The following is a 142,316-nucleotide window of genomic DNA, read 5'->3' as shown; positions in this document are numbered from 1 at the left end:
CCTCGGGAGCCCGTCGTATTTATTAGCCTTCGATTTTGCGAGACCTAACAGCTCACTGCTGTCTTGTACTCACCCCGTCCGGTACTAAAATGGGCTAGGACCCGTACGGATGGCTTACACGGTGGCGCGGGTTATTTTTCCATTTATTTAGTCCTAACATCGAGGACCCTCGTTTGAGCCCCGTCGGTGTGTATTAGCCTTCGATTCTCGCGGATGCTTGCCGCCTCTGCCTGCCCTAAAATTTCACCCCGGTACGCAAACGGGGCCGAGGGACACATGATGGCTTACACGGTAGGGCGCCATTTTTTTCCATTTATTTAGTCTAAACATCGAGGACCTTCATTTGGAGACCCGTCGTGTGTATTAGCCTTTGATTGCGAGTTCGATCGAGCGTGCTCGTTTGCCCTAAAATTTCTCCGGTTCGTACTCAAATAGCCAGGACCCGTGCGGATGGCTTACACCGGCATGGTTGTTTTTCCATTTATTTAGTCCAAACATCGAGGATCCTCGTTTGCCCCGCCGTATGTATTAGCCTTCGAATTCGCGAGATCGGATAGCAGCTACCGTTTGCCTCAAAATTTCACCCCGTCCGTCGAACGAGCCGGGAACCTGTACAGATGGATTACCCGGGCAGGGCGCGGTTTATTTTTTCATTTATTAGGTCCAATCACCGAGGACCCTTATTTGGAGACCCGTCGTGTGCATTAGCTCATAGATTTGGGGAGATCTGACGACCGGCTCTGTTTGCCCTGAAAATCCTCCGGTCCTTACCAAATGGGGTGGGGATATATACAAATTGCTTACACGAGCACGGCTTAGCTTATTTTTTTATTTATTTGGTCCAAACAGCGAGGAACCTTGTTTGGAGACCCGTCGTGTGTATTAGCTCATAGATTTGGCGAGATCTGATGACCGGCTCTGTTTTGCCAGAAATCCCACCGGTCCTTACTACCACGTCGTATGTTTGGCCATATAATTAATATCCTGCATTAGCACACCCTCTCCGGGCCAAATCTACGGCCAGATATACGCAGTGAAGATAATTTATACGAACCGTATGTTGGTCCGTAGAAATCGTCTCCGGACAAATTGTTTATTAATAAGTGGGTCCAAGTTTATTTCATTTTCATTTACCTTTCACTCCCCTTCTCTCTAGAACATTTCTCCACACTTCTCCCACAAGAATTCAAGAGATATTAGTGATCAACTTCATCAAACCAAGTGAATCGAAAAGGTGTAAGAAACCCATTAAAGTTCATCCAAGACAAGAAATCCAAGTGGAGGAGAACTAGGTTTTGTTCAAGTGAAGTGTTTCCACCCAAGGTTCATTCCTACACCATCTACGGTAAGTTTTATGGTATTTTCATGTTGTTTAAGGTATTGAGAAGTTGAAACACTTGGATTGTAGAAGAATATAGAAAATGGGTCATTAATGTGGGAATAGTGTCATTTTTTAGTAAAAGCTTGGATTGAGTCATGATTCTTGATGTGTTTTGATTATGATTACGTTATAAATGATGTTAAGAACATGGGATAGACATTTTATATGAATGAATGTAATCGTGTTCTATGACCATGGATATGGATGATTGGAAGTGAATTGAGAAGCAAGGATAACGTAGGTGAATAAAGACTATTGTTATGACGTTGTGAATGTTATTGATGTTTGGGAGTTGATATATATATGGAGGAAGTCGTATAAATAAAGGAGATGCTGTCCAATTTTCTCTACAGCTTTAGTCAAGTATGTTAAGCTATCGATTTTCTAATGTTAGTATAACCTAATGAAGGTAGAAATGTGAGTATTGAAGGAGATAACGTCTGCCGATAGAATAGTTGAACGAAAAGGTATGTAAGGCTAACCCTTCTTTCATAAGGCATGGTTCCTTAGCCAAATATCTATTCTTCTATGAGCCTATGATTTCCTCCAAATGATCCTATCTTTAAAAGCTACTAAGCTCATGATTCTCGATATGTTACGATTGTACTAAATCCCTTATATGGTGAGAAATCCTCTAAGGAGGGATGTGATGAACGACGATAGTAATGATGCTAAAGATGCTTGTGAGCCCTTATATATATATGTTTATGTATGACTATTATGTAACCACACAGTTTATAAGGCCGGGTATGATATGTATCATACGCGCACCAATCGGTATGTACGGATAACCCCGAGCCTTAGTAGAGGCAGTATACGTATAATCACCGAGCTTGCCATGGCCGGGTATGTGAAACACCGAACCTTCACGGTCGGGTATGCTAAGTATATAATATGAATATGAATACGAATATGCTATGAATACGATAATGGGTACGAAATGTAAATGAGTACGGATATGAATACGGATATGGATGTATGTACACAATCACGCATTAGAAATGGAAAGTCCCTATGAAAAGCAAGTAAGTGTTTATGACGATGGTTCTACTACCTCCCATCTTATGTTATTTCTTATGTTGCTTATTATGCTTCTATAATGATGTTGATCATGCTTTACGTACTCGACATTCTTCGTGCGACGTCCTTTTGTTTGTGGACGCGTCATGCCGCAGTGGCTTTTGGGAGGCAGGATTTGATCCATAGCATTACCTCGGGACTACATAGCGGATCTCCATTTCATTTGGAGCTACGGCTTTTGGTATTTATTCTTTTGTGTACATATTTATAGGCATAGGCGGGTCCCCGTCCCGCCTATATGATATGACATACTCTCCTTGAGGCTCGTAGATACGTGTATATGGTTAGATGTATTTGGCACTTGTCGCTTTATATTTTGAATATCCATTTGTTGGGCCCCACGCTTATGTACGTCTACCCCGGCATTGTTATTGATGATGATATATATGTATTGTTGCAACGGAATTAGTATGAATAATGGATAAAAAAGTATGATTTAGCTATGTGGCTCACCTAGATAAATAAATATAAAGTATGATAAGTGGTGCAGCGGTTAAAGAAGGTGCATGCGGCCCCTCCCATTGGGTCGTGACAAAAGTGGTACCGCAGACGATTCTCGTCCTGGGGCGTGTCTACGAGCCGTGTCTAATAGAGTCTTAGTTATGGTTGTCGCGCGCCACACTTATAAACAGAGGTCGCGAGAATTTTAGGAATGAACGACCTTTTCTTCATACAAGATCGTGCCGATAGTAGCTATGATATAAGAACTTCCTTCTCCTTAATCGTGTGTTTGTATTTCGCAGATGCCCGTAAAGAAAAAGCTACGGCAGGCACCAAAAGAGCAAAGGCAGGTGGTAGAAAAGCGGGGCGAAAGAGCACCGCCAACAATTGTAGAGGAAAGTGAGTCCCGAAATGCGACTCAATCTCTATCCTCCCAGGCATTCGCCTATTTCCGAGGAGCGTGGAGGGGGACTCGGCCCCCGCTCCAACACCTCAGCTCCTCCAATTCCGATGCTTCGTGCCAAGACGTAAAAGGCCATTCATTTGCTTACTCTCAATTGTCGTCGCCAGTACTCGGCACAAAGTACGGGCAAGGTGATAAGGTCGTTAGTGCAAGGGCCCGTGATTTTGATTAGCTTTAACCCTCCGAAATTCTTTTGGATCAAAGCCGATGAGGACCCTCGGAGACTTTATTGATGGTATGTTGAGGACACTTCGGTCGTTACGCTTCTGACACCGAATCGATGAGTTAGCATCCTATAGATTGAGGGATATCGCGATTCATTGGTACACCTGCTTGGATAGTTTCACGGAGCCAACGCGCCTCCTGTGATGGCAAGAATTTGTAGATACTGTACTCCCGACATTATTTACCGCTCCCAGAGGTTGGTAGCCGAGCCGATAAGTTCTTAATTTGAGGCAAGGAAGTGAGTGCTTTAGAGTATAGTCTCAGCTTCAATTCTTTGGCTAGGTACGACCATCGTGGCCACGGATATCGTGTAAGCACCTGGAATTTGCGAAAGGCCTAGTGGCCACATTTGATGGATAAAAGATGATCAAGGCTCCTTCAGACAACATGGATATTTCAGCGCATTCAGGCCCATGCTCAAAATTTAAGAAAACCTACAACAACAAAGAAGTGAGTGTGAGCATGATAGGGGATATAACAGAAGGCTAGATCTTGGTCCGACGAGCGAGATTAGAGGCGGTACAGACACCGCTTAGGCATTGTGTCATTCTATGGCTAGCGCAGCCTTTACGATTTCGGGTAGATTTGATAAATCTACTCATTCCGGGCCGAGTCAGAGCTTTTCGGGATCTCAGTTCAGGGGTGATTCGGGTCAGGCGAGACCACCCATGCCATGATGTTCCCAGTGTGGGAAGTTACATTGGGGTCAGTGCCGATTAGGTTCAGAGGTTTGCTATTCATGTGGTCGACCAAGCCATATTATGCGTAATTGCCCCTCAGTTAGTGGTAGAGGTAAGACCCAGCCTTGGGGTCGTGCTTGGGATCTTCATTATCCATACGCCCTACGTGGGCAGGTTCCTACACGCGTCGACCGACCGTAGTGAAGACGCGGAGGAGAATCCCCGATTCTAGCGGTCCTCGACACCGTATTTATGCTTTAGCCGGACGCTAAGATCTTGAGTCTTCTCCGATATTGTCACATGCATATTATCGGTATTTTTCATGATGTATATGCTTTGATAAATCCGGGCTTCACATTGTCATATGTTACTCCGTATATTGCGGGTCGGTTTAGAGTCAAACCGGAGTCGATCAAACCTTTTGAGGTGTCTGCACCCCTTGGTGAATCGGTAATAGCTAGCCGAGTATATAGAAGTTATATAGTTGTGATTTGTGACCATCATACTATGGTTGACTTACATGAGTTAAAAATGGTGGATTTTGATGTTATTATGGGCATGGATTGGTTGGCTTCTTACTATGCCAATGTTGATTGTAGAATGAAAATAGTTCGCTTTCAATTTTTGGGAGAGCCAGTTTTAGTATGGAAAGAAAATACTGCGTCACCAAAAGGTAGGTTTATTTCCTATCTTAAAGCACACAAAAGGTTGCATTTATCATCTAGTTCGGGTTCAAGATGTAAAAGCTTAACCGCCGACTCTTCAGTCAGTTCCCGTAGTGAATAAGTTTCCGGATGTATTCCCGAAAGAGCTTCGTGGCCTTTCCTTGGAAAGAGATTGATTTTGCTATTGATGTGTTGCCGACACCAAGCCTATATCTATTCCACCTTATAGAATGGCTCATGAGTTGAAAGAGCAATTGAAAGACTTGCTTGAGAAAGGCTTTATTAGGCCTAGTTCATCCCGTAGGAGCACCCGTATTGTTTGTCGAAAGAAAAATGGCTCCTTGAGAATGTGCATTGACTATCGGCAACTGAATAAGGTGACGATTAAGAACAAATATCCTCTTCCGAGGATTGATGACTTATTTTCTTAAAATTTTCAAAGCTATCTCGTAATTCAGTAAACGATCAATAAGAATAGACCTTAAATAGTTGTGTACGTTGAATACTTTAATAATTTGATGTTTACATTTGGTTTTGAAAATGCTTTTTTTATTCTAGTGTAAAATAAAAAGTTGATGGTGTTTTTAGTATGTGCTATAAATTGTTAAAATTATTCAACCAATTCGTCAATTTCTAAAGATACTTTTGGTATTTGCTAAAAGTCTTCCCTTAGTTATTACACTCGAAACACTCAATCGAGCACAGCCATGCAAAGGAGTAGAGAGGACTGCAATATTAAAAATTTTAGGCAGTTTAAGAGTGCTTATTCAAGGAATAATCCTGCATGATCATAAGCAAAAATAATAATTGATACTCGTTACGCCAAATGATCTCGATTATGAGTAGCAGTTGGCACATACCATGGTAAATGCTCTTGTCAGACACAATTAATCAAGGAAAAATCCACACATTTGTAACAATGCTCTCTTTCAAATTCTGTGCGCTCTGAAATGGGGTGATATATCTAGTGAAACTGAGAAATAAATATCAACAAGGAAGACATTATCAAATATTGGCAAGAAAGGGTATCCAAAGTAAAACTTTGGAACCCTGACTTCTGATAAGCCTACACTGTTCTCATCCTGTTCCTATAATCTAGCACTCCTACTTCACTAATATACAAAATCCTGTCTCTCACAAAACTAACGTGCAAATATATCTCCTGTCACCTCACAGCTTGTTAGATACAGCAGCTGGAAGATGATGAATCTGCTATGTAATTCAACGCCCGGGGCAACATCACCGATGGAAACGGCTTTCCCATTCTTTCTTACACCTTCATGTACAAAAGCGTACACTCAAACTCGTGCCCGGGAGATAATCAAATTGATCAGTCATTACTCAAATCCCAGAAGCAGCTCCAAGATCCAGTAAGGCCCTCTCCACAGTGGAGGGAGAAAAAAATGAAAGAATCACAACAGTTAGCAGCTGAAGTTCATGTATACTACAAGAGCAAGAACAGCACCTGCTGACATGCACACAGGTTAGGCGCTGAAGTTCATGCACACTACGATAACAAGAAAACCACCTCACGTTACTGAGGATGATCTAGAATCTTCAGTCTTGTTACTCCGGCACATGCAGTCTGGGCAAGGGAATGAATATATTGAGTCATTTGGCCTTTTAATCTCAATTCCTTTTGAATCACTATGTGCTCGTATATTAAGCATTTGCCGCTTGAAGCTCCTCCACCTGGATGAGGAGCATATGGAAAACATACACCGGTCAAAAGCACTGCAAAACCAACATACAAGACTGCATAGAGTGCCTAACTACATTTGAGTCCACATTAGAAAAATGAACGTTTAAATTAAGATAACACGTAAGTTACCACACAGCCATGAAACACCTGTAACTAGCAAAAGCCAGAGTTACTGTCTTGACCATGGGCCTTCATTATTGTAATACCCACTCTTTTACTACCAAAGGGGCTTTTAATCCCCGTAACGGCTTCTTTCAGTTTTTTTTTCTTTTTCTTTTTTTTTTCCTCTTCGATAGGGCTTCTTTCAGTTTCTTTACAGGCACACTAGAGAGGTCTCACTTAAACTGGTAAAAAGATGGCAGAAATGTCAACCAAAAGCTTACCCGATATTGGGATTATCATATAACAAAGCTAACTTCCTCTTGTCTGGTCTGATGGTCCTGGAGTGTCCACCATATAAGTATCTTCGATGGCCCAACAGAAAGTGGGGGAAATTGCCTCCCTGAGTGGTCACAAATACTTCGCTATGAAGGCAAACAGTATAGTCTATGGCAGCCATCCTGGAAGAGTAATTCTATAAGCAATAACTTGAGTCAGACGGTAGGCCAAAGAGGAGGGCCGGGGGGGACTTAAAAAAGCCTGGAAGAGCAATCGAACAATTTAGACCTGAAATGGAGCTAATTCTTCTGGGGATGCCAGCATTTCTTTAGTTTGTAAAAGAGGAAACATCTCTAATAGTGGTTTCATATGTCGCTCAGAGTCGTATATTTTTCCAGATGCTAAATAGATGGATGTAGTCTTGTCAAATCCCATGCCTCTCAACATCAAACCAACCTGATAAAGAGTGTGTAGAAAATGAGCCACAATTTTTCTAGTAAGGTAAATAATTTTTTTTAACAATTGGGGGAAACCCCGTATACAAGCCATATACCTAAAAAAGAGAACCTACATCAAAATATGGTTCTCAAAAGAAATGCGAGCTCCCCCTTCTTGGAATCTTACTAAACACTAGTCACAATCCTTGCAACTAAACTATGACAGTATAAACTGACTAAAGAAGACAAAAAAGAAGGATACTCCACTCACATTTCCAAGGCAACCTTCTCACACATGATTGAAGAAATTTTCAAAAATCACCACCAAGTATAATACTCAAGTCTCACGAGTCACTTCAGCCAACAAAATTAATATGAGTAAAGCTAATGCAATTACTAGTTTTACGCTCTCATCATCTCATAAGGATCCTTGTGCCTAGCATAAGCATATACTAAATCTCAGACAAAGGTAGGATTCCAGTAATTGAAATAAGGCCAGGTACAAAGAAGTGCTATCTCCAGAAAGTATTCTAAACCATACGCTTTCTGAACAAAACATTTTCTTTAGGAAGGAAGTCTCACAAAGAATCAGAATGCTCTGGCCAAGTCAAGAAAGTACATTCATACAACTTTTTTGAAACTGGAAAAAAAAAAAGTATATAATGTGTTCTGTTAAGTCAGGTCTCTTGAAAAGAGATGAAAACGACAATATATTACCTCTAAAGGAGTTAAGGGACACTTGCCATTAATCCTGATAGCTCCAGGACGAATCACACGACCAGGTTTTGTAAATTTTCCCTTCCATCCTCTCTCTCTTGCAGCATCCATGTCCCTTTTTTCTTCTTCACCACCATCATATATGCAACAAGAGAAAGCCACCATATCCTGCAAGAGAAAATGATCAAGGCTCGATAACCTTGGAAAATTAAGCTATGGAGCACATTAAAAAACAGTATATAGCAGTTTGCACCACATGAAACTAACCTCCTCAAAGCGGAGATGCACAGAGATATACTTTCCACTATTATTGGCACTCCGTTCTTTCATTCTTGACACCAATGTTTCCCCCAAACTCAAAATGGAATTTGAAAATCTAAGGGCTTCATAATTTGCCAGGCACCTAAGCCGCTGAACGGTTGGAGGAGCATCAAATGATAAACGGTTTGCGAATGGGGATATTCTGATGAGCCTGAGTCAATGATCAGAAAACACTTAGCAAAACTGTGGCCCTAGATAGCAAAACAAAATGCTTCAAATATGAAGAAATGAACCTACCAATTAAGCATCAAAGAATTGGCGAGGAATATATCCAGCTGACCAAACATGATAACAGACTTAAAGATTGATAGCCTAGGCATTTACACTTCTATAGATTGTTGGCCAAGCTTTCAAAGTTTGCTTATTTTTAAAAGTGATTTTTGCCCGATAGGGTTTCAGAGAAATTATTTTTGAATAGTAGCAGCTTGTGTTTGGTGAAATAATTTGAGAAGCACTTTTTAGTATTAAAGAAGCAGTTTGAGTTTAGCCAATCTTCCTGGAAGAAAATGCTTTTAATTGTCAAATAATGAAAGAAGCGTGTAAAGATTACTTTTACAATTAGTTTTTTTTTTTTATATATATATATATATATATATATATAATAGATGATTTTATTTTGAGAGATTTTAGTTGGTTTTTCAATTTTATTTAATCAAAAGGGAAAAGGCATAGAAACACCCCTAAACTATAACAAAATTGCCAACTATACACCTAAGTATGTTGTGGTCCTATGACCCCCTGAACTTAACTTTTTCCGCATTATTTACCCCCTTGAACATATTTTTTCGTATTATTTACCCCCTTCACTAATCGCCTAGTAAAGAAAAATAAGTAAAAAGCAGCACGTGCAAATATGCGTTTATTCTAAACTAAAATAAAGGGGCCTTACTATCTTTTTTCATTTGATTCTTTCAAACTCAAACGACCGGACCCTCATCAAGTGATTCAGAAAAGGAAAAAAATTACAAGAAGAGATGGAGATCGTAACAACGGAAGGAGGAGGACGAAAAGTTTGAGAGAAGATGAGGGTCCGGTCATTTGAGCAAAGAGCCACAAAAGAGTTGTATACAGGAACACAACCAAGATGCCTACCAAGTCTCACATTGGTGCCAAACGAAGAATCAGTACCAAACCTCACACTAGCGCCAAGCCAAGAATTACTCCAAAGACAAGGGTGTGAAGCGAAAACTCAAACATACTGAAATTAAAATAAAATAAAAAGTCTTTTCTTCTTTCTCAAATTCTACATTATCAGCGTGATTACAGCCTTTGAGGTGAGCTTTTCTCCCTTGCAGCACTAGGATCCTTTTTCTCAATAAAGGAGGTTGAATTCTCCCCCACTTGAAGTTATCCGCGTTTGAACAGTTTTTTGTCGGCGTCGTAAAAGAACCAACACCACCACAGGCTTCGACTGAAGACGGTGACCAAGCCCCAGTAAGCCGCTTCCAGATACCAGTCCAGACACGCCATCACAGGGCACCAGAAGATTCGGCGGCATGTGATTGTCACGCGTTGGTGCGTGAAGCCTTCTGGCAAAAAATAACAGTTTTTTTCCTTGTGTGGGGTTGCAGGTCAATTTCGAGCCAACCCATCCTACTCTCAACTTTTTCAGACACCAAAGGTCTTTTTATTAAGTGTGTCACATTGTTTCCAGTGAAGTAGATCTGTTTTTCCAGCTTGAGTTTCTGAAAAAATTTCTGCTCTGTGGGTGTCGCCTGAAACATTTACATGTTTTTCAGACATCACAAATTTTCAGCTTCATCCAGATTTGAGTTTTTTGGTTTTTTTCCTCTATAATCTAAGAAGCTATTTTTTTCTTCGGTTTACTGATTGCATATGTGGGACACAGAGACAGTAAAGTACCTCTCTTTTCCAAATCAGTGCGGTAAAATTGGATGGGGCTAGTACGTGTCTTGCTTGGTCAGGATCTTGTTTGTTTTGGAGTAGGGAATGGTACTCTAATTAGGTTCTAGAAAGACAAATGGACATGCAATACCACCCTCCAAGACGCCCACCCCACTCTTTTCAATCTAGCCCAAGACACTGTTGTTGTTATAGCCACATACAGCGAAGGGGTTGATTGGAATCTCAAACTAAGAAGGGACTTGTATGATTGGGAGTTCAGGAAACTGCTAACACTCAGTAGTGCAACCTCAATCCACTGGCAGCAGATAGGCTAAAATGGGGCAATCAAGAAGGAGGCATCTACACCGTCAAGCTAGGCTATCATCAATTGTGCTCTAGCAACCCTATGCTAGATAACTGGCCCTGAAAACTACTCCCTCCGTCCCAAAATAAGTGTCACCTTAGCAAGAATCACGCCCATTAAGAAATCAATAAATACAGTGTGGAGTTTAGTTTACTAAATTACCCCTATTTTTTTAAAATTGAAAAAAAAAAAAAAAAAAAAAAGAGAAAAGGGATTACTTATTAGATGCTTTTTGAGAATTACCCCTATTTATTAGATGCTTTTAGAGAATTGAGCAATATTAAAGAGGATTACTTCTTTAATGCAAAGGGCATAGTTGGAAACACTTGCCAATTTGTCTTGAATTCCTAAGGTGACAGTTATTTTGGGATTTTTTTTTTTTATCATGTGACACTTATTTTGGGACAATTTTTTTTGCTCTGGTGATACTCTTTTTGGGATGGAGGGAGTAATATGGAAAACTAAGTTACCTCCTAAGATCATCTGCTTCACCTGGATAGTCCTTAATGAGGCCTGTCTCACTCAGGAATCAGGATAACTTAGGTGCCGTTTGACCATAAAAATTATTCACTTTTTTCCGGAAATTTTTTTCACTTTTTCTACTTTTGGGCGTTTGGCCATAAATATTCGGAATACAACTTGAAGTTGTATTCCGGAATACCAAAAACAAGAAAAACTTGTTTTTCAAATTGTTTTCACTTTTTACAACTACATTTCACCAAAAACTACAATTTCAAAAACTATGGCCAAACACAACTCCAACTTCAAAAATTCCAAAAAAGTGAATTTGTTTTTGGTATCTATGGCCAAACGCCTACTTAATGAAAAGGAAGTTTCAACTTCCTAACAGATGCTACATGTGCAAAAAGGAAGTTGAAAGTCCTGGCCATCTATTCCTTTACTGTGAAGTTGCTACAGATATCTCGAGCATGTGCATCACTGGACTCAAATTGTCCACCCCATACTCATTAAAGGAAGCTTATATGAGTTGATGTTTTTGGAGAGTTGATAAAACCATCAAGAGTATCTGAAGAATGATACCTGCATGCATATTTTGGTGTATTTGGACAAAAGAAACAAGAGATGTTTTGATGGGGTCTCAACTCCAATAGGGTCTTTAAAGGCCAGATGTATTGCTAGTTTATTTTGATGGTTCAGTTTGTAAACAGCTAGTAGTTCAGATCAAATCCTGGATTTCATTAGTTCCGTAGCTCTGGCATAGTCTGTTTTTTGTATAGAAGGCAGACTCTTTTGTAAGATCCAAAGATAAATCCTGTAACCACTGCATCTTCTTGATGCTTTTGTTTTAAAATGATATAACTTCTTCAGGAAAAGAAAAGATCTCCTTGCTAGACTCCAACAATGTCAAGTGAATCCTCAAATCCAAGACAAACTAAAATCGGGAACTATGGTGGAGGCAACTACACGGTCAAGATGGGATACCAACATAGCTGTTCAAGAAACTCTCTGATTGATAACACTGGCCGTGGAAACTCATTTGGAGAACTAAACTGCCTCCAAAGGTCATCTGCTTCACTTGGACTCCCTTATATGAGGCATGCCTCACTCAAGATAATCTGATTAAGAGGAACTTCCAGCTGCCAAACAGATGCTACATGTGCCAAAGGATGCTAAAACTACATGCCACTTGGTACTGCACTGCCAACTAGCTACAGATATTTGGAGTATGTTGATGTGTATTTTTGGTCTAAATGGCTTACTCCCTACTCAATGAAGGATGCTTATGAGAGCTGGAGCTTATGGAGAGTAAATAAAACCATCAACAAAATTTGGGCTATGGTCCCTACTTATATTTTTGGGGTGTATTTGGTCAGAGAAAGTATAGATGTTTTGATGGTAGATCAACTCCCTTAGGCTCCTTAAAAGCTAAGTGTATTGCTTTTCTGTTTTTCTGGTCCCCAGTTAGCAATGCTGATCATTTTTTAGATTCCATTAGCTCATTAGTTCTCTAGTTAACAATGTTGTCAAAGGCGCGCTTAACGCGAGCTTAAGCCCTGAAGCGAGGCTCAAAACATGTTGAGCTCTTTGTCTCGCTTTATGTGCGCTTCAGTGTCATCATCAAGGCTCTAGAGATACTTTTCCTTGCCGACGTGTCTCTCTTGAAGAGGTGACACTAGATAACTGATATCACTTTATCGTAATGTTTTTACAATTTATTTGTCCATATATTTGTCATATTATTATTACTCTTGGACTAAACATATATTTGAATTTTTGCACCATTGCGCCTTTTTTCATTAAAGCCCCAGCTGACCTTAGAGCTTTTTTGCGCTTTTCGCTTTTGATAACACTCCAGCCCTGGAAAGTTGCCGAAAAAATACTAGAGTTGGCTTAGTCTTAGACTCTGTATAGAAGCCAGTCCGAATTTTTGTAAGCTTAAATGCTATGTCTTGTACTCACAACATCTTCTTGATGCCTTTTATTGAATCCACTTTGTGAAAAAAGATGTCTGCTTACATGCCTTTTTGTACTTAAGAAACTCGTTATAATGAGACAAGGAAATAATACGACATTTCGGATAATCCGCACCTATTTTCTGATAACCAAAACTTTTCAATTCCAAACAGCATAATAGGATTTAACCACAAATTTGAAAAATAGTAAACAATCAAAGGGATAGCCGTGCAGATAGAGAACTTCTCACTAGTGGCAGCTTGAGGGTGGCCAGAATGTTACCGAAAAAATCTGACTCTGTACAGCCGAAAATCTATTCGATAATGGGTGTCACCAAAAAGTTGATTGGTTGAGCTGGAAACCAAAAGGCAAGCATCGACGAAGGAAGATGTATGGGAGACTACAGGCAAAGAGAGATTTGGCCGGTAAAGAAACTGGTAAACTGGAACCCTTCCTTCTGGTGATCAGGAAGTTCAAGAAATAAGATGGGTGGCCTCGAGATGGCTAAGTGACCCCCACGGAGTAAAAGTCAACCCTGGAAAGTTGCCGAAAAAAACCTTGAGGGTAGAGGAGGGGGATTGACACGTCACCGTAGCTGGACTTCTGGTGGTGCGTGGTTGTGCGTGCCACAGAGTCTGACGAAGGAGTTGTGGGGTTTGTTCATCGGATGATAGTGGACCTTCTGGTGGTGTTGGTTTTTGCAAGACACCGTCAAAAACAAAGATTGACACAGACAACCATCGAAAAATTACACAGTCACGTAGTTTCTTCTCGGATGTCGCTAGTAAACTGCACAAGTATTGTCTCATTAAAGCTTTGATACCATGTGATAGTGAGATATAACACGGAAGACAAATGAGGAATGTACTGCTTGATTATTCTTCCAAGCTATCAGGTGTTTAAATAGTACATACAACAACTATGCCTCAATCCCAAACAAGTTGGGGTCAGCTTTTTGAACCTCGCTTATTCTTATATCTCCATCATACGAAATAGAAATAAAAGTAAAAAATAAGTCATATATACATATACTAATAATAATAATAATAATAATAACAACAACAAAAACAACAACAACAACAATACAACAATAATATTAAAGTTCTCTAACAAGTCTAAAACTTATCCCAATATTTTTTACATCCCATGAGAAGAGGTAAGTATACAAGTGAATCTTAACTGATTAAGGAAAGACAATCAATTACACTAAAAGATAATATGTTGTTCCTATAATTATGTTAGGAAAAGGAAAAACAAAGTCTCCAAAAACTTGCTAATTAATTAACACAATCAACAAAGTCATCTTAAGATGTCTACCCAATAGGTGATAGCTAATTATTAGCACTAATATTCTAAGTAAAGGCCGTTCATTCTAAGAGTCGATAGTGGTGATAAAAAAAAGAAATGTCCAAAAACTCACTTTTCTTCGAGCAGCTTTGGAAGAACTGTATCCCTGTAGTAACTGATGGAGGACCAAGCTTTGATCCTGAAGTTGTAAACATTGCTCATATTGTAATCGAACCTTTGCATAACATAATCAGGAATCTTGTTCACCACTCGCACATCACTGGCTAGGGTTTTAACAAAAAATTCTTCATCATAGATATCTCCGAACTTGCTGCAGAGAATAACCGCCGAGCATTTTTATGATTTGCAATGAAAGGAAGGTGCAGAGATGGATGTTAAACTAGATTGATCAAGAGAACAGCCATGAAAACTAACACCCACTATCCCAGAAATAATCCACTACCACATTGACAAGAATGGTACCGAGTTGCATGAAGTAATTCAGATTTTAGTTTGCTACAATGATATCTCAAAAGGAAATGGCCATGAACCAAAGGTACAGATTCACCAAACCACTGGAACTGTTCAAATTCTAGGGCTACTGAGATCTTGTTGCGGTCATTTGTCAAAAAAACTAGCCCAAGTAATAATAGCAACAATTAAAAACTATTTATGCATCCACCAAATTTCTGAGTTTACAGTACATAAATGCCCCGCTATGGAAGTACTGCATTACTCAAACAAACAAAGAAGATGAAAAAGCAGCCAACCTTGGATCCCTCCAAATACTATGAAAATGGAAGTGTGGGATGACCAGGGTTGCATTAAGATAACCTGCCACAGCAACAGCATTGCATATCTGGAAGCAAAAAAGCAACATTAGTGATCTTAAACTACCACCGTCACCCAAACAAAACTTCAGCATTTCAATGACAATTATCTTTTGAACTGAAGGACGTACCGACGTCCTTTGCTGATTCAGACCACCATTTGCCTCAATATAAAGGTAACCATTTGATTCAGGAAAACCTGAAGATATGCGATACAATCTTAGTTCATTGCTCACCAAACCTCGTCTAAATTAAATAGAAAAAAAAAAAAAAAAAAGCAACAAAGAGAATCAAGCTATCCACTTAGTGGAAATCCTTAATTACTAGCAAGGAAAAAGGGGGATTGGAGGCTGGTTGAGCATGGGGCTTTCATAATGGAGGTCTCGGGTTAAAACCCCACCTGGGGGATTTGCCTTACGGTCGAGCTCGTCGCGCCTTGCCTAGTGCGGGTTATCTCTCTGTGTGGTTTGCGAGCTATTACACGGGGAGTTGGGTTCCACTGTGCACACCCAAAGGGTAGCGGCTGCGGATTCTCATGTCATCAAAAAAAAAAAAAAAAAAGGGGGGGGGGGGAGATTGGAGTATGGACGTCTATCAGGTCATACTGGGGTTATATTGCAGCCAACTCCAACATCAAAGTAGGAATTGGTAGAAAAACTTGTTTTTTTTTTTGTTGAAGTAATTAAAATGCATTAGAATGGCATCAAGAAGATGCAGAGGTTACAACTAAGCATAATGCTGCTTCAAACAAGAATTAACATGAAGCTAGCTGAGCAAAAACCTGTAAACCAGTCAAAAGATCCAAAAAGATATCCCCTAAGACCCTACTGTGCTAGAGTTAGGGAGCTAACAAAACCCAAAAATTATCCACACTGTTTACAGGGGAGAAAAAAGTGCTGAAAAAGAATAACTAAACATCTAGCCTTAATGATACTTATGGAAGTTGATATCAAAACATCTGCAGTTTCTCTCTTTCCAAATACTCCAAAAGATTGCTGCTAGGATCATCCTCCAGATCCTTTTTTTTTTTTGAAACAGGTAACATTTATCATCCTCAAAAAGACAAACAGCAAATGCTCCCAGGCACTTATCCCGAGGCAATGCTATAAAGTTGCTTTGTGATACTGGTCCCTAACTCCGGTGGTCCTTCTAATCATCGGATCTCTCACTCTACTTCCTTTTCTTTCAACCTTCTAGGAGATGGATGATAGCATTTATTTCGCGGTAGGCTTTAAGTCTTATGATATTACTAGATCCTCAAATACAGCAGAACATTGGTTTGACTGGACCGAAAGAGGTAAAATTTCATCAGAAGAGTTTCTTTGAACAAGAAGACTTTGGAATGGATAGTCCAGAACATGAGGGAGGCATCAAAGGTACGAGGCAATGTAGTGAGAAGATGGAAGAGGAGAGACAGTTTCTCTGAGACCTTTTGCTCCAGGAATTTTAATGGCTTTGGCAGATATATTAGCATTATCAGTTTACGAGGGAGAAGGAGAGCGGTGATAATCATACCCGAAGTATCGTTTAATGCTGGCTGGACCTATCTGGCTGACAAGATTGGCAGATTCATTAATAGCTTTGTTGACAAATTTAATGTGAGGAAGCCTAGGTTTGTGGACAAAGAGTTCCAATATGCAGAAGCAATTAAAAGCTGTAAATGGTCGAACAATGAAGTGGCTGGGGTTTCCGCATTAAAGAGGAGAGGTTATTCAGATAAAGGAAGGTATGGCACGTCATCAGAATATGGTACTTGGCAGATGCTTGGTTGGTTACTTTGTAAATGAGGAAGTTCCAACTTTGTATGACCTACGAAGATGGACTTCTTCCACTTGGAAACAGATCCATGGGCTCAATATTTATGCCATGGGAGAAAATCAATTTCTGTTTGAATTTCCATCCAAAAGCATAGCTGAGCAAGTCCTGAAAGGGGAGTGGCACTGGAAAAGAGCCCAAATCAATCTTCAGTGGTGGTCTTCTTTATCAGGGGTCATAGAAAAGGAAATATGCCAAATTCCGTCTGGATTAGGGTTGTGGGTGTGCCGCTCCAATTCTGGTCATCTGAAGTCTTCAAAGTCATTGGTGAATTTTGTGGAGGCTGGCTGGAAACAGAGGAAGAGACTCAACTCCGGAATCATTTAAAGTGGGCTAGAATCAGAGTCAAAGGAGATGGTAGAGAGGTTCCTAAAGAAGTCACCCTGCAGCAAGGCAGATTTCTTTTTACCCTCCAGGTTTGGGTGGAATCTCCGGCGAGAGTTGTCATCAGAGAAGAAGAGGAGAAAGAGGTGTTACATTCTTTTACCCAGCAAATATCGAAGACACTGGGTAAAAGTACAGATACAGTAGCTAAGCAGAAGGAAAAGACAGATGCTGTTGACTTTGCAGGTGATTCTGCAGAGGCAAGTGGGGTAGGTTTAAATTCAAATACTGAGAAGGGCCAGATTTATGTTGGATCTGCGAAGGGTTTAATTTTGGGCCCAAATAAATTTAATTGTTTGGCCCAATATGAGTCTGAAAAGGGACCAATTTTAAGTGAATCACATGGTGGGTCACGTGCATCTTCTACAGAACTTAAAACTCCAGATAGTTCCACTGTAGATGGCTATAAGAATCACTTCAACAACTTGAAAGAGATGGCATCCAAATTCCTCGAGTGCTTTGCCAATTGGGAAGCTTCTACCAACATGCAAAGGCAATTTCAATTCCCTCCTCTTCTATATTACCACTTCACACAGATTCCCCAGTTTTAGGGTTCAAGAAAGTGGCGAATTTAAATATTGGGTCGGGGAGGAAAAATGCAGGAGATAAAGGAATGGATCAGTACCGAGAGTTTGAAGAAGAAGAAGAAGAAGAAGAAGAAGAAGAAGAAGAAGAAGAAGATGGGCAGATGGTCTTGCCAACTGAAAGTCAAGAGGATGAAGAGAAAATTGAAGAACATGGGAACACAAACCAGATAACTCTTCTGGGAGAGCCTACTCCTATACAAACAGATTTTTCGGAATGTGAAGAGGAAGCAGTGATGAGATCGAACCTGTGGGTTCAGGGTAATATTGTGAGGTTGAGCCAGGAATTCGGAGCAGCATTTGAAGGTTGCTCTAGGGAGGCCGAAGCTCTATTCACAAAGATTGACCAGAGGAGAGAAAAAGGCATAACTTCAGTTATCTCAATAGAACATAATGCTGATAAAGAGACAGTTCCTAGGGAGCTAAGAAATTTGATATTTGATATGAATTACAAAGATGGGGAACCAAGGAGTGAATCAAGAAGTAGGGGGAGGAAACTAATAACTCCTTTATAATGAAGATAAAAATAGTTTCTTGGAACGTGAGGGGGTTGAATATGGAGAGTAAAAGGAATACTGTAAGGAGCAGAATACAACAATGGGGGGCTGATATCTATGTTCTGGTGGAAACAAAATTGAGTGAGGAAGTGGGAAATTATCTACAACAACTCTGGGGAAATAGATGGGTGGGGGGTGTATGGCTTGAGTCATTAGGCACTAGGGGGGGCATTATAGTGTTATGGGATAAGAGGCAGTGGAGAGGGGAAATAGTAAAAAATGGGAATCAAAGTTTAACTTGTAAATTGTGTGGGATAAATCAAGATTTCATCTGGTTTATTACAGCATTCTATGCTGATTGTGGCAGAATTGTAAGGAGGGAACTGTGGGAGGAGATAGGTGCTATGAGGGCTTTATGTGAGGGTCCGTGGGTGGTTTGTGGTGACTTTAATGTCACAAGGTTCCCATCTGAAAGAACTGAATGTAGCAGGCTATCTGGTGCTATGAAGGAATTTTCTGAGTGCATCAATGAGGTGGAGTTAGTGGATCCTCCTTTATTTGGGGGTCCTATACTTGGAGAGGGGGACAAATCACAGAACTGCCTCTAGGATTGACAGATTTCTCTTTCAACACTTTGGGATGAAATGTTCTTACAGATCAAACAGGATGTAATGCCAAACCTGGGATCTGATCATAATCCGATCATGCTAACATGTGGAGATTGGTCCTTTAAGAAAACTTATTTCAAGTTTGAAAATTGGTGGTTGAAGGTGGATGGTTTCAGAAGCAAAGTGCAGGAATGGTGGAGCTCCTTTGATGTTACAGGGAGACCAGACTTCAAGTTAGCTGCAAAGTTAAACCTGTTAAAAGGTAAACTTAAAGAATGGAGCAAGGAGAATAAGGGAAACTGGAGGGAAAGAAAAGACAAAATACTGGAACAAGTTGGCAGCCTAGAAGTTATTCAAGAACAAAGACCTCTGACTGAAGATGAGCAATTGCAGAAGGCTCAGTTGGCTATGGAGTATGAAGAAGTGGCTAGAAATGAAGAGATAGCATGGAGACAAAGATCTAGAGTGCAATGGATCAAAAGTGGAGACAAAAACACAAACTATTTTCACAGGATGGCCACAGCTCACAAAAGATTCAACACTATTGACACTTTAATGGTTGATGGAGTTAGCTCCTCTGAACCTATGGATATTCAGAATGCAATTCTAGAATTCTATCAGAACCTTTACAGTGAGACAGAAGCATGGAGACCAAACTTGAACATTCAAGGTGTCCAAAGCATAACTGGAGAAGAGCAAATATGGATGTCAAGGCAATTTGAAGAAGATGAAGTATGGGAAGGGATCAAACTGTGTGTTGCTGATAAGGCACCTGGCCCAGATGGATACACAATGGCCTTCTTCCAGGCATTTTGGGATGTTTTGAAGGAGGATTTGATGCTGACTTTTCAGAATTTCCATTCTCAACAGATGTTTGAAAAAAAGTTTCAATGCCACCTTTGTGGCCTTGATCCCAAAGAAGGTGGGTGCAACTGAACTAAGGGACTTTAGGCCCATTAGTTTGATCACTGGTGTGTACAAAATAATTTCCAAAGTGCTGGCAGAAGGCTAAAGAGAGTGGTGAGCAAGTTAGTCAATAAGCACCAAATGGCATTCATAAAAGGGAGGCAAATTATGGATGCTGCTTTAATAGCAAGTGAGTGTATTGACACCAGACTTAGAGGAGAAGAGCCAGGAGTGATGTGCAAGCTGGATATTGAAAAAGCCTATGACCATTTGAACTGGAATTTTCTTATCAACACTCTAAGACAAATGGGGTTTGATTGCAGGTGGCTAAAGTGGATGGAGTTCTGCATTAAAACTACCAGGTTCTCTATTCTAGTAAATGGAGAACCTGTGGGTTTTTTCCTGCAGAAAGGGGGCTCAGGCAGGGGGACCCTTTATCCCCTTTCCTTTTCATTATAGCTATGGAAGGCTTGGACAGCATGATGAGAATTGCTTCTCAAAATAGCTGGATCAGAGGATTTAATGTGAGAAATAGGGCTAATAAGGCTATGGAAATCTCCCATCTACTGTATGCTGATGATACAGTAGTTTTTTGTGAGGCAAATCAGGAACAGATCTGCCATTTGAGGGTGATACTAGTGGTTTTTGAAGCATGTTCTGGGCTGAAAGTCAACTGGAGGAAGAGCAGTATATTCCCAGTCAAGGAGGTGCAGCAAGTGCTTGCAAGCATTTTGAATTGCAAGATTGAGAATTTGCCTACTGTTTATCTTGGAATGCCTTTGGGATCAATGCATAAAGCAGTGAAAATCTGGGATGGCATCATAGAGAAGACTGAAAAGAAACTAGCTCTATGGAAATCTCAATACCTATCCTTGGGAGGAAGACTCATCTTAATCAACTCAGTCTTGGACTCCTTGCCAACATATGTGATGTCCTTGAGCCCGTTTGGATTGGCTTATAAGTTGCCTATAAGCTGTTTTCAGCTTTTTTGAGTGTTTGGCTGGCCAGCTTAAAGCCATTTTGTGCTTAAAATAAGCTTAAAAAATTAATTGGGTTTATTTGACTTAACTTATCTAAAGCAGCTTATAAGCTGAAAACAGCTTATAAGCCAAAAAAAATAAGTTGGACTACACCAACTTATTTTTTTTTTTGGCTTATAAGCTGTTTCCAGCTTATAAGCTGCTTTTTTTAAGCCCATCCAAACAGGCTCCTTATTTCCTATACCAAGCAAGGTGGTTAAGGCTTTGGACACTCTAAGGAGAAACTTTCTATGGCGAGGAAACAATGAGGGAAAAAAGTTCCACTTGGTAAATTGGGAAGTAGTTCAACAAAGCAGAATGCATGGAGGATTGGGGGTGAAGAACCTAAAATTACAGAATAAAAGCTTACTCATGAAATGGTTATGGAGATATAATCAGGAAGAGCAGGCACTATGGAAAGAGGTAATTCAACATAAGTATAGCCAAAATGGGAAATGGTGTACAAATGAGGTGACAAATACCTATGGTGTGGGGGTATGGAGGACCATTAGAGCTTTCTGGCTGGCTCTGAAGGCAAATGTTAACTACAAGGTGGGTAGGGGTGACAAGATTCTTTTCTGGAAGGAAAATTGGAGTGGACAGGGGACATTACAACTACTGTTTCCTAGCTTATTTTCTATAAGCACAAATCCAGATAGTACAATAGAGGAGATGTGGTCTCCCCAAGGCTGGAATTTGGTTTTCAGAAGACTTCTAAATGATTGGGAAATAGCATGGGTAGCAGAACTATTGACAGTAATTGGTGGATTTCAAGGAACTAATTTTGAGCCACATAAATTGACATGGAAGCATAATCAAGATGGACTGTTCTCTGTGAACAGATTGTACAATAAGGGTTTGACTGAAATTTCAGGGAGGACACCAGGACCTTGGAAATCCATTTGGAAGAGTGTGGCACCAACTAAGGTGAAGTGTTTCACCTGGCTGGTAGCTTGGAGAGCCTGCTTGACTCATGAAGCACTGCAGAAAAGAGGAATAAACATTGCTTCAAGATGCACATTATGCAAGGAGGCCTTAGAGATAAACAATCACCTTTTCCTTCATTGTAAAGTTACGGCACAAGTCTGGGCATTGTTCATTAATTTGGCTAAGGTGAACTGGACTATGCCTGAACACACTGCAGACCTTCTAAGCTGTTGGATAAGAAGGGGAGGGAGCAAGAGTCAGAAGATTTGGTGGAAAACAGTTCCTGCCTGCATCTGGTGGAACATTTGGAAGGAAAGAAATGACAGAATTTTTAAAGGCAGAGAAAGTTCATTGCAGAAGATCCAATGGAAGGTCTTTACTTCATTAAGTTTTTGGTGTAAAGAACAATATGTAGAAGAGGAAGTTCAGTTAGTGGACTTTTTAGGATTACTGTAAGTATTTCTCTTTCAGTAAAATGTAAATTTTTGGAGGTGGCCAGCATACCCTTAATGCTGAGGAATACAAAATTACCAGTTTCAAAAAAAAAATTATCATCCTCCAGATCCTTTTGATGGTCTTGTCAACTCTCCAGCATATCCAGCTAACATAAGCATCTTTGATGGAAAGGGACATCACCAATTGGAGGCCAAACAAAGAGAAGAAGAAATCCCATATGTTAGCTGTTATGGGGCAATGCAAAAAAAAGATGATTGACACTCTCATTGTCTTGTTTGCAGAAAAAACATCTACTGATGAGAATGATGCCCCTTTTCCTGAGATTGTCTTGAGTAAGGCAAGACTTATGAAGGGTTGTCCAAGTAAAACAAGAGACCCTAAGAGGTTGTCCAGGTAGAAAAACTTTGTTCTGACCTCAGAGCTTTTTTGCGCTTTTCGCTTTTGATAACACTGGGCCACACTCTAAAAGATTTATTCACTGACCTTTATTTTATTTATCTGGTAAAGTTTTTCATTAATAATAACAAGGCCAAAATGGCCGTATACAAGTGGTATACCAAAAAGGAGAAACCTACAAAATATGGTTCTCTCCAAAAGACACCCAATCCTCTATACAAACAGGAACTACATGGGTGCAACAAAAGAAAATAAGGGATCAGAGACTACTCCTTAATTGAGCAAAGCTCATCTCCACCCCTTCAAAAGCTCTCCTATTTCTTTCTTTCCAAATGACCCATATCACAGCAAGAGGAGTGACATTCCAAGCCTTGTGCCTTCTTCTCCGAGCTCCACTCTTCCAACCGGACATCAACTCCTTCACGGACATTCCAACTCCTTATTCGCTGACCTTTATAACATTGCCTCCCTCCGAAAGGGGTGCTTGCTGGAGCAGCTCCCCTGAAGCAAGTTTAGATACAACTTGGGATCCTCAAGGGTGGAATATTACTTTTAGAAGGGGCCTAAATGACTAGGAAATAGGAGTTGTGGAATTTTTTAAGACTCTGGAAGAATTCAAAGGGCTAGGTGGCTATCAGAGTCTTGTGATAAGGTCTACTGGAAACCTGGAAAAGATGGTGCTTTTTCAGTGAAGTCTACCTATCATACTGTGTGTAATTTGGATGAGTAAATTGCAGTGGCCAACAACAACAACTACAACATACCCAGTGTAGTCCCCAAATTGCACAGTGGCCATGGAGATATATTTGGAAAGTTAAGGCTCCTACAAAAGTTGTGTTTTACCTGGCTTGCGGCAAGAGAGGCTTGCCTGACTCAAGAGACTTTGAAAAAAAGGGATGTCGCTTATGCTTTAGATGTCCTTTTTGTGGTTTAGAAACAGAATCCAATAGCCATTTGTTTCTTCATTGTCCTGTCACTGATCTTCTGTTAAGATGGCACTTTTGGATAAATGGTTGTGGAAATTCAGCATGGAGGGAGAAGCATTATGGAGAGGGGTGATAGTTGATAAATATGAAATTATGGAAGGAGGGTAGAGAACAAATGGGATTACTATGCCTTTCGGGTGTGGTGTGTGGAGGAACATAATGAAGGGGTGGGAAGCTGTCAGTGATAACATTGCTTTTAAGGTTGGGGTTAGGAATAGAGTTAGTTTTTCAGGTCAAAAGTGGTGTGGAGGTGTGGTGCTAAAGGATGACTTATCAGTATTGCATAGGGCCTCTTGCCAAAGGGAATTGTCTCTTCATCAAGGTAGGGGGGACACAAGGGGATGGTACTTTTTGGGGTTTGAGATTCAGGAGGAATTTTAAGGATTGGGAGGAGGTAATTGAGCTTCAGAGATTGCTAGCTTTACTTCACAAACAATGCGAGCCAGTTGATACACCCGACGCTCAGAGTTGGGAGTTGGGAAGTAATAAATTGTTCTCTATCAAGTTTTTCTATGAGATGTTTCTGGTTAGGCGGAGGATAGTTTCCCATATGATTCGGTTTAGATACCTAGGTGCCGAGGAAGGTGTGCTTCTTAACGTGGTTGACGACTAGAGGGGTTATATTGATGGCGGAGAATTTTAGAAAAAGAAAGGTCGTGTGCATAAGCTAGTGTTTCCTATGTAAGAAAGCAGGTGAGGACGTGGATCATATTCTGTTACATTGCAAACTAGCCATGAGTTTATGGTGGGATATCTTTAAATGGTTTGGTGTTTCTTGGGCTATGCCAAACTCCGTGAAGGAGTTGAAGTTCGGATGGAAGAGTGGAGCTAGGAGAAGAAGGCACAAGGCTTGGAATGTTATTACTCATGCCTTTTTGTGGGTCATTTGGAAAGAGAGGAATATGAGAGCTTTATAAGGGGTGGAGATGAACTTTGCTCAATTGAGGAGTAATCACTGATCCGTTATTTTCTTTTGGTGCACCCATGTGTGTTGTGTGTTTGTGTGTGTGTGTGTGGTTGCGTAGGATTGGGTTTCTATTGGAGAGAACCATATTTTATAAGTTTCTCCTTTTTGGTATATCTCTTGTATACCACCAAAATGGCCTTGTTATCATCTATGAAATTTTTTCTTTAAAAAAAAAAAAAAAAAAAAAGGTAAAGAGTTAAGATTCCATCAAAACATCTATAATTTCTTTCATTCTAGATGCACCAAAAAATAGAAGCAGGAACCATTTAATGGGTTCTCCAACTCTCCATGAACACAAGTTTTCATAAGCTTCGTTAATATATTTTTTTTTAGATGGTAACAGTTAGTCTGTATATCCACAGATTTACTACATCCAAAAGTGTAGTCCCCTCCAAAAGTATTACAACTTACATTGCCCTGACAATTACATTATATCAATAACCAATCTAAAGTTGTTAAAATATCTATTGTCTAATCTATCATTTCCTGTTTACACCAAAAGTGATATAATCCTAGGCAGTTTAACTTCAATCTCTGCATGCTGCTTTGTTTGTCATCAAAGCATCTCTGATTTCTCTCCTTCCAAATTGTCCACCATATACATCATGCTAAGACAATCTTCCATCTCTCCACCTTCTTTGTTGCATTTCCATCTCTGTTCCAACACTTCATCACCTCTTTTATGTTACCTGGTTTCACCCATTGATTTTCCTCATCTTAACAAAGATCTGCCAAAGCTGGTCTATCCACTTCCAATGTAAAAAGAGATGGTTGACTGCTTGTTCTCCACATAGGTAACACCTAGAGCATAGTTGGAATCCTCTCTTGTTCAAATTCTCATGAGTCAGTACTGCCTCTTTTGCTAATACCCAGGAGAAACAATTTACCTTGTAAGGTACTTTTGTTCTCCACATCATCCTCCAAGGCCACCCTTCCACCTGAGTATTTGTTGAGCTCAAATCTCTGTATGCAGATTTGATAGTGAAGCACCCTTTGTTGTCAAGTTTCCATAGCAGAGTATCTGTTAAGTTGTTAAAGTGAGCAACTGTGTTGTAGAAGTTTGCTATCCTTGGCATTTCCAGGTCATTCAAGTATCTTCTAAATTGTAAATTCCAACCGTGACCTGTCCAGATTTCAGTCACTGTAGCCTGTTGAGCTTGTCTTAAGATGTAGAGATCTGGATATAGTTGCTTCAGAGATTCTTGACCACACCACTTGTCATTCCAAAAGGATACCTTCAGTCCATTCCCAATGGCCAGAGATTTCTAATGGATCTCCATATACCGCATCCATATGGAGTATTCACCACCTCTGTCATCCATTTATCTTCCATCCCAATAGGCTCTTGTTCTGTTTAGCCAAATCTCTGATGCCCACCCCTCCTTTCTCACTGATTGTCATTTCCTCCAGTTAACTAGATGAAATTTCTTCCTGTCCTCATTTCCTTGCAAGAAAAAGTCCCTTCTCAATCTATCTATCCTTTTAATCACATTCACAGGAACTGGAAACACAGACATCATATAGGATGGCAGTGCATGACCATGCTAGTCTAAAAGTAGGGAAGAACGTATTCCACATATGAGCTGCTACTCGACAGTGTAGAAATAGATGTCTAACATTTTCAGATTCCAACTAGCACATGTAACACCTGCTCACTATTAGTATGCTTCTTCTCCTGAGATCATCATGAGTGAGGCATGCTCCTTATAAGGTTATCCAATTAAAGCAAATCACTTTAGTAGGTAGTTTGGTCCTCCAGCATAATTTCCACGGCCAGTTGTCTATCAACCCCATGTTGGAAGATAGTTGTGCATATGCTACCTTCACTATAAATTTCTCAGCCTTTGAATTGACCGAGAACAGCTTATCCTTTACCTGAGGATTGACAGAAATCCCAGCTAGTTTGGCAAGCAATTCCATTAGCGCATTCATTTCCCAATCTGTTTCTCCTGAAGTTTAGGTCCCATGAATTGTTCTGCTAGCATTGCTCTACAGAGGAATCTTGATCACTTGCCAGTTGATAAAGGTGTGGATATTCATCAAGTGTCACTTAACCAGGTCATTTGTCCTTCCAAATTTTTATGTGACCCACCCCCTACCTTGATTTGAGTTTATTTGGAACTCATCCCATAATTTAGAAATGTGCTTCCAAAGGCCCACCCCATAGGGTGATCACGGACCAGTTGTTCAGCTCATGCTTTGCTTTAATTACTGCTTTCCATAACCAGGATCTTCCATACTATACCTCCAGTGTAATTTCATTAGCATACTCTTATTGTGAAGTGCCAGATCTTTCACACCAAGTCCTCCATGCTTCTTTGGTAAGATAAGTATTAGACTGCCCCTAAAAGAAAGATACTGCATATTCCAAGATGCAAGTCTTTTTTCAAACTTCTCAATAACCCTATACCAGATTTCCTTTGACTTGTATCTTGCACCCAGTGAAAGGCTGCTTAGGTCTTTACCAAAATCACAGAGTTGTGATACCATATGAAAAGAGATATCAAGAGGGAAAAGCTAGCCAGATGGTCATGAAACAAGAGGTTGCTTCTATAAGATTTTAGTCCATTGGAAAAAAGAACTGTTTAGACTACATGAAAAAAGAAAAGTTATTTATATAAGAAAGCGAAACTGAATACCAAGGTTCTTAGTTTCTGACTAATTAGAGAAGAATATTTTGTACGATAAACCTGAACACATAAGATGAACATAAACTTCCCAGCATATAACTGCATTAGTTATCTTGAATTTCAAATTACGATAAGACTATGCATTGGGAAACCTCCAATATAACCTGAACGCAACAAGAGAGTTGTCCTTACTATATGACGAGTAATTAAGAGAGAGAGAGAGAGAGAGAGAGAGAGAGAGAGAGAGAAGCATCATAGCATACTAACGAGGATAAAGGATAAGTTCGATTCTCCAAATTTTGTACCTCCTGAGGATTTGTTAATGCATGGTCTCCATTCACCACCTCTATAGGAATTTTTCCATATTGTTGATATCTACAGGAAATTTGCACCTCTACTTAGTATGATTTTAGAAGATAAAAGCAAAAAAAACAATCATATATGCAAATTGTTTTCACTGCAAATAATTTCATGATCAGATTCATTACCAACATTGACATCATGAAATAATGGACAAGCTTCACCATTTTTGGGAGAATTTGAACTAAAATATCAGAATTCATAAAATAAGATTAGGTTACTTTGTAACACACTTATTGACAGAAAGAAATCGGAAACATTCAAGGGGGCAACAAGAACCTAAATTTATCATCAAATATTTCATGATTGAACAGAATACTCAATGTTTCTCTAAACATAGGGACTCGACAACAATGACACTAATCACTTGAGTTTGTGCAGACTTCAGTAGGATTTCTGCTTGCCTCAAATGATCACAGACAAACTTATGCCCTTCAGACTATTCAATGTCAAAAAACAACTTTCTCAATTCTCAGTAATGATTTGACGTGCCAGTGAAACCAGAGAACGGGTCTCAAACAATTAAAAAGTTTTCTAGGAGAACTTAAAATTATGTATATGTATTCTCTAACATTTCTAAACATCTATCACAGACGCCCTGTTAAGAGGACTTGCACTCAAGCACTGCAGTTGGAAATTGGAATTGGGAACACTAACTGAGCACTGTGCATATGGCCTGGAGTCTCAACCCCATCCAGTTACTTAGTACCCAAAGTAGGAGGTATGATACACATTTGCTACAGAATACTCAGATGATGAAGGAGCAAAGATGAGGAGAGAGAGAAAAAGAAAGAAATTCCAGATTAGAGAAGAAGCATATACAGTGAGTATTGCAGATCTAGACGAGATATCTGAAAGAAAAAGATAGAGAATATTTAGTGAAAAAGTAGTAGAGTGCAACTAACCGCATGAGCAGTGGAATTATCAGAGTCCATTTCGGGTCGGAGTTTGGCATAGAGCTGAGGGCTGCGATAAAGAGAGCCGGGAGCAGGGCGGTGCCTGATGATAGGAACAACATCAAAGGATACAGTGCCCATGTAAAATAACATCCCAGCTATGTATAGCAAAGGAGCAAACAGGAATATCCCCTGTCGACGAAGAAGAACAGATAGAATGAGCCAAGCAAGACGATGTGCAAGGGTTCTGTGTGCACCCGGAGGAGTAAAACGGGCTGCGCTGCTGGGTTTGACCCGTCCACTACCACCACCACTATTGCTATTAGTAGTACCGCGTAAACGAGGAGAGCGGGAGCGTGGCGATGAGGGCGTTGATGGGCTGCTGTGTCCACTACTCGGTAGCCTATTATAAGCGTGCATCTCTCTCTCTCTTTCTCCTTCACATCATACAACACAAACAAAGACTCCAAAAGGATTTTCCAGATTTACAACAAAGAAATCCTTTTTTCCTCTCCAACCCCTTTGTTCCTCTCTCTCTCTCTCAGATGTGTTGATATTCCGTAGAGAGGGGGGCGGGGGGCGGGGGCGTGGGTCGGTATGGAAGAAGTTGAAGAGAAATACAGCCAGCCAAAAGAGAGGGCAAGTGTTAAAAACGAATTGCCATCGCTGTGAGGAGAAGGTGCGCACGTGACCTCATAAAAAAAGATGGATGCACTCACTTCTGCTGTGCTGTAAGAGGAACTCACGTGCCTCTGATTAGTGACGTATGGGTGTTCTGGGCTAGTGGGCCATGCTGGAATACTGGACTGGCGTGGTGCCTCCTGAAGAAGATTAAGTAGGCGTTTGGCCCCCCATTTTGTTGAAATTTTGGAATTGTAGTTGTGTTTGGCCATAATTTTTGAAATTGTATTTTTTTGTTGAAATGTAATTGTTTTGTTGTGAAAAAAGTGAAAAACTTAGTTTTTCTTGTTTTTCAAATTCCGAAATACAACTTCAAGTTGTATTTAGAATTTTCATGGCCAAACGCTGATACCGGAAAAAAGTGAAAAAAATTCCGGAAAAATGTGAATAATAAGTGACCTAATACTACACCATATCTCTTACTTGCCCTTACATCTAGTACAAGTATATTTATATAGGAGGACAACTACTCAACTGACTCATCACCAAACTACTTCTTTTAGCTCACACAAAATGCGGAGGGGAGGTGTTAATGGTGAAACATGACATGGAAGGAGGCGGAGGTGGGGTAAAATTCGGTTTGGTTAGTGAGGTGGCATGCTACATAGTGTCCACCTCATTAAATTATTAGTGTCCTATGGGATTGGGCTCCACCTGTAACAGTGGAGGGATAGATTTAAGCTAATAATATAACGTTAGAGGCATATTTTGACCCAAAGTATAATGAGGGATATATTTGATCCTTTTTTGATAGTATATGGATATATTAGGCCCTTTTCCGTTTTTTATATAAAAAGTTAAAACAAACTTGAATGAAAACACAACAAAAATTGGAGAGATAAGCTTCAACTTCTCTCTTCCTTTCCCCCTTTTCGTTATTTCCCATATTGTCTCAACAGTAACCGTCTTTTCTAAGGACGTGAGCCCTCGGCGACCCTTACGGGGAAATGTTCGGCCATTCTTCTTCGCGAATTTAATTATGCAAAAACCAAAGCCTGCTCTGAATAGTCTAAACTCTTTTCTCCCTCTAGTTCATCCAGTCACAACGTAAACTCATTAAGCGTGCTCCCTAAATAAACAACCCCCAATAACAAATCTCTTACAGAAAATCCCCTAAGCTATGCTTCAAATTTGAGGGAACGAGCAAAGAATGGAACCTTATCGAAGAAAAAAGTTTCCATCTGATATATACCTTATTAGCCTGTAGATGGAAAGCTAATAGTAAGTTTCACGAACAAAGAATGGATACTTGCCGCCTCACCATTGTTGGCAAATTTCCAAGAACAAGACCCTTGATTGACAAACTCAAAACGAAATTCAGGAAAGCAATCCCCCTCAAAGGCTCTTTCAAAATCAACCCATACAATCTTAAGTATGTTTTCATTGATTTCGATCTTGAAGAGGATCGCAAGAAGGTCTATGGCATATATGGATTTTTTGCCAAGCAACTTTGAGGCAAAAAGCATTTTTTGGGAATTTAAGGTGTTTGGCCAATTAGTAAAACTGATTTTAAGTAGAAGCAGAAGCAATTCTGCTCCTTGAGAAAAGCAAAAGCAGAAAATTATCTTTTTCAAAACAAATATATCCCTACCATAAATACATATTTACCAAGTATCTCCCTTGTTAATTCATTAATTTCTAATTATACATATTTACAACAACTCATTTTGATTCTCAATGAAATCTCAATCATATATTTAAATGTTTAAAAGAAAATTACAGTTACTTCATACTCTTGTTATAATTATCAAGTTGTTATTTTATATAATTTAAATTTTTGTATTGTTTATAATTCATTTCTTATCCAAAAAAAATGACGTTTATTTTTCTTTTGATCTTCAAGCAGTCTTATAACTCTTTTTGTACTTAAAAAAATGACAACATTATTTTATTAAATGTTATTTGTATCGATTTTTTTTAGTATATTATACCAATATATAATATTTTCTTTGATTTATCTATGTATTACTGATTCAATTTTTTTAATTTTAATTAAATAAAAATAAAAACTTAAATTAAGTCTATCATAATAAATATTTAAAATAGCTTCTCTCTATAAAATTATATTTATCGTAAATGTTCATTGACACTTGTCTTTTTTCATAATTAGAACACTTTTTAAAAAGGATTATCCAAACATAATCTGCTTATCAAAATACTTTTAAAATGAATTAGCCAAATACAAACTGATTGTAACACCTCGTGCCTTCAGGCTAAGGTTGACCTGTAAGATGGGGATACAATGGAACCAAGAGGGGAAATGTGGGAAGTGTTTTGTAACCTATAAAAGGTATAAGAAGATTCCTTGGGGTTTGTACTAGGTCTCACTTAAAGTGAGTATTAGAAGAAATCTATAAGGAATTTTAAAAAACTTGAACATGAAAATTGTAGATCTTTGAAATACCTTTCCATCCTTATATGGTGGAGCCCAAATGAACATTTGTACAAAAAGTTATGTACGTTTTACTAAACAGCGTTCGGCTAACTTACGGCAGAATCTACGGGCGGTAAATCTGGCTGTAAATTTTGCCCAAAAATCATACAATCTGTTGCTGATTTGTGCTAGACTTTATGGGCCGTAAAATGGGCCTCGAGTGGGCGTAAAACAGGGCCGACAACAACTTTAAAACTTTGGTTTTTGACTTTTTCACTCCATTCTTCACATCCCCAAGCCCTAAAACGACCATTCTCTCTTCACGTCATCCTCGTACATCAAGGTAAGTCCCTCCAGTGTATTCCTAAGTGAATTTTAATGACTATACATGAATTCTAAGTAAAATCCTATGTTACCAACCTAAGATTTTCAAGAAAACCCTTCTCAAATGTTCAAGTGAAGGTTTTGGGCTTTCTCCTCCAAAGATTGGATATTTCTTTGAGTTTAGGAGCGATTGAGGTATGTAAGGCTAACTCCCTACATGTGGAAAGTTAATGATTCTCCCCATGCCTCGTTCTTTTACGATTATTATGAATTGCCTCAGAAATAGAGTTAAGCCTTAGTTTCATGAAAAGCTCAGAACTTTTATTCTCTAAACGACATAGTTTCGTAATTCGTTCATGATTGTCATTCCGAATATCGTTGTCACGCCCCGAACCTGGGCCTGGACATACACGGCACCCGGTGCCTGACTACATGTGACCGAGCGAACTAACTGGCTGACTGAATCAACATGTGATATCATAACATACTGAATGCAAAAAATAAGGTAACACATGCTGATATACTGAAAGTACGAATGAATAAATAATTGAAAGTGCGAAATACTTAACAAAGTCTTAAAGATAAATATTGTAGCCAGCAAGGCTAACATAAAAGCATGTGTTTCTGTCTAGCTGATATATAGTCTATGAAGCCTCTCTTCGAAGTACCGTAAACATTTGCCGGGACAAGGCCCGACATACCCGATCGTCTATAAGCGCTATAAAGGACTGTAAATAAATGATAAGGCCAAGAGGAGCTGCGATCGGGCGTGCGGGAGATCTGGCGAGCGGATGCGTGCGTCACTATAAATCATTAGCTGCATCGCGATATGCAGGCCCATGCAAAAGGGAAGTCATTATATTTGAATTACACTGGTATGTAAAACAACTGAAAGAAAGAACTATAAGTGGGGTGCTCGAGAAAAGGCAGCCCAAATCAATAAACATGTATATGTAATACGGGCGGGCTAAAACGGAAGGCGAACAAAAGAAGTAAAGTAATAGGTACTCCCTATTCTGAATACGACCACCTTTTAAGCTGAATTAATCATATGTGGGGCCTCGGCCCAATACAAGTGCGTAAATCAGTGGCCTTGGCCAAGTGCGTCGAAACACAGTAATGGCTTGACAGTATACGTATACATAAGGCTGTACCTCGGGCAAAGATATAGGTGTTCAACATTCATCAACTTATATCAAGGAACTGAGAATCATGCTGTAATGCATAACACTAGAATACTGAACATTACTATGTCGAGACATATATTCATGAACTGATTATGGAGTTTAAGGCATTAATTGTTCATAAGCACACTGAGTTTTCATGACTAAGACTTATGGGATAGCAAACAAGAGTCTATACTAATTACACACTGAGTTCACAATATTCAGAATGATAACCATGAACAACTACGAAACTATATTCTCAAAGGATAGAAGTTTTGAACTTTTCGTGAACTAGGGCATAATCTCCCAGTACGCACTCGCAATAATCATGAAGAACGAGGCATGGGGAGATCAGTAACGTTCCCACACATACATAGTTAGCCTTACATACCTGTAAACACTCTAATCTAACGAACTAGTTTTCTTTTTACGACGAAGAACACCCAATACTAGCTTGAATCACTTGAGAAGGATTACCTTGGAAATCCTATGTTTTCGTTTAAGAATCATGTATTTAGTGCTATAACTGATTAAGAATCGTAAAGATGTTCTTACTTGATGTGGGGGGTTTGAGAGGAGAGAATATTGTCCTTGAGGGGCTTTCTATCTAGTTGGAATGTCTAACAAATGAATTTTCAAGTTAAGTGTTGAATTTATAGGATGGGGCATTTTAGACCCCCTGGCTCGCTGAGCTTAGCCTATAGCATGACTATGTTGTGCTTTGAGTTGAGCTCGGCCGAGCTGTTTTGTCCAAAATGTACTTAGAAAATTTTCAGAGATTTTCTCCTTTTAATACTACGACTATTACTTTATGGCATGACCGTGTTTGTGCTTTGAGTTGAGCTCGCGGCCGAGCTCTTAGGTCTATTTCATATACTTAGTCAAAATTTCACGTTTTTGTGTCGGGGCCGAATTCGGTAAAATAGGAATAACTTTTTGTACAGATCTCCCTTTGCACTCCACAATATACTGTTAGAAACGTATTTCAAAGGGATACAACTTTTATGTTTCAAGTTTTCTCAAATTCCTAACAGATTTTCACGAAATCAGGCTAGAAAACAAACCTTTCATAAACTTTGTTGATTTTTATGCACTTCACTATCTGTCTTGATTCAAAAATAATTATTTCCACCCAAAATCATCCCTGTGGGACTTTATATGGCTAAAATGTCATATTAACACTCATTTACCACATTCAGACCTAATATGAATTTACAGAGTGTTACAATCGTGAACTCAGTACTTAATCAGTATAGACCCATGTTTATTATCCTATGAGTTCCAGTCATGAAAAATCAGTATGCTATGAACAATTAATACTTTAAACTCCATAATCAGTTCATGAATATATGTCTCAGCATAGTAATGTTCAGTATTCTAGTGTTATGAATTACAGTATGATTCTCAGTTCCTTATTATAAATTGTTGAATGTCGAACACCTGTATTTGGGCCTGAGACTACAGTTTATTCATACGTATACTTGAGCCCGAGACCACAAATTTGTGCACTTATATTGGGCCTGAGGCCACAGATGATTAATTAAGTATTCTATATTCAGAATAGGAAGTACTTATGACTTTACTTCTCTTGTTCAGTTCAGCTATTAGTATGTTCAATTTCAGTTTCAGTATAACATTTGTTTATTGATTTAGATTGCCCTTTCCCGAGCATCCCATAACTATTTATTCTTTCAGTTAGTTTCACATACCAATTACAGATTCAATCTTACCGACGTCCCTTTTGCTGTGGCCTCGTCAATCGATTTATAGGATAGCCAGTTTGCATGCTAGATTCTCGTGCTCCGGTACTTTGGTGAGCTCCCGATTCTTTCGGGCGTTATCTTATTCTGTCTTTTCGGTATTGTTAGAACGATCCAACTATGCCGAAGGCCTTGTTTCGATAAACAATCAGTACTCCATTATTCTTTAGATGCTACATAGACCGGAAGTTACGTTAATTTCGCCGTTTCATAATTATTCCGCATTTAAGATTTAACAATTAGACATTTCGTTGTCTCAATTGTTTATATTTCTTATCACGCATCAATCTATACCTCATGTTGATTTAGCCAGCCAATTGATTTGGTCGGTCACATGTAGTCAGGCATCGAGTGTCGTGTTACGTACGAGCGCGATTCGGGCGTGACCAGTTTCCGTCAAAAGTAATATTTTAGCACTTCTCGTAAAAGTAAATTTTAGCCGTTTGGCCAAACAGAAGTTACGAACCGTTTTAATTTTTGCTTTAAGTGTTTTCCGATGTAAAAAAAAAAAAAAAAAAAAAGAAAAAAAAAAAAGATAAACTAATTCTCGAATTTACATTTTAGTACCAAACTAAAGGTAATTTGCGTATAAGTTGTCACAGAAAATAGTGTCAACTCGGCATACAATTCTTGCAACCCTTTTACAGCACCGAGACGGTCAAACATGGGTATTGAAGGAAACCTCAGTTCAGAGCAGCTTCAGTTCTTCGATTCTCATGGTATTCTATGTTTAATACTAAAGTATTACTATGTAATTTGATGATGTTTATTTATGTGAAAGAGAAGTTGAATGGAACAGGGTATTTGGTGTTGGAATCATTTGCAAGCCCAGAAGAGATCGAGTCCTTGAGGAACAGAATGGAACAGTTGCTTGATGACTTTGATTTCTCTTCCACTGCTTCTATTTTTTCTACCAAGAACCAAGTAAAGATTCTATTTTTATTTCTCACTTTAATTGGTTCTGAGATTAACCCCCTTTTTTTTTTTTTTGTTGTTGTTGTTGTTCAGCAAGAAACGACTAATGACCACTTCTTTGAAAGTGCTGAGAAGATTTCATTCTTCTGGGAAGGTATGCTTGTCTTAAATTTCCTTATACTCTCATTTAACTTATTACTAGTATTTACTAACAAGTTCTATTTTAATTGCAAAAGAACCAAGTGAATGTTGTATTAATGGCTTTTGGTTTGCACATCAGTCTTTTCTCTTGCTTCTTGATTTTCAATTAAAGCTGAGTAGGCAGTTATCAGTTTAGTATTGGCTTTCAACTGTGGAGATGTTATTTTTTGTTGCCATGTTTCTGTTTCCTGTGCTCACAAATATGTTTTTTGGGGTTGATTTAAGTAATAACTGGACGAGGAACTGCTATTTGCTCTAGTTTTTCATTTTGCACATTCGTACTTTTTTTCTGGTTTTGTATATGCTTTCTCACTTTGGAGAAACATTTTCGTATCTTTCTGAACATTTTGGCTTTATTTAGATGATACTTGGATTTTAATTTTCTGATCCTGTGGTGTTGAATCTTTTTGGTAATTTGCGTCTATGTCCATAACTTTTAATTCCTTTATAGGCTAATTATGTTTTAAGTATTTGCTTAGGATGCTTTATTGATGTTTGTGCTCATGGCAGAGAAAGCATTTGATGAAGATGGCAACTTAAAGCAGCCAAAGCAACTCTCAATAAACAAAGTTGGGCATGGTATGGTTCTGTTCATTACTTATTGTCAACAGAGTTCTACCAACCTTTCTAGTCTCAGCTCAACAAGTTTGTTCTTTGATTTCTCTGACCTGTGCTATTGCAGCTCTTCATGACAAAGATGCCGTATTTAATAAGTTCTCTAGCTCAGACAAAGTCTCAAGCATGCTGCGGTCCTTGGGGTACCAGAGGCCAGTAGTCATTCAGTCAATGTACATATTTAAGGTAAATACTGATATTGTTTTATCCAGTAATGGGGTTTCGAAGATTGGTGTCTTAGTAAGGCTAGAATGTAACCCAGTCGAAAAGTGATAGTATTTCTGGACTTAATGTACGAGAAAAAGCTTGATTATTTTATTTAACGGGGTCAATGAAATTATATAAAAGAAAAGCATCCAAGGTTGTTGCGTCCTGTATATAGACGTGGTATATACAACTCATACATAACAAATCTCGCATATAACCTATCGAATCTACCCCTAAAATTTCAAAACAATTTGTTCTCCTTTGACTTAGGTTTTGGTATTAGCTTTTCTAGAACTTCTACTGACATGATTAAACCCCATTCAAGCATTTAATCAGGTGCTAGTTTTTTTAATACAAAATTTGGACCATTTCTCAATTTGTGCATATCATCCCTGTGTAGGGGTCTTGTTTAAGCTGAGGGTCTATAGGAAACAACCTCTCTACCCCAAAAGGTAGGGGTAAGGTCTGTGTACATCCGACCTTCCCCAGACTCCACTTGTACGATTACATTGGGTATTTGTTGTTGTTGTATACCTGTGTAGGGGCCATGGTAATCTCTCTGTGTGCCAATTTTATCAGATATCCTGAAGGGACCTAATAATGTGTTTATTCAATATTTCATATTTCTCTTTTTCCTCCTATCTTCTGCTATCTCTTGCCAATTCCTACTAGTTGATGAAGCTTGAATGTTTAGGTTGAATATTTGGTACTTGATTGTAAAGCTAGTGTCTACACATAGGCAAAATTTTCTGCTCTCATGCAGTGACTTGGATGGAAAGTTCTATCTGTACCTGTACCATGACAAAGAGTATTACAAGAAAATGAACACTTATCAGAATTACCTCATGTTACTCTGTGTGCTTTCTCCATTACTCTATTCCATTTCTATCTAATAGACCCAAATTCTGTAATGATCAACGGTACCGCGAAGATACATCTTCATATTAACCTAATACACAGCTATATATAGGCTCTTTGGAGTTCTTATAATTCTCCAAATAACATGATGACAGTATGTAAATAATTTTTATGATGCTTATTTCCTTAGCTGTTCAAGATTCCAGTCTGAGATGTTTACTGCTAAAATGTTTGATCTAAGATATTATCCGTGGTAAAGCATATGTCACATTATTATTTATCACTTTGTGCTCATGAGTTGGTATTCTAACTACATACATAGATAAGATTTTCCTATATATATCTTTATAAACCATTGATTCTTGAATTTTCTTTTCTTATCTGTCCATATTTGGGGAGTCAAATAGGTTCTTCGTTGACCAACATTTTCCTGGGATATTATTTTATATATTTTGAATTATTGACTATCCTGACTCGTCGTACTTTTTGTATTGCTTTTAAATATGTATATTTTATGTCAAAAAACTTGAAGAATAAATGTCTGGATTCACAATGAAAATCAAGTAGTGTAATCCTCGTACTCCTAACCCAGCCACATGAAATAGAATAGACGGAGTATGTGATTTCATAGTCAACTTGTCGATACCAAAATCCATACTTGAGTAACCCCAAGATTCCTAGCTAACTTTTATATTATTTGGATGAATCATGTAATCAATAACATATTAGTTTTTGAAATGAAATATCTTTGCTCATGTCACATCACTTTGCTCGTGTTACCCAAGCATGCATCCATAACATGTGCACGTCTTGTCACTTTAAAAGATTCCACGCCTCACTTTGGGGAAGTGAACTACTAAGTTCTCTTTCGTGGTGCATATCCTCTTGTGGCACTTGAAATTGGTTTTTCAATTGTCTCTAATAGTATGATAACATCGTAGAGGAGGGATGTTTTCCTGTATACATGGAGGCACCACACTCTGTGCAATTGAACGAATTACAAAAAAGAAAAAAAAACTATAAGGTAATGGAGTTATAGTAACTATTATCCATCCTTCTGGGAGCGACATGTAAAACTCTGCTTTTCAGCAACCAGGTATTGGGGGTGAAGTGGTGCCGCACCAAGATAACTCTTTTCTGTACACTGAACCAATGACATGCACTGGCTTGTGGCTAGCTTTAGAGGATGCAACAATTGTAAATGGCTGTCTATGGGCTATACCAGGGTCCCACAAAAGTATTGTTTCTCCCAACTCTTCTTTGTCTTGCTACCTTTAAATCATTGAACCCCTTTGTATAACATACATAATGTTCTATTTCTTTAGATGGCCTTGTCAGGAGATTCCTTAGAGATGATAATGGGGTTCATTTTGATAAGCCATCTCCATGCTATAACCAGAAAGATTTCGTTCCGCTTGAAGTAAAAGCTGGATCCTTGGTAGTCATTCACGGAGATCTTATTCACCAGAGGTCAGTCACTTCTATAACTTCTCTGGGACCATTTAGAACTGTCAGTTATGCTACCATTTGTATTTGGTTTATTTGGACTGTTTCTTATCCATTCAATCTTCTTAATGTATGATTGCAGTTTTGAGAACCAGTCTTCAAAGTCACGACATGCATACAGTTTGCATGTGGTGGATACTAGTGGCTGCAAATGGGCTGAAGACAATTGGTGAGTGGCCTTAATTTGCTCTGTTTCTTGGGCTGTGGCCCTTCCCCGGATCCTGCTTACACGGGATGCTTTTTGTACCGGGCCACCCTATTGTTTCTTGATTCTTAATGCCATATTTTGCTGAGAGGTAAAGCAGCAGAGTTGTGCTAACTTTAATTATTAGAAGAGACCTCTAATGTCCAGTGTTTTAAAAGGCGGGGGCGTAAGGGCAATGCGTTTTACGTATGCCTCAGCGTCGTAATCCCCGAGGCACGGGGCGTAAGCTCTATAAGTATTTAATTTTTAGTATTTCATAAAATAATATAATTACAGTAAATATTTTTAAATAGGTAAAATTGCATAAAAATTTGAGGAAAACTATAAATAAGTGAAAAATATATATAGATGTGCTCCATCCCCACAAAAAACTAATCAAAACAATTTATTATACGCTACTTACAAGCACAAGTGACTGTTTGTTACTTTTTTTGAGATAGTAGAAGACAAGATAAATAATTGGGAAAGAACATAAATTAAGGCATCTAGCAATAAAAAAAGTTCTTGACTTTTATATGTAATGTTTCAATTCCTTTTTGAAATATTTGAGTAATTACAAGTTGATTTTGAGAATTTGGGCATTATATTAAGGGCTTATTTAACAAATATCGTTTTAATTTGAAGAAGTTTTCTGGTCTTACGACCCAACACAAAAAACTCGCCCCACCCGTACACCCCAAATTGCTAGGTGTACGCCTTTTAAGACTTTCGCCTCCCACCATCGCCTCAGGGCATTTCTGGTGCGCCCTGCCCCAAGGCTCGCCCCGGGGCCCCGAAAACGCCTTTTAAAACACTGCTAATGTCTGATACAGAAGCTGCTAGGAACATTGTGTTCAGGGTGACTTGTAGATTGAGCTACCTTATAAAAAAAGGTAACTTGTAGATTGTTAGGAACTTCGCGAAGTTGTTCTCAACATTACAGCTTTGTATAGGTATTAGCACATTATATTTCATGGTTCTGAATTACTGAAAACGACATGGCAACTTCTATAAATCCTTTTAGAAAGCAATATCTGCAAGGTAAGACTGCGTACAATAAGACCCAATTTGGTCCGACCTTTCCCTAGATCTGCTAGCGAGAGATAAGTGCACCTGGCTGCCCTTTGTAATAGCTACATCTCCACTTCGAGTCTATTGCGTGGCACGTTTATTTGCTTATCATCTAGTGGGAGCCTATTTGATTGTTTTATCCTTTTAACCTCTAAAACTGGTACTGAAGTGCACAGGTCTTCTCTTCTGACTCTTGAAAACTGAACTTGTACCTATCTTTTATGATATTGCTAGATACTTACGGGGGTTCGGGGGGAGCCTTCCCCCAGAGAAAACCTAATAACACTCATTCTAATACTTGAGTTCAAGCTCCTACTTCGAAGTAAGCCTATGGAACTAGCATATAATCGGCCAAAATAAGCATGAGCGGCTACGAATTCTAAGTTTTTTAGGCTTCTAGTTGTGAAGTTAAGGCAAAGATTAAGATTCTCACGAATGCTATGGAAGTTTACCTGATCTTTTTAATCTATATTAGATGTGCATCTGGATTGGATCACATGCACTTTCTTACATGTGAGAAATCATTCGATTTATATTCAATGACATGTCTTAGTATCAGGCCACCTCCCGTATAACTTCTTAGATTTTGGAATTGAGTATTTTCCTCCCTTGGATTATGACAGGACTGGGGATGGAAAAGGTATATGTACGTATGATAGTTTATGTAAATGGGCCTATTTTCTAAGATGTAGCCTTCATTCATAGAAACTCTGGAAATATTCTTACCAAACAAAAAAATTAAGTTGCCAAGGAAAAATGGTCAAGCGACTCAAAAGCGGGCATGCTTATTGAATCAATAGCTACTATACAGTGTTAGCTGAATGATTTACGACTAAAGATCTATAAGTTCCTACTTTTGATCCAACTTACATGTTTCGTTTGTTTTGGGAAACTGTTTCAGGATTAGAAGAAATGTTGATCCAGAGCCCTTGTACAGTTCTTGAATCTGCCCTCAAGAGTCATCAACTGCTAGTTTCTTACTGAAATATCATGTGAACCTTGGAGCAGTCGACCTGTTTAACTTTCGTAGCTCACTTATGTATATGCACATCAAGTACTTGTTGAATAAGATGACCAGTCATTGAATATGTTGTTTTTCAAATATTTATATCTAAAAAAAAAAGAAAAAAAAGAAGAAGGTAGAAATGGCACCAGGTAGCCACTTTTAGTACCCTTATTTAAAACATATTCAGGTATTAAAAAATTAGCCAGTTTTGACATATCTTAGATCGCTCATCCCCTTCTGCTGCCTCCCCTCCCCTCTTTCGTCCACCTGCTCCTCCAGACCTTCGGGTTTGAAGTTCTGAACTGAAAGAGCCTAATTTCACACTGAAGGTTTGAAGTTTGAATTGCCGCAATCAAAACTTCGAGTCTGAGATTAGGTTTTGGTAGTTCAATATTTAGACGCGTCGGTCTAAAGAAACTTTGTAAACTTTGATAACGGTTCAAATTTGCCCATGAACTTTGTGAAATTGCCATTTGCCTTATCGTTAATGTTTTGTTTGAATATATCCTTATCTTGATAAGATTGATTCAAATATGCTCTCATTAACGACAATTGTTTTCCAACACATGGTCTTTTTAGACGGGAAAATGTTAAAATTGGGCTTGACCTATGTGGAATGGTGCAAATTTGCTCTTGAACTTTGAAGGATGTTAGTGTTCTAGTGGCAACAACATCGTCTTCTTCAATCAATGTTTAGAACTTCCAACGACTAGTGCTTTATCCCCAAACTAAAATTAATCGCCCTCAAGCCTCAAATCATCCCAAATGAAAATCAAGTTATTCCAATTTTTTTTCTTAGTTTCAACATGTTTTTTTACTGTTTACCCTTAAAACGGTACAATTGAATTTGTATGCTGTTTATGGACACGTGGATTGAGATGACCAAATTGAATGAATAAGAAATATAATAAAGTAATATGATTAAAGAGCAAAATAAATAGAACTGGACCATTTGATAAATACGCAAGAGCAGCCTGAATTCCGGCATTGTAGGCTGGAATGGTCGTCGAGTGAGCTCCTGAGTAGGACTATGCAACGATACAATGAAGCTTAAGAATTAATCGAAATTCGAATGCTGTTCAACGAGAAGATAAGATCCTATATATAACTAAATTCCAAGGAACAAGATCCACGAATCGCACTCTCATTAAACCCATTAATCGTCCATTATTGAGTTTGACTGATGGTTGTCGATGTTCTTGGGATCTTCTGTAAGGGTTGAACCCCATGTCGTATCTCGTGTGGTCAACACCCTGCACTTGATTTCTTATCTTTGGAGTCATGATTCCAGCTATTGATATCTCGAGATGCTCGCGGGCCGAGCATGCGAACTGGACCGGGCACTTCCTCTGCTGACTCACGTCTGATGTGTCCCTTTCAACTTGCTTGAGCACCTAAATTGTCCACCTGTTGATTCCACATTACACTCCATACATATACCGCACAAGGGAATATATATATATATATATATATATATATATATATATAAAACTAGGAAGATTAGGAGAGTTGAGGTTTATTAATTGAGATATTAGCTAAAATGTATATTAGAGGTGCAAAGTTTTACCAAGTACTTCTTTGTCCTTCTTATTAACCCATGCCTCTTTTAGTCCCAAATAAAATTGAAAAGAGAATAAAAATTGTTTAAAAAAGATAAAATTTTCGTTACTGTTTAGAAAAGCAACGCCAAATGATGAAGAAAGCTTCTCAGACCATATATATTTTATCGACTGAAACTTTTGTGATCCCTAAGTTCCACCAACTCTTTGATATAGTAACTGAAGTTACAGATTCCAGTGCATAGTTATTCTTCTTTCCAAGAATTTATTGGGTTCATTACTTTTAAGTTCCCGTTACTTTTTCAATGTGGTTCACATTCTCGGACCACTTTTGTTTTCCTATCATGTATATATATGGGGGAAAGCTTGAAAGCATATGGTACATGACTTGTTTTGTGATAACCTCCAAAAGAAAGCAGCCAAAATTTGGAAATTGGTCATAACCACCTCCAATATGGCAATAAGAATGGTGTATAGAAACTTGGCATCTTCAAAAGCTAACACTTTTTTTGGGGTGGGCCACACACTAGATTCTTGCCCTTTAGAACTCACTTTCAAGAATCCTCAAGAAAGTATATATGATCATGCACCATCTTATCTTGGATTGTAGATCAACTTGAAACCAATCTGTTTATCTTATTATGTCACCTCAATTATATTGGCATGCTCGACCACAAATATAAACAAAGCTTATGTATGTGTGACATGTAATTTAAATCGTCTATCCTATGTTTAATTTCTTTTCTCATTATATAAATTTTGTCTCGTGGCGGACACTTTTCTAAATAACTTGTTTGGACTAAGCTAACGAGAAATGTTAAATTATAAGAAAAAAGAAGAAGTTAAATCTAGGTAAGAGTCGGGACAGATTGGGTTATGAACTATCATTTAGCCCATGCATCTTGATCATGTACATCTCAGCCCAACCCATTTTAACCTTCTCAACCCATTTATTAACTCACTCAAATCTAACCACTGTCCATTTGACACTGCTAGACACGAGATTACTATCAAATTCCGGAGAAACGTCTGTTGTTTCTTTGGCAATTTTTATGTAGAATTCAGCTATGTATGGTCTTAAACTTCTGATACCAAACAAATTAGGTGATGGTGTTGAACTCAAGCACCGAGATATTTTTAACTAAGGCCAATTAGCACTTCGAGCACATCAGTGTGATTTCATGCTAGCTATGGAAAGTTTTGGGGACGATCACTATAATTAATTAATACTCAATTAGTTGTGGATGATCTGAAAAGAGGCAGTATCAATCATGAAAAGAAAACAAAACTCAACATGAACGATATTGTGAATAAGTATATACTACTTGATATGGTTCCTGGCTGACATTACAGAAATATATATGGCATTCGGTTAACCTGATACCTTCCTAACCGTATATAGTGATTTCACACCCCCAAAAAAGAGAATGCAAGTTTAAGAGTCCACGGAAAGTGAACCTAGTCTTCTATATAATTTATATAACTTACGGTAACTGATAGTATATTTATATAGTAGTAAAATATATTGTTCCAGAAGGAATAAGAAATTAAAGGTTTGTGGAGGAAAAATACAAAAAAGGAAAAGAAGGAAGGAAGTAATTAAAGGGAGAGAGGAAGAAAAAGAAACCAATAACATGGAGGAATCGTATAAATTAATTTTACCATTAATGTATATATACATAGTACCTTATGAGTCTTATTTTTGTGACTTACAGTGAAGGGATTGAAGTTTCTCAAGATTTCTTGTCCTAGATGGTCCCAACCACTTAGGAAGTAAGGCTACAAATTAAATTTATGTTGGGGCGTGTAACGACCCGTTTGGTCGTTATAGCTCTTTTGGCACTTTCGCCACTTCGGAGCATTGATTGACTCACTTTTGACTTGAGGTTGACTTTTGGGCAAACGGACCTTTTCCGGAGTTTCGTCAACTCCGAGAGGTCCGAATGGTTGTTTAGAACCTGTAAGTATGGTTGGTTCGGTTCCCAATGCATTTTGGTGCATTTCGGGACTTTGGATGGGAAATGGGAAGTAGGCACCGGTGGTTGACTCGATCAACAAGACCTCCGTTGAAAATTTCGAGACTACGAGTAAGCGTTTGCAATGTATTTTTGTATGGGTTTAGGTGGTCGGGTTGTGAGTAGATGCCCTCGAGAATAACTTGGATTTTCGATTGAAACTTAGAAAAATTATGGGGAATCTGGTGTCTGGTGCCCGCAACGGCGGCACCGCTATGGCGGTGTGATGACCGCTGGGGCGGTCACGAGTGAAATAGGCTGCACCGCTGCAGCGGTGTCCCTGCCGTAGTAGCGGCACTCCCTTCGCCGTGGCGGTCACGAGCAGTGACATTTCATTAAATGTGTCTTAAATAAGTCTTAGACCCTCATTATTTCATATCTCGATACTGGAGCTTAGAGAAATTGTTCTTGGAGACAAATTGAGGAGATTCTTGGAGGTAAAACTTTGTCCAATCCTTTACTCTTCCTTAATCACAATCATTTTATAATTCCCTCATCCCTTTTACAATCCCTTAGAGTTGGAATTTGAAGAAGGGTTTTGGGATTTTCCCTTAGGGTCCTATATGATAAATTGATGATTTTGATGATAAAACTTGATGAATCTAAGCTTAGTAATCATATATCTTTCACTTTTAACGTTGAATTTCGGATTTGGAGAATTAGGGTTCATACCCAATTTGGGGGTTTTTACTAGAAATCAGATTTGGGGATAATTCTTGAGCTAAATCAACAATTAATGATGGGGTTATGATTACCTAGGATTCAATTTGGTATTTTACCCGTGAATTTCCCGTTTCGCCCTTGTGGGCCCGTTTCCCCAATTTCTAGGGTTAAATTAGACCTAATTGATATCATAGCAATATTAGTATCATTATTCATGATTTCTAATTTAGAATTCGATTATGCTTAGACTACTTTGGTTCTGAACTTCAGAGGAAGGGCAAGGCGATAGAGTGACTTATTGGTGTTGCGGTTCGGCAATCCAGGTAGGTTATGGTTTACCTTTGGTGAGACTTAGTATAGTGAATCACATATTTAGATTATGATTTCGGAGACAGCAGTGAACCTTCAGGTGTGAATTTGGGATGGATATTGCCTTAGGTTGGGCCCTGATGTGTGTTGGGACTAGCCACCCCGTTATATGTGTGTGATTACTTAATTGTGTTGGGTTGATGCCATATGTAGTTGGTAGATAACGAATGTCTCTTGTTGTCCTGATTCGGATAGGATTGACATACCCGTTGTTGGTATTTATACTATATTATTGGCGTATCCACTGTTGGTACTTGAGATTATTTATAGATGTTGGCATACCCACTGTTAGTATTGTGATGTGATGCATAGTTGGCGTACCCCATTGAGGTACTTGTGATATTGAGCTTAGTGGTTGATGGTTGACATATGCATTGCACGCATTCTCTCATAATTATCATGCATGGCCGATATCCGGTATCGTTGATTGAGCGAAACTGATATTTGATAAACTCTTTTACTTGAGTGATTGTGAAAAAGGCCGATGTCCGAAGATCCATTCCGAAATTGTTGTTTATATGAAACTGATACTTGATAAGCTTTTTTACTTGAGTGATTGTGAGGAGGCCGATGTCCGAGGTTCAATTCCGGAAGCGTTGATTTATTAAACTGATATTTGACAACTCTTTTGAGTGATTGTGAGGAGGCCGATGTCCGATGGTTATATTCGGGCATCGTTGTTGCATGGCCGATTCGATGTTATTCCGAATCGATTGTAGTGCATGGGCTTCGCGGGTCCCCAGTGGTGCCGGTGAGACTCCCCCCGCGAGCAATTAGCCGGGGTCCCGACCGTCCGTTTGGCAAAGATCCGGGACGGGCGACGTTTAGACTTCGCAAGTCACATGCGGGTTATGCTACCGAGACGTCGATATTTTCGTCCGGAGTGCATGTGTACACCTAATTTGCATAGCATGGCATGGCATCACATTCATACCATTATTGCATTGCATTGCATTATGACTTGAGTGAGATGTCGTGATGACTGTATTGTGACGATTGTGTTGTTGATGATTGGACTGTGATGATTCTATTGTGGTGATTGTTTCAGGATCGGATATACTCAGACTTATTATATGGGGTTTAGATACTTACGTGGGTGTTGATGGATACTCGGTTATGATTATATTGTTCCCTGCGTAATTGGTTTTACTTGTTTATCTGTGTTATTTTCTGAATTGTGTTAACTATGCTTAGTCGGCCTATAATGCCTACCAGTACTGTTGTTTGTACTTACCTACAAGTGTCAGGCCGGATCTACTTCTTTGACTCGTGGCTGACCGACTCTTCAGCTTCCACTTGAGTTTTCCAGGGTGAGCATGGCGTCCGCTGACCTCGAAGACTCTTCTGTTGCTTATGTCTTACTTTTCTTTCAAGACATGATTTGAGACTATTTATGTATTATTATTTAGACCTTAGTATTCGGATTTAAATGCTCTTGTATGACCAGACCAAATACTGGGGTGGATTCATTTACTTCCGCACTTACCTATATTTTATTATATTGTGAGACTTACGTCATTTTACTTCTTCCGCTATTTTATTATATTTATTGATTGTGAACGTTGAGTTAAGGGTTCGCCTACCAAGCTGGGAATGATGGGTGCCCGCATGACCTAGGCTAAAATGGGTCGTGACAGGGCGGGACCTGATTGATTTAATTATTCCACTATAATCTTTTTGGTAAGAATGTAATAGTTACCACTGTGCATGGGGATGTAAAGGTGTTTAATTACTTGTAACATGTACAAAATATTTCACTTATTTAAAATTTCTTAACTTTGTAATATATGCAGCAGCAGATTCAAAGATTATGTGTAAACAGAGATAGACAAATTAGATAATGAATTATTATCATAGCGACCGTCGACATCCAACACAAGTAAATAAACTGTGTACGCTCTTTTTTTCTGCACCTTGCAAAAAAAAATTAAAAGTTAAATAAACTGACTTCGTTTATTTGAAAACTAGATAACTACTAAAATTTTCAATTATCATATAAATTTTGAAAACATAAATACTTATCTTCAGATCTAGTTATAGATGTGAATTGTTAAATTTTTTTAACGATAAAACGAACTCAACTGCATGCCAATTGACAAAAAAAGAAGCCCTCACTCGCCGGAACGCAGTTGCTAGTTGCTACAGCATGAAGGAGCTCTAAGTGGGTAAAAACTTAAAAGAGAGAATTGTATTTAGGGATCATTTAGCTGGTAGATAAGTAAAATGTGGTCTATAATACAGTCGTATTATAGTGAAAGGATATCAAATACACCCCTGTGAATGGACTCTGCATATAATTCGTTAAACTTACTATATTGCACGTTTGATTCATTTATTAGATGCTTATTCATCTAATAGAATAATATACATATAACTACAATCTATACAATTAAAAGTTATTTTAAACAAAAGAAGGAATTGATGCTGCATTTCGCACCGAAGTTAATTAATCTGATTATGGTGTGCTTCAAACCTATCATTATTTCGAGGAAGGAGGGATTGTGGGAGGTAGGTTTCTAGAAAAAATTGAATAAGTAGGAATAAGGGGCCAAATCCATCCTTAAATATCCCATCTTAATTATTCCATGATATCGGAAGATCAAATTGGGATGTGAGATATTATATATGGCATGGCTTTATATAAAGGCCATCATGTAAGATGAAAAGATATAATTTATCATTTGGCGGACATTTACTCTAAAACAAGATGTTCGGTTTGAGTTTGGTAAAGGGTTAAGACAAGATGACAAAGAAATCATCAACCCGGTTTAACGTACTTTTCGCAGGATGCATGCTTCTTTGCCACATGTAGCAAAATTCCATTTGTTGGTAAAAGGGCATCCTTTTCCTTTCGGCTTGCGTCTAAATATAACCATTTAGTTGAGTACTGGACCCAATTAAAGACAAGATCATTTTCAATGCGTCAAAATAACTAGCTTTATAGGTATGGTAAGGTAATAGCTGCTACTCCTATATATGATAACATGCAATCTAAAAAGATGAATGAGAAGTCACTATAGTGCGCCTATGGATGACTTAATTTGCTGCAGTTCCTTTGCTTTTGGACCTTAGGTTACGTTATTCAAAATGGACCTACCACCTCCACTAACACACCTCCCTACAAAAATAAACCAGGCTCGATCTGTTCATATATATAGGACACTAACCAGAATCTTAATACTGGAAAGGTTTACACACACCAATATTGTATTAAACTAGTCCTTCCGTCTCCATTTGTTTGTGTTACTTTTAATTTGTTTAAAAAATTGTCTCTTTTTTGATTTGACAAGTCTTTAATTTTAATATCCCACACGATATGTTTAAGATCAAAAGATTAAAGAACGTTACCGATACAATATACATATTCGCAGTTTGAGATATTTTTTTTTGTTTTTCTCACAAAAGTAATTCTCTTTTTAATATAATTAATTATGATTCCACTCCCAAAATTAGTTACTCTTATGACTTTAGTAGAAAAAGTTAATGGATATTTTTGATCTAATAATAAGTTACTCAATTTAATCATACCAGCAATATATATATATATATATAGATATATAACAATTGAATGAGATGCAAAGACTAGATGTACGCATGAGGGTAGCAATTGAAACACAGTGAATGGGGAAACTCAAGAAAGACGGTGGCAAACTCACAGCTTTTGACTCGCGCGAATTACTAGTTAGATTCTTTGGTTACATAAATAACAATTAAGGTTGGTCAATTACGGTTGCCTCTTCCAAATTTATTCCTGTATTTGTCTTTATTATTTCATCTACTATTGAATGTTTTAAAAAAATCATGGCACTTTCAAGATTTTTTGATAATACAAAATTCCTTAGACTAACTTTTTTGAAGATGATGTGACATGTACTATAATTTTTTCATATCCCTTATCTTTACTCCTACTTTATTTATTTATTACTTAAGATGTGGCAATTTCGGTAAATTTAATTTTTTTAAGATCCTCTTAAAACACTTTAGAGATTGTGAATTGTGATGATGACAATTAAAAAAAAACACGTCACTATGTATAATTTGAATGAGAGTTACCTTAATTAAAACATATATTGCACACAAAAATTGAAAATTTACAATTAATAGCTCTTTAATTGTTCAGTTTGAAACTTTAAATATTTAACAAATAAAATTGGTCGATGAATTAGATAGTGTTACCTAAATACTTATTTTTATCTAATCATTTGTTAGCAATATTGAATTTGAATCTTTTCGTCGGTATGTTGTGTTGGTTTATATGTTGATTAGCCATATCGTTCATGTTTAACAAAATTATCTTTTTTGGATATTATTTGGTGTATTATAATATTTAATTTTTTAAATTTGATGCACACATACTTAATAATATTTTCTATGCATAACAAACAATGTAATTTGTAGTTTATACTTCATTCGTCTGAAAAAAACAATGCAAGCCATACTACGAGGTCAGTTAATTCAATTTTTGGTATGAATTCATAAATATATTTGTTAATATATATTTACACTTAAAGATAATCTGAACTTGATGGAGTAGTTTAAAATTTGAGAAAATCTTTGAAAAACGTGTAGTTAATGAAACAATTTTTAGTTTCCAGTAGTAATGTCAAACAACTTGTGACAAAACAGTGTAAACTTTTTATATTTGTTGAGTATTTTTTTTTTGTGCGGCGTGTAAAAAAATGTTAGACAGTGTTTGTTAGCATAGGGAAACATGATTAAATGAATCATGAAGCATTAAATCTTCATTTGTAGGAGAAAATAGTTATAATATACATTTTATAAAATGATATTTCATTTAAACTAACGAAAGGAAAACCTATCATTTTCTCATCACGTAAATTTTTAGAAAGTAAAAGGAAAGCCTAATTATATAAAGAAACGTAATTAATTTTCTCCATCTTTTTGATATACTTTTTATAATTTAATTGAAATTAACATCTACAAACATTAGTAAAGTATAAAATTATATTTTTATTTATTTGAAAATTATCTTTGTTTATAGTAACCTCATTAAAATCTCAACAAAAGAATAAATATAGCATATAATTGATGTCTCTAGAACCAAACTATTTTCCTTTTTTTTGGAAGAAAACTTTATAGTTCATATTGGATGTTGTTAGAAAATTAAGAGTTTTTATGTCATGTATTTATTTGAAGGTAAATAAAAAAATAAAAAAAATAAAAAAGGTCTAAAGGAAGGACAAAAAAAAAAATTTTTGTTCAATTTTAAAATATTTTTTATGCAATTTAAATTTATGGTAAGTCTTTAATTTTTAAGAGTTTGTCGAAGATATCGAACTAATCTTTCAATAATTTGATGTCTCAACTGGAATTTTTTTTTTACAAATTTAACTTTTAATCTCAGTTTTTGGCCCGTGCTAAAATTTGCAGAAAATATCGAACTAATCTTTTAATAACTTAGTGTCACAAAGAGCTGGAAAGAAATAATTACAAAATTAACTTTTAATCTTAGTTTTGGGTCTGGACTTAGCACGGGCCAAGTGCCACTAGTAGTACTATTACATGTGAAAAATACTACTATATATATAGGGTCATTTGCACGATTGCCCTTGGTCTTTAATTGTTGGTCTTTAATTTTTGCCGTTTGCCTAATACCATGAGGTTTGGGGTTTGAACCCCCGCTCAGTCAAAAAAAAAAAAAAATCGTAAGGCGAAGTTAGGCCTTAAGACAGAGTTTTGCAAAAATTCAACTGAATAATAATAAAAAAAAATTGGCCTTAATTCAACCTCTACCTTACGGTAGAGTTTGCCTCAAACTCGTCCGATCGCAAAATTTATATATATATATAAGGCAAACTTTGCTTTTGGCGGTTTAATCGCCCGAAGGTAGCAAAACTTAAACGCCCGATCGGAGTAGAGTTTGAGGCAAAACTCGCTTGCAATTTATTTTTATATATATATATATCTTGATAGCGAAATCTGCCCCCTCGATGATTCGGCCCGAAACCAAAGAGTTTTTTAGCGAGGGACAAAAATTAAAGACCACCAATTTGAGGGGCAAAAATTAAAAGACCAGTAACTTTGAAGGGCATTACGCATAAAAAATTATATATATATATATACATTTAACTAAAGTTGGGCAAAAAGGTGAAACAACTAATTGAAGTTGGTAAAAAGTCCGTCAAGGACAGTATCATATTTGGCAGAACTGAGTCTCAAAATTGACTACCGCGACTCTTTTTCTTTTAATCAATGAAGTATATATAACGTTAATTAATCATGTAGGATGTATATTGCTACTCCTATATTAATGTTTTCCTAATCATTTTATTTCACGTACTTCCACTCATTGTTGATATTAGTTGTTACGTGTCTCATTATCATTCGCCGTGAGATCACTCTAAACAAACACATACCTGGAAGGAATAATAGCATCGACGTTAGCTAGTAGTTAGCTCCCTATGCTAAATTTTCTCTCCTCTGTGTGTTGTGCATCGATAATTCAATTTGAAGCAACAGCTATTCTAGAGAATTCTTCGTCATAAAAATCTGACATATCTTATAAGAATGAATGTTAGTAAGGAATATTTTTCTTTCTTTCTCTTTTTTCATTTTCGGAAAATAAACTCCACTATAGAAGTTGAATAATACTTGGCATGCTCATAGCTCCCTATGCCAAGTACAATCTTTTCTCCCCCATCCTTTTCCTATTTTCTTTCTGTAAAATTAATCAAAAGGAACAAAAAGATAGAGAAGCTGCAGTGAACAGAAACCACATATTGAAACCGAAAGTGCACTAAATATGCACAATCAATTTTCTTGAAGATAACCTGAGTTAGTGATATATTCATTGAACCTTTCTGTCGTTTCTAAAAGCCACTTTATATTGTAATAATTTTGAGCTTATTGTATATATGGATAAGCATGACGTACAGTGGCACTATTGATCGAGTATTGACTCAAAAGCTTTTCGGGGGGTCAAAGCCAACAAAAAAGAAAGAACGACATAACACATCAGGCCAGCATAAAGTAGGAATGGTCCATATATGAAGAAAAATTGAAAAATCAAGAATGTAGAATCCGATGTGTGCTTTTGTTCATGAACCGGGAAAAGAGTAGATTATTTAAATTATGAAATATGTACTAGATTAGGTACATAATGTTAGAAGAACACAAATTATAGAGACCTTGGCTATAGATGCAGTAGTACTATAGCTATTTATCTTAAGTGGTCGTTTGGTGCATATGTCCAAAATTATACGTCTAGGGATTATAATCCAGAATTTAATTATCACATCTCTAGAAATTTATTATCTGTCACAGATGGTATAAAATAGTCACGAGATAAAATGGTATAAGAAGGTATATCTGAAACACATGTCGTAGGATCATTTATACTGTTTGAATTATAATTATAAATTTATTAGGGATAAATTTATCACAGCCTATAGAAGCAATGAAATACAAAAAAAATTAGTGCTGGATATATAGGCACTGCAATAAATTAAAAAGTACTCCGTCACTTATTTCAAGAGAGAAAATGATGGATAGGAAATGCTCCTCACATATCTGGTTCGGATTGATGATAACAAAAAGAATTTGAACTGAAACAGAATTAAGGACAATACACATTAGTCCAGGAATAATACATATGGTCATGGAGAATAGTGTCAGATTCGATTTCATTCCAAATATTTATGCAATGTATCAATATTCATTTACGTGAGAGATCGATCTAGTAAATGAGGCTGGGATTCCTGGGAATTATATTCTCTTTTATTTACATATGACTGTCTTTTGCTCCGTCTTAAACTTGCTTGTTTCAAAAGACACACTGGAAGGAAAAGGATGCATGCATGTTGTCAATTTTTATCAATTAAATACTCCATCCCTCCACTTTTAATATCTTAAAACTAAAATTTAGCTTGCATTTCTCTAATCTCCGATAGACATCTCCCAATCCCAACCCCAAAAATTTAAAAACTGAGAAGGGAAAAACAGAGTACAAAACAAGGAAGTTGTCACGAGAGAAAATAAAGTTGCCACTTGAACAAAAACTCCAATATTATAGAGAGAAAATGATAGGAAAAAACCAAAGTCCAAGTTGACTATTTAGTGACCAATATTAACAGGTGAAGTAGGGAACTATGTGTGTTGAACCAGAGACTACACATATCTGATGACAAGACTAATTTTAATTCGAAAATGGTCTTCTCGACCAACCTCATGGATGGGAATAATTGCATTTCATGGTTTTATTATATCGGGTCCTGCCAAATATTTTTTGATTGGTACATCCAAATAATTGCAGAACATCAAGAATCTGTGCCCATGTGATCGCCTCGATCTCTATTAATCTTTTCGCTCAATTAATTAGCTTATTCCCTTTTACTTCTCTTCCGATTGCGTGACTTATTCTCTAATTGCTACTTCCAAATTTGGACACCTAACTTTCCTTTCTCATATGTAGGGTTGGATGTATCATGCAAATCTTGCACCGGTTAAAATAAAATAGTACACTAATTATTATTGAACAACAAAGTATAGAGAATGTGCCTATTTGGTGTATAAGTTATGGTCTTATTCAAAATGACGTGTCTCTGTTTCCTAAGTACTCGTGAGTCGTGACTGATCAAGAAGGTGCAACAATTAGTATCTTATTCGAGCCTATAATTAGCTTTGATATACTCATCTTTGACTTATGACTTCTATAGTGTGAAACAACTTTAAACTCACAAGAGTTGGTTAGAATATTTTCTGTTTTATTTTGTTAAGATGATGGTGTCCGAAACAACTTGCTTGTATTTCAATTATTTTATCAGATACATATTATCTATTATCAATATGTATACCGTTTAACTTTATTTACCACGACTTGAATATATACGGAAAATCACTTTTTTTTTTTTGTGTGTACTTTTGGATTTGAATTTGAACTTGAGGCTAATGCTAATAAAATGGATAAAAAATTTCAAGTATAGTCCAACCCACCCATTTCAAAAATAGATTATATTTTTATTTTATTTTAGTCGGATTGAATATGAGTCACGTTGTATAATCCGCAAAAATACGAATAATAACCCATCAAATCCAGGAGCAGATCTAGGGCCCAGCGAGTGTTTCACCCGAACACAGCAAAAAATTACACTATATATATAAGGTATTTTAATATTTTTTAAGGTTTTGGATAGGGGTTGGTTCAGTGGTTTAGAAAATTCAAAATTCACGGTGAGGTTCCAAGTTCAAATCTCAAACATTACATTTTTATTTTTCGACTCCCCCTCAGTGAAAGTGATGGATTTGTCACTGATCATATTTTTGGCAAAAAATTCCCATTGTCTCTGATTTATCTTAGTGGTGCCGCCTGGTGTCGATAATCTGATATATTGCCTGATGCTTTGTGTTTGACAATTATGACCTTTGCTTTTTTAGTTTTTTTAGGCTTACCCATAAAAATAAAAATAAAAAATAAAAAAAAAATAAAAAGACCAATCGAGTCAAAGATTTTATTTCCACCATAAGATAAGAATAATTTTGGCTATTGAATTGGGTTCAATCCAATACTTTTTTCCAGCAACGAGGATAGCAAGTCAATGAAAATCTAACAGATTTGAGAACGTTCTTTTTCGTAGTATTTAGACTTGTGTAAGTATTATCATTTTCATAGCTTATTAATAAAGCAAAATGTATACGATATAAAAAAGGTGATACGCTTCATTCCTATCAGCAATTTGTTAGTATTTCACTTTAATTTGAAAAAGTAAAATTAAATTAAAACCCTGGATTTTAAAACTCTATGGCATAAAATGACATAAGCAGGTATGATCGTCACTCTATAGAAGAAAATCTGTATGAGATAAAATGGTAAAAATGAGGGAGAGCAGTTTGCCGCCTTACCGACCGTTTGCTCATCTAAGAGAAAAGAAATTCGTCTGAATAGTCTTTCTTCATTTATGATTTTGAGCCTTACTCTCTTATAAATTTCATAACCTTCTTAGAGAAGTGCACCCTTCCATTTAATGATATTTCCATTTCCCCATTCCACACATTTACTTGTACACGTACCTTTCACAAAATCTCACCTTATTTCCATTCCTACTTCACTTTCTCCATCTTTTGGACAATAGCACTTACTACACCTTCCATACAAATTCCAAGTCTTGAACAACTTTACTCGGTTTGTAGATATCGTAATCTCTTTTTTAGATTCGATAACTCCATATAATACCTATAAATTTGATTAGCTAGTCCGTCAAAAAACACCACTAGCTAGTACTATTACATTTCCATTGCCTTAATTCTAGAATTGTGGGGTTATTTTCTTTTTACCAATTAAGTGGATTAGTACTAGTTTGTTTGGTAGCTGTCCGTCATTTTTAAAGTTGATGGAAACATAAATAGGAGAAGGAACCATTTAATTCCATATGCTATTCGATTCCGTTTCTCAAAGGGCAGCCCAAAAATGGAAGAGAACAGAGTTATAGACATGACAGCTATGGAGGTACACAAAGTTGTTCCTCCACCACATAGAAGCACTCTTCAAAAACTCAAAAACAGGCTTAAGGAAACCTTCTTCCCTGATGACCCTTTGCGCCAATTCAAAGGCCAACCACTCAAACAGAAGCTCATTCTTGGTGCTCAGTATGTTTTCCCCATACTTGAATGGGGTCCTAATTACACCTTCAACTTGTTCAAATCTGATGTTGTCTCTGGCCTCACCATTGCTAGTCTTGCCATTCCTCAGGTTCCTTCTTTTTGATCCTCTCTTTTTATTACTACTGTCACTCTCCTAACTGCTTCAACTTTTGCCAGTCCAAGAATCTATGTCACTTTGCTAACACTTTCTTTTTTCATTTTTGGCAGGGAATTAGCTATGCGAAACTGGCTAACTTACCTCCAATTGTTGGTCTTTGTGAGTGTTTTCATTGTCATCATGCAATATTATTTTTCTTTTTGTTGGGGTAGCTATTAATTAACTTAATTTTGATTTGCTTTATAGATTCAAGTTTTGTTCCTCCACTTGTTTATGCTGTTCTTGGAAGTTCAAGGGATCTAGCAGTAGGTCCAGTTTCAATTGCATCACTTGTATTAGGATCCATGCTGAGAGAAGTGGTGTCCCCCACTAAAGATCCAATCTTGTTCCTTCAACTTGCTTTCACTTCTACTTTCTTTGCTGGCCTTTTCCAAGCTTCTTTAGGCTTTTTAAGGTAATGTAAAATTCCACCTTTTTTGAGGAATTTTCAAACTTCAAATGTCCATGTCCTCTTCTAGGAATCTATATGAAGTGGTATTTTTTTAAAGGCATACTTGAAATTCTCTTTTTTTTTTTTTTTTTTAAAAAACAGTTGGTATCCCTTTAATGCAATTTTTTAGTGAAGGAAGAGATTTGGTTAGTAATTTATATTTTTGGAAAATTGCAGACTTGGCTTTATTATTGATTTTCTTTCAAAAGCAACACTGATTGGATTTATGGCTGGAGCTGCTGTTATAGTGTCACTGCAACAACTCAAGAGTCTTCTTGGCATCACAAATTTTACCAAACAAATGGCGATAGTGCCTGTTCTAAGTTCTGTTTTCCACAGAACTAATGAGGTTACTACTGTCCTTTTAACCCTCTCTAATCTATAGTCAATGTAACTAAAATTTATACCTTTCCCTTTCGTGGGATTATATAAAAATAAGTTTGTCTTTAGTCTTCAGCTTTTTGGCGCAAATTCAGAGACTTGTATTTGTGGGTGTCTTTTCTACATTTGGGTTATAAGAATATTCACGTGCTGACTTGGCTTTCTATGCAATCATGTGAAATCAAGTAGCTTGTCTTCCCATTGTTTATATATTTTTTTTTTAATGAAAAAAGAACAAAATTTGACGTGGAAAGTAGTAGTACTTTGTGAATACAAAAAATAGTCTAAAAATGTGATTAAAATGCGAGAATAATTGATTGTAGGAAAACAAGTACTAATAGCAATCTAAGACGATGGGTGTAGCAGAACGAGAAACATGGTACTCAACAATAGATGCCTTTAGATCAACTTGTATGTTGATGGACCAATCAAGCATGTTATCAACGACTGTAGACTATAGACTATAGCACACCAGAAATTTTAAAAATTTCTTCCAACATAATTTGAAAAATATTTTAAATTTGAGTTGACTGCTTTTAAAGATAAGGAAGTCAAAGGGGCTGATTCATGATGAATCCAAAAAGGTTTTAAAGGAAAAGATAGAAAAAGATAGGTGCTTCACTTAATCTTTTACTTTTGAGGGGCTTGACTGTTGTAATATTCTATGTGCAGTGGTCTTGGCAAACTATATTAATGGGGTTCTGCTTCTTGGTATTCCTCTTATTGACCAGACACATTGTAAGTATTTTGTATCAGCTTTCTTTTTACGCCAATTGTACATACCGCTTTCTCGTTAAAAAAATTCTAAAACTTTCCCTTTTTCCCCTTCCCTTTGAGTTTTAATATGAAGGAAAATAAATATTCAAATTCCCTTTTGACTGCGATTTCAAAGTTCTATTGCAGAGTAGATAGGTTCGAAGTACTTAAATTCCTTACCATTTAGAAAGGAAAGATGATGTCCAATAATTTACACTTTAGCTGAAGACCCCTTTTAACTAATTTCCTCCAAAAGAAGTTAGTACATTTTTTAAGAGGAAATTTTAAAAAGGCTCTAGATTTTCAAATAGTTACTGAGATTCTTAGTTGCTAATAATTCTCTTTTGCTCCCATATGCTAAATTGTTTGTCAGGTTACATTTTTAAATCTGCAAAACATAACCATTGTCCTTCTAAAGCAAGAAATTAATCGGTGCTTTTTAATACAAGAATATTGCAATCTCGTGTATTTTTCCTGTTCTTTCTAAATCATATCAATATTTTTGAAGTTATTCAACTTTACTTGAAAAGTTGGTTGACTAGGAGAATCCAAAGATAAGAAAAATTACCACAACCTTAAAGGGAATTTGCAACTGATAGTCTGATACGATAGTGTCATGAGTGTACTACTTAGTAAATTCTTTTCTTTTGCTTTCTTGGGATGTACGCTTTTGAGTTTTGACATATAGTATTATGTATCTTGGGATACTAATCATGATAATACACAGAGCATGAGAAAGCCAAAGTTATTTTGGGTGTCAGCGGGAGCCCCTCTTCTTTCCGTCATTCTCTCTACCCTTATTGTCTTTGCAATGAAAGGTCAGAAGCATGGTATCAGCATTGTAAGTTTCTAAAACACAAGGAATTCTTTTTTATCTCTACATTTTTATATCTTTGCATATTTATTTACTTATTCGTCTCTTGTGTTAGATTGGAAAATTGCAAGAAGGATTAAACCCTCCATCATGGAACATGTTACATTTCAGTGGAACCTACTTGGGACTTGTGATCAAAACTGGAATTGTCACTGGCATCCTTTCACTCACTGTAAGAACTCAAATTATGATTTTTCAATATTTTGGCGTATACTAATATCCATATATAATGACCACAAAGCTCATAGCCCCCAATATCTTGCATTTTATATAGACTACAATGCTATGTCACATCCGCAGAATAGAAAAAATAACAAACGAAAAATAGAACAAATCAAGATAACTTAATATGTTTGTAAAAAAAATTGTGTGGGGAAACAGGAAGGAATAGCAGTGGGGAGGACTTTTGCTGCTTTAAAGAACTACCAAGTGGATGGAAACAAAGAGATGATTGCTATTGGGCTCATGAACATTGTTGGTTCCTCTACTTCCTGCTATGTCACAACTGGTACATATATACACCGGTTTGGATTTTTTCAATTAACTGCACAACTTGTCCTTTAAATGTAACTACTTTTTTTGTTTTAAATTCCAATTTCAGGTGCATTCTCACGGTCAGCAGTGAACCATAATGCAGGAAGCAAAACAGCAGTGTCTAACATAGTAATGGCAGTTACCGTGATGGTGACACTCCTTTTCCTCATGCCCCTCTTCCAATACACCCCCAATGTTGTGCTTGGGGCCATCATCGTTACTGCTGTTATTGGCCTTATCGACATCCCTGCTGCTTTTCAAATCTGGAAGATCGATAAATTCGATTTCCTAGTCATGTTATGTGCATTCTTGGGAGTCATTTTCATTTCTGTTCAAGATGGTCTTGCCATTGCAGTAAGTTCCTTTCTTTCCTTTTCATTACTTTAATGTTTTAAGTGTTACTGCTACTTATTTATTTACTTTGTTTATGACTGAATTTTCAGATTGGAATATCAATTTTAAAGGTGTTGTTGCAAATTACAAGACCAAAAACAGTGATGTTAGGAAATATACCTGGTACTGGAATTTATAGAAACCTTGATCATTATAAGGAAGCCATGAGTGTTGCTGGTTTTCTCATTTTAGGCATTGAAGCTTCAATCAACTTTGCCAATGCAACTTATCTTAAAGAAAGGTTAGTACTAATTGATCTGCTGCATTTTTCTCTTTTCGTTTTTCTTCCTTCCTTATTTATTTGGGTCTTCTTATTTTATTCGCAAAAAAAGGATTTCAAGATGGATAGAAGACTACGAGGCAGAGGGAGAAAAAACCAAGAAACAGTCAGGGCTTAGATTTGTTGTCCTTGATTTGTCTGGTAAGGCCATTGCATTTATTCCCTACTTTTAGAAAATACCAAGGCAGAGGATATCATCAAGAAATTCCCACAAATCAAAACAAACTACTTATAAGAAAAACTGTAATATTATCTCTGCTAATTTCAACTTGACAAGTAACTATGGCTTGTTTTCGATCTTTCAGGTGTGAGTGCCATTGATACAAGTGGAGTCTCATTGTTCAAGGATTTGAGTACGGTACTGGAAAAGAAAGGCCTTGAGGCAAGTACAGTTTAGCTCTTCTTTTCTATTTATTGTGATGTTATGCATTTATTCATTTAATAATGATTATGGGATTGCAGTTTGTATTGGTGAATCCAATAGGAGAAGTACTGGAAAAACTACAGAGGGCTGAGGAAACCAAAGATATGATGAGACCAGATTGCCTTTTCTTAACAGTTGAAGAAGCAGTTGCTTCACTTTCCTCAACAATAAAATACCAGATACCAGACCATGTCTGATATACTCTATAAAATAAATTCAGCTACTGCTGCCTTAGCTTTGTAATTCTATTTGGTTGATCAACAACTCAATCAAAAGCATAAATAGAATCTCTTTTCCCCTTAGATTCACGAGATATGCAATCATTGAATTGTACAAGCAAACATTACCTAAGAAAATTATTGACATTTAAGAAAGCATTATCGGTATCAATTATGCTCATGTCAGTTCCAATATAAATAATTTGCCGGTCCTAAGCTTGGATAAAAGATCGAGTGTAGCAATCGGTTGCATGTATGATGATTCTTCACAATACGAAATGTAACATAATCAGGAGAATTCAAATCTCCGGCCTCATCTTACCTGAAATTGAGGGATAGTTATTGTTGGAAATAATAATTCAAAATTGTAGGAAATCAAAATTGATTAGGATTTGATATTTTAATTCATGTCCTGTTAGGATTTATAATCAAATTAGTATAGGAATAAATTTTCCTGTTTTGAGTTAAAGTAGGTTTTATACTATTATAAATAGGACTGCTGCTATTTATTTTATATGGTGGAGATTGTAGAGAGCATTCAGAGATTCATAGAATTTATCTATAAAAGATTTTCCTTCAGTTATCTTTGTTGTTGTTTAAGGTTAATTAAACTTCTCTAAAACTAGAGGTCAATTGACGCCATGCTTATCATTAGAGGGACATACAAGTCTGTAATTCAGAGTATTAGATTTCTAACAAAGACCAAAACTATTGTAACGTAGCAATAAATATACCTCTATCTAAATAATTTGTATCGTCTGTATAAATTCTCTCAATCCAATATTTTTGTCCAACAGATAAAAGTTTCTCAGAAATAAATACTTGTTTTGTCTCGATTTGTTTGTCACAGTTTGATTTGACACGGCGTTTAAAAAATAATTAACGCTTCAAAATTATGATCTTAAACATGTCATATAATTGCATGGCTATAAGACTCATGCAACTTGCGAATATGAAAATGTGTCATTATTTAGTTTTTGCAAAACGCCATTTAGAAGTGGGAAGAATTGAATTTGCAACTGAGAAAATACTTTTTTTTCATTTCAACCGAAGAACGTAGACACTCTCTGACGCTATCCAAATCAAACTGAGAGCCGAAAACTTAGTTCAGAGGTCAAAATAAGAGGACATAATAAATACCCAAGGATTATTAGCATCAAATCATTTTTGAACGTACTCCGAATAATGATACATAGGAGTAATTGTTTTGCAATACACCATAAAGAATGGATTGTTATGCCGATACACTTCATAAGTCGTGTAGCATATACATAATATACAGGTATTAGTTATGTAAAATTTATACCATAAACTATACGCAGCATACGAATCAGTTGAAACTGAAGTACTTTCTGCTTTCCCTTCACCTTTCTTATTTAAGTTTTCTCTTCCTTCAATTTCCTCCATCCACCCTTTTCCCTTTTCTTGGAAATGCGAGAAATCTTCTATCAGTTCAATTTATTCAAGCCACTTTATCTAGTTAATTAGCAGCATTTCTACCATATAAATAAAGGAAGTCAGTGGATGCTCAACTTTTAAAACTAGAGTTAGCTGGAACCATACATTAAAACACATATAAGTGGCAAGGTCACGAAAATATTCACTTTTGATTAGAAAACTTTTGCAAGATTGATTCTTACTTTACATGACTCGGATTTCATTGAGCAGTTGCAGAATAGTATTTACAGATGTGGAGCCAGAAATCATACATTTAAAGGGTATAAAATCGGAAGTCAATTGGAAGTAGATCAGTCACCCGATAAAAATGTGACGATCACAAAAAACTATGAGATTGTTCTTTGTCAATGCCTGTGGTTAATGTTCAAACGAGCAGTCACTGTTGGTTAAGCTTTAGCTTTGCTGAATCAACTTTATAACCTTTTCCTATTGCCTCTTCCTCTGGTAGAGTGAATAACCAACAAAAGCAGACATAAAAAATGTCCATAGGACCTGTGAGATTACATGATAGAAATTAAGTCAGAATTAGAAGTTTTACAGGGGAGGCACACAAGAAAACAAAGGGAAAAAGAAATACCGTATTGATCATTTGCCATCGTTCAAGCCTTTTAATTCTTGACTGCATGTCTTCAATCACACCATCCAATGGTGAAATCTCTCTACTGGGGGAGGACTCTGAAGATGAACTGCTTCCCTGTTTGCAATACACAAAAACACTAATCAATAAGAGACTGACTAACCATTAGACTTGATTTCACGCAGTAAGCTCAACCCAGATGTTATAACAGTGTAGAAACAAACCACAATGTCTAAGTAGTATGTGAGTGAGCTCAATCAACATACTATAACACTGTAGAAGCATACCATAATGTTAAAACTAGTAGATGAGGGAAATAGGTGGCGCATTACACGAAGGCATATGAGATTCATGAATTAATGGGACGTACGTGAAAGAGCTTCTTTACTGGACAGGGTCAGGCTGTCATCCATATGGCCTTTGCTGTTAAAAGTTAAAACTTCCTACTCTTGTTTTATGTGTTTAGTATGACGGAAAATATTTACCGCAATTGTTTTTCTCCGAAAGATGATTTATTTTCTGGAAAATGATTTCAGCTGTTTGGTTGGACAGTTGAAAACATTTCTAAAGAAAACTTCATAAAAGACAATGATAATTTTAGCAAATCGGATAACGTATTGATGAAAACTTTTACTATATTGATAACAATGTATATTGGTAGGAGCAGTGATATGAAATTAGAAGTTGAGATAGTTGTGAAGGAAAAAGGCTTGCGCCCAAAGTGAGGGAAGTCACTTTAATTTGTTGGAAGGTTTTTCCGTCATACACATCATACTATTAAAATTCCTTGTACCTTTTTGGCAAGGTTTTTCTTTTCCCAAATGGGGAAAGGGGAGGACGAGAATATCGAAATTGAAAAGACTTCATAAAGAATATCGAATCTGAAAAGCTGTACAAAGGCGATGCTTTAACGCAAACTGCATAATCCATTGAATTTTTGAAACGTTAACATATGCTTTATCATGGACGACTCTGCGAATATACCTCAAATGCACAAAGAAAACTATCAAATTTGCATTAGCTTACCAAAAAAGAGAATGGAGTAGGTATTTTAGTAGACCAGGAACTGAGGGATCAAGTGGTAGAGGTTAGGAGGGTGAATGATAGGATGATGACTATTAAGCTAGTTTTAGACGGGTCAACTTTTAACATCATCAGTGCATATGCACCGCAGGCGGGTTAGGGCGAGGACGACAAAAAAATGCTTCTGGAAGGAGTTGGACGAGGTTGTAAGATGTATCCCGAGAAAATATTGATAGGAAGAGATTTAATGGTCATACAGGGGTTACTACAAGTGGATACAACAACTTTCATGGTGGTTTCGACTTTGAGGATAGGAATGACGGAGGAGTTTCGCTATTAGAATTTGCCAAAGCTTTCAAGTTGGTCATAGCTAACTCTGGCTTCCGGAAGAGGGAGAAGCACTTGGTGACCTTCCGTAGTGCGGCGGCTAAGACTCAAATAGATCACTTGCTCTTGAGGAAGGGTGACAGAGGTGTTTGTAAGGACTGCAAGGTTATCCCGAGCGAGAATCTTACAACCCAACATAAGCTGGTGGTGATGGACTTAGATGTTAGGAGAAAGAAAAAGAAGAGGGTGGCATATGATCAGCCAAGGATTAGATGGGGAGGCCTGACTGAGGCCAAAACTCAGGAGATTGGGGAGAAGAAGGTGGCGATGGGGGCTTGGGGGAGTAGTGCGGGCGCAAATAGTATGTGGGCTAGGACAGCTGGTGCATCAGGAAAACAACTAAGGAGGTGTTAGGTCTCGAGAGGTAACTCAGGTAGGCATAAAGGGGACTGGTGGTGGAATGGGGAGGTTCAAGGAGAAGTTGAAGCCAAGAAAGTTGCTTATACGACACTTGTGCAAAGCCTAGATGAGGAGGACAAGAGAAGGAATAGGGAGAAGTCTAAGACTCTGAGAAAGGCGGCGAAGCTCGCGGTCACGGCGGCAAAGACGGTTGCTTTTGAGCGCCTGTATGAAGAGATTGAGCTCAAAGGCAGGGATAGGAAGTTGTATCGGCTCGCCAAGGCGAGGTTGAGGGGGGCTCGTGATCTAGACCAAGTTAAGTACATTAAGGACGAGAATGGCGAGGTGTTGGTAGAAGAGGCACACATTAGAAGGAGATGGCAGACGTATTTCCATAAGCTCTTGAATGATGGAGGGTATAAGGATATCATGCTGGGGGAGTTAGAACATTCAGAGAGTCGTAGAGATTTTGGGTATTATAGGTGCATAAAGGTTACAAAGGTTAAGATAGCAATTCGTAAGATGAGCAAGGGGAGAGCAATCAGGCCAGATAAGATCCCGGTAGATTTTTGGAAGAACGCGGGTGAGGCAGGTCTAGCATGGCTGACTAAGTTGTTTAATGTCATATCTAGGACGACTAAAATGCCAGAGGAGTGAAGGAGGAGCGCTATGGTTTCGTTATACAAAAACATGGGTGATATCCAAAACTGCAATAACTATAGGGGCATCAAGCTCCTAAGCCACACGATGAAAGTCTGGGAGAGAGTGGTCGAGCTGAGGATGCGGAGGGTTGTGTCTATCTCCGAGATCCTAGTTGGATTCATGCCGGGCGATAGACTACAAAAGCTATTCACCTTGTAAGAAGATTGTTGGAGCAGTATCGGGACAAGAAGAGAGACTTACCCATGGTGTTCATTGACTTGGAAAAGACGTATGATATAGTCCCAAGGGAGGTCCTATAGAGATATATGGAGTCTAGAGGTGTACCTGTAGCTTACATTAGGGCTATTAAAGACATGTACAATGGAGCCAAGACTCGGGTTAGGACAGTGAGAGGTGACTCTGACCACTTCCCGGTCATGATAGGGTTGCACCAGGAATTAGCTCTTAGCTCGTTTCTATTTGCCTTAGTGATGGACGAATTGACACGACATATTCAAGGAGAGGTGTCGTGGTGTATGTTATTCACAGATGACATAGTTTTGATCGATGAGACGCGTGGTGAAGTTAATGATAGGCTGGAAGTTTAGAGAGAGGCCTTAGAGTCTAAAGGTTTCAGGTTAAGCAGGACTAAAACGGAGTACCTAGAGTGCAAGTTCAGTGGCGTAGCACATGAGACGGAGGTAGAAGTGAAGATATAAGAACAAGTCATACCCGATAGAGAAAGCTTCAAGTATCTTGGGTCCGTAATACAAGGAGATGGGAAGATTATGATGATATCACACATCGTATTGGAGCGGGGTGGGTGAAATGGAGGCTTGCCTCGAGGGTATTGTGCGATAAAAAGGTGGCGCCAAGGCTTAAAGGAAATTTCTACAGATTGGTGGTTAGAACAGCATTGTTGTATGGGGCAGAGTGTTGGCCAGTCAAGAATGCCCACCTTCAGAAAATGAAGGTAGGTGAGATGAGGATGCTCAGATGGATGTGTGGGCATACTCGGAGAAATTCGATTAGGAACGAAATTATACGCGACAAAGTGGGAGTGGCATCAGTGGTAGAGAAGATGAGAGAAGCAAGGCTGAAATGGTAAGGAAGTGTGAGAAGTTGGCGGTGGCAGGAGCTAGGAGAGGTAGAGGTAGGCCGAAGAAGAACTGGGGGAAGGTAATTAGACAGGACATGGTACAACTTTAGCTGACTGAGGACATGACCCAAGATAGGAGGTCGAGGATTAGAGTAAAAGGGTAGAAGGTAACTACGTGTTGTCGACTTCTGTGTGGGGAGGGAGGAGGCGGGTCTCCTCCAACCTCTTTTAGTAGTAGTATATCAATATCACTTAGTTTCTTATTCCTTGATGTGTATTACTATTTGTTGCCACATTTTTTCTGTATCTTGTTATTTTGCTATCTCTTTTCTGACATTATTTGTGCCAGATACTTTTTCTGAGCCGAGGGTCTACCGGAAATAGTCTCTCTACCTCACACAGGTAGAGGTAAAGTCTGCATACATCCTACCTTCCCCAGACCCTACTTGTGGGATCACTCTAGGTTGTTTGTTGTTGTATACCTTTTGATAAACTAGCCGACCCAAACTACTTTGGGATTAATGCATAGCTAATTGACTTTTGATTAAATAATACTTTCTAATTGACTTTTGATTAAATAATACTTTCTTATTATAACCCTCATATATCTATACAAGTAGATGATAACTTTAATTTATTCTGGTTGACAGTTCCGTGCAGTTTTTCTTTCATTAAGTACTCTTTTTGTCTGCTTTAGCCTTGACCTTTCATATCAAGTTAACCGTCATTGATGCTAGAAAGTGCTAATTTGCATACTAAAAGAAGTGCACAAAGATGAAATCCTATTCCTCCATTTTCGTCCAGTTTTAAACTTTTCCTTCATTTTCGTCCAGTTTTAAACTAAGGAAATATTTCCTCAATTTCAAAAGAAAATGACAGTTTTGGTCACTCAAACAAGTTAAGATCGATTATATGGGTCTTTGCTGACCATGCTACTCCATTTAAACGCATCGCATGCCAATATTATTAAAATAAAAATATAAGACACTAAAAATTCTTTATATATATATTTTTTAAAACCGGTAAAGTTGTATTCCTCAGCATTAAGGACATGCTGGCGACCTCCGAAAAATTGTTAAGAACAGCCTAGGCTACTTACAAAGAACCTAAAAGATCTACTAACTGTTCAGCTTCTTCTATGCAATGTTCTTTACACCAAAAATAAAATGTAGCAATGCATCTTACTTTGACTTTCTGGATGCTGTTAATTTTATCTTCAAAATCTCCACCATTTCTTCTGACTCTTACTGCCCCCTCTCCTAATCCAGCAGCTTAGAAGATCTAATGTATGCTCAGGCATAGTCCATTTATTTTTACTGACATATAAATCTCTGAAACACTAAACAACTCCTAAATAAGCATGACGTAAAGTAAATAGAGATCTCCTATATATATCTTATTCTTCCATTGTGCCTTATCTTTTGCTAAATTTGCACAGATCCCAAGAAATTGTAGGTCCTTCGAGACAACTTCATTCCAAATGATTTTGCATCTACCTTCTCCCCATTTATGACCTTTTTCACCATGGTTTTACATCTACATATCGGTGCATTTGGCGGTCAACGCAAGACATGACCATACTATATCACGCGACATATGTGCTACTCAAACCTTTCTCGTGAATGTAATCATTTCTAATCTTGTTTAATTTTGTATGACCGCACATCCATCTTAGCATCCACATCTCTACGACGCTCATCTTGTGGATGTATTGGACTTTAGCCGTTCAACACTCACCATATAACATTGCTAGTAGACATCCTTCTATGACACAACACCCTGGTAGCATTTCTCCATTTCAACCATACGGTTTTGATTATATGCGTACATCTTCATTTATCATTCCATTCTCTTGAGACAATGAACCTAGTTATCTGAATTGTTTGCATTTAGGCATCGCAATCTCATTTAATCTCATCTTTTATTATGTTGGTTAGCTCATCCATCCAAGGTTAAGAAGTACGAGCTCAATGTTGATCTATGGTGTAAACCCAAGGTTATGGAAACCTCGTTTGTATTCCCTACTACTGTTCTCAAGCTAGTGACAGCTCCATCATGTCTTTTATGGCATTTATATATTTATGAATTTCTTTTTTCTCAAACACCCACCAAAGGACCTTTGTAGGTACTAGCCATTTGGCACAGTTTAACCCACTTGTGATTTTTTTTTTTTCTCCAAAGTTGATTGGGAAACAAGCCACAGGCGGCATTAATGATACACCGAAGGGCAATTTTGAAGTTTTCTTAGTACCCTAATGAGTACACCCTCGGTCCTAAAAAGTGATGATATTCGAAGTGCGAGGGTCAATACATCTTATTTTGCTATTAATTCGGACATCAATTTCAAAAGTGTTTCAGATGAACTTAAAAACTTAGACATGCATAAAAGGTACTACAAAGTATATATGACAATTTCTATATTTTAAAATATTTATAATATTAGAAAAGCCAATATTTACTGTTGACACCCAAGATAGTAATTGTACCATTCTATTTGGTAAAGAGGGAGTATAAGACCCAAACAATAGATAAAGCCCCATCATACCTCAACATAGCAAAAAAACATCAGCGGTTCACAAACCAAAGCAATCGAGGAATTGGCAAGTTCATAGCGTTAAGAAAGGACTGAGGTGGGGTTTTAACCAAAAATTGAGCAAAAAGACAAATCTGCAAAATTCTTTTATAGTTGGAGGAACATAAATGAAACAAACAATGCTCAAGGTTTAAAGCATAAAAAACCCCACAGTTGAAGTACCAAAAATGTTAATTACCATATTAAAAGAAAAAGAAAAAGTTAACGAAGAAGCAGCTTTATATAGTTTTGAATGAAAAGGAGAAATAATAAAACAAAACAAAACAAGATAATGAAACCTCATGGATAGCCTTGAAGATTTTCAAGCTTGGAGGAAGACAGAACTATCAGCAGAATTTCTAGTGCAAACCAATTTCAACAACCATTCTTCTTTAATTAAGAAAAACCAATTCCAACAACCATGTCCAGACTATCGTCCAAGGCAACCAGTGGACCCTACCATCATTAATCCAACAGCCTAATCAAGTTTTCAGGTTAAAGGTTAAGCCAAATTTTGTATGTTATTTTTGAGCTCCTATATTTGTATCAAATGCTAACTTGAGCCAATTTCCATTTTAAGTTAGAAGAGTCAAAAATAACACAAACGGCATAGTTAAACACAGAATGTTTCTCAGCAAATGCATGAACAACGACGAACTCAGAAACAAACGATCGACGTAAATATTGGCCTCAACCACTTCCAGCTAGTTACTAAACCTAACAGGAAAGACCAGTAGATTATCATGTATATAAGCAAGACCAAGCCTCAGTGCTTGCGAAGCTCCCATCTACATTCATCTCACATCAATATATCAATCAAGAGAAACCAAAAAATTGAGGTATGCCGGCCCACCAAGTATGATTACCTGAGATTGTATGTATTCCACAAGTTCTTGCAACCTTGCTGCCTGTTGGGAATGGATACCACTTGAACTTCCCTCTAATGCAGGCAACCTTTCTAGAACTAGTTGAAGATAACTCTGTGAAGAAATTTAGAAAAGTAAGCTATCAGTTTGGACTGTTTCTGACATAAGACAGAACATCCGTCTGATATACATATCAATGTCAAATCAGAAAAAGAAAAAGAAAAAAAGAAACCGGAAGTCAAAACCTTTGTAGTATATGAACCATCTAGTTTGAGTGTTGAGCCAGCAGCCGCCACAACCTCTTTATTGACCCCTTTAATTTGTATGTAAGGACTAGGCACATCTTGTAGATGATCAACCTCTATAAGAATCTGAAAAGAAGAACCCTTTACTTCCACAGAAACCAAGCCGCATAAGTGTTAATGCATGAAAAAGTGTATCTAAATATGTAATATCAACTATATATAACACGAAGAAACAAGATACGGAATGTGTTAAGGGTTTAACGTTGAAACTAATTGTGCAGGAGATAGAGTGCAGCATTATTAGTAGGAAAACATAAATTATCAGGAATCAGTCCTGAAGCACATCGGATAACAGTTAAATCAGCTACGTACCCACAACAAAATTGCTGTGAAACACCTAGGCAGACTACTGAAGACCTGCAGTAGCAACTAAAACCCCCCATATCAGTAGTCACATAGGGATCGTGACTCTGTACTATATATGCTACAGGCTATAAAGCAGTCACTGACCATCCATCTACTTCTTGGATAAGCATTCAAATAAATATTGAGTTTAGAAAACTATGACAAAATAGTGAGGAACTCCACAAAGATATAAAGCTGAAACTGATGAAAGAAGTTCTAGAGAAGCTTATTTGCCTGGCCATCCATCAATATTTCTGGAGCAAGGTAGAACTGATTTTCAAGGAGAGCAAGCTCTAGACAGGCTCAAATTGTACTGTGAAGAGGAAGAGAATTCGGCTTGATTATTCCCTCAAGCAAATATTTTTTTTTTTTTTTCTGATGACAAGGGAACCCGCAGCCCGCTACCCTTCGGGTGCACACAAGGTAAACCCAGCTACATAAAGTAAATCAAGCGACATACTATATTTACACATATTCTAGAATATTCACAAGGATTTTATCCACACCCCCCCCCCCCCCCTCCCCTCTCTCCGGAGCAACAAAACTTGGTGGTTGCTTCATATATACCTCATCCTTGAGATCCCCATGAAGAAAAGCATTTTAATATCCAACTGAAAAGATGAGCTCTACCAGTCTCTCCTCTTTTTGATTCCTTGAACGTCCAGAAACAAGTTTCCATTCAATTCATCCCAAAAAAAATAAGGCTGGCTACGGACCCGACTTTTTCATTACTTTAAGGTGTTAGAGGACAACGGAGAGAAATCTAGATTAAAAAAAAAAAAAAAAAAAACCAAGCAATCTTAGCGACAGGAGAGAAATCTTCCATTCTTAGGTACGGTCGCCAGTTTTTAGTTGTCGTGAATATATTATGATAAAACTTTATCACTTCATTTTTTATCTCCACTTGGTCATCAATTCTTCCCTCTCTACCAGCAATTTATGCATGGGCTTGTACCTTCGGTGGAAAAATCTGGTGTTTTTATGTCCTTAACCACAAGCATCTTAATTTCTACCTCCACAAAGTTTTATTGTAGCTATATATTCTTGTTCCCCGATGATATCTTTTTTGACAGTTTTGTGATAAATCTCCGAAATCTTCCACTTATTCAATCACTGTTAATTCTTTAATTCTTCCAAAATCTTTTCTTTTATAACCATGGTGTCTGGGCCAGCTTGCGCGCACAACGACTAATTCCACGGGATACCTGCCACCTCCCAACAATAATAGGTACCATGTAACTTTGTTCACCAAGGCTAGGACAGATGGGAGTGATTTTTCATTCTCTCTTCTAGTCTCCTAAAGTCCTCTTTGTTACATCTTCTGATGACTGCTTTAAGTAGTTTCAGGTTTTGTACAAGGAGGAATTCTGGTGTCACCACTCTTATTTTTGTTGATTGTCTTCATAGTATTGAGCATATCTTGGTGACTGCTCTGCCGGAACAACTCCCTTTTGGGTGACAACACTTCCTATATCCAACCATCTTTCTCTTTCAGTGACCAAAATTTATCTGCTGAGATCCATCTATCAGAATTTTCGAGAGATTCAAAACTTTTTAAATGACCGTCTGACATGCCTTCTATGAACCATTCAGCAACAACTTGTTTATTATTTCTGGATAAGCAAACTTAAGTTGATTCTCCACTTTGAGTTGATGGGATGAGTTACAGGTGTTAGTGTGTTATAATGTTAAGAGGGTCTTGCACGAGACAGTTTCAACATCGCATAATGCTTTTGTGGAGGGTAGACATATTCTTGATGCAGTTTTGGTGGCTAATGAAGAGGTTGATACGAGAAGAAATCAAGGTAATTCGGTACTTTGTGAAAGTTGGATCTCAATAAGGAATATGACCGTGTTAGCTGAGAGTTCCAAGATTTCAAAATGATGAAGATGGGTTCTAGAGTTAGATGAAGTTGGATCAGATATTACATATGTAGTGGTACGTACTCAGTTTTTGTGAATGGCAACCTATGCGGATTTTTTGGAAGTTCGAGAAGGCTTAGACAGGATGATCCTTTATCTCCCATGTTGTTCATTTTGGTTATAGAGGAGCTGAGCAGAATGATGGATAGAGCTGTAACGGGTCGATACTTGAGGGGCTTCACTGGTGCTGTTGGGGGAAATAGCAATGTGGAAATTCTCACATCTATTATTTACGAACGACACTTTGGTGTTTTGCGATGCTGACAGGTCTCAATTGGAATATTTGGAGCATGTACTAACTTGGTTTCAGGTGGTGTCAGGTCTAAAGATCAATCTCATAAAGTGTGAATAATGCCAGTTGGAGAAGAGAATATAGTGGCTTTAGCACAGGTACTGAATTGCAAAACTGGGACTCTTCCCACTACCTAAGAACTCTATTGAGTATCCCCACATATTTTATGTCTTTGTTTCAGGCGCCGGCTAGCATCAACGGAAAGTTGGAAAGACTTCAAAGAAATTTTCTTTGGGATTCAGCAGATAGAGCAAGGAAATTTCACTTGGTGAGGTGGGAGAGCGTCACAACTCATAATTGTTGAGGAGGGCTTGGGGTTAAGGATCTAAGGGTGTTCAATAAGGCCTTACCAGGAAAATGGTATGGAAATTTAGGATTGAGTAACATGCTTTGTCGAGGGAGGTAGGAGGTCAAAAAATGCCACTATGCTTTAGGGATGCGGTTTGAGGAGAAATATTTTGAAGGTATGGGAAGAGTTTAGTGTTAATGTGACATTCCGACTTGATTTGAAAGGAGAGTGAGTTTTATGAGGGAGAAGGTAGTGCAAGGATAACACTTTGAGCATTATTTTTCCAAACATTTACGGTATCTCATGCCAAAAGGAGTTAACAGTCCAACAAATTCGAAGATTACAAGATGGAGAAGTATTTTGGGATCTGAGATTTAGAGAAACGGATTTGGGGGAGAGAGAGAGAGAGGGGGGGGGGGGACAAACACAGTACACCACAACATAGTCATGATGTATGGACATGGGGGTGGGGGAATAATGGAGTCTTCCGGTAAGTCCTATTATGAAAAGCTTTTGAATGGGGAGGAGGCTGTATTTCCTTATAGTTCAATTTGGATCCTGAAAGTACCAAGAAAGGTGTGTTTCTTCACATGGCTAGCAGCTAGAGGGTCTTGACAGCCGAAAATCTAAGGAAGAGGAGGGTCACTTATCTTAGCTGGTGCTTCATGTGCAAGTGTTCGGGTGAAGATGCTAACCACCTACTCATTCATTGTCTGATTTCATCAAAATTATGGTGGAAAATTCTTCGATGGTTTGGTATATTATAGGTGATGCCAAGTACAGGGGAAGAGCTAATGTTCAGTTGAGCTATGGTTTTAGGAGAAGAAGCAGGGCTTGGAAGTTTGCATCGCGAGCACTCTCATATGCAGGGCTCTCCGCATTTGAGGGCGTAGAGATGGATTTTGTTCAGTTAAGAGTAGTATTTTATCCCTTATTTCTTTTTGGTGCACCCATAAAGTTCTTTTATGTATAGAAGATTGGGCGGCGTTCGTAGAAAATCATCTCTTTCTGTAGGTTTTCTACTTTTTGGCATACTTCTTGTTTACGAGCATTTTTTCCATACATTAATAATATTTGTTACTTTATCAGAGAAAAGTGTTTAGCATCAAGTGTTATTACTAGGCTGGTCTTTCATCAGTTTAAGATGTACATTGTATCTCACGCATAGAGATAGGTGTCTTGTATTCCATGATCATTTAAGTCATCAATACATCTTCCTTTTCTCTTATTTCCCACAGAAGACAATAGACAAGTCTTTAGTGTGTTTCCGTATGATAAAAGAGTATCCAGAAACTGAGAGTACCTTCCCATCTTGGTAGATATAAGCTGAAGCTTCAATATACGCGACTGCTTGATACCTGAAATCAAAAGTTGTGAAGCATAAATATTTGATTCAAATTATACCAACTAGGAAATAACCTACAAAAGATATAACTGCAGATTAAGAACCAATTCACATTTGAATTAGTGTTAAGTTTACCAATACTTATGAGAGAGAATAGACATAAAGAATTTTATTTACTTGTGGAGGAGGTTAAGGGTGTTGTTCGCAGGATGCGCAGGGGAAGAGCTACCGGGCCTGACGAGATCCCTGGGGAGTTTTGGAAGAGTGCGGGCAGGGCAGGTTTGGAGTGGTTGACTGGGTTGTTTAATGTTATTTTTAAGACGACGAAGATGCCTGAGGAATGGAGGTGGAGTATGATGGTTCCTTTGTACAAGAACAAGGGTGATATTCAAAGTTGCAACAACTATAGAGGGATCAAGCTGCTAAGCCACACTATGAAAGTGTGGGAAAGGGTGGTGGAGATGAGGGTGAGAAGAGTTGTGTCCATTTCAGAGAACCAGTTCGGATTCATGCCGGGGCGCTCGACTACAGAAGCCATTCATCTTGTGAGGAGACTAGTGGAGCAGTATAGGGAGAGGAAGAAGGACTTGCACATGGTTTTCATCGACCTATAAAAGGCCAACGACAAATTGCCTAGAGAGGTTTTATGGAGATGCCTGGAGGCTAGAGGTGTACCTGTAGCGTACATTAGGGCGATCAAGGACATGTATGAGGGAGCAAAGACCAGGGTAAGGACAGTGGGAGGTGACTCGGAGCACTTCCCGGTGGAGATGGGATTGCACTGCAGGATCGGCTCTTAGCCCATTTTTATTTGCCTTAGTGATGGATTGTTTGACGCGGCAAATCCAAGGTGAGGTGCCATGGTGTATGTTATTCGCGGATGATATAGTCTTGATTGACGAGACACGCAGCGGAGTGAACGCTAAGCTGGAGGTTTGGAGACAAACTCTGGAGTCTAAAGGGTTCAAGTTGAGTAGGACCAAGACAGAGTACATGGAGTGTAAGTTCAGTGACGTGACCAATGAGGCTGGCGTGGAAGTGACGCTTGGTACCCAGGCCGTCCAAAAGAAAGGAAGTTTCAAATATCTTGGGTCTATTATACAAGGAAATGGGGATATTGACGGTGATGTCTCACATCGTATTGGTGCAGGGTGGATGAAATGGAGGCTCGCTTCAGGAGTGCTGTGTGACAAGAAGGTGCCACCAAAACTTAAAGGCAGGTTCTACAAAGTGGTTGTGAGACCGACTTTGTTGTACGGGGCAGAGTGTTGGGCAGTCAAGAACTCTCACGTCCAAAAGATGAAAGTTGCGAAAATGAGAATGTTGCGATGGATGTGTGGGCACACCAGGCGAGATAGGATTAGGAATGAAGATATCCGAGATAAGGTGGGAGTGGCATCAGTGGAGGACAAGATGCGGGAAGCGAGACTGAGATGGTTTGGGCATGTGAGGAGGAGAGACACAGATGCCCCAGTGCGGAGGTGTGAGAGGTTAGCTATGGATGGTTTCAGAAGAGGTAGAGGTAGGCCGAAGAAGTATTGGAGAGAGGTGCTTAGACAGGACATGGCGCAGGACATGGCGCAGTTCCAGCTTACCGAGGACATGACCTTAGATAGGAGGTTATGGAGGACTCAGATTAGGGTAGAAGGCTAGTAGGTAGTCGCAGTTTTGATATATAGTCTATTGTCATTTGATGCTTGCTACTATGTGTTGTTTCTTGTACTTCAATTATCTTATTTATTTGTGGTAGCTACTGCTTCCTTGTCTCAGACTGCTCTATCATGACTTGTTCGCTTTCTTTAGTTTCATTTTCATTTTGCTTTGAACTCGTGTGCTTATCCGACCTTTTCTTATGTTTTCTCTTGAGCCGAGGGTCTTCCTGAAACAACCTCCTATCTTCCGAGATAGGGGTAAGGTCTGCTACACTTTACCCTCCCCAGACCCCACATTGTCGGATTTCACTGGGTATGTTGTTGTTGTATCACCATAAGAGGAAAAAAAGTTAAGACAAAGCTAGGCCCAACTATTGGTGAGAAAAAGATAGATTAATGCCCTGAATTATTGATACAAAAATAGTATACACATTATCTGCCAAAACTAAATGAAGTTATGAGACATGGAAATGAAGGGATACGTGATGCAAGAAATGGCCTGATAAAAACTAGCTTCTATTGTCGAATATTCCACATACCCAAGATTAAGGAGTCCTGCAACAGTACTAATGCTGATATCGAAGTCCACTTTCGGCTGAATAATATAATTTCCTTCTCTTATAGGCTTCAGATGTAGCAGTAGAAAACATAAGCCAGTATGGTCAAGCATTTGCACATAATATTCAGCAAAAGAAACTGTACAGCATGTCCTTTGATGATTACATTTGTATGAATTTCAAACCACACACCTCGCGTATTAGCAATGCGAACCTTCCTTCACATATTCTGACTCTAATGGAATCACTCTCTGTTAACTGGCCATTGGCAGGTATTCCAGGAAGTCGCAAGTATATATCAATAAAATTCTGGACGGAACTACATATCTTGGTAGGATCAAGAATTCTCAAAATGTCTTGATATGCCACCTGTAAAAAGTTCGCTAGTTAGTGCAACAAAAGGAAATTAGTCTGGGTCCTTCCTAGTAGCAGACAGGAAGCAACTGACCTGTTTATTGCTTTTCAGCACAAACAATGAACTCTCAGGGGAGAGCACAGGATCAAAATCATTCCTGATTTTTAGCTGAAGAAATGTAAAGGCAAAGCACCATGAATATTACTAGGAATTTACTAAATAACAGATAATGAGATTTCTATTGCCATTTTATGTCAAAAGCAGTTGTAATTTACATGATATTGCACAAAACTTATCTCATGCACCATTACTTGTTACAAAATATAAAGTCATTCACACCATGATGTAATTACATAAACTTTCACATTGTAGCCATGCAAAACTCACATTATTAAGAGTTGATGACAAAAGAACAACTACTAAATTTCTAGCAGTGAATTCTACTTGATTTAGATGATCATTAAACTCTGAAGCCCATTGTATTTCAAAATTTAAACTATCAAGTGAAAACTATGTAGGAAATGTGAAAAGTAAACATATTTCCAGAATAGACTAACATGTGCATGAACAAGATGTGGTTCAATGTACTGCTGGAACATTGGAAATACTGTTGTCATAATTTCATTTTGGGACATAAAGCAGCCAACTCTACTTTTGTCTCTTTGAACTCGAGAAAGAAGATGTGAATGAACACCTCCAACCTGTTCCAAAACAAGTAATAAGATCATTGGTGATACATTTCTTAGCTGAATATTTATAGAAAAGTGAAGCAAATTCAATATTATCATGTGTAACATCATCATACTTACAACAGCAATCCACAAATCCAGTGATTTTCTGATGTCAGGGTGCAACGCATAAACGCCTTCAAAGATGACCTAGCCAAATTAAGCAGACCTTACTCAGCTTGCCTAACTACTATAGAAGGTTAAACAGCAAAAAACAATAGCTAAACCAACAGTAAACCTCACAACATTTAGAAGGAAATCAATTTTGACCTATATCATCTATTTTCTTATTTAAATCGTACAGAGACTTACTCAGTAAAAGTAAAGAAAAAAAATACATACACCACTCATTCTTTTTCGTGTCTTTTTGTTCTCTCTCTCTCTCTCTCTTTTTTTTTTTTTTTTTTTTTTTTTGGGGGGGGGGGGTGTTTGTATACACATACCACTCCACATTCTTCAGAAACTTCAAGCTCCTTGAAGCCAGTACGCACGCCTGTTTCAAGGTCAAAGATAGGTACTTTCGTTCTTCGGCAATTTCTGATGTCACTTATATTCTACAAATGGCAAAACAAATTCAGGAATTGAGAAGCATGGGCAGGGAAGGACAAGTATACAGGACTAGCACAAGTTATGCCAAATACAAGTACTCCAAAAATTTTACCCAAAAGTAAGACTTCCAAAATTGTTCACTCATCTCAATGAAATGTCAGGGTCTTTTTTGAAATTAACGAGGTCTCGGCCTTTTGACTAAGATCAAGTGCAGTATCTGCTCTCATCATTTGTTTTCTAAAATAAGTACTACAATATTTTTTCAATGTAAGTAGAGCCTGCACCGGATATTATAAAGTGAACAACAAATTACAAGCTTCCTGAAAGGACTGGACAATCTCAGTGCAGAAGATAATTTCAGAAACAGAAGAGAGTAGGTCTTTCCGCTCTTCTATATATGAACTACAATGCAAGATGAGAAACTAACATTTGGCCTTATGTGTTGGATCTATCGCAAAGACAAAACCAAATGAAAGTCTTGGTTTTGAAGAACTTCTCTGTGCCAAATAAAAGCTCTCATTAACTGGAGAAAAATGTAAGAAAGATATGTTTGTAACTAAGACAACTAATGAATCCCAATACCCTAACAAATCCCCCTTAACAGCATATAGAAGATTTAAAAGGCCATTCATTCTATTCATTGACATATGGAAAAGAAGAACAGACATGTTATATAAGTGATAACCCGCAACAAGCAATGTAGAGGTCGATAAGAAAGTTGAAGTTCCCAATCCAATGATTCCCAATAAAAAGCGAACTCTAGCACCATAAACCATTTTTACCAATATAGGGATCAACTTAATGGCACATGAAAGCATTGATTTTATGTTTACTTCTATAACAAGTTTAATCAAATTTATTGAGCAGTCATGAAAAATCCCCAAGGATTTTCTCATTGTACTGATCCACTAATCCGATCTTTTTTTAGGAAAGGTAACAGAATCCACTAATCCGATCTAGGTTGAACCATATGTTGCTTGTCCACCGATTTGGAGATTACTGTTTTGACTCTTTCAGTTAGCACCTTATAAATTATCTCATAAAAAGAACCAATCAGGCTAATAGGCCTGAAATCTCTCAACTCTCTGCCCCATTTCTCTTTGGAATAAGAGCTAATATAGGATGCCCAGACCTCTTCCATTTTAAAGGATCTTTGTACTCATTTATGCAGGGACATTCGACAAAGTTAAACTCTGGCCCACATCCACATGACATTTCCCAAAGCAAAATCCTAAGACTTGAATTCCTTAATAACACAATTTATCAATCTATTTGAAGAACTTTGGTAGGGAAAAAATGAAAAAAGAAAAGAAAAAGGACTCTGTTGGTAACCTTATTCACATTCCATCTTCATTCAAAGTAACAAATGAAGCTGCAATTTCAAGAAAAGATTACAGAGCAGAAGAGAAGAAAAGATGATGTTGTACCTTTGACAGCAAACCGAGATCAAGCGAGCTAAAATCATCATACTTAAAGTCCTTTACATGTTCAGACTTGTAATAGCTTTCAAGGGAAACAACTTCACAGCCAACAATATTTGCCATCTTACGAGCCAAACTCGTTTTCCCAGATCCGCTCGGACCTCCTACAATGGCAACAAAAAGCATGGGAAAAAAGGGAGGCTAAATAAGATGCTACTAAATATAATAGCTTGATTTTTTCTTTTTGATAAATAATGACAATTTTGACTGAAGATATCACTTCTCAACATTTATTCCTAACCAAAGGATCCACTAGCAGTACAGCAAAAACTATATTTACTAGGAACCAATAACAGGAATTAAATTACCATCATAGTCAAATGTCATTGTTTAATAACTGCACTTTATGACCGAACTAAGACATTGATATTTTTTAATTAGGGAAAAGAAGCATGTTATCCCTTTTGGTTTCTAAAACCAGCATATTGCCTCCTTGTGGTATGGAAATTAGCTAAGAGCCACCTTGTGGTATTGAAAACTATCTGTCGCCTCACCCTCTTACATATTACTCCCTCCGTTTCAAAATGTTTGCCTGGTTTTGAATTGGCACGAAGTTTAAGAAAGTAAAGAAGGCTTTTGAATCTTGTGGTATTAAATTAAAGATGTGTAGAATGTGCCAAAATGTTCTTTAATCTTGTGGTATTAAACATGCCATGTGGAAAGTTGGAAATAACGAGTTGCTGAAAAGGAAAAAGGCATTCTTTTTTAAATGGATTAAAAAGGAAAGTAAGACAAACATTTTGAAACGAAGGGAGTAACATTGATGACATTTTTAATGCAGTAACTAAGATAAAATCTCTAACACCCTCCAAAAGCAATTCTCTTCTTTTTGAGAATACAGAATAGCTTGATATTTGTCCACTTCATATTATTCTATCTTGTGAATATTTAGATAGTTTGATGATGATTTATGGAAATAGAATGTGCAGTTGCAGTTTAGGCATGAGACAGGAGGTGAAATGGAAATTCCAAAAGCTGTATAAGGGTAATGACGCTTTTTTTCCTCTTTATGTATAGCTAACAAGTATTTTGAACATCATAACATCCTTTGTCCAATTTATTAGTGTAACAGTTCTGGATAATTGAAAATCACGGTTACTTCTGCTAAGATGAATTTCAGTATATTTGGGAGAGAGGGTGAGGAGAGAGAACTTTGTTGTTCATTGTACCAATTCCAACTATAACTGGAAGACCCTTGTTCTCCACCAAAGCCTGCAAAAGAAACCAGTAATGAAACTAAATTTCTGTTTGTGAAAAAATGAGCAGATTTTCTCAGAATTCGATGAAAATATTAAAAATGGCTGATCACATAATATGAACCTGGATTGCTTGAACAGAAAGAAGTAATCCTCTGTCTAAATCATATGAATCAGGCATGGGAGCAAGCTGCACAGCGTCCCTGGAAGAAGTAGGATCTGTTGCTGTTTTATGAGTGGAATCGAAACAAATAGACAATTGGTGACATGATCACTGCTTGCTGCCAGTAAGACAAACATACCCATAACAGAGCCATGAGCAAGTGCTGGATCTACAGAGACAAAATGCCACGTTGCTAATACAGGTTCCATTTTGGACTTCGTGGGGGAACGCGTCCAAGGCTGAGATAAATCTTCTAACGGGTTAACCAAGTTTGAACTAACACGAAGTGGCTTTGGAGCTGTGATTAGCCTCTCTTGGTTACTAGCTAAAACAGCATTAGGTGCATTAGACAATGGCGGTGTATTCAGACGTGGTACCCCTGCGAGTGCAAAATAATTTATCAGAATGCAAATATCTGATTGTTGAAGTCACATCACGAATTATGTACAAGAGTCTCACAGTCATCCTAAAGTTAGTCAATAACCAATGAAGGTGAATTTTTGCCATGTTTAAGTTTGTGGATCCCAAGAAGCATAATTAGGCAACATGCATTAGCACTATCCATGATATTCTAGCCCGTGACAATAGCAGGGCTGATAGCTTCTTAGAATTTGCTTATACTATCCAATTGTTGGAAAGAATTATCCTTTTTTACCATTTTCCTTGGGAGAAATATAAATTTTATATTGCTGGATAGACCCCTGCAAGCCAAGGAGATAGTAGATAATACATGTCATCACCCCCTCCTTCCAAACAAGAGTTATGTCACTGACTTTCTCTGCTTGCAAAAGGTAGGGTTTTAAATGATGCCACCATAAGCATGCAATAGTCAAAATATTAGAAGGTGGAATTCCCTCACCCACCATAAATTTCCTAAGAAAATCCCTGAAAAGAAATACGCTGCTTGTCAAATTGTCATTGCAAATAAAAGCTACACCAAAATCCAAATATAAGGAAGCCCTATCTATAACATAATGTTCGAAAAGATAAAAACCTAATAGCTTAGCCACCATAATCAAACTCAAAAATCTTTTATACATTCACAAGCACTCTGGATTCAAGTTTCACTATCTCAGCAGAAAAGCCAAATCATTACTATAACTGACCAAGAGTTCAACGAATTAAATTTTGTACAGATAAAGTGGGAGAAACAAAACAACAAAGAAACTGCATCTAAGAGACGACCTTTCCTCTCCAGAATCATCTCTAGATATGATTTAGTAATCCAAGGTCCGTTAACACCCATCCTTGATGCTTCAGCTCCAACCATCTAAAAAAGAGAGATGTCACCAAATAAACACTGAACTAGATAGACTAGAACAAACTGATAGACTAGAACAAACTGCAATAGGTTAGAAAAGCAATCTTTGAGACAAACTTCATGTGATTGTCCAGAAGTAACAATTTTGTCAAAGGCACGCTTAAGCCCTGAAGCAAGGCGCAAAACATGTTGAGTGCTTCGCCTCGCTTTATGAGCGCTTCAGTGTCTTCATCAAGGCTCTAAGGCATAATTTCCCTTGCAACCCTTGTTAGCCGAGCTGTTTTCTTCCGCCTAAAACCTCTCCTTATTCGGTTGAGCTAGCATATGCTTCTTCTTTCTCTTCCTCGCTAAAAGAGCAAAAATCTTTCTTTCTACTTGTACTTTCCCTCTTATTCTATAATATTATTGTTTATTCTGTTAGGTGATCACTAATGAGCGTTATCCTGAAGATGCGACACTAAACAATTGATATTTCATTTTATCGTAAGAAATTTCATTTGCTTTCTCCATATATTTGTTATTCATACTTATGATTATTTTTTTTTTATAACAGTTATGTCCGGACTAGCTCTTGCGCACCTCGACTAATTCCAGGGTATACCTCCCACCAGCAACAGGTACCAGGTAACTTGTCCACCAAGGCTAAAACACATGAGAAGAAATCGCCTAGTGTTTTGTCTGTACTGGGAATTGAACCTGAGACCTCAAAGTGTTCAACCACTTCATTGACCACTAGGCAACACCCTTGGGTGCTACTTATGATTATTAATCTTCCACTACACACACACATTTGTATTTTTTTCTCCATTAGCGCCTTTTTCCAATAAAGCCCACGTTTTGCGCTTAAAGTTCCAAAGGACCTTAAGAGTTTTTTTACGCTTTTCGCTTTTGATAACAACGAGAGGTAACAAAATGAAAAATGGCATACAATATTATTTTCATCAAAGTAAGACAATACGAAGACAAAGAAGAAGAATACTACGGGTTAATCATCCTAGAAGCAGGAACTTGAGAGAGCAAGATAAAATATACATACCTTCCGATTTATTCCCCTCAAAACCAGATATGTCTCGCCAAGAGTATCGATTGTTTCCAATGAAAGTGAGAAGTTGCCCTCAATAACTGATGTTGATGCCCTTTTGTAGCTCACTACTACATTATATCCCAAAGCCAGCAACCCACCCAGAGTCATCCGCCCAACCTAAAAAAAAAAAAAATCAATATAGTAAGAGGAAAAACAACGATAGAGGCTTTTAGGCCATACACAGAAAGGATTACGCTAAGAAACATTGACATGAAATATTAAGGTGACTAATAAACCTAGATCATTAGATAGAGAATATTAATGATAGACAATTCATTTTGAAAGAGATTTATCCTGACTTCAATGAAGTTCATTAGGATCACTCTAATGTAATAAGCAATTAAGACTACATCCTTTACCACAGTTCGCTGAACAACATATCCACGAAACAGACAATTCTGCAGACCTTTATTAATCATGAAAGCTTTGCTGCAGTTGAATAAGTCTAATATATGATCAGTCCTTAGTTGCATCTAATTGCAAGTGGTGACTACACTATTCCTTAGGTTAGAAGTTAGAAAAGGCTCCTCTTCAAGCTATTGCAAATATTTAAAACGCACATAAAAGGAAAATGTTTGTGTAACCAATTGGAAGTTGACAAATTAACCAATCAACTCCTGCATGCAAACTCATGTTCTAATCTTTTTTTTTTTCTTTTGTTGTTTTTAATCAAGCAAGAAATATATTCATTTATACTGGAAAAATCTCCCATATACAGAGGTATACAAAAAAAGAGAACCAACAAAACTAAATGGTTCTACAAAAGATATCCATCCTTCAATACAAATAGGTTCCTTCGATAAAAATAGGTAACTCATGGGTGCACCAAAAAGAAACTAAGGATAAAAGGCTATTCTTCAAACGTATAAAGTTAATTCAGTTCTATCAAAAGCTCTCATACTTCTCTCTCCAAACTACTCACATAAGAGCTAAAGGAGTAATATCCCATGCCGTGTCACTTCTTTGTCTTCTAAAGCTCCAACTGAATAAAGCGTCCTTCAACGTTCTGGGCATGCTCCCCGATAATCCAACCCATCTCAAGACTTCCCACCATAATTGTGATGTAACATGGCAATGTAGAAGAAGGTAGTCTACATCCTCACCCGACTTTTTGCACACAACCCCCCCCCCCCCAAAAAAAAAAAAAAAAAACACCAACATAGGTAATCCTTCTTCCTTAAGATTGCTGCTCTAATTGCCAATCACATGAAGAAACTTACTTCTCTTGGCGTCCCAATAAACAATTTTTTTGGGAAAAGCGCCTCATCTCTAGCTAGCATCATAACATAATAAGACTTAATTAGAAACAACCGCCATTGCCTAAGTCCTATCTCCAGGTAACCCGACTTTCTGTTGATAGGGTTTGCTCATAAACACTTCATGTCGCAAACGCATTCTGTGAAGTAGAAACTGTCTCGTCCAAGACCTTCATTAGTCTATTTGCAAGCACCTTAGAAAGGATCTTATAGATGTTTCTCACTAGAGTAAAAGGTCTATAATCTTTGATACTCGTTGTTTCCTCCTTTTTGGAGTGATGACAATAAATGAAGCATTGACGATTCTCACATATTCTCCGATCTCTTGGAAAGCCGCCACCGTAGTCCACCCAAATTGGTCTCCATTTTGCCTCTTCTTTAAATAAACCTTCATAGAACCCGACTATAGCCTCTTTTACTTCCTCCTACCCCCGGAACACCACCCTATCTATCTCCATCGTCTCTATAAAATTTCTCCTCTTATGAGCCACCGCTACCCTATGAAAAGAAATTGTATTAGGAACACCTTCCTCCAGCCAACACCTTTGATTTTTATCTCCAATTGATCTCTTGAGCTATAGCTAAAGTAGCTAACTCCATCATCAATGCCTCTTTTTCTCCTTCTCTCTTACCTCTAACTCTCTCCCCCTTCTACCCTATCCAACTCCCCTAACTCATTCATGATCTCCCTCCTTTTCACCTCGACCCTCCCAAAACCTCAGTGTTTCACACCCTTTTTTCCTCTTTTAACATCTTCAGTTTCTTTGCTAGAAAAATTAAGGCTTATCCCCCACCGAGTAACTGTTCCACCCGCCTGTTACAGTGTTACTCTATCTCTGAGATTTGTTGCTTTCAACCACATATTTTTTAATATGAAAAGTCTTTTTATATTTCTTTCTCTAGTTTCAACTTTCACCCAACATGATAAGAGAATGATCTAAGATCAAGTCAAGATCTTGATGTGGAATCCTCAGATCTAGCCCAAGTGAAAGTGGTTTTTATCAAAAGAAGATCAACAAGAGAATAATTATCCATAGCAGTTTCTCCAAAAAAAAAAAAAAAAATCAATAAACTTTGGGAGCGCTCCTCCATGGCCCTAGATAACACCGTACACCCCATCCTTTCCTTTGAAAATATGATGGTATCAAAGTCCCCTCCTAACACCGGGGGGCGGGGGTGTATCCCATTCCATTAAAGAATTAGGCATCGCCCCCAAAAATCCCTTTTGTACATTCCTCCACTGGCTCGTACATCCCCCAAAATTCCTACACCTCACCGCTTCCTAGATCTCTAATGTGAGCCTGAGCCGCACTCATAACACTCCACTTTCTCTACCTCCAACACCTCTAACTTTGTCTCATCCCATAATAATAAATGTCCCCTGCACTCCCTATTGTCAGGATAAAATCATATTTCATCCACGCCCTCCCCAACAAAAACATCGGTCATTGATCACCTCCAATTTAGTTTCATGAAAGCATAGTAGATTCGCACCCCATTCCTTAACGATCTTAACCATCAACAATTTTTTTTGCCTTCCCCCCTTCCTTATCCTCTTCCACTTTACCACCCAACCATTTTTACCATACCTCTTCTTGTATATGGTAAGTGGTAATATTTGCCAACTTATTACTACCTTTTACTATGGTTTTTCAGTTAAAAAATGATCAATTGAGACAAGAAAGCTAATGAATTGTGATTAAGGCTTAGTTCTTTTTACACTTACACAGTTACACTAGGTTTTGGTGTTTGCTAGAAGTCCCTTTATTCAAAATAGGGACCTTTTTATGAAAATAAACTTGTATATATATAAAGTATAAGTGTGAGATTCGGAGAACCTCTTACTTAGAGAAACCTCCTTTTCTCTTAAAAGACAAATTGTTTAGTATTGGGAAAAAATGGATCTAGATAGAATATACCCCATATAGATGATTTGTGTAACTAATCTTAACTAGATTAAAATTGAGGCATAGATCATTAATTGAATATCAAAATAAACTACTTACCTCAAATTCAGCTTTGGGCCGAATGATGAAATTTTTGTCAACAATCCGTTGATCACCCAGAGAGAGATAGTATCTGATACCCGATTGCCGTACCTTAATCCAATCATTAATGCGTGCTTCTTCACTTGCAGATGGAGGTCTTAGGTACATCTCAATAAAACTATGAAAAAACCTCCAGAAAGTCAGTTGTGACTACCATTTACAACGAAAAGTGCAAGCACAATGGAGGAAATAGTTCATAGAATTTGTTATGGCAATAATGTCGCACTGCTAGGTAGAACCTAGAGTCTAGAACTCACTTGTCAGCATGTGCTTCCTTTCCATGAAATACATGAGATGCATGCTCACCTTCGATTTGCTGCACAAGGGAATTTAACTCAGAGCCAGATTTATGTTTCTTATACAAAAAAGCAGCCAGTATATAAAGGTAGAGTGCTCTAAGGAACCATGAAAAGTTCAAAAAACTTAAACAGGAATCTTTCTTGGATTACACCATCAAACAAGGGGACACGCTTCTTCATAATAAAAATACAGGTTGAAAAATGAATGATCTCTAAGCAGCATGCTCCTTTATTTTGGGGACAGTAGTCTCCCAAACTGGAGGTCTTTTATACAAACAAAAACACTGCCTCCTGAATTATCAGATTAATCCCCTAAGCTGGATAGGTTATACATTTAATGAGTGATTAACTTGGTATCAATAAAAGTTCTAAAAGGCCATATGTAGCAAACAAGTTATTCATAGAGTCAGTCTGTGCTACATGAAGAACATAAGTTAGATGACAGAACGCTAAGACCAGGAAGTAGAAGATCATAACATGAGTGATTCAGAAAGAAGCCTATTAACTGAACACACATCCGTGAATGATCAAATGTATAATCTGCACATAAAACCATGTGCACATCCAAGGTAAAAGGAACAAATCAGCTATAGAAAAACTATTATTATCATTGGACAGAGGGTGAACTACCACCCAACACCTGCTTCATGTTAAAAATTGCATCAATAAATACTTAACAAGATTTGCAATTGTATCAGGGCCAGCAACACTGAATACACAGATGTCAACAATCATGTCAACATGACATTTCATATTAAGGTAGAAAGGACTAGACAATCTCTCGCGTAAAAGTAAGAACGCATACCATTAAATTCCATAGAGTAACATTTAGAAATTAGAAGTGAGCCTTACACACCTCACTTTTGCATTTGAGCTTGTAAATTGGCTCTCTAAATGATGAGACAAAACTGTTGTTAATTCTAATCTGCATAAGTACATAGGGAATTAATAAAATTTTGCAAGAAGACAAATTAGCATAGGAGACTTCAAATTTTACCTGAGCATGATGAAGGTCTGGTTCAATATGCTTCCTGAACAGAGGGAAAATACTGTCGATTAGGGAATCCAGCGGGCAAGATTCTCCTATATCGTACTGAACTTTAGAAAGAAGACTGAAGTGAACACCGCCAACCTAAGTGACAGGCAAACAGTAACTATTTGTATGAGTCATATAGAAGTAAATGCTCCATGGTTAAACAGAATGCAGCGTGAAAAGATATGGATTTTACCACAGCAACTCGTATATCTAGCAAAGACCGTAGTCTTGCGTGCAAAGCATAAGCACCATCAACTATTACCTATAGAAACAATGATCATCAAAACATAGATTTAGAAAGGACTGGGAAACAAATAGTAAGCATTCTCACCACTCCTGATGAGCTACTTTTTATTGCTTTGGTACCAATACGTCTTCTCCCTTGGAAATCAAACACTGGGATAAATGTATCACGACCATTTATCAGGTCCTACTCAAACAGGAAACAAATTTTAAAGTGATCAGATAAAGGACCACAACACAGAGAGATTAAACTGTTCTAAAATTATTAGGCCAATTGACCGATGTATTCCAAGGCTGCTGGCACTGAAATCTACAGACAACTGAACTTTACAAAAAATCCTATTATCCTAAACCAAAAAAGAAAAAGTAAAAACTATGTTTGGGCCTCAGAGCAAAGAGGTGATATACATTTAACCCAATAACAACAACAAGAACATACCCAGTGTATTCCCACAAGTGAGGTCTGGGAAGGTGGTGCGTACGCAGCCTTACCCCTTGGCTCAAATAAAGCAGTTTAAAAACAAGTTTGAAGAGGAAATACCATAATGAAGAACAGATACATACATTTACGCAATAACAACAACATACCCAGTGAAATCCCACAATGTGGGGTTTGGGGAGGGTAAAGGGTACGCAGACCTTACATAATGCATGTTTCCGATACATACATTTACCCAATATCAGTTAAAATTCATGTTTAATAGGTATAGACGGAAAAAAAACACAATACCTCAAGATTGTTGACAAGAAGATCAAAGTCAATTAAATCCATATCATTGCCATCGTCGACTCCAGTGCGATAGTTGTCCATTGAGACAACAATACAACCAATGACAGATGCAACTTTGTCCGCTAAGCTTCAGAAATGATTGAATTTGACATGATTAAGTAGGTAGGTAATTAGTAGTAATGGATAAAGCTTAGGATGCAAAGAGAGGAGTATGTATACCTGGTTTTACCTGAGCCACTTGGGCCACCAATGCCAACAGTTACAAGACCGTCCTTCTTAGAACGAAGTTCTTGAATAGATTTAACCAACAAGTAATAGCCATGATCAAAGGACTGCAACATTTCAAAAAAGATATGTCACGTGCCACAATATCCAAGTGAAAGCAAAAAGTTATGGAAAATTGGCAAGTATACATACGAGGTGAAGAGGAAGAGATTGAAGAATGGAAGGAGAAGAAGAAGAAGAAGAAGTTGAAGGCTGCTGTTGTTGCCGCCCTCCTTCTTCAAATACTCGCTGCACCACGTCATCATCCATAACTCTTTTGGGGCAAACCCTGATAACAAAATCGATTGAGGAAAAAGGATCTTTGATTACTTTTTGTGGGTTTGCTTACTAAAGTAGTAGTGCTAGTTTTGTAGAATACAATGAAACATTCATTCAAGTTTTCTATCTATGTATGCGTGTTCATTTCTGAGTTTTGGTGTACAAGACTCTCCCTCCCCCTTGTCTCCCGATTTAGCATTTCAACGTATTTTGCTGTTTAATTACCCTTCTCAATAATTTCCTTTCTTTTTTCTTTTTCTCATAGAGTAAAGCAAAAGAGACGAATTATTCCATTTTCTCATACAGTTAATCTTTGTTTTTTACAAAACTCAAAAAAAAAAAAGACAGAAGCAATTTTTTATTAGACAAACGAGGGTGCAAATATAAATGTCAAAAAAACAGTTACAAATTAGAAATTCTAAATTAAAATATATGCAAATTATTCAACATCTAGACACGAAAAGGAATATATCTAGTAGTAAAAGTTAACAGGTAAAATAAAAAATAATAGCAGTTCACCGCGGTTAATGAATGTCTATGTGACCCCTAACCTGATGAAGCGTCTAAGCCACTATTCATACGTGAGATGTTTCGTTTCAAACATCATACGGAAATTAAGTACTTTTGAGTTCTCAAAGAATATAATGACTTTCAATTTTAACGTCATGTTATTAGTCATTAGATGTTAGAGGCAGGTAAGTACTGTTGACACTCAATTTTGTCCCTCCATATTTTAAATTAACTAGTCAAGTTTCTTGAATTTCAAACAAAGTGAAATATGTATTCATAAAAGTCAAAAATATTTTCTTAGCAAGTTTTGGTGCTATTTTGTCATTTCATTTGTCAAAATATCCTAATATATATCATATATATTTTACATATATTTTTTAAGTATCAATCATGTTTGAAATTAGTGTTTAGTTTAGTACTTATATCAAAATTGTCAAGTAAAGCCATTCATGAATTAATTACTATAATTAGTCTATTTTTTGCAACTAAATATTTTACCTTGTTAAATTTAAGAAGCTTAATTAATTAATTAATTGTGAAACACTATTTAATCTCAAAACGGCCAGATTTTAATTCCTAAACCAGCTCATTGCCACTTCATTTTCAGACCCAAAAACAGGCCCAAAATGGCCAACCAAAATCCAGCCCAAATGCCCAAAGACCCAGCCCACTTTGTTATTTCCCAAAGACCAAAATTAATGGGAGAATGACGTATATATACATAATAATAGTGTAAATTTACAAAATAAATTTACGAAAAAAACCCCTTTCATCCGGCAAAATTCCACCAAAAATTTTGCACTTCACCCAAGGCAAAATTTCACTCAATTTTGTTATAAAAACTATATGAAATATGTATATCATCAATCAAATCATGATTGAAAACGTTATTTTTTTAAGTTGTATGTGTTGTATATAAGACTTAAATACTTTCAGTAAATTCCAAACGATTTTATCATCTCATGTTAGATTATTTTTTTTATTTGTCCAGCCAATTCAAACCCCTTTCTCTTTTACTTTTTCCGATTTTTGTTGACTTCCAGTACAATATTTGAATTTCAACTTAGGAATCCTAATTTTCAAATCCGGAATTCACCAGTCCCGCTGTCCAAACCCAGCCTTTTGCCAATTCTCATTCCAGACAACCCCAAATAAATTCTAACTCACTTTTAATTTTCACTGGCTCAAAGTGATGCGTTCAAATCGTTGGTGAAAGGTGGAGAATCGCAACTCTCGTCGCTGCTCCGCAACAGGTAACCTTCTCCTCATTTTATTTTTTTCTTAATCTTATTTCTGTCCATATTAGGATTTTGTATTGGTTTGGGATTAGCTGTTGTGTTATGAGTTTTAAGGGATACAATAGAATCATGATCCTACGATGTTGGATTTTGATTTCGAGGAGTAGCTTTGCCTAAATCTAGGATCAGTTTGGTCTTTTGTCCTTGGAAACTTAGTAAAAATGTAATTTGAGTTATATGTTGCTTGCGAATTGCCAGTGAGTTTATCTTACTAAGGTTAAGTCGACTTTGGTCTTGCCTGCCAAAAATGTTCATTTAGTGTTCTTGAGTTCCTATCTTTGAGCTCTAGTTTGTTCCATTCTATTGTGCCGTAAGTTTAAGCAGCAATTTCTTTTAATTTTGACTTATTGAAGTCCTTAAAACTTGTTTGTGTTTTAAGCGTACAAGTCTATGTTGGATACAATTTATATGATCCGAGCATGTTTCTCTAAACTTGAAGTCTTAGTTCTGTCCATTCATGGGTCCTGAATGCTCGCCCAATGTTTGGTTGAAGTTGTAACTTGTTCAAACTTTAAAGAGTTTTTTTGTCTCTTTTACTTTTCTTTGAGGTTTACCGATTTTTGTTATTTTCATTTAATATTTGAATTTCAACTTGGGAATCCAATTTTCAAATCCGCATTTACCAGTCCCACATCGTTCAAAATGTTTTAATTAATCCCAGCCTTTGGCAATTAGTCACACCAGACAACCCCAATTAAAACGGTAAAATTTCAATTTTGACATTTCTCACTTTTACATTTTCACTGGCTCAAAGTGAAACATCAGCCCTTCTTCTTATTTAACCCCTCCCCCATTAAAATACAGAATCGAATTTCAAGCTTTTTGTTCTCCTCTTTTCTAATTGTGTCTCCAAATTAAGTTATATCCTTCTCCTCATTTTATTTTTTTTCTATATATACTTATTTTGTCCATATTAGGATTTTAGTATTGGTTTGGGATTAGCTGTTGTGTTTAACAATTAACATTTTAACCCATAATTAGTTTGGAATGACAATAGATATGATCCTACGATGTTGGATTTTGATAATTCGTTAACAAATTTAGGAGTACTTTTAATGCCTAAATCTAGGATCAGTTTATCAAAGTCTTTTGTCCTTGGAAACTTAGTAAAAATGTAATTTGAGTTATATGTTGCTTGCGAATTGCCAGTGAGTTTATCTTACTAAGGTTATATCCCAAAGAGTTGGTCTTGTCAAAAACATGCTAAAATTTGTCATTTAGTGTTCTTGAGTTTTATCTTTGAGCTCTAGTTTGTTCCATAGTACTATTGTGCCGTAAGTTTAAGCAGATTAACAATTTCTTTTAATTTTGACTTATTTAGAGATTCACAATTAATCTAATTTTGTTTGTGTTTTATGTACAAGTCTATGTTGGATACAATTTATATGATCCGAGCATGTTTCTCTAAATGTTAACTTGAAGTCTTAGTTCTGTCCATTCATGGGTGTTGAATTGCCTCGTTAAATGTTTGGTTATTTACCCGTTCTAATTTATTATGTGGCATGAATATATTACAGATGTTTTTTTAATCCTGACCTAAGTATTAATGTGGTGTTTAATTAAAACCCATTTTGCCAAGTCTAGGGGTGTCTTAAAGTGCGTAATAGTTTGGTTTGCTGGCAACATATTAGTTACTTAAGCCTTTAATATATCATAAGCTCTTAGTGTATAATGAAGAATTTGTAACTTCTTTCCTTATATGTATGCATTAGTAGCCATAGCAACATTTCCTTGATCCTTACCAAATTCTTATTTTTCCTTTGGTACATGGAAAATGTCGAACGAGTTCGCTGGACTCTCCCTGTGCATTCTGTGTTGGGCTTCTAGCCTAACATTTTAAATAGGGAAAAGGGTCAAAAATATCCCTCTACTTTGGGAAAAGAGTTAAAAATATCCTCCAAACTTATTTTGGGTTAAAAATATCCTTCCCGTTATGAAACTTTTCAAACATACCCCTCTATTAACAGAAATATCCATTCCCCCAAAAAAACCATTTTTTGACCCGATCCAAACTTAACCCGACCCAAATAAAATAATAACACCTTAGTCCACCAAACAACACTTAAACGTTCAAATCCTCTTCACCAAGATAAAGAACAGTATCAGCAATTACTTTTTCTATTTCTCACCAAAATTAAGTTTTGATTTTCGGTTTTTGAAGAGAGTATCGATGTCAGAAGGGTTGTTAAGCTTTATATCAGGAAAACAAATGCCGACTCCATCTTTTGTGAGTTGAACATCACACCAAGCAATCCAATCGGCCAAGCTAATTGCTGATGCCAAAATATAGGCATTGTAGCTTGAATCAGGAAGTAACCCAGAAAATCTGCCACGAGCTATGACTTTTGGTGCACCTCCTGCAAATAAAAGAACACTGCTATTAAATATTTTAAAAAATAGGGAGTGCTAACTAATTCACCTTGGAAATCCTATCTGGAATTCTGCCCCCTTATTCAGGGAAAATTTTCATTATTTTCGTTCTATCTTTTTTCCTTTTTGGAGAGGGTAGTTCGGTTTTTTATGGATGAGTTTCTGCCAAACAGTTGCATCAACTACAGCGGGAAATAAGAAGACAGTTTTGCAAAGAGAACATTTTTTTTTCTTTTGAATATCGAAAACATCTTGGCAAGTTTCTCCATAATCTAAAGATCATGGGAAGCAACCGAAAATCAAAACTTAATTTTGGTGACAAATAGAAAAAGTAATCGCTGATATTGTTCTTTATCTTGGTGAAGAGGATTTGAACGTTTAAGTCTTGTTTGGTGGACTGAGGTGTTATTATTTTATTTGGGTCGGGTTAAGTTTGGATCGGGTCAAAAATGGCTTTTTTGGGGGAATGGATATTTTTGTTAACAGAGGGGTATGTTTGAAAAGTTTCATAACGGGAAGGGTATTTTTAGCCCTTTTACCTTATATTATATATTCTCTCCGAGTCGGCCTACAGCCCAATAGTGATCGACAGTAGCAGCAGCAACAAAATGACGGAACCGCAGAAATGGGTCAAGCCCAATTAGTTAACTATGTCTTTACTTTATTTCATTTCTTTTATATATCTGTGTTGTATTACATGACTAACACTTCACTTTGTTTTACTTTCTTAATCTAGTTGAATCCCCAGGGCAGGGCGTGGATTATTTGTAGTCGCATAGTGTAAATTCTTTTTTATGTGAATTCGAAGAATAACGCGATTTTTAGAAAACCAAAAAGGAGTTTCCAGAATCTCAAAAGGCTAAGTTTGTTTTCTAGGCATATCAAGGAAAGTACAAAATGCGTTTTGCCTACCAAAAAATGGTTCAAATGTTTGGTTAAGTTCAGAATTCAACATCTTCCCTGCAGTCACGTTTTTGTCTAAAAAATAAAGGCAAGAGTAAGTGCGTTTAGCGCCTTAAATGTTTCAAACAAAAAATCAGTTTGTTTTCATTGCTAAAAAGGAAACATGGGTTTACTTCAAATCATCTTTTAAGGTTCAAATATATTTTTGTTCAAAGAAGCCAAAACAGATTTTAAAGGCTTAGATACATTTTAGTGGATTTTCTAATTTGGTTTGTTAAGTACCAAACTTATTTCAAATTTAGAACTTGTTAAAATAACTTAAAGATCTCTTGTGTCTTTCGAGTTATACAAGTGAACCCATTAACGGATTAAGAAGTTGGATTATCTATATAATTTAAAATCTCAATAAGCCGTGTATATTTTGAACAGATTCGCTCCTTCCTAATTAGCGTAATTATATAATTAATTCATTAATTGAATTGAAAATATAATTGACTGCTAAAAATGATTTTCAAAAGTAAAACGCTCCCCAAAGCTCATTTTCTAAATAAAACATACTTTTTTTAAAAATAAAAATAATTAGCACCAAACTTTGTACATATGACTTTTTTACAATCAAGTTACACAAATTTTTAGCCATAAAATGTTAGATCACTAAAATTGGCCCTGTTTAACACCTTCCTTTTGGGATCACTAAAACCCTTACCCGTTCTCTGGATATTTTTTGAAAGGTTTTCAAAAATTAACCTTTAAATTGGTTTCCTAATTCTCATTCAATAAATTAGTGGCGACTCTGTTTGTTCACAACAAAGAGGCCAAGTTATGAGAATCTTTTATGCGCGAGCTTAAAAGCGGACCGTAACAAGTACAGTCGGATTATTGTTGACTCTTCAGTTTATGTTCAGTTACTTTATATTTCATTACAGTATTAGTTTCAGTCGCCTTACATACTCGGTTCATTATTTCGTACTGACGTCCCTTTGCTTGGGGACGTTGTGTTCATGCCTGCAGATTCAGATTGGTTGTCGGGAGGATCGCACTAGTAGTAGTTGCCGAGTACCAGCCAGTATGGTAAGCTCCGTATTATTCGGAGTTACCAGGTCTAGAGTTTGTGTATATAGATGATGGGTAGGTTGGGGCCCTATCCTAGTCATAGTATAGTCAGTACTCTCTAGAGACTTGTAGATGAATCATGTATATTATGTATGTCAGTATGGTGGCCTTGTCGGCCCTTGTGTATATCCATTTTGGTACTGTTGGATGTAGACGTTCATAGCGGCCTCGTCGGCCTGCATAATTATGTATATATGTTTTGGGTGTGTGCCATTTCAGATATGATAGCTAGCATTTACAGATGTTTCAGGATGCAGCCTTGTTGGTTTTGCCTGTTTGCAGGTAGGCTTCCTTTGCCTCAGTCAAGGGTTACCACTTACCCCTCCAGAGTTATAGTTATAGAGTGGTCCGCTCGGGCAGATTACAGCATCGGGTGCCGGCTACGCCTTTCCAGATTTGGGGCGTGACAAACTTGGTATCAGAGCAGGTCTGTCCTAGGGAGTCTACAAGTCGTGTCTAGTGGGGTAACAAGGAAGGAAAAGGATACACATTTATTCATGATCAGCTGAGGAAAAATGGAAGATTAGTAGTGGGGCCAGTAGAACAGCTCAGGAAAGATTTAATTCAGCTTTGGCATGACTCATCCTTGGGAGGACATTGTGGCATTGATTATACTTTTAGAAAGTTGTATGCACTGTTTTATTGGAAGGGCATGAGAGAGGATGTACAGGATTATGTAAAAAATTGTCATACTTGCCAAAGACACAAATATGACAACTCCCCATATCCTGGACTGATCCAACCCTTGAAGATTCCCTCTTTAGCTTAGGGAAGTGTTACTATGGACTTCATAGATGGATTGCCTAAATCTAAAGGAAAAATTGTTATATGGGTAGTTGTGGATAGGTTAACTAACTATGCTCATTTTTGGGACTGTCACACCCCTATACAACCACTGATATAGCCAAATCATTCATGGAAAACATCTATAAGTTGCATGGAATGCCAGAAGACATTATCAATGATAGAGGACCATGTGTTCACTAGTAAGGTTTGGCAATAATTATTTGCCATCTTGGGAGTAACACTGAACACTTCTACTGCTTACCATCCACAAACAGATGGGCAAACAGAACTACAGAAGTAGTGAATAGGTGCTTAGAAACTTACCTGAGATGCTTTTGTTCTGATTCTCAAAAGGATTGGTTATCTTATTTGGTTACTGCAGAATGGTGGTATAACACCATATATCACAACTTTATTCAAACTACCCCGTATGAGGCTCTTTATGGACAAACCCCTCCTATTTATCTGCCCTATGTTGCTGGAGATTCAACTCTTGATAAGTGGATCGGAATTTGGTTACAAGGGAATTCAAGATGCAGTTGCTGCAATACCATCTGAAAAGGGCTTAACAAGGATGTTAGATCATGCCAATAAGCACAAAACAGACACACAGTTCAAGGAAGGAGATTGGGTGTACCTAAAAACCCAACCTTACGGGCAAGTAATTTTATCAGGAGGCAGTTTTACAAAATTATCTGCTAGGTACTATGGTCCTTATCAGGTCTTGCAAAAGATAGGACCAGTAGCTTACAAGTTATCCTTACCACAACAGTTGCTACTTGATTCAACTTTCCATGTCTTACAACTTAAACCATGCCATACACTACCTACTACCATTTCTCATCCTCCTGTCATTGATCTATCCAGTCCTTACTGTCCAAAACCAGAACAAATTTTGGATAGAAGGATGGTGCAAAAAGGAAATAAGGCTGCCTAGCAGGTGTTGGTGCAATGGGATCAATTGAACAGGGAACAAGCAACATGGGAAGATTACAAGACATTGAGGATCCAGTTTCCTCATTTTTTCCTTGAGGTCAAGGAAGAGAGGAAGGACTGATACAAATTGGAAATTGTTACTGTTTTTGCTAATTGTACTTTACGCTTGCATAAGGATACATGTCAGTTAAGTTCGTTAATTAGAAGGGCTATCTATAAGTATCTTAGTTATACAATTTAGTCCCTTAGTACTTTATTTTCCAGTTTTGGTATTTACACATTTTACCCATCTTTTAATAGGATTTAACACTTAAGTCCTGAGAATTTAGTTATGCTGTGTTGTTCTCTAGCGAGATGAGGAGGATATATTCTGTACTTGTTTGCCCAATTGAGGTAATGAGAAATATACCTTTAGCGTAACCTACTTTTTTCTTCTTCTTTAGTCTTAATTGTTCTTCTTTTTCTAGCTGTAATTTTCGTATTTGCATCAATGTTCTTACATTAATGTGCCTTTGTAATTTGTATGCAATCTAATGGAAACTTCCCACTAGCTACCCTTCTAGAAGAGAGACTTATTCTTGTTGCTTCTAACTAAAAACCCGCTTGGTGGTCCTAATTTTATTTTTGTGGAAAGAGAGTTAAAAGACCGAACAAAAGCTTTGAGTCACTAATCAAGTTCTGCCTAATTATTGTATTTCTAAGTGGATTCAGAAGATTAAGTGGAGATTTGATTCTAACAACTCTAATTTGTGATTCTACTTTCCCTAGTTGACTTTTAACTGTGACCTTGTATGCAAATTTAAAAAGCAATAACCATAACTCCCTTCCCCACGCCCCACCCCCCGCGGCACCTACACCCACTCTAGTATGATAGTTATGGTTGAATATAACCATTTACAATTTGAATAAAAGAAAATAATTTTAAAGAATGTTTTTTATGTTATTTTAAATTATGTCTAAATATAACAATTTTTAGTAAAAAGATATAAAATTAAAAATATAAAACTTTTGCAACAGCCAAGTTCTGATATGAAGAACAGACCATCCCATATTTTTTATTATTATAAATATAAAAATAATGCAGTGCGAACCAACTGATCCTATTTAAATATCAACATTTTGAACATCGTAAAAGCATCGATTGAAAAAGACTATCATTTAGAATTAGGACAGCAAGAGCAATTTAAGTTTGACTTTTGGATAAATGGAAAAGATTGTGAACTAAGAGGAAAAAGTGACTGTATGAGTGGACTTTACTCCCATTAATTGTGCATTGAATTAAGTACGGTAGTCATCCCATATGCTATTAATTATAATAATGACAAGTTGTTTTTAATGATTCCTTACATAATTTCAAAACTAAAAAGTTGGGTGTGGATATTAAGGTTATATTCTTTTCTTTATGAAATAAAATAATGACAAATCCACCTGAAGATGATGCTACTCCCATTATTAGATTCTTTTTTCCACTCAGAAGAGAAGTTCCCAAAAAAGTCAACGCACCCTCTTCCCATCCACTAGGCACTAATTATTTTTCTACTCTTTTTGTCCCTTTCTTTTTACCGCCGAGGATTCCCCTTTCCATCATAATCAATGCGACCAGTAACTAATGGACATTTATCTGTCCGTCATATAAAAATGAAACGCTAAAAAACGGATGAATTGTCAATGACATATTGCATGCATTGATTACTATTCAAAGGAGGTTTAGCGAGAACAAAAGTAAGAAATAATCTCAATTTCTCGTCGTTAGAAAAGAAGAAAATAAATTCATTTGTTTTGTCGTTAGACAAGAAAAAAAAAATGAAAGGAAATAAAATTGGTCAAAGAAAAGAAAGGAGAGGAAAATTAATTAAATTCTGGGTAGAAAAGAGGGGGATAATCATTCTTTAACTCGTATTACTCCTTGACAAGTGCAAAGTTCAGTAATAATATTACTTTCCCTTTATGATTACATATGTGGTGTCGAATTCTGATTAATGATATTATTTATGTGTTGATTTGATATAGAAAACTATTAGAATATTTTTTTTTTCCAAAACTTACACTTAAATAAATAGAACTACTATTATGTTAGGTCCCTTCCACTCTACTTGCTATCATGCAGCCTTTTAAATTCCTTTATTCCAGCAGAGATAACATGTGGTTGGGTCCATACCCCGTGGGACATACTCCCTCCGTCCCAATTTATGTGACATTTTTCGTTTTTCGAGAGTTAATTTGACTAAATTTTGAAGTTAAATTGGATTAGATTAGCTCAACATTTTAATATTAAAATTTATATATTTGAAAACTACATGAGAAGTACTATAAGTTGCAACTTTTCTCATATCAATTTGGTGAAAAAATACATCTTAAAATGTTGATAAAAGTTCATACAGGTTGAATATTGGGAAGCGAAAAGTGCTACGAGACAGGGAGAGCATATCATTGCCATGAGATAAGCAATTCAAACTCAAAAAAGGGACGAAAACAAGAAGACAATTTACTCAACAGTGAAATTATCATTTGTGTATTCACATCATAATTATCAAGAGTCGTAAATTAATCGTCTAATATTCAGACAATGTCGTCTATGAAATTTAAGGACAAGAGATTTAAGAACAAGGGAGAGTGGAAATGCTTTTCTTGAAAGTCTGAAGGCAAACAACTTAGATAAACAGAAAAAAAGTAGTCACAAATAACAAACAACAAACAAAACAAAAATATAGAAAAACTTTCATATAATGAAGGGTTATTAGTTTAAATTTTTTAATATTCATGTTGTTTTATTTTATATGACATTATTTGACTCGTTTGTGTAATAGAAAGCTTTAATTTTTAGCATTCTTATTTAGTTCTTAATGTGCGGCATATATTTAATTTGTGTTTTAAAATGATTTTAACTTTTTTTCCATTTTTATTTAAACATTATACTAAATAAAATGAAATGCCAATATTAGTTTTTTGTTTTGTTTTCACCTTATGTTGGGCATCCGCGTTAGATCCCACTAATTTCATATTGGACTCTAAGATTAGATAAATCAGAAACAAGTGTATACCACAAAACTCGAATTGGAGATGTGTCGCATAAATATATTTGATTACATGTAATTGAATGGAATGTGTATATGATAAATAGTCCGTCATGATCACCTCATTCATTGCGCTAAACTGTTTTTAAATGGTAGTGAGTACAACAAGCCTTTGACTTTTTATCATATATTGCTGCTGCTGCTCTTTCTCATTTTTGATAGTGATCTCTTCTCTTTTTTTTTTCTTTTTTTCCCTCTCTCTCAGTTCTGACTTTCTTTGAAAACCCACCACAAAAATTTATCAATAGAGAAGGAGTAGTATTCATTCAAGAAAGAAAGTGCAGTAGTAATGGAGAGTCTCCCTTGTGGTTATCGTCCCAACGTAGGAATTTGTCTCATCAACCTTGATCATTTGGTAACCTCTTCCTTCTTCATTTATTCTTTCATTTATTCACTACAGATAAAAGGCTAAACTTGCTTTTGCTTGCTGCCTTTCTCACTTTTCTTTTATATACCTCTTCTTTTACTTTGTTTTCGTGTTGACCTATGGTGTATACAATACAACTACCATCTCACCAACCTGCTAATTAATTGTGGGTTTTAATTCTTTGGTTTCTCTGCTTGGATCTGAGGAATTGTTATAGAATCATCAGTCATGCTTGTATTCAAAATATGCAAGGCAAGGATTAAATCGATAATGGAATTGCAGGGTGATGATGAATTGCTTTTTCTTAGTTGGAGTAGTTGAGATATTGATGTTTGTTAAACAGTGAGAGTCCATTCATCTAACCTCTATCTAAATCTAATCTCTAAAAAAGAAAAGACAAACTTGTTAAGGATGCTAAAAGGGTTATCATTATCAAATTGGTGATTTTTAGTATATGACTTGTAGCACTAGGTAGATTTACCTTCTACTTTGTCAAATAGGAGCAACTTTAGCCTTGGGCGACAAACTCATAACCCTTGAGTTGAGTTAGAAAACAAAGTTCTAAAATGAGAACAAGCCCCAAAACATAAAGAAGAAAAATAAAGGAACATGAGAGGCGCAGCACCTGCACAATAATGTTAAGCAGATTTTTTGAGCGGGTTAAATCTTGTATGTAGCATGGAATGAGCTCAAATGAAGGGGAGCAGAGAAAAACGAGCCCACTAATTGTCATTGTGGTACTCTTCCGTAGACAATGTTATCAGTTCCAAATAACATTACAAGCAACATTTTTTAGCCTATAAAGTACTTAAGTCTTGAACTGAATGACTTTGCGATAGTAGGATGTATTGCTACATTTACCACCTTATACAGTTCCCAACTAATGACGTCTTCAACATTTTGACGTACTTCTGATTTTCTCTCCTTAGATAGTTCAGTATTGATTAATTTTTAGTATCGGATGCATTTTGTTTTCACTTGATCAGAAATTTCATGTTATAACTTCCTCCTTTTCTGTCTTCGTTTACATCCAATAAACGTAATCATAAATTAGATAATTACTTTCACTTGTACTTTGGCAACGAAGAATGTTAAATGTTGCCTTTACTAAATATAAATACCTTATCTGGTTTTGATGTGATTGCAGGTCTTTGTTGCTTCCAGATTGAATGTACCCGGAGCATGGCAAATGCCACAGGTAACATTGTTATTAATAATTTCTCTACTGTTAACACCTACCAGCTTTTCTGGGAAGAGTTATATTCTAGCCTTGATCTAATACAGTGATATGGTTTATTAAATTTTGAAAGCGGGAGATTCAAGATTGTCGTATTATGGTTCATCCTTTTGTGAAAATCAATTGCCTGCTAAGTTGTGGCATCTAGTTGCCAAGTATTTTAGCACTCTTAACACACCGATTCATAGATTTTGTCAAAGTTTGTCACTCAATAATTCTTAACTGTGCTGGTATAGCTTAGCTATCTTATATATGCTGTTTAATTTGATTCTTGCTGGATTAGGGCGGCATTGAAGATGGAGAAGACCCTAGATCTGCTGCCATTAGGGAATTGCGCGAGGAAACTGGAATAACATCGGCTGAAATAATTGCAGAGGTCCGTTTATTGTGAAAAGTTGTCTATCTTTAGATATATATGTCTAGATTTTCTCATGTTAAATATTAATTCTCCTCTGAAGCATGACACCTTGGTGTCCAAAAGCTCAAATGATCAGATCATTTAAGTATAATAGTTGTTTTCATATTGTCAGGTCCCACAATGGTTAACCTACGACTTCCCACCAGCCGTAAAGGCCAAAGTAAACCGTCTCTGGGGAGGAGAATGGCATGGACAGGCACAGAAATGGTAGGTTTCCTATAGTTTTCTTGATTAATTGTGTTTCCAACAAGAATTTTTCTTTTGAATCAATAAGTTTTTGTGGAACTTCTTATACAAGTGAATCACATAAGTGGATCAGAAAATACATGAGTTAAACTCTTTATTCGATATCAAAATTAAGAGGTCCGTTTAATCCTACTTTTTTTACTCTCTCTATTTTCCTTATTCACATGCATTTGTCTAGATATTTTTACTCGTCCTCTTCCCCCACTGGAAAAAGATAGCGTTGGCCATTAGAAGCAGATATTCTGCAGGTATTACTGAAAATGTATATGTGGTAAAGCAAAGAATTATTCTCTGAAAGAACACCTCAGTTAGGTTTCATTCATGAGTAAGATGGTGTATATTAACAGTCTATAAGAGTTCTCTTGTTTTCTTGCCGTTTGCCAAAAAGGAACAATGTTAAGTAGTTCTTCCATCTAATATAAACTATCTCATCGTTCCTCTTGGTCACTACTGAATGTTTCCAGCTTCATAATGAACATGTTTCCGAATTCCATGTGAAGTAAGAAGTCAGTGGATCTCTTCTGGAATTGGATTTAATGCCCTGAGGAGTTCAAATAAATGGAAATACTTTATCATTTGATGTGAAAGAAAAACTGTATATCCTCTCTTTGAATATGAGGTGATGCCAATATATCTCAAGTTGGGAGAAGTGGTCTTTTTGGAATTCACCGACATCCGTTGTGTCATCTGTATTAATCATGCACCAAGAGGATATTAGGAAAATTTATCTTTTAAATTGAGTTACATCTTAGTATATCCTCTATTGAATTAATGCCGTAATTACTTGTGGGTACTGGTTATGGTAAATCAGAAGTCTACAATTATATATAGATTTCCTGCTTCTGCTTTTGTAAAATGAAGATTCTGCATCAATTTCTTTCACACTATAGCAAGTATTTGTACTAAAAGATCACATCCGCTGCTGTTTTTCACTTGGTTATGTTTAGGATTCATCCATCACTTCATGAAAGAAGTATAATAGCATTTGCACAATTATACTCGTTAAGCTTTGTCTAGTTTTCTGCCAAAACGACACATTTTTGTTTCTCGTGAATGCATACTAACTTTTCCGGAAACATTGAAGTTAACTATAAGATATTTATTTATAACACAAGAAAGGATTTTTGTGGCTGGCAGGTTTCTTATGCGATTTGCCAATGATGAAAGTGAGATCAACTTATCAACTGGTGAAGCAGAGGCAGAATTCTCAGAGTGGAAGTGGGCAAGACCAGAAGAAGTAATTGAGCAGGTATTTTCCAAAGTGGCTAGCCAGTTTTTTTTGTTTTGTTTTTGATAATGGTAGCATGTGGCTAGCCAGTTTTATACTTTATACATATTTATGTATGTCAATAAGCTAACTTGGAACTTTGTGGTCCTAAATAATGACAGGCGGTAGACTACAAGAGGCCAACATATGAAGAAGTTGTTAGGACTTTCCAGTCTTACCTCAATGATGGTAGCAAAGCGGCTAAATGCCAATCGACAAAATGGTGAATCCTTTGCATGTTGTTTGCATATAGTCCTCATTCCTCACACAGGTTACTTGTTATTGGGGTTCAGAATTTCTCTAGGCTCCTTGTACATGAACTTTGTCTGCTATGATCTGCAAATATAGGTTGGTGATCTGAGTGTAATAAGATACTTCCTTCTGGATGTTAATTGATTTTGTCTGAAAAATAGAGGTCATCGAGTAGCCGAACTATACTTTTACAGTGAAAGACCAATGTGTGGCAGTCAGGCTAAGTTCCTTTGTGCAATGATCCAGTTAAGCAAAGAAGTTAATTTTGCTGTTGATGACCAAGTCCGTTTGAACTCGAGTTGTCTGGTTATTGGATGTCTGGGCTTTAGTTGCCATAACCTGGACATTTTTTCCCCATTTTTCCAACATTAGCCTGTGAATTCTGGCTCGGTGTTGGGTTTGAAATGAACGTTACAGAAATGACAACTTTGGCAAGAAATCTTCTATCAGTGAGTTTGGGATGTAATACTCTAGAACATGAAGATTTTTGTAAGCGCTTTTGATAATGCTATATGCACAATTTTTTTTATTTGCACGTTAGTTCTCCTATGATTTGCACCCAAACTTTGCATAATTATTGTATTTGCACCCTTTGCTTTGCAGAACCATCAAACATATTTGTTAAGGAGTTAAAAGTATAATACAACAACAGTACTGTAATGTTGTAACTCTTACTGGAAATTGTAATAATATATGTTTCATGTCTTTCTTCTCTCCGTCTAGCATCACAAACCTATTTTCATAAAATGATTAACAAATAAAGAAGTGCCCTTCACCAACCGTAAGCTGTATTATCCCTACTATTTTGTTCAAAAAAAATAAAATAAAAAATACATCCTTAATTAGGTAAGTTTATTTTTTTTGGGTACTCTTTATGACTATTGGTTTTGCCAAGGACATGGCACAAATTAGAAAAGCGAGGATATGGTAGTGAGCAAATTGAAAAAGGAATCACAGCAAACGGCTTTGAAGCTGGCAAAGCACCCAACATTACAGATAGACACTACTAATATGAAGCACAACCAAACCCAATAACAGCAAAGGAAAGAAATGCATGACGTTGTTTTAAATAGTTCTCAAAGTAAAGTAATCAATAAACATCAGAGAACACATTTAACTCCATGTTCAAAAGCTAAAATGTTATGACTATAATGGTACTTAAACCAATGAAGAACAAGAAACGCAATTCAATTAAAACTGGTGGCAATTTGGATGATCCAAATAAGCTTCCTAACAAAATTGATGAGAGTCTCAAACAACTTAAAAGAATTATAAAACTATTGATTGCTTAATCTTCATCCTCAATAATCTTGGTACCGAGTCCCTTCAATCCCTCTGGTGGGATCTCTGTTACAGTAACCAAAGAGTAGAGTTCCTCCTTTGCATCTTCGTCATCATTCCTCTTGCGAGCAATACGAACTCTGACCCTCCTCGGGACACTTCGGATTCCTCTGCTCCAGATGTGCTTGTTCAACTTCACGTCCACTCTGACGTCCTTTGTGCCCATTGCTTTCAGTGCAAACTTCCGGATCTCCTTGATGGCTGTGGGGGCCTTCTTCTTAAATGTGCTGTTACCAAAACATCACATTCTAATGTTAGACCACTACCCAGCATAGGGAAGACTAACCCCCCCCCCCCCCCCCAACACCCTCAAAAAAAAAAAATTGAAGAAGCCAAATAATCCTGATCTAGGATACGGAAATGCATAGTTGTGCTCAATAAGTCATTACTTCACAGAAGAATATTGAGGGTTTTATCAAGAACAATACAAATGAAATGAACATTACTTGACAATTTGCTAAGATCAAAATGTATCTGGACTATCAATATTCCACTCGGCCAAAAATATATAAGTGATAATTAAGCTTGAGGTAACTGGTATAGGTGTAGAATAGTTATGAAGCATGTCACCTTTGAATGAAAAGGGTATTTATTTCCGTTGTATTCCATTTCCCCACTGTTTTACAACTTGGCTTATTTTTTTAGCAAATTGTCACTGATGCACACACACACACACACAAAAGAGTAAAGTTTTCAAATGCCGTAATGGCAACACTAGAACTCCATAGTATCAAACATTTAGATAAGCAAGCAAGTGGGCGGAATTTTCTTGATATTTATATAACCGATAAGGATAAAATTGAGGTTAATAAAATGAACACTGGGATGTAGAATAAGTAAAAGCGATAGAAGATAGCATGCATACCAGCCATGTAGGCGTTTGTGGAGGTTGATGGTGTACTCTCTGGTAACCACTTCCTCTTTTCTTCCTTTTCTTTTCTCCGTAGACATTTCCCCTTTCCTTTCCTGCATACAGACAATTCCTTAAACCCTAAAACAAACAACAACTAGGGAAGAAAAAGAAAGAGAGAAAGGTCTTACACTAGCTACTAGGGTTTACAAAGGAGGAGGAGGAGCAGCAGGCGGCAAGAGAGAAAGCAGCCTTCAATGCTGTCTGTTTTGTAGGCTCTTCTACCTGGGCCTCTCTACTTGGGCCTTTCTCACCCCAAACTTAGCAACATGTCACACTATGTCTCTTCGTTCCACAAGTTGAGCAACATAAACCTTTCATCCAACCAAATTTATTCATAATGACCTCAACACTATTTATAAAACAGCCAAATTACAGATTTGCCAAAAACAAATGCATTTCTTAGTCAAATATACAAAAAGATATATATATATATATATATAAAGTTTGCTGACTATTATTGTGGTGGACAATTATTTATGTCGATTTCTCTTTATAAAAGTCTATTCTGGATTTTTTTTTTTTTTTTAGCTAATAACTTTTAAGACGTTTCAACCTTTTAAGTGGTTTGATTTAGATTACACCTATTTTAACATTTGCATGACTAATATCAGTCACTCAATTATCTAAATTTAGACAAGTTGGACAGGTTACACTTATACATTAACGGATCAAAATTGGCATCCTTAATTGACACTTCCCTACTCTAAGAACAAGTTAAATTGGCAATCACTAAATTGACAATCACTAAACCTAAAAAAAAAAAAAAAAAAAAAAAAAAAAAGAAGAAGGAAGAACGTGTAATAGTTAAAAGAAGCAAGAAATAATTTCCCCTTTTTTCAACTAAGATGTGTATTTCCACCTTTCCATGATGGACTTTAATGTGTATGAGGAAATAACAACTTTGCTTCCTATCTTTAAAAAATATAATTACTTTTTTTCCCACAAAATCATTTTTTTGTTTTGTGGTGAATTATGACACAACGTGATCTTGCAATTTATTATTTCCTCTTCCCTATTACTATGTTATTCATTTTTCTTTTGGAGCATTTCAGAAACTAATTCTATAGCTATACAATTCACATATTTTTTAGCTTTTCCCAATACATATTTTTCTCTCTGTTAAACTAATCTTTTAACTATTATTTTTAGTATCTTCATTTTGCAACTTCCACCATGCGCAACTCCATCAATATTTTAAACGTTGTATTCAAACAAATGATATCAAATAAACGTCAAGGAAAGACTATCGTTTATAATGTTCTTTGGAAAGTGGAAGAGATAAACTACTCAATTTCAACTCCTAATCTCCCATTTATTTGGCTCAAGTTAAACAATTTTGACTTTGCAATTTGTCAATACAATTTATTCGATTTTAGCAAGAGACAAAATACTCTATCCAGCCTTGTTATTAAAATGTAATCTTCAAACATTATTTAATTGTCATGACAAGAAAAGGAGTATAAAATAACTATTTTATTTTACTATTCAATATAATGATGAGAGTCGATTCATCAATTTATCTACGGTTCAAGGTCGTTATTACATTATAAAAATTAACCTCCTAATAATGTCCACATCAACGTAACCAGGCAAAACTAATAATATCAAAGGTAGCTGTCAAAAGAATCCAGGAAAAATCTAAATAATGGAGGCCCCTTAGGTTTCTCCACATCTCACTATCTCATAGCCAGAAAAACTAAAATGAAAATGCAAGTGCATGTATAATTAATTAAGGAGAAATTGTCATTTTCAAACCATAAAATATATGGCCTTCTCTTATTATATTTCCATGGCTATCATCACTTTGGCTTTTTTCTCTACTCTCCACAATTCAAGGAGCTGAAAGAAGCCAGTTCCACATTGACAAATCTGGCTATAAGATGAGGAGAAGTGTCAAATTGTCAACAATTTTTACCCGTCCATAATAATCTTTGGTTAATTCAATATATGGAAACAACTTGACTAACATGTTCGTAAATAATAATCTTTTAACTGTTAGCAAACATTTTTAACCTTGTTGTTATATTTTGTTTATAATATAATAACTTAAAATATTAATAAATTGACAACAACATATTTCCAAATTGACAAGTTGGTATACCATTGGTTAGCCAATAACGTCGAAATCAACCAGTCGATATCAATATAAAATGTGGCTGTCAAAAGCAAATACCCACCAAGAATATCCTCACTTTTCTTCGCATGCTATCTATAAATTAAAGTCAGAAAAAATGCAAGTATTAACGGAATGTCATTTCCAAACCCTAAAAAATTAGTTGATTCTTCTTATATATTTCCATGTTTAATTTTGTCATCTTTTTTTGTTTTTTGTTTTTGTCATCTTAACGATGAAATATTTTATTCATTAGTCAAGGAAAGAAATAAGCATCAGTTTCATCTACAAGCCAAGCGCAGAAAATAATCATTCCAAGTAACTTTAATCGATTCATGTAACAAAAATGTGGTTTTGCTTAAGCTTTTAGGACGTCTTACCCTCTAAAAAAACAAACTTAGCTCGAGATTGAAGTTGCAATCTTTTTGTTTTGTTATCCATGGAGTCCACCTTCTAGCTAGAAAAATATAAAAGAAAAGAATATCAGAAGTCAAATCTAGCTGCCAGAGACCAACAAAATTTATAGTTTAGTGATATTGATGAAGTTCATGTACTATGTACATAATATGTGTAGATTCGACTTAATTTCATTGCCCCTATTTTCTTTAATTAACAAAAACTATTCCTGGAAAAATTATACTTCAGATCTGGCTCTTCATGATGCCATATTATGTTTGCTGTGCTGGTCAAATGATAACAAGAAGAAGAAATATAAGAAAAACTAAACGGAACATTAATCTTTTATGAACATTCAGAATAAAATTAAGCGAAAAGAAAGACGTGTTTTCTCGACTTTAGTGACTTTTTTTATTAGATAATTTCTTTAATCATCATTAGAGTTGGGATGTTTCATTTTACAGCAGTACAAATGTTACTTTAGTTATCTGTTTCTTTTTACAAATATAACACATGATATATGTAAATAAAATACATGAAATAAATTTTTGTAAAATTATTTTCTTCTATACAATTCCCCAGCGGACCGTTTCTTCATTAGAGTTTGAGGTCAACCCTTTCTAGCAGTGAATCTAAATCAAATGGATAACACGTTATTTTTGGTTGGGTTATCACATAGCCAGCAGTTGTTAGATCAGTATAACTAATTAAATTTATTCAATTGTATGATATCTCATCTACTTTATCAGAAAATTTGCGAAGTTCAAATTAACAGACTAATCCAATGATCTGGTTAAATGTAGTCGTCAGAATATATTTAAAATCTTCGAATAACAATTTATAAGCTTGCAATGACGTGTTTCCACAAAAGCTTCCAATTTGGACGTCTTTTATTATTTTCGTTGTTGGGAGTGATGATATCTAGGCGTAGAAATAATATTATAGAATTAGCTTATAAAATTTGAATGTAAAATTCAACGTGATGAAAATTGTAGAATTAAACAAGCAACTTGTCAACTAAAATGTCGTCCTTGGCCGTACAGACAACTCGTCACTCCTTGCAAATGCGTAGACTTTTTTTTCTTTTTTCTTTTTGGGTTTCCTTTTGGTCTACTTTATCAATTAGAAAAATTTGCAAAGTTCAAATTAAAATTTTGAAATTTTTTAATGATCTGGTTAAAATGGGTTATAAGTGGGTTGAAAATATTTAAAATCTTCGAATAACAATTTATAAGCTTGCAATGACGTGTTTCCACAAGTTTTGCTTGCAATTAAATGTTAAAATGTGACTTTTTAAAATCAATATTTTTTTTTATAAAACTAAACTTATGAAGTAAACCCGATGAACTATTCTATTTGTTTAAGCTTGTAGAAATAATATGATCGCCTAATTAATTGATCTTAGCAATATTCATTTAAAATTTGAATGTAAAATTCATCACAAGTTTGTCTTTAGTAATTAAGATAAATCATTTTTTTTAACTCAGCATTCCTGTCAACTTATTTAATTATACTAAAGATGGTTTTGTGTATTCCGTAAACAGTAAAATATGTCACTCCTATTTTGAAATTTGAACGATCAAAAGAAAAAAATCCAATTTTTAATCATTCTCTAATTTTTTTAAGATTTTGGTGAAAAATAAAGAGGAAAAATGAAAGATAATATAAATGGGTACGCGAGAAGCCGGGACTTATCTTCAAACGCGATTAATTCATATTATCGCGCCAAGCCGGGACTTATCTTCAAACCCGATAATTCATATTATCGCCCCCTCGATCCAAATATGACTCCAATCCATTCCCACATACTCAATCCCAAAATTTCTTATTAATGATGGAAGGATATGCGTGCTTAGAGGAATAAGTGTAGAAATCATCCCCCCTCTCTCTATTCTTTAATTTTTTTGTTTTCTTATTCCAAATTAAATTTGCATCCATGATGATGCATTTATTTATTTATCTATCTAATTTCACAATATAAATAAATCTAGTGACTTTTTATATAATTAGCCCAAATTTTTCTAATATCACTAAGCATAAGTAAAATGAATGTTTTAAGAGTTAATTGACCGTCTCCTCTAAGGCTCACGTTAGCTAAATATTAAACACATATAAAACATGCTTTTGGAATGGTGATAAAGAAAGTAGTACACTTGAAAAATAGTGGAATGCTTAGTAATGTGCTTCCAAAGTTACGCAATTGGTTGACAATTACTCTAATAATGTCCAAATGAAATGAAATGTAGAGTAGACTAGAATTAGGAGGAAGAAAAATGAAGATAGTGGGACGCACCTCAAAAAATGGTATCCTGAAGAATCGGTAAAATGTTGGAATTCGGTTGGCTATCATCAATTTGCTCATTTTCATATTATAACTAACTAACAAAACCTCTCTGCTTTCACTTACCACAACTCAACAAATCCTTCCTAGTAACCTCAGGTCTGCTCTCTGTTTTTTTTGTTTGTTTCTAGACATACAAACTGATACACAATTAAACAGATAAATGGGGGAACTTGCTTTTAATTTTGAGTTTGTGGTTCAAACATGATTTTTTATTTTCAATTACGAATTCATATGTTAATATTTCTTGAAATTTTAGCAACTATAGATATATTGAACCTGTTGATTAGACATTGCATCCATGATCCAACTCTGTCCGAATCAGCTGGATACATACTACCACAAGAGGCAATCTTCATATAATCTTTTGTGTAATCTAGTTCCAGGAATGCATTGGGTTCTACTTTATTACTCCATTATTTGGTGATGCCTTATTTCGTAGCTTTATTTTCTTATCTTGAAACACTTTATTTATTTTTATCCTATAAAGCTGTTTGTGGAAGATTGTGATATGGACAAGAGCTGACATATCTAATTTTGGCTCTTTTCATAGTATTTTAATATTCAACTGGGGTTGCTTTTACCTGGTCATTTGTGGGGTACCTTTCATGGAGGTATAGCTATAAAAGAGTATCCCACAAAGTGTGGAGAGGAGGAGCCATATTATCTCTGAGACCTCTTTTCCCTTGCCTTTTCAGAGGTATACTTTCACTCATCATCTTATTTTATATATTTTTTTTTTCATTCCTTCATTTTTATTGCACTATAAGAGAGTTTGGTTGTTAAAAAGATTATTTCAGTTAGATGATACATATTTCTCTTCTTCTTATAATGTTGTGATTTTGAAGTTTTCTGCACTAAGTAGTAGTATTTCATTTCTAATTGATTGACACATTGTAGGTCTTGGATGTGATTTTTAACAGCTGCATCTTAGATAGAAGTCTAAATACCACTTAAAAAAGATGGTAACTTTACTTTTTTCTTTTCATTTTTTTTTTAGATATTTGAAAATTTTAATTGGAAGCTTGTTTTTCAATCTGGCTATTCATGTTATCTATCTTCTGAACCCTGCTGGTAGATCCAAATTTATTCACTGTACTTGGCAAAAATATGTGAAACCAGTATCTAATATAAAGGCAGATCCTGGTAGTGAACTACATGCAAAATTTTGAGAGATAACTTCTCTCCACTCACTCTTGTCGACTGACTGATGACTAATGAGTGAACTGCTAAAAAAATGCTTAAGAAATGAAGAGAGGTACACAAATTTATACAAAAGTAAAGCATGAATCCCTTTACACTTGAAATATTTCTCCATTGTTCTTCAAACAACACATACTAATAGGAAAACACCTCCAAGATTGAATCACGTTATGCATTGGTAAGAAAATCAATCTTTATTAGAATTTTTGAAGGTACAAGATGTGCATGTAATTAGAAAAGACATAGAGGCAACCCACAGTATTCCAACCCCTGGTTTGAAACAATTCTGTTGCTCTGATCATCAAGTTTATAGTTGTGTCAATTTCAGCTGCTGATTTGTGATTGTCCCTTTTTGTTTCTTAGTATTTTCCATCTCTGTCAAACTATCAATGGTATCATTTTTCACGATTAAGTTCATCGTCAGTCATCCATTCCCCCTAACTACCTTATAACTCTCCATATTCCCTTAAAAAATTCCTATACGAAGCGGTCGATTTACTTTTCCTACGAATGAAAGATAATGTTTGGGGAGATTTTGATACTTATTCAAGTGTTACGTGATGGGGAATAAAAGATGTTCACTCTTTATTTATGGTTATATATAACATCTACACAAATGTGGGATCTTGATATCTCCTTTCTAAGATCTTACCTGTATGTTTCAATGAAACAGTTCTGATAGTGTCTCTTCATATCTCAGACAATGCCTTTCAAGGAATTCTTCACTGAATATGGTGAAGCACATCAATATGAAATCCTAGAGGTTGTTGGGAAGGGGAGCTATGGTGTTGTTGCAGCAGCAGTTGATACTCATACAGGAAAAAAGGTAGCGATAAAGAAGATCAACAATGTTTTTGAGCATGTCTCTGAAGCCACCCGCATCCTTAGAGAAATAAAGCTCCTTCGGTTGCTTCGGCACCCAGATATTGTAGACATAAAGCATATTCTGTTACCTCCATGTCCTAGAGAATTCAGGGATATATATGTTGTTTTCGAGTTGATGGAGTGTGATCTTCAGCATGTGATTAAGGCCAATGAAAGTCTCACACACAACATTATCAATTCTTTTTGTATCAGCTTCTTCGAGGTTTAAAGTATATGCACACAGGTGGAGGTTCCTCATTTTTTCTTTCTGGTATTTTAGTTTTGATTTCTCTTTTACATTACTTATTCCCTTATTTATTGATTCAACAGCAAACGTGTTCCATCGAGATTTGAAGCCAAAGAACATTCTAGCAAATGCAGATTGTAAGCTGAAAATTTGTGATTTTGGGCTTGCTCGTGCAGCATTTGGCGATACCCCATCTACTATTTTCTGGACTGTATGAAGCATTTCTCTACTTAAATTTTCTCGACATATCTTAGCATAATGTCAAGTTATTACACCCGTGATGACAAGACCCTAATTATTTTTACGCTTTCAAGAACCTCGTACTTCTCTTTTTTGTCTCAAATGTTTCATAGTCTATCCCTTCTTTTTATAGAAACATATCTAAACACTATTTTTGATTTTATTCTAAGTAAAATTCTTAACTTCTTTGCTCTGTGTAGGACTATGTGGCAACTCGTTGGTACCGTGCTCCAGAACTTTGTGGTTCTTTTTACTCCAAAGTAAGTGTGACATTTATAGGTAATGTTATTGGTTATATACTATTGTTTCTTATCCGGTACCACTTCTCAAACTTTTTTCCATGTTAGTAGTAGCTACCAGTCTTCATGTGGTGAAACTTCTGTACTTAGCATGCAGAATTTTCCCTACCAGTACTCTTTGATATGATGAACCAGTGACACTTTAGCTTATTCATGTTTTCTTATTCATTCTTATCTTGTTATTAGGAGGGAAAAAGTGTTTCTCAATAGGAGCCCATTGGGGCCTTGGTCACATTTTTCACAAATTTTACCAGCGGAAGCTCTTATTTTCATTGTTCTCTTTCCTTATCTAAATTCGCAACCTTCATTTCTAAGTGGTCTTTTTCCTTTTAATATCATCTACTAAGTCAAGGAGCTCTAAATAATTGACAACGTATACCTCATGGTAAGCTAAACTCATAGGCAACCTTAAGGATATTAGAGCGAAATATTCCTCTGGCTGGTATATTTTTTTTGTTTTTGTGTGTGTGTGTGTGTTTACATTATTTTTTCGGCAATTACTTTGGAAAACATTCTATTCACTTGGACCAAAGAAAGTGTGTCATGGTTTTGATTGTTATACTGGTGGACCACACTTTGCTATTGCTTGTGATGGTAGGCTAAGGTTCATTCAACTATTGCTTTGCAGAGCTTCAAGGGCTCTCTTAGGGTAGCTCCATCAAGAGCTTATGGATTTATCCTTGTTAAGAAGTTATCTTTATACTATCTGATCCAATAATTGTTGCATGGAAAGCCGCAGGGAGGTGGGGCCAATTCCTTAGTATCTCTCTGTCGGAGCTATTATTCGGGTTCCAGTCGGATATTTGAGTTATACCTTCTGATTTTGGCTGAGTTTTCAAAGGTTTCCATTATTTAATATATTCCTGAAGTCCCATGAAGCAAAGAGTTCTTCCCTGGGGATGAGCCTAGGCTTATCTCACATTTATCTAATGTTTTTTCTTAAATAACTCATAAGTATTCATTAGAAGTACTAGTTGGCATCATCAATTGTAGAAAATGAATGAGTGGCTTCGCTATCTATATAATAACAATTCTCTTTCTAAATGAGAGAGTGATACAAAAGGTTCTTTCATGCTTTCTACATTCTATTCACTATTAGATAATCTCATGCCTTAAGTAAATTTTACTTGGCTGGGAAAAAAGCTTGTGTAATTCTCAGTATGAACTCACTCATATTTACTTTATTATGATGTGATCTTTCAGAATTTTGTATGAATTCTAAAACAAGCTACTTATTGCAGTACACCCCAGCAGTAGATATGTGGAGTATAGGATGCATATTTGCAGAAATCCTTACAAAAAAACCATTATTTCCTGGGAAGAATGTGGTCCACCAATTGGATCTGATTACCGATCTGCTTGGTTCTCCATCCACTGAAGCCATTTCAAGGGTTTGTCCTTCCTATTCCTTAGCCAAAGTAATGTATAACGAATACCAACTGAATCTGATCCATTTTCCCGATATGTGCAGATTAAAAATGACAAAGCAAGGAGATATTTAAGCAGCATGAAAAAGAAATCCCCTATTCCTCTCTCTCAAAAATTCCCAGACATTGACCCATTAGCTCTAAAGTTACTTGAGCGTTTGATTGCATTCGACCCCAAAGATCGCCCTTCTGCTGAAGAGGTAGGACTTAGAAAACATAGTAGATTGTTGGACACTCATTCAAGCCTGTGATGGAAGTTTTATTTCAATCATTTTCCTAATACTTCCTGGTTGTTAATCCTCTCAAGGCACTAGCGCATCCATACTTCTGTGGTTTAGCATACAAGGAGCATGAACCTTCTGCTCGGCCTATTTCAAAATTTGAGTTCGACTTTGAAAGAAGAAAACTGGCAAAAGAGGATATTAGAGAGCTCATCTACAGGGAGGTATGAGTTGGTAACCAATCTTATCTTTCCTGGACCTTCTTTTGTGCCTCTTCCATTGTACTACAACTAGGACTGGCAAAATGGTTAAAAAAAAAAGAAAAAGTAACCATCCGATCCAATCCATTAGATATGGGTTGGATAACTTTTAAAAATGGATCAAATATGGATATTATTTGTATTATCCACTAAAATTAACAATACGATTTGTTTGCTTGTTATTTTTCATGAGTTCTTGCTTGCTGGAAGTCTAAGCTTATTTTGGCTTTTAGCTTGTATTCTCACCTGGCTATCCTAAAGCCATGAATAATATGGATATCCATATTATCCGTCGGATAATCCACTTTTTATCCGTGTTAAATATGGGTGGGTAGGATATTTTATCCATTTTTGTTTAACCCATTTTGACCCCCACCCCCCCAAAAAAAAAATCCGACCCGCCCGATTGCCACTACTAACTCCAACATTACCGTGAACAGATTTTGGAGTACCACCCTCGAATCTTTAGGGATATCTTGTCGAGCATACTAGCTTTTTTGTATCAGTATGCTAATAGTTCTCCTTATTCATCCATAGTTGTTGCTGGCTGTGACCAAGAACTAGTTCTTTCTGATGATTTCACTCTATCTTATGATCTTGTGAATTTTGTCCATGTCTGCTTTTTGTTCACTTGCTAACAAGTAACTCGTTTTATTTGCCCTTTTTTTTTCCAAAGAACTTCACCATTCAACCTCTGAGGTTGACCAGAGAATGGTTAGTTTGGATTAGTTTCAGGAACGGCTGGTCTTAGTCAAAATCAGTCAATTTCATTAGATCAATCAATTTGGGAATGAAATATTTTGCTTTTTTTGCTTTTGAATGTAGAGAGGATTCTGTTCTATTCAGGTGGACATCCCTAAGCAACTTTATTCTGTCTGGATCAATACCATGATCCAACCTTTTCAACTCTTAACAAAAACAGTGGTTAGCTAATTATACCTTGAGTCTTCTATTATACTTACCTTTACTTAGTCCAATGGATAATGCTTTGGTCAGTCAAAGGTAGCTTAAGTGACGCAATATACTTGCCTTCAGAATCAGAATGATAGGTAGCTTTTGCGTTGCTTTCTCTTTTTTACTGAAGAGTGGTTCTCTAATAGTTCTCCTGATCGTTCTGAAGTCCTCCCAGTTTCTGTTGCTAGCATTTAGCTATATTTTAAATTCTATGCTAACATGAATTTTGATCTGTATTTAGTGGGGCTGATTGCTTTAAGGAACAATTTGACACCTTGAGGGGCACTATGGTGGAGATGGAAGAAATGCTCTCCATCCAAGGCGATATGCCTCTTTGCCTAGGTTAGTCGACCCTGATATTAATTTTGCTTAAAAAAGAAAGGCATTAAGAGCATTTATTCTATACAATAGGAATTCGTAGCCTCAATATGAGGCATAGGGCCTCATGCTTACTCTCGGAATTCCCTCGTTATTTTTTTTTCACGGAGAGCGGGTCCGTGTTCCCGATAGATAAAGGAGAAACGGTCGGCATGGTGAATTTGAAAGGCATGTTGAAGCAGCTGTTGCTCATAGATGCCTTCCAAGTCCCACAAGATCACACGAGGTCAACAAAGCTGATGCAAGTAATCAAAATGTAGGTCATAGGCAGAGTGAGCTTAGTCCAACAAGCAACACTGCGCGCTGGCATAAGAAGTGCTAGCATTAGCTTTTCCAAATGTGTTGGGGCAGTGTGGGAGGACTGTGAGGTAAATTCTTCTCATATGTAGCATGTTAATCTTCCGGAAACAACAGACTCACAAAAAAATAAGAAGTACTTCTCTAGATATGGCATAAGGAAACTCAGTTTATCAAACTGTTACGTATTATTTATTTGTAGATATGAGTCATCATTCTCAAACACTGCATAATGATAAAACAATCTTAACTCTTCCCTTGCCATCCCAGTTTTCTCCTTGTTGCGGGATGGTTAAATGCCGAGCAACTAAAATTAATTTATCGATAAATGCATGCTTTGCTTTGATATTTTCATTAAGTTGTAGCTCAATAAATTGCAATCAGATGATTTAACAACGAACATTGTGATGGTGATGGTCCTCCATATATTTGATTTTACGTTATTACTTGCATTTCTTCTCAGGATACAACTTGCAAACGATATGATAATGGGATTAATAGATCATCCAAGGAGCCAGCAGCATTGTATGCTTGAGTTTTTATTCTGGACGGATGAGCTGGTGGTAGATTTCTGGTAAGTAACACTTGCTAGGATGTAACTATAGGTGTTCTATTATTGGATGTAATAAAAACAATTGGTACCAAGAGGTCGAAGATCAGCCCGTTCCTTATGAATGACATTCAAGGCTACCCTCTGCAGACCTCAGCTAGTTTTATATTGCTTTGACAGAATGATGAAATGCAATGAATGTAAAGAGTTTTAACTACCTGAACAACTATTTTGATGTATATAGTCCCCTCTGTTTTGTTCTCCTAAAGTGATTGTAATTGTTCTTTGTCCATTTTCATCTCTTTTTCTTAGCGCGAGGTGAAGTTGTGTAAGTCTTGCAACTCTGTCAGCAGAATTTGAATCTTATTCTCTAAGTCGAGATTTTACTTGTCAAATACTGTACACGAGGATTTGGTCTTAAGCAAGGTTTTTTTGCTTCTCTTTTTCGAGATTGACAATGATTGCTTAAATCTATCTTCCCTTTGCAAGAACAAATATCTCAATTTTGCTCTTTCACAAGTATCTTAAAGCAGCTCAGGATACTAAGACTTCAAAACTTGGTTTAACTATTTGGTATTCAGAATTCATTGGCCAAACTAATTTGGGTTCGCATAGGGCTTATTAAAGGATTATGCGCTCCCTAGCAAGGGTTCTCCTATTCTCAGGGCTCGACCCGAGACTTGTTAAGGGTGGATAGGATCTCTCACCACATCCCTTAATAGCAAAGGTCCATTCTTAAATGTTTGGCTGGCTATGTCAAAGTTTTAAACGAATATTAGATATTTTGCCAAAATATGAACAGTTTAATACTTGTATTTCAAAACATGTCTCTTGTTTTTTCTTTTTCTTTTTCCAATTGAAGTCAAACCTTCTTAGTCTGAGCTTGTTGCACATATCCCGTGTGGTATGTGGTACATTTACTCTAGACCGGGGTTTCTCCGGCCAAGTCAGTTGTGTAAGTCTTTATGCTCTAATCCCATCATTTTTAGGAGAACAAATAAACCCTAACCCCTATTTAATTACAACTTAGAGCCTGTTTGGATGGGCTTAAAAAAGCGACTTATAAAGTGGAAACGACTTATAAGCCAAAAAAAAATAAGTTGGGGTAACTTGACTTATTTTTTTTTTTACTTATAAGTTGTTTTCAGCTTATAATTTCTTTTAGATACGCTAAGTTAAACGGGCGAATTATTTTTGGGCTTATTTTAAGCACAAAATGGCTTTAAGCTGGCCAGCCAAATACTCAAAAAAGCTAAAAACAGCTTATAAGCAACTTATAAGCCAATCCAAACGGGCTCTTATTAGAAGTACAAACTTTGATCTGGGCTTTTACAATTGTTTTCTTACTACTATATGACAAGGTAAAAACATAAAAGGGCGTAAAAAGATGGAATTTTCTATCATCAAATTGTGACTTTTCAGCAATTGCGGTGTAAGGTTTAGTTAATGGGGTTCGATTTCATGTCTTATGCTCTCCTCCCTCCTTTTATTTCACACGATTTACAACCACGAATTTCGGTGTGGGTTTTACAATGGATTTTTGAATTCTTGTCGGTTCATACTAAATACATGTGTCTTGCGGTGTTGGATTAAGTTTAGTCATTATAAGGTCCAGTTATGGCCTTTAATTTTATTTAGAGATCTGTATGTACTGGGGAATGTAAAACCTTACCCAGAGTGAATGGATATTGAGAATTCATAAGGGAAATTCGATTAGTTTAGAATTGAGGAGTTATTGCTTGTTCTCCTCCTATATAACGAGGAATAAAGAGAAAGGGGTGTAAAAAGATGGAATTTTTATCATCATATTGTGACTATTTGATGAGGTAATAGTACTAGTTTTCATCACTGGCATCGAGTAGATGCATAAATTACAAAAGTTATATTAGGAAAAAAAAAAAACTTTGTTAGTACGCTTTACATCAGAAACTATAACAAGACTAGAGCTAACAACAAGACTAAGAAATTTGCAAGTTTGCCAGCAAGAACATACGGACAATGATTTAACTCACAACGATAACCATGAAGAAGAAGTGGCAACAACAGATTCAGGAATTGCAAAGATTTTGAAGTAGTTGGAGAAGCAACAGAATGCCATTTCTGACCTCCAAGCAGGTCGGAACAATGCTGGATAAGTTAGCCCAACAATAATGCGGAGCATGAAGGTGTTGGTAATACTCGAAGCGACGGGACACCACCTGGTGTCATGCAATACTTGGAGGCCCTGAGTAAACTGTTAGATCGGATTGAAAAGGAGTTCAAAATATACAACTCCCGAATAGATCAGATTCCTGGGGCCCCACCGGTCTTGAAAGGACCGGATTCAAAATGATATGTTCAGTTACCATTCCCCCCAAGTGCAACACCAAAATTTATTCCTAAAAGGTTCAAAATGCCGGACCTACCCAAATATGACGAGAAAACAGACCCAATGGAGCACGTGACCTCTTACACATGTGCTGTAAAGGGAAATGATATGCAACCGGACGAAATTGAGTCTGTTTTGCTCAAGAAATTTGGAGAAACATTATCTAAATGGGCAATGACTTGGTATTCATTACTCCCGGAGCATTCAATTCATTCTTTCGAAATGCTAGCAGGTGCCTTTATTAAGGCATATGCCGGAGCAAATAAGGTTTCAGCAAGGAAGGCCGACATCTTCAAAATAGCTCAAGAAAATTCGAAGTTGCTCTGAGAGTTTGTCATTCGATTCCAGAAGGAGCAAATGCTATTACCTGCAGCTCCGGATGAATGGGCAGCGGAGGCCTTCACAAAGGGATTGAATCCAAAAGTTCAAATACGTCGTTGAAATTGAAAGAAAATCTATTAGCATTTTCTGTCACTACATGGGTAGATGTTCATAATAGATACGAGTCAAAAATTCGAGTGGAAGACGATCAATTTGGGTTGCTTGCTGGATCAACCAGTCGAAATCGGGAGTACGATCAGACTAGAAGAAACATTGATCCGGATTCCCGATCCGGAAAAGAAAGGTATCAACCATATGGTCAACATGAGAGGTCCCGGTCAAGGTAGAAAGGAGTCGAAATAATCTATATGACAGGCCTAATACCAAAAAAATGGGGTGATTTGGGACAAAGTAAGCGAGGGTTGCAACCAAAATCAGCAACGGTGGATTCAGTTATCAGTAATATTAATAATCCAAGGATATCGGAGTATAATTTCAATGTTAATTTAGTAGAATTGATTGCAACAATAGACAAAATTGATGGTTCTAAGCGACCTAGACCGATGCGTTCAGACCCTAACCAAAGGGATTTGAGCTTGTTTTGTGATTATCATGGAATTCACGGATATCGAACAGAAGATTTTCGACACCTTAGGAATGAGGTTGCACGGCTGTTGAGAGATGATCACTTGAGGGTATTCTTAAGTGATAAAGCCAATGATATTTATGGCAAAATTAGGGATCAGGTTAAACATGAAGTTCAAGTGGAATCACGTCATGTGATTAATATGATAACTGACGAACCTGGGCTAACCGGGGTGATTCTTACGGATAAAAGGCCAGAGTTATCAAAAACTCTTGAGGTCATATGGAGAGAAACGTCTCATCATTCTAATTTTTTGATGATATCAATCATGATTAATAATTGTGTAGTTACAGATGTTGCGGTCATGCCGGGGAGCACAAAGAATGTCATTCAATGGGGGCTGGTTCAACAACTGGTAATGATGGGAGAGTTGGAGTTGTCCGTGAATGCAAATGGAAAGGTTATTGGACCTAGAGAAGTTACGAAATGGGCCGTAGAGTTGTTAGTTGCAATGGGAGGCGGAGAAAGAAGTACTTGGTTTCAGATAGTAGATGGGGACGTGGATTACAAAGTTATATTAGGGAAACCATGGATTCAAAACGCTGGTACAGAAATTTCAACTTCGCTGAAACAGTTGGAATTTCGCCTAACGGGAGGAGTCGAGTTTTCCCGGGAAGAAGTTTTCGTGAATGGGAAGACTAGAGATGGTGCAGTTAAAGCAGTTTCTGTCATAGAAAACAAAAAATCAGAGTGGTTTCGATCTAGCTGGGGTAGTGTTATTCAACTTACATGAGATAAGAAGAAAGGCAATCATGGTGCATTTCATAGAGAAGAGAGGAATTCTTGCTTCGGAAGTCAAGAACACTCAAGGTAAGTTTGATACTTTAAAAATATTTTTGTTTTCTAAAAATTAAATATATTGCAGGAAAGATGATATGCAACGGAGCCCGGAGCCGGAAAAGGCTAGAAGGAAAATTAAAGCATGAGGAAAGCAAAGTTGATCCCGAAAGAGAAGACAAATAGACAACAGAAGGAAATCAAGACCCAGGAAGATTAATAGTTCAGCCGATGGAGCGAAATTTGAAGTGTAAAAAATTTGCAAAGTCCCAAAAAGAGCATGCTACACTCTTTTTCCCTTCGACCGATTTTTATCCCAAAAATGGAAAAGAGTTTTTCTGTCAAGGTTTTTAATGAGGCAACAAAACAAAATGTTCTACTTTTGGGGTTTCACCGTTGAAGAAGGAAGGACAAACATTGTTCGAGTCTTCATATTTCACACTCAAACACAGAGAGGGGGGAGGAAGGGGGGGGGGGATGTAATACCCTCAGTCCAATATAGTAATTTGAAATTTGAGTTTTGAATTCTGGAGACTGTCACCAGATGTTAGATCCACCGGAGTTATATATATAGTCCCGGAGGAAATTCAGCAGCCCAGGGAGATATATGTAATCCCGGAAGGTATTCGGCAGACCAGTTTTTGCTTTACTTTTCAAATGTAATTATGAAACCACAACTTGAAATTCAGAAGTCCATAAAAGACTAAGATCAAACAGAAGTAGAAGCTTGATTCCAAAACATGTTGTTCAAAATTGGTCTTACTGGTGGAAATTGGTTAGGGCATGGAATAAAACTTTACCCTCGGGACTGGAGATGAAGAAGCTATTGCAGAATGGAAATTTTCAAGGCAAAAGATGCCATAATGTTAAAATTGAAATTTTCATATGATGATACTGGGGACTGTGGGCCAGGTCATGAATCGGTCAAGTCAAAGAACCCGGATTAATTTGATGAAACAGTTACCGGTGACTTATTATACACATTTTGATTAAATAAAAGCTTGTTAATGAAAGAAATTTCTTTCTCTTTGAGAGCATTGCAATTATGAGTTATAAACTCAAACAGATAAAAAATCAAATGCTTAAAAATAAGCAAAGAATGCCCAAATGAATTGGAGACGTCTAATTCATCAGCATATTTATAAGGCCTTATTCATGAAAAGAAAATTAAGTCGGAGGTAATATTCTCGACCAAAAATTCCAAACTCAAAGATGTTAAAAACCCAACGTATCAAATAAGTATATGAGCAAAAGATTCCAAACTCAAAAATGCTAGAGCTCAATATGTCAAATATTATGAACAGACATAACATGACAAACTTAAAGGTGTTTAAGCCTATATTGAATTTGGTCACATTTGTGCAAAATCATCATTTGCGAGACCGAGGAAACTTAGCCCAGATGAATTCAGCCAATTTCTTGGAAATGCAAAGGTTGAAGATAAATCAGGAGTTTTAACTTAAGCAAGATTGAAGATCACATGGTAGCGGGAATAAAGTAATTAGGTAAGTCCCGAATCAATAACTTTTCATTTGACTTTAAATGGTATTTTTACATCAGAGCAAAAGAAAGGATAAGGCAAAAAACCTAAAGGTTATTCGACCAGACAAAACTCGGTAGAAAACTAGATATGGATCTAAAAGTCATTTCTTGAAAAACAGATAATGAAGCTTGAATCAATGGTAAGGTCCTCAGGGTGTTAGAGTATTTGCAAAAAACCATAGTCTGGGGCTGATCATCATTCTAAAAACATGTGTTTAAGTAGCAACCAAAAGTTGAAGTTGAATCATAACAAGATTCCCTTAGAATTCTTCTTGACTGTGATTACTTTTCTTCAAACCTCTCTGGAACCTTCTGCGAGGACGAGAATGGAAAAATCCAATCACATTCATAGTAGACATATCGAGAAGAGCATCAAGATTGACTCCTCTATAGTTGAACTTCTTGAACGTTCACTTCTTTGGCTACTGTCCTTGCACCGGTTGGGGGTACCTGAAAAGATTGATTACGACTATAAACACTGTCAGAAACAATGATTTCTAAATGGAATTTCACGGGAAAAAAGCTGCCTATAAAAGATATAAATGTTTTTTGTGAAAAGTAAAAAGATAAAAGTCCTGTTGTAGGAGTTGGAAAAATAAGTACGGAATCTAGGCTTCTGGGCCTACCCCAGCAACAAGGGGAGACCCGGAGTCTTCACTTTCATTCCCATTTACTTCGGGATCAGGGACGTCGTTGAGGCTTGCATGGCTGCCTCCAGGTCAATCTCTGCATCAAGCAGTGTTGTGGGAAGATCGAAACCTTCAGCACTGGCTTCTTCCAATGTGTCCCTCCAGGATTCCAGAATGGCGAGGTCATGATGGATCCGACTTTCTCACCGGGCTCGGGCACGATCCCTAAAAACCTCCAAGCTGGCAAATTGATCATGGGAGTTGTTCAATTCATCCTCCAACTTTGGCGTTTTGCTTTGAAGGCTCACATAATATGAAGTTAGAATCTAAAGTGAATTCTCCCGATCCCTCAGGGAATTCGCCATGTCTTCTAAATGAAGTCGTAGAGAGGATTGAAGTGAATCGGAATCCCGGATCTCAGCATAAAGCCTATCCATTTCGGCCCTCAGTCGCTCATTATCTTCTTAAAGCTTCTCTTCTCCACAGGAAGGGACAATGGACCGAGCAAGGCCAGCAGTAGAAGTATCTGCCACATGTCCCTGATAAAGGATAAATACATGTTTAATAAATTAGAAAATTAATAGTTCCCGCCGGAAATCTTATAAGAAAGGAAAGTTATACTTGGAGAAATAAGTTGGCCAAATGAGCAAGAGGATTCTAGGCTGGTGACTGGAGGCTTGGGACAAGGAGAGGATCCTGAAGTTCCAGCTTCCCCAGTGGAATGGCACTCTTCTGAGATGGCTCACCGAGGGGAGTTACAGGAGAAGCTTGAGGATCCCCGGAAGCCTTGCTGGTGGAATCAACTAGTGGAAAACTTTTAGGAGCATCAACCCGTTGTGGCTCATCGTCATCTTCAATTTCAACCACTCCATAGGGAATGTTGTGTTGGTCTTTGCTCCACGCCTTAAGAAGTTTCCGATGACTTTGGACCCTGGATCCGATCCCGACTACAGAAGAGGGAGATTCATCTTTGGGGCTTGTGCTTCCGGATAGACGAAGCGGCATTTACAATATTAGACAGGGCAACCTTCCGGGTAGGGACTCTCCGGACGGAGGATTTTCTTACCGGAAGCCATGCAAACAAGAAATACAAGTTAAGAAGTGGAAAAATATGCGCAATAAGACATGATTATTGAAATTTCTGCTCATCGTGGTTCTTTCCTTTCCACCAACTAAAGGTCATGCTCTTTCAGGAACAAGTCATGTCGGGAGAAGCACGGAGCAAGTCAACAACCCATTCAAAAATCTCAACTAAGAGTTCGGGCTCAACAGGAATGGCTGAAAAATTAAAAGGAATTAGAAAAGGAAATTAAAGGAAAAAGTATAAAAACAAAGAAAATTGATACTTACGATTGAAGTTCCATGCTTCTGGAAAAGGATCCGCTCCGGAGTGATGGAGTTGATCGGTAAGGATCATCACGAACCAATGAAGCCAATCCCGATCAAAAATCTTCTGGATTAACCAAACCACGTCTTCCTCGAAAAAGCAAGTAAATCAGGCAACCCTGAAAAATCAGAGGAGAATATAAATGCATCAAGTGATCGAGAGAAAAAGGGATACCGGCTTGAGTAGCCAAAATCTGAATATAGTATATGAGACACCAAATTTGGGGAGCAACCTGGCCGATACAAACACGATATAGGCGGCAAATGTCCTCGATAATTTGGTGAATAGGGAGATCAAAACCTATCATGAAATGATAGGTGTATATCATTGAAAAATCATCGACGTTATGGTTCATCTTGGCTTCCGGACTGACGACAGCAATGTCAACACTCGAAATAAAGTTACAGTCAGCATGAATAACGGGCAGAATGTCGGCAATGGTGAAGGAGTCAATATCTTCAATGGATTGGAGATGATCATCAGCACTGAAGTCTTCATGGTACTTGAAGCCATTGGAGGGAAGGAGATCGGTGACATCAGAGTTAAGATCAACCTCATAACTCGTGGAACCTGGAGTCTTCCCAGAACGGTGTTCAAACAATAGAGAGCCTTCTTGAGCAGAATGAGAAGATGATGTAGACATGGTAAGAAGAGGCGAAAGAAAGTAGCAAGGAGGGTTTTGCTAGAAGGATTTTTGCAGATATGGAAAGAAAAGATTTGGTTGTGGTAAATTTGTTGATTGCCCTAGTATTTATATGCATAAGTTTGGAAGATGAAACTACTGGCATTCTAGGAGGCACGACTTTTCACAAGGTAACAACCTTATGTCATTCATCGAAATTGAAAGGTTGCCGACGTATCACAGCAGAAGCATTGAATTCCGACAAGACAGTTGGTTTTTTGAGAAACATTGGAACGATCGGTTTTCCCCCTAATGAAAGGGTGACATCGGTGTCAATTCAATTCCACTTCCCGAACTCATTTTCCTCCTCCGAAAAGTGGGGGGACTATCTGTGTACATGTAAATATGAGCTGACACGCGTTATAGTGTTTATGGTACACGTGGGTACAGAAGACAAGGCAGTATTAAACCATTGAGCTTCTATTAGACGAAGGATTCCGGTCAAGCTCAGAATAAGCCGACCGAAGCAATTGCCCCGGAGAGTTAATGAAAAGAATAACGTTACAAGACCGGACCAAGCCCGGAGCAAACGTTATGATTTGTTAATTAATATCGCATTTAATGTCCATTATTATTCATTATTAGAATTAAATTGTGGGTTAGCCATTAATATAATTGCATTATAAAAGCGAGGCTGAAGACTTCTTGAAAGCAATCATCGAATACAACAACACTTACTACATTCTGTCAATTTGCATTCTACAATTTGCTTGCTTCGTTATTCTTTTGTTCCGAGTTTATTCTTGTTCTCTAAGTGCCCAAGGCTCATCTTCATTGGACCGGTATAAATTTATTCCGGGGATTATTTTATACCTTATACCAAACGGAAGCCATCAGAGGATTCACTCTTCACTCTTCGGATCAATGCAGCACAGGCCATTTTATCGCTTTTATAGCTTTATTTATTATAGACTTACAAATCTAATTCTAATTATTTAACTTTATTTAGATTCATTATTTCTAACCTGATAATACATTTTTAATAAGCAAATCAAGTCACGTATTCTTTAAACCACTAAACAAATTCAACTGTACCTTTTTTTTTTTTTTGGAGTAATCAGGGACTTACCATCATAGAAAGTATATATTATCCTTTGCCACATACAAATCAGATGTTCACTTTTGCTTTTACACGTCCCTTAAGAAAACTTAAATAAAAGCGTATTTTACTACATTAATTATTCTTATCTATCTCCAATAAATTGTACTCTAATTTATATTGGTTACTTTATAAAACAATTAATTTTAAGGACAAAATAGATTTTTTTTAAAATTAATTCTATCTTGATTTTGTAAATGGGCAAGTATTTTGAGACGGATATTTTTAGTAATGTGGACAACTAATATGAGACGGAAGGAGTACTAAAAATATTACTTATCCACATTACTAGAAATATCTATCTCAAATTACTTGTCAATTTACAAAGGGTCATTCGTACAAATGCCCCATTTAGGGGTGGTCTTTAATTTTTTCTCTTCGGCACTTTAAATGACCGAAAATACCCTTGAGATTTTGGGTCCGAAAACTCAATCGATTTTTTTTTTTTTAAAGAAAATAATACGGATAATTTTTCCAAAAAAAATATAAAAATAATGCCGTATTATTTTTGGCTTAAAAAAAAATCAAGGTCTATTGAGTTATTTTAAGTAGTTATAAAAGAAAATTTGACCCCATAGTATAACCGTAAGGGTATAATTGGCCCTAAAGTATAACGAAGGGTATGGATGAACCATTTTTCAAAGTTCAGGGGTAATTTTGGCCCTTTTCCGTTAATTTTTTCCCTTCGGCACTTTAAATGACCGAAAATACCCTTGAGATTTTGGGTCCTTAAAAGAAAATTTGCAAGGCGAAAAAAAAAAAAAAAAAAAAATCGTAAGGCAAGTTTGCCTTGCAAAATTGTTTTTTTTGGCATTTTTGTAGTTCAAAAACAATACTATTTGTCTTCTTATAGTTTGAGCCAATTAAAATAAAAAGAAACGTATTTATATACCTATTTCTTCTGACAATTCCTGGTATATATTCCAAGCCAGTTTGTTGTAAATTTGATACCCCTAAAAAATTTTCAACCAAATCTTAACTTTGTACATGAAAATGTGCTCATACCATCAATTTACTCCCTCCGTTTCATAATAAATAGTGCTTTTATCCATCCTGAACGAATTTGTTTTCTTAATTCTTAATTTTTGTATTTTTTTTTTCAAAAATCTATAGTTGCCACGTGGTTAAATAGGTATCGAAAATTATATTTTCGGCTAATATGACCATGGAAGCTAACCAAACGATGAATTCCCTCGATTTTTGTGTTCCGAGACATTATTTCTGACATTATCAAGTCTGTTAGTTTTCCCTCGGTTTTGCACTATAATCGACGGACGTCCATCATTTTATCCCTTTTTAGTAGTGTGTACCTTTAAATGTGAGTTCTTGCTAATGTTTAACCTACCCTCATAGTTAAGGGACCATTTTTATTAACTTGTGACAAACTTAAAGGATCAAAATTGTTAAATGCATAGTTAAGGGACTATTTTGAGTCTACCTCATAGTTAAGGACCGTTTATGTTATAAACTTGCGCGTGTTAGCTCATTTTAGTTTAGCTCTATAGAAAAACTTCTCTCTGAAAAAATGGCAAAATTACGCAACTCCATGAAAGGCCATAAAATTGAAATCAACCGATCGGCTAAAACAACAAATACTATTTCTTTCAATATACCCGCATCGCAGAATACTATCAATTTTGCTATTTTTGGCACTTTTTTCTATTGTGATTTTGCTTTTCTTTTATTGTTAGTTGCGATTGTTAATTTGATCCTTCTTAATGTTAGTTTTAGCTTCCAGAGTAATCTGGATCCGTCTCTTTTGGATTGCATCGGCAATGAAAAGTACTTGTAGTTTGTCCTTCGAATTACGATAATTTCACTACTTCGCAAATTAAGTAGAATTACTATTTTCTGATCGCTAAGTCCTTCGTAGGGGTGTTCACGGGTTGGTTAAAAACCATCCAAACTGCGAACCGAACCAAACCAATTAAATAAACCGATAGTTGTTCGATTTTGGTTTGGTTTGGGTTTGAATTAAAAAAACCGACAATATTTAACAAACCGAAGAGAAAACCGAACCAAACCGACCAAATAATAAACACAATTTTTATAATTACTAGTAAGTGATATCAATGAAAAAAATAGTAGACCTTATGAGGAACACTGGTTTTAAAGCATTTTGTTATTTTTCTTAAGGTGAGATATATGATTGTATGTCATCACTAGATACATAATTTAGAATGTTTCATTTTTCTGATTTTCGTTTATATATATTATTATTTTATTAAAATACAAAAGGTTAGATAAATAAAATTAAAATTAAATAGATCAATGAAAGAAGAATTGAAAGAGAATTAACTTTGATGGATCTTATACTTGTATTAATTAACTATATATATGTCTTGTTCTAATAAAAAAAGTTCATGCAATTTCTAGAGTATATTACGATAATAGTAGAGCAAAAAACCATAAATCAAATAGCAATATATTAATCTTGATAATTTTTTCATCAATTTTTTTTTTTTTTTATCTCTATTAGGCTAATGAACTTTACACCTTAAGCCCATTTCTTAAAAGAAATTCATAAATCCAAACTCGTTTATTTAAATAAACAACTATGAGATTTATCTAAATAAAGTTGTACTTATAAATTTTATTCACTTGATTAAAGCTTATAGATCTTAAGACATTTTCTCCATATTCCAAGAAATAGCTCCCGCAATAAAAGAGTTATAACTGATACTAAGTTGAAAAGGGATGGAAAAGTCTTTTCCAATCTTAGGGAAAAAAATGGAAGAGAAAAAAACATTAAGTTTCTTAAAAACTGAAAAACGATGCAAACCGAATTAAACTGATAACAACCAAACCAATGGATATGTATTATGTTTGGTTTGGTTTGATTTTAATAATTAAAAAATCGACTAAATTGGTTGAGTTTTGGTTCTAACCAAAAACTGACCCATGAACACCCATAGTCCTTCGAATTACGGTAATTTCGCTGCTTTGAAAATTAAGTAGAATTACGTATTTTCTGATCGTGCTAAGTCTTTCATTTCGCTGCTTTGAAATAATTAGAATTACATATTTTCTGATCGCTAAACTCGAATTGTTATTTGATTTAGAATGCACAGAGCATAATTTTACTTCAAATTTCAGAGCTTGAACTGATGTTTCCACTAGGTGAATTTTGGCCTGCGATTCTTCATTTTTTTTTTTTGTCTTATGAAAGAGATAGAACAATTCATTTGAGTTTTGTTTGCTTATATTGAAAATTAGTTCAATAAGTATAGTTTCTATCTAAAGTAGTTCTCATTGTTGACGTTTTTTTTTGCTTCTTAAGTCACCAGCATCTGATGAAAAATAAAAGAAAAAAAGAGAACTAACATAAGGACCAGTTAATGTTGCCTATTGATAGTGAATAGAACTAGATACTTAAATGAATAGAAGACATGCATTGCACAGAGAGAAGATGTGGACACACATTAGGATTTACAAAGCAATAATGTGCTCAAGAATTTTGAATTTTAATTGATTTTCAATTTAGAATATTCAAGCCAATGTATAATACATTTCTCCAGCCTCTGATTAAGTTAATAGTAACTAATGGAGAAAATTCGGATTATCTATATTTCACTTTTTTTCCTGATTGGCTGCGGCTAATCTGTTCATCTCATTTCACAGTTGCTGAAGATCCATCACAACATATTGACGAATGCATCAAATATGCCCGAAAGACACTCGCTCTGCGCAACATGGATGGACGTTGTTTTTGTAAGGCTCTGAATAGAATCTAGATAGAAGAGAAATTGCTCTAATCACTGATATTATGTCATAAATGTCATAAACATTCTGTGCTTTTAGAATTGCCACATGTTTATCAAGTGTATGTTATACTTGTGAAATCATTCAAATTCTACTTGCCACATTCTAAGTGTAGTTAGATCTTTAACTGGTGTCTGTACATAGTTTTTTTTAGCTATCATAAACATTTTGGTAAATCTAATTTTCAAGTAACTCAATGAGCTTTTTCATCTGGTTGGTAGATGCCTTAGGAAGTGCATATCTCACTTCCTTTCAGCTGACCGGAGGATGGAATCACAATAATGTTCTACTGTCATTAGAAGCATACGTGAAAGCAGTAAGTAGTTCTTACGGTCTTGTCCCTGTATAGTTATTTTAACGTGATATTTAGATGTACAGTATTAGCTTCCCACGAGCCTTGTAAGACTCGTCTTTTAGATATTTCGAAGTGCCTTATGATTCTACCCTATTTCAGGAGAAAATTGATGCAACGAAGTCACACCCCCACCCGCAATACAACAGTGCCATTGTAAGTTTCTTTAAAAAACTGATTTACTTATGAACTGCTCTATCATATAGGATCTTTCAAAACACAAGCTTCTCAGTTGTTGCTAATTAGCGCCTCACATTTTTATGATCATGTTATTAAAAAATCAGAGTTGGAATAACTAAAAAGAAAGTAAAAGCATAGACAAGAGACCATGTATCAAGTTGTACGCTGCATCGTGCAGTAAGGAAGGGATATCAGTTTGCAACTTTTTGGTTTTTCTAAGTGTACTTTTCACAGTTTCCATCGACTTCTTGTGTGATCATAGATACACCTTCCTTGATCATCTTAAAGTTGCAGAGAATGCCTCTAAATAAGGTTGGCTCCCTCGGGATTTGAAAATCATTAGGATCTATGTTGATATATAAAGATCCAAAGCAATGGAACCATTCAAGACGAAGACACTGGAAACTTCAAGGATAAGACAAAAGTTGGTAAACTAGAAGGAAAAAGACATGATTCGAATTCTTTCATGAAATAGGAAATTCTTCCACAGGAAGTACTTTGCACAACACATGAGGCTACTGTTGGCATGAGTTGTCAATTCTGATTTTGTGGAGAGATTATAGGAGCTGATTAAGTAGATTCCTTGTTTGTACATATTACTTTTTCTTAGCCTTAGATTTGGGTATAGCCATATATAGCTTCATAATGTCTTTCTTCTGTACTATATGTATTAGTTCTCTGTCTTGTAATCTAGATATGAAATAAGTAGAAAACTTTTCAACATGGTATCGGAGCGCCATTCTAAGACCTCTGTCATAAATAAATCTTGATTTTTTTCCCCTCCCTCTCTTCCAGAATATACCAGGAACTATGTCGGAACCGATTGGTGACGACAATCATACTAACTCCATTAAAAATTCCTCCACCACCACTCCCCCCAACCCCCATCCCACCCCACCCCTCCTCTTCTCCTCCACGCCCCCGCCCCCTGCCTCCACGCTTCCTCATCTTCCTCTTCTCTTCCACGCCCCCCCCTCCCCCCCCCCCTCCTTCTTCATCATCTTCCTCTTCTCCTCCACGCCCCCCCTCCCTGCCCCTGCCATTACTGCCGCCCCCCGCCCCCCTCTTCCTCTTCTCCTCCACGCCCCCCTCACTGCCGCCCTCCACATCACCCCACTCCCTCTTCTCCTCCACCTTCACGCCACCCCCACCCCGACGCCCCACACCCTTCTTCTTCTTCATTTCAAATTCACAAACAATGAAGAAGAAGAGTAGCAAATGCTCCCTCCGTTCAGTAGCAGCAGTAGTAGTAGTAGTAAAATTAATACTCCCTCCGTTCAAATTCATTTGTCCACAAATGCAAAAAGATTCCATCTTTTTTACTCAATATCATATTCTGGCGATTAATTGAAGTGAAACTGGTGGCGGATTGGTGGTTCCGTGAGATGGGGTGACGGTGATCAGAAGATATAATTATTGGAGGATTTTAATAGTTAATTAGAGATTAATTAGTGTAAATATAATTAATAAAAAGAAAATCAAATGAATAAAGAAAAGGTAATGAATATAAAATTAAAATTTAGGAAATTTTTAAGGTGGCGCGGGACATTCTGACAAAATTACACAATGTGAAAAATTTAACATGAGAGTGTATTGCGAGATGACTTGCTCCTATCACAGAACGGGTTCGGTTAAATGATGTTTAGCTTGTTTAAAAATAAATTCACTTTTTAAATATTCAGGTGTATAATAGATCGCCTGTATAGTTAAAAATGATATCGATATTTGATTATAGTTTAGGAGTCAATCTATGTCTTTTGGCTTGAATTGAATAATGAATTGTGAATGAGTTCACAAAAGAAGCAGATGAAGGGTGATTTCTTGGGACGATTAGCTGACTACGTTTGACTTTTCATTTGGGGTGATTTCTTGGGGCAGTTAGCTGACTACGTTTGACTTTTCATTTTTACTTTACTTTTAGTATTCTTAATAGACGATAACAGAGGAGCGTCCCGATTATCTAAAAGGCTTGCACATTAAGTGGGACCCGCCAAATCCATAAGTTCAAATCCAAATATTTTACTTTACTTTACTATTGTGCTTTGTCAAAGTGTGCGTCCCGCCCCAAGTTTCCTGCGCCACATTGAATAGCTTTCTGAACAGTTTTGTAACCTCTGTATATTATCTCACCAACTTTTTACACTCCCTCCGTCTCAAAATATCTATCGTCCTTACTAAAAATACTGATCTCAAAATATTTATAATTTTATTAATCAAGATAAAATTAAGTAGCTTTTTTTTATTTTACCTGATATTAATTAGTAATATTTAAGAGGTTTTTCATCATTGATGGAGTAAATATTTATCTGAGGAGAAATTACATGAAGAAATTTGTTAAGGGTAAAATAGTCAAAATACGACCGTTATAAATGCTTTCTTAATGGGCGTGTAAATGAAAAATGCGACAAATATTTTGAGATGGAGGGAGTACTGAATAGTACTATTGGCTAAGGATTGATTCACTTAAAAACAATTTGTTCTATATTTATAATTAAGAAATATATAATTAAAATAAAATAGTACTAGAATATACTAAACAAATATTATTTAAAAGTAGTTAAATTGAAGTTTTCATATTCAAGGAACGTCAACGGAAACATTTTTTCCTTTGATTTTCTATTACAATTTACAAAGTCATATCACATAATTTTAAAAAAAAAAATTAATGTGAGATTGCATTGAATGATTAAAAAAATTTCATGGGCATAACCTTCGCGTTGCTTCGCATAGTTGAAATATGATCGTTTTTATACTTAATTTTATACTACTTGTTTAATATAAGGTATGGTTTAATCACATATCATTACAGTTGAGCAAAGAACAAAGTTTCGACACAGAAAGAAACGAATAGTCTTTTTTTTATTCTCATTTGTTAATCCATCTTTCAACCATTTTCCCTGATGGTTCTTGGTTCTTTAGAAGGCTGTTTGTTTTTAGTAGCAAAACAAGGAAGATAGTATAAAAAAGGAGAATATTTCAATTTGTGTTCTGGTGATTCTCAAGGATAATAATGGGTTATGGTAAGGGTCGGGTTTTGATAAATGAGCTGAAATGTTATGTGTGTCAATGCCCTTCACGCGCCCTTTTATTGGTGGGACCTGATGGTCCGTTAGGTTGAAAGCGAAAAATGATCCAAATGTATAACGATAAGGGTATTTATGGCTAATATCTTAAACGAAGGTATATTTAGCAGACTTTTTTGAAAGCACAAGGGTGAATATGACCCTTTTCCGATTCGAAAATGGGTCTCTCACCCAAATTTTCTCTTATATGCCTAGACCCTGCTAGTCTAGTCTAGTACCCAAAGTTGAAAGATTCTTTCTTTCACTACTCTCTAATCTCTGTTCCAGAGCAGTTTAATCCTTTGAAAAACAGAAATGAATTAAAACCCCATATAGAACAACAGTTTTACACTTGAATTTGATGTCTATTATTCATCCAGCTGGTACCACATGGCACTTTCACCTACTTCTATTGTATTGGTACGCCCCCTTTCGCCTTTTCTATCTAATGGGTGATCTTTTTTACCTTTTCCAGTGTTCAAGTGAGAAGTGCGTTAATATTTGAAGCTCAGAGAGGATATAGGAACTATGTGAGTGAGAATACGAGGTACTGATATTGATATTTTTATAGCTATATTAATTCTCCCTGATCGAGTCTCTCCTTTTTTTTTTTGTTTAACTTGAATACTAATATTTAACCCCTCTAATGTCATGCAGGTTTAACAATTTTCTTTCTTCCAAGATGTCAACAGTATTTTCTAGGTCAGAAGCATAAGCTTGCGGAAAAGCTGTTGAAGGATAGGTCTAAGTTTGTAAATAAGGTTACATCTTGTTTGTCAGTGAATCTGTCTATATTCTTGATGAATGGGAAATATTTATTGTATTTTCCTTTTAGTTACTCCCCAGCCTCGCCTCCTCTTCAAGGCGGTTTCTTATCCTTCTGTCTCGTTTTCTTTTTGTCGATGATTTACGATTAATGCTATCTGACAAATGATTGAATGTGGGGCAAAGCTTACAGTAAAGAGGAAGCGTTAAGGCTTTATTAAAAGAAAACAATCAGTAGAATGAGAAAACAAGTGTAGAAGACAAGGCAAGCATAATAACTTGTTCAACCCATGTCACTTGGAATTACATAAATGAATAGTCTTTGGCATTCGGTATTGCAATCTTCCCTCACAATGGATGCAATATATTTCAAGATACACTATCTATTGGGAAGTCTTATTAAATGCTTACATACCGTCTTTTTTTATTGTTAGTTGGGTGAAAGGGAAAGGGTTAGCAGGAGAGGATATATAACAGGAGCAGGGGCTAGTTGTCTCCACTACTTAGAATGGATACAACTTTTGCAGCCCTTTGATTGTGGATCACAAATAGGGTCGATAACTTACATTTCCCAAATGAAGTTGAAAAGTCTAGAGATAAACCTTCCCCACAGGGTACTGAAATCAACGGTTCCCCATCCTGGTTTTCTTTTTTGATCCTTGAACCAAACATAGTGTTTGGTTTGAATGTAAAACTTATACCTTTAACAATTATATTTGCTTTCCCCGGGAAATACTACATGATATGATCTTGGGCAAAGATAAGCATATAGAGGGATATACTTGCTCCAGCTTTTAACAAAAATAAAGCGTCGTGCATAGACTAGAGAAAAAAAAAAAGAAAAGAAAAAGAAAGACATGAACATATACTAGAGGGGTGGGAAAATGGGTAGCATATCATTTAGACCCATAAACAGCGGATACTTCTTCGGTTACTTTGGCATTACTGAGAAATATGCTTGTGATGTTCCTATAATCATTTGCTTTATTTGACTGGCCTTTGTCCTTAAGTTAATTAAACTAGATGAGGGATGGTAGATGGTCATAACTGTGGTCTTTGATGGATGGTAGATGCATTCATGTTCAGCCTTTTTCCTTCTGTTATACTTCTTAGAAGCAGAGGCAGACTTCTCAGAGTGGAAGTGGGAGATGTTACCAACTATCCCAAATGGGTAGATGTATTTTTCTGCTGGTTTTTAAATTTAGATGAACCACACGAAGTACTCATACCCGTGTCGAACTCATTCGATACAAGTATGTCAAGGAAAGTGAAGGATCTATGTAGATTTCCCACTTCTGCTTATTGTAAAATGAAGATTCTGCATCAATTTCTTTCACACTGCAGCAAGTACTTGTACTAAAAGATCAGCATCAGATGCTGATTTTACTTGGTGATATTTTGAATTCATCCATCACTTGATGAAGAAGTATAATAGCATTTGCACAATTATTCTCTATAACCTGTGTCTAGTTTTCTGCCAACACGACACATTTCTGTTCTCGTGAATGCCTAGTAATTTTTTGAAAATATCGCTGACTGGTTTCTTCTGCGATTTACCAACTATGAAAATGAGATCGACTTAGCAACTGGTGAAGCAGAGGCAGATTTCTCAGAGGGAAGTGGGCAAGACTAGAAGAAATAATTAAGCAGGTATTTTCCAAAGTGGCTAGCCAGTTTTATACTTTATACATATTTATGTATGTCAAAAAGCTAACTTGGAGCTTTGTGGTCCTAAAAAATGACAGGTTGTAGACTACAAGAGGCCAACTTATGAGGAAGTTGTTAAGAGTTTCCAGCCTTACCTAAATGATGGAAGCAAAGCTTCTAAATGCCAATCAACGAATTAGTGAATTCTGTGCATGTTGTTCGCATATAGTCCTCATTCGTCATACAGGTTACTTGTTATTGGGATGCAGAACTTCCTTAGGTTCCTTGTACATGATATTGTCTGCTAAGATCTGCAAATATAGGCTGGTGATCTGATTGTAATAAGATACTTCCTTCTGAATGTTGATTGATTTTGTCTGAAAAAAGGGTAGATGTGATCGAGTAGCCGAACTATACTTTAACAGTGAAAGACCAAATTTGTTAATCCCATTTAGCTTGATAAGCTGCTTGATCGCTATATATAGGTGTTTAGCCACATCTTTTTGGTTCCTCGGGATTTCTTCAGGTGTAGAAGCTGTACTAAATCCAACACCAATGGGATTAATTATCTAGAAAAGTTGGCAGAAATCCTATTTCAAGATCCACGATTAGGCTTGAGCTGGGACATGTTCGACATTTTGGCTGAACTTTGTAAATTTCTCACTAGTATATATTCGGTGTGATCAAGGTTTGAAAACTGTGCATTTGTGGTTTTATAGATACGTATACATTGCTAGTGGGTATTTAAGACTAACTATTTTAAAAAGGATAATTAGTCGGAGTAGTAGTTTTGGTCCCTCGGGTCCTTGAGGTGTGTTTTTGGTCCCTTGGGTTGTACGGGCTAGCTGGGACGTAATTGGTAAAGCTATATATGCTCTGGTTCTGTCATTCTATGATGGTCATATTCTCCCTAAATCAAATTTGGTCTTGTTACCCATTAGCCAATCCCGTTCACAAAATTGTGGAAAATTAAAGTACCTACAGATGATGAGATTTGGCGAATGGGTTCTTCTTTCCCATCGAGATGTAGGTGTTGTACTATTTCGCATCAAGAAACTGCCCAACGCTTGTTTCTTACTAGTGAATTTGCGGTGGGAGTGCGGCGGAATTTTGGTTTGGCAGCTGGAAATTATGTACAGCTTCGACAAGTAATTGAAAAAAATGGTGGGTTGCTCCTTGTTGAAGCCGTTATTTCAAGCAATGTTATTGTAAATATGCATGCGTTGAGCTGGTTTCAGCCAAGAGCTTTTCCATGGTCGAATATCCTGCTTTTTGCACAACTTAAGTAGTCTATCTAGTGGTGTTGAATATACAATCAACTTTAGCCAAATTTTGTGCTTAAAGTTGGTTATAAGAATTAAGATTGTTTTATCTTTTTTTACTACTCGGTTTCTTTTTGTTTGGTTATTTATGTATTTCCCGCTAAGCTTGCGAATTGTTTAACTAATACTTAAGGTAAAAGGCTCGGTTTGCCTTTGGACAATGAGAAATAACCCATATTTACCCTTGAATCTCGAAATATGATCCAAATTTTACTTTTCTCATCTATCGTCGTTCATCCCTCTAAATCTATGACCACTATAACAATCGATCTCTGCTCAAAAAATACCACCAAAAGATAATTGCTATTGCATAAAATTACACGAATGACTAGAGAAACAGATACAGTGAATTTGTGAAACCGTGTGTTCATAGTTTTTCTTTCGCTTTATAGTACTACCTTGATTCACGATTTCTACTGATAATCTTCCCAAATTGTTTTGAAAACACCACTTCACGGCCAAGAGATTTGCATATACATTTGTTTGGACCCCCCTATATATGTATTTAGTCTTGCCAAGATCGATAATCTTTAGTTTCAACATCAATTTGTACTCATCGCGACATCAAACTGGATTATTCATGGAGTAATTAAGAAGAGTGTCAATTATAAACAATTTAACAACACTTGACTTTTTTGTTAATATTCATTAAGTAAGAAGTAGTGTCAATTATAAACACTCAAGGAAACACACCAATATAAATAAGGCAAAGTAAGTTTCAGCCATCAAATTAGGTTACAAAGCTACGTAAGACCATAAGGCAGATGGAGCAAATTAAAACACATATATAACATGAGTATTAACTTGGACCGAACTTAACAGTTCATGAGTCTAATTTGAACATCCAAAACTTGAATGACATATATAAACATGGAATCAATACTAAAGTTCAACCGGAAGTCGTGGTTGAAACCACAATGGCGGGTTAGGAAAAGGTCGTTTGATCCTTCCTTCTTGCATACAGTAAATACCTGATTGGCGATACATGGCTAGCAATTTCATGGAGAGAGCCGGCACAGTAAAATAGATGCAATTTGCTTGGCATTCATTGCCACTTCTTGCAGGAACTGAGAAGGAATTGCCATTTGGTGACACAAATAGTGTTTGATTGCCCAAACTAGTGATAAATTCAAACTCTTTACTGTTTGTAGAAACCTTCATATCGCTCGAACATTAATTTACTAGTATGATAGATTTTGAGATCATGCTCATTGCCATTCTCATCGTCATGTTCAAAAAGTGGATATGTTTTCTCCCAAATGATAAGCAGCTCTCCCGTGATTGATTTAGCCAAATAGACGCCACTACCACTAGGCCGATAATGATGACCGCTTTTGTATTTTTCTATATTGATTAATTTAATCTTCACCTCGCAACAACGAGTCTTGAGAACGACAACATGATTGATTTCGTCACTAATCCACATGTCCTTTAAAGTGTTAAAAATGTTATCGACGTCGCATGAAACAAATGTGTATAACACACCATTGTGAAATAACATGGTTTCATAGAAGATTCCTCTGTAAGCATCAAATATTTCCCACGATCTCTCTTCTTCTGTAACTCCAATGTCACAATTACAGAATGCCAAGATTTCTCCATGATTCGACACGTCCATAAAAGTCGCGAGCACTATGAGATTTACGATCGAATCATCCAAGATTGAAAATACGTGAACCATATTGACCATTAATACGGTTGGGATTCTATTGTGCTCAAAATATAGGAAGGATGTTAATGTGGTCAATGGTGAAGTTTGACATCGATTTCGGAAATAGGGTCGAAAAGGAACATGTCGGGGTTATGGCTAGGTCGACGGCACAAGAACCAACCAACCATTAGAAGTGGCACAACGAGAATGTGGCACGCCAGGCTACTTTAGGGTATTTATTCAAGATATGATTAGGCGGTTTAAAAGAATAAAAACGGCTATCCGACAAGCTATAAGTTGAATCTTTGTATGATCGTTATACGCCTGATCTTTGAAATTTCCCATGCCAAAAGCCAAGGGGCTTCAAGATCATGTGACAGCTTATGATGAGCAAGCATTGATCTCCATGACTTGCAAGCAGCAGTCATGCCGTGCGTAGTCACCGATGCTTATTTTTTTCACTATCATCCCCATGATTTCTTTCAGGATGTCTTCTTGCCATTTCTTCTTTAAGGGCCATTAAAGTGTGTAGTAATAAAAGTAGATAAATTCCCTTGTTTCCACAATCAAAAAATCCCTTCCATGAAGAGATAGATCTCTTGGTATGTAAAAACCCTTGCAGTTAGGCTAGTACCAGGGTTTTAAGAGGAGTAAAAGCTAATAGGTTAACGGGCTAATTAATACTCCTTATGGCTGAACCCGACACTTTCAAACCCTAGGCGTACGTACTTGTGGATTTTTGTTGGACGATCAAGACCAATTAGGTATGATCTATTATAAGCAAGAAATCCCAGACGGGTAGGAATCCAAATTTGATACAAATAAGTAATTAGCTAGGAGCAGTTAAATGCCACTACACCTAGACAAACGGGGATGCTTAGCAAATGTCTAATGTTTCAATAGTGACCCTTTTATTTTTTCATACTTTGTTTCAAAAGCTCCGTAACAAAACCTCTTCATTATTTCTCCAAACCCTTATCTCTCTCAATTTAAAGATGAGTCACCTTTTCAATTGGTAAATCAACTGAGTTATTCTTAATTTTGAATTGTTTCTATAAAGTTTGGAGATTTAATTTAATTTTTTTTTTGTCTAGAAAGTTTTTGATCGGTGATTGTGGAGCAAAAGAAACTCTGATCAGCTCGTCCTTCCACCACGGATATACTAATTTTCATTTAAGGTTTTTAACTATCATACTTTACAGGTCCTACAAGAAAAATGTAAAAAATAAAACAAAATAAACATTACGGAAGGTTAGAACCCATAAAAAATGAAACAAAAAAATATATAAGAACAGTTGCGGGGAGTAAAGCACACTATTCCAACCGCCTTGCAAATGGTTACAACGGTTTCTTTTAGAAGCCCCACAATTTGATTGCGGCGCAAGTTATTGTGGGGGTTTCAGGCTAACTGCAACAACAAATTGCGGGGTTTTAACCACCGCTAATTCAAATTTTAAACC

General features: G+C 36.7%; 8 protein-coding genes across 17 annotated transcripts in view; 5 read left to right on the top strand and 3 right to left on the bottom strand.

Annotated features, from left to right (window-relative positions):
* Positions 1-5,822: 5,822 nt before the first annotated feature.
* Positions 5,823-29,369, bottom strand: LOC132067959 (protein ESMERALDA 1). Of its 2 annotated transcripts, XM_059461394.1 has the most exons (10): positions 28,672-29,359; positions 27,712-27,781; positions 15,363-15,430; positions 15,172-15,260; positions 14,535-14,732; positions 8,437-8,641; positions 8,170-8,337; positions 7,304-7,471; positions 7,021-7,211; positions 5,823-6,627 (listed from the first exon to the last, which is right to left on the bottom strand). In XM_059461394.1, exons 1-10 carry the CDS (start codon positions 29,080-29,082, stop codon positions 6,465-6,467), a joined length of 1,731 nt encoding a protein of 576 aa, XP_059317377.1. In that variant the 5' UTR covers positions 29,083-29,359; the 3' UTR covers positions 5,823-6,464. The 2 variants fall into 2 exon arrangements, with proteins under 2 accessions (XP_059317377.1, XP_059317378.1); XM_059461395.1 differs by lacking the exon at positions 5,823-6,627 and having other exon boundaries at positions 7,148-7,197; positions 28,672-29,369.
* Positions 29,370-35,527: 6,158 nt separating this feature from the next.
* On the top strand, positions 35,528-41,751 carry LOC132067958 (phytanoyl-CoA dioxygenase). Its single transcript, XM_059461393.1, has 9 exons — positions 35,528-35,686; positions 35,767-35,891; positions 35,976-36,036; positions 36,594-36,662; positions 36,766-36,884; positions 38,853-39,000; positions 39,089-39,233; positions 39,352-39,438; positions 41,426-41,751. The coding sequence occupies exons 1-9, from the start codon at positions 35,632-35,634 to the stop codon at positions 41,466-41,468; spliced, it is 852 nt and encodes a 283-aa protein (XP_059317376.1). The 5' UTR covers positions 35,528-35,631; the 3' UTR covers positions 41,469-41,751.
* A 14,205-nt stretch (positions 41,752-55,956) lies between these two features.
* LOC132067957 (probable sulfate transporter 3.3) lies at positions 55,957-61,284 on the top strand. Its single transcript, XM_059461392.1, has 13 exons — positions 55,957-56,841; positions 56,961-57,009; positions 57,097-57,304; positions 57,518-57,689; positions 58,394-58,459; positions 59,205-59,318; positions 59,407-59,523; positions 59,733-59,859; positions 59,953-60,239; positions 60,329-60,519; positions 60,611-60,699; positions 60,864-60,940; positions 61,021-61,284. Exons 1-13 carry the CDS (start codon positions 56,560-56,562, stop codon positions 61,177-61,179), a joined length of 1,938 nt encoding a protein of 645 aa, XP_059317375.1. The 5' UTR covers positions 55,957-56,559; the 3' UTR covers positions 61,180-61,284.
* Positions 61,285-62,721: 1,437 nt separating this feature from the next.
* LOC132067955 (inorganic pyrophosphatase TTM2) lies at positions 62,722-90,091 on the bottom strand. Of its 7 annotated transcripts, none has more exons than XM_059461385.1 (26): positions 89,718-90,047; positions 89,530-89,632; positions 89,301-89,422; positions 88,659-88,757; positions 88,521-88,589; positions 88,289-88,423; positions 88,148-88,216; positions 87,250-87,308; positions 86,951-87,110; positions 83,641-83,805; positions 82,529-82,613; positions 81,483-81,722; positions 81,305-81,399; positions 81,154-81,196; positions 79,931-80,088; positions 78,398-78,508; positions 78,036-78,104; positions 77,784-77,927; positions 77,320-77,394; positions 77,064-77,240; positions 76,854-76,939; positions 74,621-74,675; positions 70,409-70,534; positions 70,164-70,277; positions 63,236-63,352; positions 62,722-63,150 (listed from the first exon to the last, which is right to left on the bottom strand). In XM_059461385.1, the coding sequence occupies exons 1-26, from the start codon at positions 89,832-89,834 to the stop codon at positions 63,085-63,087; spliced, it is 2,859 nt and encodes a 952-aa protein (XP_059317368.1). In that variant the 5' UTR covers positions 89,835-90,047; the 3' UTR covers positions 62,722-63,084. The 7 variants fall into 7 exon arrangements, with proteins under 7 accessions (XP_059317368.1, XP_059317367.1, XP_059317369.1 ...); XM_059461384.1 differs by having other exon boundaries at positions 89,301-89,427; positions 89,520-89,632; positions 89,718-90,041; XM_059461386.1 differs by lacking the exon at positions 88,148-88,216 and having other exon boundaries at positions 89,301-89,427; positions 89,520-89,632; positions 89,718-90,045.
* Positions 90,092-100,997: 10,906 nt separating this feature from the next.
* On the top strand, positions 100,998-105,149 carry LOC132067954 (nudix hydrolase 25). The gene is made up of 6 exons (XM_059461383.1): positions 100,998-101,188; positions 102,348-102,398; positions 102,721-102,813; positions 102,968-103,062; positions 104,239-104,350; positions 104,491-105,149. Exons 1-6 carry the CDS (start codon positions 101,123-101,125, stop codon positions 104,593-104,595), a joined length of 522 nt encoding a protein of 173 aa, XP_059317366.1. The 5' UTR covers positions 100,998-101,122; the 3' UTR covers positions 104,596-105,149.
* Positions 105,150-105,663: 514 nt separating this feature from the next.
* Positions 105,664-107,099, bottom strand: LOC132067953 (large ribosomal subunit protein eL31-like). Of its 2 annotated transcripts, XM_059461382.1 has the most exons (3): positions 107,003-107,099; positions 106,827-106,927; positions 105,664-106,188 (listed from the first exon to the last, which is right to left on the bottom strand). In XM_059461382.1, the coding sequence occupies exons 2-3, from the start codon at positions 106,910-106,912 to the stop codon at positions 105,909-105,911; spliced, it is 366 nt and encodes a 121-aa protein (XP_059317365.1). In that variant the 5' UTR covers positions 106,913-106,927; positions 107,003-107,099; the 3' UTR covers positions 105,664-105,908. The 2 variants fall into 2 exon arrangements, with proteins under 2 accessions (XP_059317365.1, XP_059317364.1); XM_059461381.1 differs by lacking the exon at positions 107,003-107,099 and having other exon boundaries at positions 106,827-106,996.
* A 5,418-nt stretch (positions 107,100-112,517) lies between these two features.
* On the top strand, positions 112,518-119,059 carry LOC132067952 (mitogen-activated protein kinase 9). The gene is given in 14 exon segments (XM_059461380.1): positions 112,518-112,689; positions 113,628-113,973; positions 113,976-114,035; positions 114,122-114,249; positions 114,479-114,538; positions 115,819-115,968; positions 116,049-116,204; positions 116,312-116,449; positions 116,926-116,990; positions 117,681-117,709; positions 117,712-117,785; positions 117,930-118,123; positions 118,125-118,185; positions 118,578-119,059. Coding segments are annotated over 14 exon segments (1,536 nt in total). The 5' UTR covers positions 112,518-112,686; the 3' UTR covers positions 118,650-119,059.
* A 13,298-nt stretch (positions 119,060-132,357) lies between these two features.
* The window catches only part of LOC132067950 (large ribosomal subunit protein eL24-like), a 30,178-nt gene continuing 20,219 nt past the window's right edge, over positions 132,358-142,316 (top strand). The window contains exon 1 of one of the 2 annotated variants that reach the window (XM_059461376.1): positions 132,358-132,385. The gene's annotated coding sequence lies outside the window, so the exon portion shown is untranslated. The remainder of the gene's footprint in view (positions 132,386-142,316) is intronic. The other variant, XM_059461379.1, reaches the window with a different exon arrangement.

This window comes from Lycium ferocissimum, chromosome 8, assembly GCF_029784015.1.
Source record: "Lycium ferocissimum isolate CSIRO_LF1 chromosome 8, AGI_CSIRO_Lferr_CH_V1, whole genome shotgun sequence".
NCBI classification, from domain to species: Eukaryota; Viridiplantae; Streptophyta; class Magnoliopsida; order Solanales; family Solanaceae; genus Lycium; species Lycium ferocissimum.
This window is presented reverse-complemented; position numbering and strand designations above follow the sequence as displayed.

Bases quoted from the DNA above. Each gene is read 5' to 3' on its own strand.
- LOC132067959 (XM_059461394.1), bottom strand. From the start codon at position 29,082: ATGCACGCTTATAATAGGCTACCGAGTAGTGGACACAGCAGCCCATCA. The intron at 8,338-8,436 runs GTTAGTTTCATG...TTTCTCTTGCAG, and splicing joins TGCATCTCCGCTTTGAGGAG to GATATGGTGGCTTTCTCTTG. The intron at 6,628-7,020 runs GTAAGCTTTTGG...CTCCTCATCCAG, and splicing joins TATGATAATCCCAATATCGG to GTGGAGGAGCTTCAAGCGGC.
- LOC132067958 (XM_059461393.1), top strand. From the start codon at position 35,632: ATGGGTATTGAAGGAAACCTCAGTTCAGAGCAGCTTCAGTTCTTCGAT. The intron at 36,037-36,593 runs GTATGCTTGTCT...TGCTCATGGCAG, and splicing joins GATTTCATTCTTCTGGGAAG to AGAAAGCATTTGATGAAGAT. The intron at 36,885-38,852 runs GTAAATACTGAT...TCTGCTTTTCAG, and splicing joins AGTCAATGTACATATTTAAG to CAACCAGGTATTGGGGGTGA.
- LOC132067957 (XM_059461392.1), top strand. From the start codon at position 56,560: ATGGAAGAGAACAGAGTTATAGACATGACAGCTATGGAGGTACACAAA. The intron at 57,690-58,393 runs GTTACTACTGTC...TTCTATGTGCAG, and splicing joins TTTTCCACAGAACTAATGAG to TGGTCTTGGCAAACTATATT. The intron at 59,524-59,732 runs GTAAGAACTCAA...GTGGGGAAACAG, and splicing joins CTGGCATCCTTTCACTCACT to GAAGGAATAGCAGTGGGGAG.
- LOC132067955 (XM_059461384.1), bottom strand. From the start codon at position 89,834: ATGGATGATGACGTGGTGCAGCGAGTATTTGAAGAAGGAGGGCGGCAA. The intron at 83,806-86,950 runs GTAAGTAGTTTA...TTTTTTTTTTAG, and splicing joins GGCCCAAAGCTGAATTTGAG to GTTGGGCGGATGACTCTGGG. The intron at 81,400-81,482 runs GTATGTTTGTCT...AAACAGCAACAG, and splicing joins TGCTCATGGCTCTGTTATGG to ATCCTACTTCTTCCAGGGAC.
- LOC132067954 (XM_059461383.1), top strand. From the start codon at position 101,123: ATGGAGAGTCTCCCTTGTGGTTATCGTCCCAACGTAGGAATTTGTCTC. The intron at 102,399-102,720 runs GTAACATTGTTA...TTGCTGGATTAG, and splicing joins GAGCATGGCAAATGCCACAG to GGCGGCATTGAAGATGGAGA. The intron at 102,814-102,967 runs GTCCGTTTATTG...TCATATTGTCAG, and splicing joins CGGCTGAAATAATTGCAGAG to GTCCCACAATGGTTAACCTA.
- LOC132067953 (XM_059461381.1), bottom strand. From the start codon at position 106,933: ATGCAGGAAAGGAAAGGGGAAATGTCTACGGAGAAAAGAAAAGGAAGA. The intron at 106,189-106,826 runs GTATGCATGCTA...TTTTGGTAACAG, and splicing joins CACAAACGCCTACATGGCTG to CACATTTAAGAAGAAGGCCC.